Source organism: Pan paniscus, chromosome 1 (assembly GCF_029289425.2).
Source record: "Pan paniscus chromosome 1, NHGRI_mPanPan1-v2.0_pri, whole genome shotgun sequence".
Classification (NCBI taxonomy): Eukaryota; Metazoa; Chordata; class Mammalia; order Primates; family Hominidae; genus Pan; species Pan paniscus.
In genome coordinates this window covers 45,473,540-45,616,041 of record NC_073249.2, presented here as the reverse complement: position 1 = coordinate 45,616,041, position 142,502 = coordinate 45,473,540, and the positions used below count along the sequence as shown (strand labels likewise).

Here is a 142,502-nt window from a genome sequence, read left to right as displayed (position 1 = left end):
AATCAAGAAATAACTATAAAAATGGGCAACCAGTAGCCCTCAGGGCTGCTCCATAGATAGAGCAGCCATTCTTTATTCCTTTACTTTCACTTTACTCTATGGACTCACCCTGAATACTTTTTTTTTTTTTTTTTTTTCTCCTTGAAACAGAGTTTTGCTCTTGTTGCCCAGGCTGGAGTGCAGTGGTGCAATATTGGCTCACTGCAGCCTCCATCTCCCTGGTTCAAGTGATTCTCCTGCCTCAGCCTCCCGAGTAGCAGGAATTACAGGCACGCACCATTACACCCAGCTTTGTATTTTTGGTAGAGATGAGGTTTTACCATGTTGGCCAGGGTGGTCTGGAACTCCTGACCTCAAATGATCTGCCCACCTCGGCCTCCCAAAGGGCTGGGATTATAGGCGTGAGCCACCGCGCCAGGCCTGTCCTGAATACTTTCTTGTGCGAGATCCAAGAACCCTCTCTTGGGGTCTGGATCAGGGCTCCTTTCCAATAACAAAGTGGGTGGATTGCTTGAGCCCAGGAGTTCGAGACCAGCCTGGGCAACATGACGAAACCTTGTCTCTGCAAAAAAATACAAAAATTAGCCAGGCATGATGGTGCGCGCCTGTAGTCCTAAGTATTCAGGAGGCTCAGGTGACTGCTCCACTGCACTCCAGCCTGGGTGACACAGTGAGACTCTGGAAAAAAAAAAAGAGAGAGAGAGAGAAAGAAAGAAAGAAAAGAAAGAAAGAAAGAAGAAATAAAACAGAAGGAACTAGCATAAAGGCCCAGAATACAAAAGTGACAATGAACTGGGTCTGCTTGGAATGCAGTGTGCAGCTGCAAGACGGCAGCACGCCTGACTGGCCACTTTGCAGTAAGGACTGTCTGTTTTAGGTACAAATCCAATGCCTAGTGCAATGCCGTGGGAGATGTCCCATCAATATGTATTTAAAGCATAAAGTAATACCTGGGAGGCAGGCAAGTAAGCATCAAGAAAAGAGAAAGGCCAAAGGGGGCCATTAAGAATAAAGAAATGAGTTAGTGTCATAATAGCATAATAGCAGCCCCATTTAATGAGCTCTTAAATACGCCTAGTCCTAAACCAAGCATTTTTCATTGTTGGCCCAATTAATTCTCACAACATTACATAAGTAGTAGTATTATTGTCATTTTACAGCCAAGGAAACACCCAAAAAGATTAAATGAACTGCTAAGGCCAGCCAGGTAGTAATTTAGAACTTGAACTCAGGTTGATGCTTTGAACATGTGCTTTCTGCCTTCACAAAGAGAACTTCTGGAAAGTTTCTGGTGTTAGCAACATCATGAAAATAACACATAGTTCCCCCATCCCCACCAAGGGACTTTGTGGACTTAGATACATAAATTATTTCTATTTAAAACCAATCTTAAGCCAAGTGCTGTGGCTCATACCTGTAATCCCAGCACTTTGGGAAGCCTAGGCAGCTGGACCACTTGAGCTCAGGAGTTGAAGACTAGCCTGGCCAACAAGGCAAAACCCCGTCTCTACAAAAAATACAAAAATCAGCCAGGCATGGTGGCATGTGCCTGTAATCCCAGCTACTTAGGAGACTGAAGAAGGAGAATCACTTGAATCCAGAAAGTGGAGTTTGCAGTGAGCCTAGATCATGCCACTGCATTCCAGCCTGGGCGACACAATGAGACTCTGTCTCAAATAAATAAATAAATAAAACCAGTTTAGGGCCAGGGGCGGTGGCTCACACCTGTAATCCCAGCACTTTGGGAGGCTGAGGCAGGCGGATCACCTGAGGTTGGGAGTTTGAGACCAGCCTGGCAAACATGGTGAAACTCCATCTCTACTAAACATACAAAATTAGCGGGTGTGGTGGCGCATGACTGTAATCCCAGCTACTCGGGAGGCTGAGGCAGGAGAATCACTTGAATCTGGGAGGTGGAGGTTGCAGTGAGTCAAGATCGTGCCATTGCATTCCAGCCTGAGTGACAGAGCAAGACTCCGTCTCAAAAAAAAAAAAAAAAAAACACAAAAATAACAGTCTAGGCCAGGTGTGGTGGCTCATGCCTGTAATCCCAGCAAGTTGGGAGGCTGAGGCAGGCAGATCACAAGGTCAGGAGTTCGAGACCAGCCTGGCCAACATGGCAAAACCCCATCTCTACTAAAAACACATAAATTAGCTGGGCGTGGTGGCGAGCGCTTGTAATCCTAGCTACTCAGGAGGCTGAGGCAGGATAATCACTTGAACCCAGGAGGCAGAGGTTGCAGTGAGCCAAGATCATGCCATTGCACTCCAGCCTGAGCGACGAGCAAGACTCCATCTCAAAAAATAAATAAATAGGCTGGACCTGGTAGCTCACACCTGTAATCCCAACACTTTGGGAGGCCAAAGCAGGTGGATCACAAGGTCAGGAGTTGGAGACCAGCCTGGCCAATATGATAAAACCCCGTCTTTTCTAAAAAAAAAAACAAAAAACAAAAATTAGCAGAGCGTGGTGGTGCACACCTGTAGTCCCAGCTACTCGGGAGGCTGAGGCAGAAGAATCGCTTGAACCCAGGAGGCAGAGGTTACAGTGAGCTGAGATCATGCCACTGCATTCCAGCCTGGGCGAAAGAGCGAGACACCTTCTCAAAAATAAATAAATAAATAAATGTTTGTTTGTTTGTTTTTGAGGGGAGTTTTGCTCGTTGCTCAGGCTAGAGTGCAATGGTGCGACCTCGGCTCACTGCAACCTCTGCCTCCTGGGTTCAAGCAATTCTGCTTCAGCCTCCTGAATAGCTGGGATTACAGTCAGGCACAACCACGCCTGGCTAATTTTTTGTATTTTTAGTAGAGATGGAGTTTCTCCATGTTAGTCAGGCTGGTCTCAAACTTCTGACCTCAAGTGATTCAGCCGCCTCGGCCTCCCAGCTTGCTGGGATTACAGGCGTGAGCCACTGCACCTGGCCAAAAACCAGTCTTAATACTTTAGAATCCTGTCAGAGGCGTATGAACCAGAGCAACTCCATCTCGAATAGGGCCTGGGTAAAATGAGGCTGAGACCTATTGGGCTGCATTCCCAGACAGTTAAGGCATTCTAAGTCACAGAATGAGATAGGAGGTTGGCACAAGATATAGGACATAAAGACCTTGCTGATAAAACAGGCTGTAGTAAAGAAGCCGGCTAACACCCACCAAAACCAACATGGCCATGAGAATGTCCTCTGGTCATCCTCACTGCCACACTCCCATCAGCACCATGACCGTTTACAAATGCCATGGAACAACAGGAAGTTAGTCTATATGGTCTAAAAAGGGGAGGCATGAATAATCCAGCCCGTGTTTAGCATATCATCAAGAAATAACCATAAAAATGGGCAACCGGTAGCCCTTGAGGCTGCTCTGTCTGTGAAGCAGCCATTCTTTTATTCCTTTACTTTCCTAATAAAGTTGCTTTCACTTTACTCTATGGACTCGCCCTGAATACTTCCTTGGGCAAGATCCAAGAACCCTCTCTTGGGGTCTGCATCAGGACCCCTTCCCTGTAACACCTTTCTGGCAACCACTGAAGGGACTATAGTGCAGAAACCCCCAACCCAAAGGCTAACTCTGGGTAAGTGTTGGGGTCTGGTAACAATCATATGTAACATCCGACCCCAAAAAATCATGAAAAGTGGTTAAAACACTAGAGCAAGCTGGGTGCAGTGGCTCACACCTATAATCGCAGAATTTTGGGAGGCCAGGGTGGGCAGATCACTTGAGCCCAGGAGTTTGGACCAGCCTGGCTAACATGCTGAAACCTCATTTCTACTAAAAATACAAAAATTAGCCATGTGTGGTGGCGTGTACCTGTAGTCCCAGCTACTTGGGAGACTGAGGCAGGAGAATGGCTTGAGCCTGGGAGGCATAGGTTGTAGTGAGCAAGAGCATGCCACTGCACTTCAGCCTGGGCAACAGGAGTGAAACCCTGTCTCAGAAAAAAACAATATCAACAACACGAGAGCAATCGGATTTAAAACATACACTCCTTGGCCAGGTGCGGTGGCTCATGCTGTAATCCCAGCACTTTGGGAGGCCAAGGCGGGCGGATCACCTGAGGTCAGGAGTTGGAGACCAGCCTGACCAACATGGAGAAACCCCGTCTCTACTAAAAATACAAAATTAGCTGGGTGTGGCGGTGCATGCCTGTAATGCCAGCTACTCGGGAGGCTGAGACAGGAGAATTGCTTGAACCCGGGAGGCGGAGGTTTCGGTGAGCCAAGATCATGCCATTGCACTCCAGCCTGGGCAACAAGAGCGAAACTCTATCTCAAAACAACAACAACAACAACAAAATACACCCCATTTCCCAGGAACGAGTGTTTTTTGTTGTTGCTGTTGTTTTTTCCCTGCTATTATGATGAATCATTTCAGCTACCTACTTTTTGTTTTAGTTTGTCAGTTTGATTGGATTTTGCCCCATGGGGAAGGAAAGGAGAGCAGGATGAGGGGCACAGCCAAGGCCTGGAATCCTGGCACTCACCTGCAGTCTGAGGCAGGTAACTTGGGCAGCTGCCTCTGAGGTGGTGATTTCCCTGAGATGTGGGGGCAGGAGAGAATTGGACAACCAGAGGGAAGATTGGTCTAACTGCAGCAGATTGGGTAGATAAGATAAGTGAGGCCCTGAAATGATCACATGCAATGGAAAAGTTCTTTAAAAAAAAAAAAAAATTTTTTTTTTTTTTTTTTTAATTAGCAGTCATGGTTCTGAGGTTTGGTTCCATGTGCCCTTTCCTTGTACTGCCTTCCAAGGTCCTGATTCTCACACAGTCCCTTATTGGTTCCAATGGCCCAGGACCCCAGTCCTTGCCACCAGCATGATGGATCTTGTGAGTAGTCCTAGTTCCTACTCAGACCTGATCCAAAGGAGAAGTGGGCAGAGACCCAGGTTCCAGCTCCAGCACCAGCTGCCTCTGAGCCATTTCTGCTTCCTACCAGGTGAAGCTCCTGGGAGGGAAGGGGCCCAGGACCTGGAATGATAAAGCTCCCTGGAAAGCCAGCCATGGCCAGTCTGCAGCCCCTGGGGACTCTGTGAGAGTCTGGATGCAGACAGGCCAGGGGCTGCCACCTCAGGAAAGCTGAGGACCTAAATGTCCACTGGGAAGAGATGGGAGGGAGGCATGGTTCTAGGAGGGTACTGCTGGTCTGCCCTTCCATTCATCTGGGAATCCATTTCCTTGTGGAAAGTGCAATCAGAGAGGTTCTTCACATCCTTACAACAGTCTTAGTGGCCCCTTCTCTTTGGACTCTCCCAGGATGCAAAGAGTGTTTCTGGAGATTAGTAGGCTCAAGAAGGGAGGGGAGTTAGCAATAAATTTTGAACAATCTTCAAACAGTTTGGGTAGCTCTTAAGGATGAACTTGTTCAGCTTCTGAGACAGGTGTGTGACAAGTAAGACTGTGACTGATCTTCAGAAGAGCCCTGAGAACAGGAGATCACCAGCAGCCAGGAGCTGTGGAAGGTTGCCTTGGGGGAGCAGGGGTCCTGCTAACCCAGCATAACTTCTATTCTTAAGGTAGTGCCCAGAGCAGAGGTTCCCAAAACATGAAACACAGATGAGCTCCATCAAAATCACCTGAAAGCTCCATCAAATTCACCTGGAAAGCATCGATAGCCAAAGCCTGCCCCCTCTGCAGCCTCCACCCACTGAATCAGAAGAGGGTCCCGGAGATCTGCATTTCACTCTAAAAGGCAACCTCCAGTGCTCCTTAGACTTGCTTAGAAAACACTGTAAATCTGAAGACTTATAAAACTCTAAGTGTCTCAGAAACTCAGGGTGAAGAATCACAAGTTCTCTACTACCCTGCCCCATTTTTAATCACACTCATCACAGACCACAGAGCACCTGGCAAACCCAGGAACGGTGGGTTGAAGATATGTTTTCTTCTAGCAGATTAAGAGCTGAGCAGAGTTTCCTGTGCCCTGTGCTTCATTAGCACATTGGTGGTGTCGTTTCCGGTGACTGACTCTCTGTTTCCATTCTGGCAAAGTGGTTTGCTCTTTTCACTCTGCTTTGGGTGTTGAAGGAAGACGAGCTTCTCACGGAGCCTCTCTTGAGCCTCTTGGCAGTTTCCCCCTCTGTGCCCCTCACGTTTCCACCAGAAACGTGAAGGCAGAGGCCACAGATTCTCCCTGAGCCACCTCACTTGGAAGCACCATGTCCGGATGAGATCGCACTTCCTGCAGTGGGCATTAGCCACGTCCAGGTAGAACCAAACCTGTTGCTTTTGTATGTTGGGTCAACTTGGCCTGACGTTTCAGAGGTAGACACGAGATAGGGAGTTTGTTGCGGGGGTGGGGAGAAGTGGTAGACATGCTGGCTAACTGATTATGATTAAGAGAAACTTAGAAGCTGAAGCCAGAGAGCATCTCAAAGGTTCCTGATACAATGGACGGTGTCACTCCAACCCTTTCGACAATCAGAGGGAGGACCTTGGAGTCCAGCACTCTGCATGTGACTCCCCGCAGCCTGGACAGGTGAGTGACTCAGGGTGGTGAGCTCCACCCTGCCCTGATTTAGGCAGAAGGTCCTAGTCCACCCTTAGGAGCTTCTTACACAGCAGTGCTGCCACCTCTCAACACCCAGGCTCAGGTCTACTAAACCACCAAACTCTAGGCTTGGAGGCATTTGCTCAGGGGTGCTAGGGGGAAAGGAAGGTATTGAGGAAAGAAAGAAGATATTGTGGTAGAGGAAAAACTGTGATAACACTGGCCCTTAAAGCTGGTTGCTTAGACTGGTTGGATTTCTCACCTCTCAGAGGCCCTGAACCCTATCATCAGTCTTTCCTAGGTGTCACCATGACAGAAACAAAAGGCTGAGTTTTCCAAGGATGTGTTTTGAGATCCAAAAACTTGTCATGAATAAAAAATGTAGTGATAGATGTAATAAAGATACGTCCTTAGGACGTAAAATCTTACAGAACTAATCATGGGTATGAATTACTGCTACTACTTTCAATCTCATACAAACAAAATTAAAAATCCATCCACAGTTGAAACTTTAAAAACATTGGTAGCTGACTGGGCGCGGTGGCTCACGCCTGTAACCCCAGCACTTTGGGAGGCCGAGTGGGGCGGATCACCCCCACTCTTGAACCAGCCTGGCCAAGACCAGCCTGGCCAACATGGTGAAACCCCGTTTCTACTAAAAATACAAAAATTAGCCGAAAGTGGTAGCATGCTCCTGTAGTCCCAGCTACTCAGGAGGCTGAGGCAGGAGAATCACTTGAACCCAGGAAACAGAGGTTGCAGTGTCATGTCATTGTACTCCAGCCTGGGCAACAAAAGCGAAACTCTGTCTCAAAAAATAAAATAAAATTGCAGTCGTTTGGGGAAATAAATGTTATTATCATGGCAAACACATGTCACTTGCAGGTAGATATAAGCATCAATGAGCAATGAATCAGAAGCCTGAAGCATCTCTCCAAAACTATTTCTTCATTTATTTTTATTTATTTCTAACTGGCAAATCAAAATTATATATATTTATCATGATAGCCTGTTGTTTTGAAATATGTATACATTGTACAATAGCTACATTAAACTAATTAAGATACACATTACTTCACAATTTTCTTTTGTGGTGAGAATACTTAAAATTTCTCAGCAATTTTCAAGAATATGACACATTTTTATTAACTATAGTCATCAACACTTTTTTTGTTTTGTTTTGTTTGTTTTTTTTATTTTTATTTTTTTAGACAGAGTCTCGCTCTGTCGCCCAGGCTGGAGTGCAGTGGCGTGATCTCGGCTCACTGCAGCCTCCACCTCCCAGGTTCAAGCTATTCTCCTGCTTCAGCCTCCTGAGTAGCTGGGATTGCAGGCATGTGCCACCACCCGCGGCTAACTTTTTTGTATTTTTAGTAGAGATGGGGTTTCTTCATGTTGGTCGGGCTGGTCTCGAACTCCCTACCTTAGGTGATCCGCCCACCTCCGTCTCCCAAAGTGCTGGGATTACAGGCGTGAGCCACGGGGTCTGGACCATCAACACATTTTTATGAACTATAGGCATCATGTTATACAACAGATCCCTTGAATTTTTCTTTCTAACTGATATTTTGTATCCTTTGACCAACATCTCTGCAACCCCTCCCTGGTAACCACCATTCTACTCTCCACTTCTTTTTTTCTTTTTTTTTTTTTTTTTTTGAGACAAAGTTTCACTCTTGTTGCCCAGGCTGGAGTGCAAGGTTGCAATCTAGGGTCACTGCAACTTCCACCTTCCAGGTTCAAGCGATTCTCCTGCCTCAGCCTCCCCAGTAGATGGGATTACAGGCATGAGCCACCATGCCTGGCTAATTTTGTATTTTTAGTAGAGTTGGGGGTTTCTCCATGTTGGTCAGGCTGGTCTCAAACTCCCTACCTCAGGTGATCCGCCCACCTTGGCCTCCCAAAGTGCTGGGATTACAGACATGAGCCACCATGCCCCGCCTTGGTAGTTCTATTTTTAATTTTTGAAGAACCTCCATAGTGTTTTCCATAATGGCTGTACTACACTTAAAACTATTTCTATATTAATTCATTTGTTTATTAATTCATTCATTTAACAAATATTCATCAGGGCCCTACTAAGTACCAAGCACTGTTTAAGGCACTAGGTGAACAGGATAAACAAGTCCATAACCTCCTGAAGATTATAGTCAAGTGGGAGAGTCAAATAATGAACAGAGCTGAGCGTGGTGGCTCATGCCTATAATCCAAGCCTTTGGTAGACCAAGGCAGGAGGATCAATTGAGCCCAGGAGTTCAAAACCAGCCTGAGCAACACATGGAGACCCTGTCTCAAAATTGTTTTTTTTTTTTTAAATAAAAAATGATAAACAGATAAGCATATGAATGTATAATATCAATCAATCGGGCTGGGCGAGGTGGCTCACGCCTGTAATCCCAGCACTTTGGGAGGCCAAGGTGGGCGGATCACCCAAAGTCAGGAGTTCGAGACCAGCCTGACGAATATGATGAAACCCCATCTCTACTAAAAATACAAAAATTAGCCAGGCGTGGTGGTGCGTACCTGTAGTCCCAGCTACTCGGGAGGCTGGGGCAGAAGAATCACTTGGACCCAGGAGCGGGAGGTTGTGGTGAGCCAAGATCATGCCATTGCGCTCCAGCCTGGGAAACAAAAGCGAAACTCCGTCTCAAAAAAAAAGATATATCAATCAGTCATCAGTGCTATGAAGAAAAAGTGGAGCACAGCAAGGGGACTGCAAGTAATAGGGTGTGGCCATGGAAGACGTGTCTGAGGAGATGACATTTGACATTTCAGAAGAGACCTGAATGAGAGGGACTCAGCCATGCAGACAGCTGGGAGAGGAGGATTCCTGGGAGAGGGAGTGGCAGGTCTGACACAGAACTGTGCTCTGCATGGGCAAGGGATCCTGGCAGTCAAAGTCAGAGGGAAAGTGGTAGGAAATAAGGTCAGAGGTAAGCAGAGGCCAGATCATATCGTGCCGTCAAGTCCTCTCTGAGGAAGGACTATAGACTTTATTCTAAGTCACTCGAAGCCGGGGAGAGTGATGAGTAGAGGAGGGATGTGATCTGATTTACCATTTAGAATTATCACACTGGTTTTTGTGTGAAGACAACGAATGTTGAGGCCAAGAGTTAAAGCAAGGAGACCATCCAGGAAAGTTATTGCAAAGATTCCTGTGAAATGCACAGCGGCTTAGACCCGAGTGGTGGCAACAGAGGAGCAAGAGGTGGTTGGGTTTGGGATAAATGCCCAGGGTAATGCAGTCAGAATCTGCTGGTTGACTGGAAGTGGGGCATGAAAGAAAAAGAGCTCCAAGAATGGCTCCAAGATTTTTGACTAAGCCACTAGATTATGGGAAACACCTGGGAGTAGCAGGTTTATGTGGGGAGAACAGGAGCTCTGTTTTGGTTTGAGCTGTCTGTTAGGCAACTAGTTAGAAATGCTCACTACAAACTTGGATGGGCTGGGCGCTGTGACTCACACCTGTAATCCCAGCACTTTGGGAGGCTGAGGCAGGCGGATCATTTGATGCCAGGAGTTCAAGACCAGCCTGGCCAACATGGTGAAATCCCATCTCTAATAAAAATACAAAAAAAAATTAGCCGGGCGTGGTGGCGTGTGTCTATAGTTCCGGCTACTCAGGAGACTGAGGCAGGAGAATCGCTTGAACCTGGGAGGCAGAGGTTGCAGTGAGCCAAGATCATGCCACTGCACACCAGCCTGAGCAACACAGCGAGACTCTGTCTCAAAAAAAAAGAAAGAAAGAAAGAAAGAAAGAAAGAAAGAAAGAAAGAAAGAAAGAAAAGAAAAGAAAGAAAGTTGTATAAATAAGCCTAAAACTCAAGGGGACAAAAACCTTCCCTGTTAAATGCCCTGGTTTCTAATAATTGGGGGTAGCACGTCAGTTCCTGATTCCCACTGTAACTTCAGTTGGCAGCTTCCTGTTGCATTAGGCATAGCCATCTGGGGTTGTAATCATCTGGACGCATTTCAACACCCAAGCAAAACCGAGCAGTGACACCAGCCCTGCCAGGGAATTGCAAGGTAGCACAGAACATGAATTGGTTAAACTTCACACAACAGCAGTGTGTTGCTTGGAGACCAGCTCCACAAATTGGTGCGGGGGGGCGGCGGGGGGGGGGTGTTATTCAAGTTCATGCAAGCTGGACTCTGTCACAGAGCCACTCCTTAATTGTACGTTGGCTAATCCTCTCCTCCAACCAAGCCAGGAAGCCCACGAGTAGGGAACAAGAAGGGGCAAGGCCAAATGACTTTGACTTTGCAGGTTTGAAGGACAGTGTGGCAGAGTGGAAAGAGCATGGTCTTTGGACGCAAACAGACCTAGATTCATATTCCTTCTCTGCTCCTTCCTACCTAGGTGATCTCTGACATGTTACTTTACCTTTCTGAGTCTAAAGCTCAGGTTACTTGGCCACAAAGTGTGATAGGATTGTTAAAGATTAAATAAGTTTCACAGGCCGGGCGCCGTGGCTCACGCCTGTAATTCCAGCACTTTGGGAGGCCAAGGCGGGCAGATGACAAGGTCAAGAGATTGAGACCATCCTGGCCAATGTGGTGAAACCCCGCCTCTATTAAAAATACAAAAATTAGCTGGGCCTCATGGCACGCTCCTGTAATCCCAGGTACTCTGGAGGCTGAGGCAGGAGAATGGCTTGAACCCAGGAGGCGGAGGTTGCAGCGAGCTGAGATCGTGCCACTGCACTCCAGCCTGGGCGACAGAGAAAGACTCCATCAAAAAGAAAGAAAGAAAGAAAGAAAAAGAGAGAGAGAGAGAGAGAAAGGAAGGAAGGAAGGCAGGCAGAAAGAAAGAAAGAAAGAAAGAAAGAAAGAAAGAAAGAAAGAAAGAAAGAAAGAAAGAAAGAAAGAAAGAAAGAAAGAAAGAAATAAGTTTCACATGTGAATCCCTGGCAGCCGGTAGGCATTTGAAAGGAATAGTTCCCTTCTCCCCTGTCCAAGTCCCCTCTCTCCATAAAGTCAATATTCAGAGATAACCCTCTCTTCCACCACACCCCACCTGGGCTTTCCTTCACTCGGCTCCCATTCCAAATCTTCAGGCTCTAACTCCTAAAGGAAATGTCTCCTCCAGCCTCTCCACCCTCCTACAGCTAGCACATGTCATTTGATTGTTTTTCTAGAAATAAAGACCAGATCACCAACATCTTTTCTGGGTTTGCGGGACTCCTCGCCATCCTCCTGGTCGTTGCAGTTTTCTGCATCTTGTGGAATTGGAATAAACGGAAGAAGCGTGAGTCCCTTGTTTGTCCTGAGTTGAGACACAGTAGGATTATTAATCTAGCCTGGAATTTAAAGCCCAGCTTATTTACCAGGGATAAACTATTGGCCTGGGGAGTCCTCAGTTCTTACCCGATACATTGGCCATTGCCTCACTCAAGATCCTGAACTGTGGCTCCAAAAGCCCAGTGCTGATGGAGTTCCCCTGGGAAAGACATTGCCCTGGTGCCCCTGTGTCCAGTTTCCTCTTTACGTTCTGTCCATCAAGTCCCCTATTCCTCTCACTCAAATGAAAATTCCTGTAGCTTGAGTCTGAAAGGGTATTTTTGTGAGAACTGGCAAGGATGGGGAGCATTTTCAGGGGCCATCTCATTCCCATGAGTCTCTTCACTCTGTGCAGCTGACCCCTGCCATGACTCCCATCTCTCTCATTGCCTTGCAGGACAAGTTCCTTACCTCCGAGTTACCGTCATGCCCTTGCTGACTTTGCCACAAACCAGACAAAGAGCCAAAAATATTTATGACATCTTGCCTTGGCGACAGGAAGACCTGGGTAGGTTTTTCCTTCTAATCTATGGAGTCCAGATATTCGAACTTCTACTCCCAGAATGTGCCTCTCACCCTCCAGAAGCAATTTTCTTTAAGTTCTCAAACCTGTTTGCCCTTCAGAGAGTATCAGGAAAAATGGGATAGATAGACTGTCAGCTGCAACTCCAGGGGGGTCTGGAGGGCTCCAAAAAGGGAGCAGAGGGTCATCTGGGCTGGGAGTTTTGTTTTTTCTTAATGTTAAGGCAACAGAAGAAAGCCAAGTGTGTCCAGGCATGGGGAAGACACCAAGGAAGAGAACTCGGTGCCAGCATCACAGGCAGAGGATGGGGTGGGGAGGAGGTTCTCACACAGGAGCTTGTTTCTCAGCCTCCCAACCCCTGTGATAGCATCCTCCAGTGCCACAGAAGCTGAGGGGCTTCCGGTTCTCAGAGTGTCATCCCCATAACTCTGACCTCAGAACATGAGAGAACACCAGACCCAAGGCTGGAAATTCCAGACACCACGCAAACCCGCTTCATCCATGATGCAGGGATTATTTGGACTGAAGCACTCAGAGGACTGGCTATCTTCAGGATTTGTTCTCTGTCCTTTCAGGGAGACATGAGTCAAGGAGTATGCGCATTTTCAGTACTGAGAGCCTCCTCTCCAGAAATTCTGAGAGCCCAGAGCATGTGGTAAGAGTCAAGCTTCTTGGGAGAATGACATGTCTCTGGCAGAAGAACTGTGGGGAAAGAGTTATAGGGCTTAGATCTGGTTTCACTGCAAACAAACAGCATGCCCTTTGGCACTCGCCCTGCAGTCCTATTAATAAATTGGGAAGACTAGCCTCAGGATCTCCTATACCCAAAAAGAAAAATTAAGGACAGAGGCAAGTGCTTGGAGTTATAAAAAGGGCACCAGGGTACAGATATTCAAGTGCATAATGTCAGAACTAAAATTGATTGGTATATATATTTTTTTCTTTTTTCTTTTTTTTTTTTTGAGATGGAGTCTTGTTCTGTCACCCAGGCTGGAGTGCAGTGGTGCGATCTCGGCTCACTGCAACTTCTGCTTCCCAGGTTCAAGCAGTTCTCCTGCCTCAGCCTCCCAAGAAGCTGGGATTACAGGCATGCGCCACCATGCCCAGCTAATTTTTGTATTTTTAGTAGAGACGGGGTTTCACCATATTGGCCAGGATGGTCTCAATCTCTTGACCTTTTGATCCACCCGCCTTGGCCTCCCAAAGTGCTGAGATTACAGGCATGAGCCACCGTGCCCAGCATTTTTTTTTTTTTTTTTTTTTTTGCTCACTCCAACCTCTGCTTCCTGGGCTCAAGCAATCCTCCCACCTCATCCCCCCAAGTAGCTGGGACCACAGGCACACACCACCACGCCTGGCTAACTTTCATATTTTGTGTAGAGATGGGGTTTCACCATATTGCCCAGGCTGGTCTCAAACACCTGAGCTCAAGCAATCTGCCCGCCTTGGCCTCCCAAAGTGCTGAGATTACAGGTGTGAGCCACCATACCCTGCCAATTGATTGTTTTAACAAAGACATGACAACATGTTTATTCAAATGAATGTTGCTCCTTTCAAAGTGATCACCTCAGGAGGGTATGCAAATATTCCAACAATGCCACTGATGCTCAAAACACACTTAAAAACCTGCTTTGGATATTACTTCCAGGCCTTATGTCAATTATTTCAATTACCCTCAGGAGCAGAAATATCTGTTAAGTCATTCAGCACTGTAGCTGATATAGAAAGTGTTTGATCAAATGAGGTTGTTATAGGACCAACAGGTTTGTGTGTCTGCTGCCCGGTAACAGAACATACACTGTCACTACTAAAAATACAAAATATTAGCCGGGCAGTGGTAGGAGGCACCTGTAATCCCAGCTACTCAGGAGGTTGAGGCGGGAGAATCGATTGAACACGGGAGGCAGAGATTGCAGTGAGCTGAGATCGCTCTACTGCACTCCAGCTTGGGCGACGAGAGCGAAACTCCTTCTCAAAAACAAAAATAAAAACAAACTTATGATGTAAATATTATGATAATCTTCATTTTATAAATTAGGAAATGAAGACACCGAGAGATTAGGTCAGGTGCTCATACTCACTTGGCACAAAGTGGTGAGGCTAGGATTTGTACCTTTAGTCTAAGCCTCACCTTTAGCCACTATGTTGTACTGCCTCTCAGTGGGCTCTTCAGTTGATAATATTTTCGTCCCACCCGCACCCCCCCACCAATTGATTCCCATACTGTGGCCAAAAACTAGTTGTGATTTATCATCACATTTGCACTGTTGCTCTTCTTTTTTTTTTTTTTTTTTTTCAAAATATGCCAGTGGTATTTTCCAAGAAGAAAGGCTTTGTCCATATTTCTGCTTGCATCTGACCACTGGCTTCCTTTTCTTCTTCATAGCCCTCCCAAGCAGGCAGTGCCTTCCAGGAGCATACAGCCCACATCCATGCCACAGAGTACGCGGTGGGTATCTATGACAACGCCATGGTCCCCCAGATGTGTGGGAACCTCACTCCCTCGGCACACTGCATCAATGTCAGAGCTTCCAGAGACTGCGCAAGCATTTCTTCAGAGGATTCGCATGATTATGTCAATGTCCCCACAGCAGAAGAGATTGCTGAGACTCTAGCTTCTACCAAAAGCCCTTCCAGAAATCTCTTTGTTCTTCCCAGTACCCAGAAGCTGGAGTTTACTGAGGAAAGAGATGAGGGCTGTGGAGATGCTGGTGACTGCACCAGTTTGTATTCTCCAGGAGCTGAGGACAGTGATTCACTCAGCAATGGAGAAGGTTCTTCTCAGATCTCAAATGACTATGTCAACATGACAGGGTTGGATCTCAGTGCCATCCAGGAAAGGCAGCTCTGGGTGGCTTTTCAGTGCTGCAGAGACTATGAAAATGTTCCAGCAGCAGATCCCAGTGGAAGCCAGCAGCAGGCTGAGAAAGATGTGCCATCCTCAAACATAGGTCATGTCGAGGACAAGACAGATGATCCCGGGACCCATGTCCAATGTGTCAAAAGGACATTCCTTGCTTCAGGGGATTATGCAGACTTTCAGCCATTCACACAGAGTGAGGACAGTCAGATGAAACATAGAGAAGAGATGTCAAATGAGGACTCCAGTGACTATGAAAATGTGCTAACTGCCAAGTTAGGAGGCAGGGACTCTGAGCAGGGGCCTGGCACTCAGCTCCTTCCTGATGAATGAAGACCCAGGTACCCAGCCATAAAGCCACATTGAGTAGTCTATCCCATAGGAATGACTACTGCAGAGTCTAGTGCAGACCCGTGATCACCTTAGTGCTTCAGTGGATTCACTGGTTAGATTAAAAAGAGGCTGAGATGAGCAGGGAACTAAGAGGCCACACAAAAGCAGAGGTTTGGGAATTCCAGAAGGGAATTCTTCTCAAGCAGAGTGTGGTTATCTCCTGTACCAGCCTAAGAATGTTTGCTGAAACTGCTTCCTAGAACTGTGAAGAAAGCAGGAAAGTAGTGCACAGTAGTCTAAGATTATTACCTTCATTAATACCAACAGGCTGCAAAGCAAGAGTATAGATTATTGTATAATCCAGGCAGAGGTCAAAAGGAAGGAAGAAGTTGGAGTGGAGTGGGGTGGGCAATTTCCATTTTAAAGAGTGTAGGCAGGCCAGGTGCAGTGGCTCATGCCTGTAATCCCAGCATTTTGGTAGGCCGAGGAGGGCAGATCACTTGGTGCCGGGAGTTCTAGACCAGCCTGGCCAACATGACCCATCTTTACTAAAAATACAAAAATTAGCCAGGCATGGTGGTGTGCCCCTGTAATCCCAGCTACTCAGGAGGCTGAAGCAGGAGAATCGCTTGAACCCAGGAGGTGGAGGTTGCAGCAAGCCGAGATTGTGCCACTGTACTCCAGCCTGGTGACAGAGCGAGACTCCCTCTCAAAAAAACAAAACAAACAAAAAAGAAGTGTGGGCAACCAAATGTAGGTAAGGATGCAGAAGAATAGGAACTCTCACTGGTGGCTGATGGGATTGCAAAGCGTCAGGGCAGCTTTGAAAAACTTTTCAGCAGTTTCTTATAAGCATAACTTATCATATGGCCCAGCCATTTCACTACTAGAAATTGACCCAAGTGAACTGAAAACTTATGTTCACACAAAAACTAGCACATGACTGTTTATAGCAGCTTCATTCATAATTACCAAAAACTAGAAATAACCCAGATATCCTTCAACAGGTGATTGGATAAGCTGTTGATATCCATTCCTTGAGTTTATCCATACTCAACAGTAAAAAATGAACTCTTGGTTCACACAATAATATAGACATATCTTAAATCCATTTTGCTAAGTGAAAGAAGCTAGGCCTAAAAGTCTACATGTTGGGCGATTCTATTTATATGACATTCTGGAAAAGGCAAAACTATAGGGATGAAGAACAGATCAGTTGTTGCCAGGTTTGGGAAAAGGAGGGAAGTTTGCTACAAAGGGGCTGCAAAGGGAATAGGCTGATGGAGCTGTTCTGTATTGTACTGTGTGGTGGATACACGACAATATCCATCTGCAAACACAACAACTATACACATGGCCAGGCGTGGTGGCTCACGCCTGTAATCCCAGCACTTTGGGGGGCCGAGGCAGGGGAACACAAGGTCAGGAGATCAAGACTGTCCTGGACAACATGGTGAAACCCTGTCTCTACTCTCTCTAACATTTGTAAACCTGTCTCTAATTTGTAATTTGTAAACCCTGTCTCTCATATTTGTAAAAATACAAAAATTAGCTTGGCATGGTGGTGTGCGCCTGTAGTCCCAGCTACTAGGAGGCTGAGGCAGGAGAATCACTTGAACCAGGAAGGCGGACTGCATTCCAGCCTGGGCAACAGAGAAAGACTCTGTCTCAAAAAAAAAAAAAAAAAAAAAAAGAACTATACACTAGACAAAGGGGCTTTTATTGTATGCAAATTTTAAAAAAATGAACAGACTGTCAAGGGAACCCAGGATGGTATGCAAATTGTGGTAAATGAATCTAATTGTATTATAAATGTATGATATCAACTCACTGAAAGGGATGGGGAAAAAAGAACTGACAAAGTTGGAAAACAATGTTTTGACTTATAACTGTAGATAAGGACACAAAGAACTGTATACAAAAACTGCACTCTCATTGGTAAATTTGTATCTCACAGAGGCATGGCTTAGCAATTCTAAAACGACTTTATATGTATATTTGGGTTAAATAAGTCAATCTATTGTAGATAAGGAGAGACAGGTTAGTGTAAGAATTGAATTGCAGGGCACCCATCTGGTGTCCAGAAAGCTGGAAAATTGGTCAGCTGTTGGGGGGAGAAAACCCACACATCTGGTGTCAGAAGTGTCGTGAGTGAAAACAGACCATCACTCCACCAAGTGGCCAGCATTTAAATTCATGCCACACAGAGGGAACCATGACAGTCTGGTACTGATGACCAAGCAGGGTTAGCCAGGGCAGCAGCAAGCGCATCAAAAGGACAATCCCATAGTCACGTAAGGAGAAGTTTGTATCATATGTGAGAATGAAGCTTAAATGGACTGAACAAAATCTTAAACATTGGCATGACAGAATTCTCATAACTAAGAGGGGATGAAAAGTTATGGCATCTAAATTAGAAGTTATGAAGACATCTGTCACCCAGTAAGGGTGGGAGGGACAACGTATCAGTTGGGGGCAGGTCCTGGAATAAACTAAGCCAGCTCTTTTTTATTTTTTGAGACAGAGCTTTGGTCTTGTCACCCAGGCTGGAGTGCAATGGCATGATCTCGGCTCACTGCAACCTCCACCTCCCAACTTCAAGCAATTCTCCTGCCTTCGCCTCCCAAGTAGCTGAGATTACAGGCGCCTGCCACCATGGTTATTTTGTATTTTTAGTAGAGACAGGGTTTCACCATGTTGGTTAGGCTGGTCTCGAACTCCTGACCTCAGGTGATCCACCTGCTGTGGCCTCCCAAAGTGCTGGAATTACAGGCGTGAGCCACCACGCTGGGCCTTAAGGCAGCTTTTGCTTGTTTACACACCAACAAGCTGGATACCTCAATCAGCCAGTCACACTTACATACTCTCCCAAATCAAGAATGATTAATGCACTGTAGATTGTCTCATATTTAGATACGTAACTTTTCTGTTTATTTCTTGTTTTAAGAAATTTTTGCAAATGAATCAATGAAAAATTTTTTATTGAATGTTAATTTTTTTCTTTCCATTTATGGTTTTGTTTTCTCACATTAGTTGCCAGGAAATGTTGACTAATTGTCTTATCTCATACACTCGATGATGCTAAATATGAGGAAATTTTTTCAAGATTAGGATAGGATGAAAAAGTAGATATAAAGATAACCAAGTCCAGGCACAGTGGCTCACGCCTGTAATCCCAGCTCTGTGGGAGGCCACGGCAGGCAGATGACTTGAGCCCAGGGGTTCAAGACCAGCCTGGGCAACATGGTAAAACCCATCTCTACAAAAAATACAAAAATTAGCTAGACATGGTGGTGCCTGCCTGTAGTTCCAGCTACTCGGGAGGCTGAGGTGGGAGGATCACTTGAGCCCAAGAGGTTGAGGCTGCAGTGAGCCATATTCTTGCCTCTGCATTCCAGCCTGGGTGATAGCAAGACTCTGCCTCAAACAAAGATAACTAACCCATTTTGATTCCTTAATTAGTTAAATAAAATGAATTAATTACCCAAACCTACATTATATTGATTGTGTCTTCATTCAGGATACTGTTTAGTACAAAATACAGAGGTTTGCTAAGTTCCCTCCTTCCCTCTAGAAGCACCCACCCTCTAATGGTGAATGGAAGATGAGGTCTTGCTGTCCCTCTGGCATCTGTTCTCCTTCAGCACCCCCTTACTATGACAGGCTTTATCGTCAATTCTGGGTTTCCTGTGGGCTGAGGGCCTATACTGACTTGCAAATATTTCCAGAAACTCTCAGTCAATAAGCCGGTGTCCTGCTCCCCTGAAGTTAGAGAGAAATGGAAGTAAACAGGCCTCCCTTTCCTCTTACCAATCGTTTCCTTCAGCATTCCCAGCTCCAGACTGGGAAGGTAGATATCTGTTTCTACCCTGAAGAGTTAGGATCATTTCAGAAGAATATGACAACATAGCCAGAAAACTCTAACCTTTTCTTTTATCTCCGATGCTTCTTTGACTCTCCAGGGGAAATGAAAGGCACCTGAAGCCCTTCACAAGAGCGCAATTTCCCACGCAGGGCCAGCTTCCTGGGCATGCTGCCTAAGCAGTTGCATGGGGCCTGGCACTCAGAAGGGCCCTGCACTTGGTTTAATATTGTGATCTTCACATCTTGAAATTCTTACCTTTGAAAGAAATTCTTATCTTTGAACTTGTGTTTTGTAAATGAAGTCTGTTGGGACAATGGAGAATGCACATGGGAAGAGAAGATACTCATAATATGCATGTCCATCATCCGTTGCCTCCCATTTATATATAGTTTTTGCAGTGCCTTATGAGTAAAGAATTCTGGCAGACCCACATTTCATAGAAGTTCAGCATGATTCAGAGTGGGTAAGTCAGAGGCACTGGAACCAGAGCGACTCCATCTTAAATGGCAGCTGGGTAAAATGAGGCTGAGACCTGCTGGGCTGCATTCCCAGAAGGTTAGGCATTCTTAGTCACAGAATGAGATAGGAGATCGGCACAAGATACAGGTCACAAAGACCTTACTGATAAAACAGGCTGCGATAAAGAAGCCAGCCAAAACCCATCGAAACCAAGATGGCGACGAGAGTGACCCCTAGTCATCCTCACTGCTCATTATGTGCTCATTAGAATGCATTAGCATGCTAAAAGACACTCCTACCGGCACCATGACAGTTTACAAATACCATAGCAATGTCTAGAAGTTACCCTCTATGGTCTGAAAGGAAGATGAACCTTTAGTTTTGGGAAATCTCCACCCCTTTCCCAGTAAACTAATGAATAATCTGCCCCTTGTTTAGCATATGATCAACAGATAACCATGAAAGGCCAGGCGTGGTGTCTCATGCCTGTAATCCCAGCACTTTGGGAGGCCGAGGCAGGCAGATCACTTGAGGTCAGGAGTTTGAGACCAGCCTGGCCAGCATGGTGAAACCCCGTCTCTACCAAAAATAGAAAAATTAGCCAGGTGTGGTGGCACACACCTGTAATCCCAACTACTTGGGAGGCTGAGGCAGGAGAATCACTTAAACCTGGGAGGCAGAGGTTGCAGTGAGCCAAGATCACTGCACTCTAGCCTGGGTGACAGAGCAAGACTCTATCTCAAGAAAAAATAAATAAGTAAAAAATAAAGCTGGCATTAGGCTGGGCACTGTGGCTCATGCCTGTAATCCCAGCACTTTGAGAGGCAGAGGCAGGCGGATCACCTGAGGTCAGGAGTTCGAGACTAGCCTGGCCAACATGGTGAAACCCCATCTCTACTAAAAATACAAAAATTAGCCAGGCTTTGTCACGGGCACCTGTAATCCCAGCTACTTGGGAGGCTGAGGCAGGAGAATTGCTTGAACCCAGGAGGCGGAGGTTGTAGTGAGCCGAGATTGCTCCATTGCACTCTAGCCTAGGTAACAAGAGTGAAACTCTGTTTCAAAAAAATAAAAAATAAAAAAATAAAACCATAAAGCTGGCATTGCACAATATAAAGATGAAGTCATGCTAACTATGTTAAATGCTAATTTTCTTGGCTGGGCGTGGTGGCTCATGCCTGTAATCTCAGCACTTTGGGAGGCTGAGGTGGGTGGATCACCTGAGGTCAGAAGTTCGAGACTAGCCTGGCCAACATGGTGAAACCCCATCTCTACTAAAAATACAAAAATTAGCTGGGCATGGTGGCATGTGCCTGTAATCTCACCTACTGAGGAGGCTGAGGCAGGAGAATTGCTTGAACCCGGGAGGCAGAGGTTGCAGTGAGTCAAGATCCCGCCATTGCACTCCAGCCTGGGCAACAAGAGGGAAACTCCGCCTCAAAAAAAAAAAAAAAAAAGTTAATTTTCTTTACTTAGAATGGCATTAAATAGTAAATTTAAAACACCATGTCAAAAAAGACTAGATAGGCTGGGAGCGATGGCTCACGCCTGTAATCCCAGCACTTTGGGAGGCCAAGACGGGTGGATCACGAGGTCAGGAGATTGAGACCATCCCGGCTAACACGGTGAAACCCTGTCTCTACTAAAAATACAAAAAAAAAAAAAAAATTAGCCGGGCGTGGTGGCGGGCACCTGTAGTCCCAGCTACTCGGGAGGCTGAGGCAGGAGAATGGCATGAGCCCGGGAGGCGGAGCTTGCAGTGAGCCCGAGATCGCGCCACTGCACTCCAGCCTGGGCTACAGAGCGAGACTCCGTTTCAAAAAAAAAAAAAAAGAAAAAGAAAAGAAAAAAGAAAGACTACATATAGGGATGTCCAATCTTTTAGCTTCCCTGGGCCACATTGAAAGAAGAATTGACTGGGCGCAGTGGCTCACGCCTGTAATCCCAGCTCTTTGGGAGGCCGAGGCGAGAGGATTACCTGAGGTCAGGAGTTCGAGATCAGCCTGGGCAACACGGTGAAACTTCATCTGTACTACAAATACAGAATTAGCCGGGCATGGTGACACATGCCTGTAATCCCAGCTACTCGGGAGGCTGAGGTAGGAGAATCGCTTGAACCTGGGAGGCGAAGGATGCGGTGAGCCAAGATCACGCCCTTGCACTCCAGCCTGGGCAACAAGAGTAAATCTCCATCTCACCAAAAAAAAAAAGAAAGAAGAATTGTCTTGGACTACACATAAAATATGCTAACACCAATGATAGCTGATAAGCTAAAAAAACAAAAAACAAAAAACAAAATCTCCAAAAAATCTCGTTTTAAGAAAGTTTATGAATTTGAATATGTGTTGGGCTATTTTCAAGCCATCCTGGGCTGCATGGAGCCTGCAGGCTGTGGGTTGAACAAGCTTGGACTAGAAGAAAGGGGAAAGCTTTATATTTTAGCACCTTTAACAGTATGTTTTTTTTTTTTTTTTTTGAGACGGAGTCTCGCTCTGTTGCCCAGGCTGGAGTGCAGTGGCGTGATCTCAGCTCACTGCAAGCTCTGCCTCCCGGGTTCACGCCATTCTTCCGCCTCAGCCTCCCGAGTAGCTGGGACTACAGGTGCCCGCCACCATGCCCGGCTAATTTTTTTGTGTTTTTAGTAGAGATGGGGTTTCACCGTGTTACCTAGGATGGTCTCAATCTCCTGACCTCGTAATCTGCCCGTCTCTGCCTCCCAAAGTGCTGGGATTATAGACGTGAGCCACCACTCCCGGCCTGTTTTTTTGTTTTTGTTTTTGTTTTTTTTTGAGAGGAGTTTTGCTCTGTCACCGAGACTGGAGTACAATGGCACGATCTCGGCTCGCTGCAACCTCTGCCTCGCGGGTTCAAGCTATTCTCCTGCCTCAGCCTCTTGAGTAGCTGGGATTACAGGCATGTGCCACCATGCCCAGCTAATGTTTGTATTTTTAGTAGAGGAGGGGTTTCACCATGTTGGTCAGGCTGGTCTCAAACGCCTGACCTCAGGTGATCTGCCAGCCTTAGCCTCCCACAGTGCTGGGATTACAGGCGTGAGCCACCATGCCCAGCCAACAGTATTTTTTTTCTATTTTGTGAACAAGTGTTTCCACATTTTCATTTTGCACTGGGCCCTACACATTATGTAGCCAGCCCTGGGCCCACGGGCCTGCCCTCCCTGCCCTCATGCTTATGTGCTTATTTGAGTCTCTTCTCAGGAATGTGGACGTCCCACCTCTCTACTCCAACTGAGGAAAACACATCCTTTCTCACAAAAAGAGCTCCTGCTCTCTTTCCTTCACTCTCCCCAGCACGCTGTGCCCCAAGCCAAGATCACACCACTGCATTCCAGCCTGGGCGACAAGAGTGAGACTCCACCTCAAAAAAAAAAGAGGACTTTGCAGGTATGAGTAAAGGTCTTGAGATGAGGAGACTATCCTGGATATCAGAGTGGGCCCAATGTAATTAGAAGAGCCTCCCAGGTTCAAGCAATTCTCCCGCCTCAGCCTCCTAAGTAGCTGGGATTACAGATGCATGCCACCATGCCCGGCTAATTTTTGTATTTTTAGTGGAGACAGAGTTTTACCATGTTGGCCAAGCTGGTATCGAGCTCCTGACCTCAGGTGAGCCGCCCGCCTAGGCCTTCCAGAGTGCTGGGATTACAGGCGTGAGCCACTGCGCCTGGTCTTACAAAATCCTTTTTACCATGCAAGGTAACACAGTCACAGGTTTCAGGGATTAGGATGTGAACATCTTTGTTGGGGGGCATTATTTTATCTACTACAATGACATAATTTAATATGTCTGATGATAGAAGAACATGATAATATCTGAAGCCCTGTGGTCAGATTCAGAGAAGTAAAAAGATATGAGCATACGTAGGCATGCACACAAATCTAGGTTTCTAAAGGAGAAACGAGGGCCGGGGACAGTGGCTCACGCCTGTAATCCCAGAACTTTGGGAGGTCGAGGCGGATGGATCACGAGGTCAGGAGATCGAGACCATCCTGGCAAACACAGTGAAACCCCATCTCTACTAAAAATATAAAAAATTAGTTGGGCATGATGGCACGCACCTGTAGTCCCAGCTACTTGGGAGGCTGAGGCAGGAGAATCGCTTGAACCCGGGAGGCAGAGGTTGCAGTGAGCCTAGATTGCACCACTGCACTCCAGCCTGGGCGACAGAGCCAGACTCCGTCTCAAAAAAAAACATGAGCCTAGATTGCACCACTGCACTCCAGCCTGGGCGACAGAGCCAGACTCCGTCTCAAAAAAAAAACAAACAAGAAAAAGAAGAAACGAGGAAGTGGAAAAAAAGGCTGTTGGGCCTGAAACATTTGCTGGTTTCTTGATAAATTAATTTCTTTTTTTTTTTTTTTTTTTTTGAGACAAGGTCTCGCTCTTGTTGCCCAGTCTGGAGTGCAATGGCACAATCTCAGCTCACTGCAACCTCTGCCTGCCAGGTTCAAGCGATTCTCCCATCTCAGCCTCCCAGGTAGCTGGGATTACAGACGCCTGCCACCATACCCAGCTAATTTTGTATTTGTAGTAGAGATGGGGTTTCATCATGTTGGCCAGGCTGGTCTCAAACTCCTGGCCTCCAGTGATTTGCCCAAGTCAGCCTTCCAAAGTGCTGGGATGACAGGCATGAGCCACCGCAGATGAACTGATTTATATTATGTATCAGATATGGCATTCATTTAAGGAAGATGTTTCTTCCCTGGAGCTCATAGCAAACATCAGAGCAGAAGCCAGCCATGTAAAGCCATCATTGCTCAGAGAGACACCAGGAAGACACATCAGGGGAGGTCTCTACGTGGCTAAATAAATGCTAGGTCCATAAGTAAGCTGTACTCAGAAGCAGAGAATCTCTGACAAAGTTTGAGTTTGCCGCAGGTGTCCTGGAAAACTGACTCTGTAAGAGGGGGAAGCCCATTCTTGACAATCTCAGGTCAAGACATAATTCTCCAAGTTTCTTGTGGGATTTCACATGAAAAGAATGTGTATTCAACTGCTGTTGAGCAAAATGCTTTGAAAACATCAGTGAACTCAAGTTGGTTGACAGTGTTTGTTGTTCAGGTCATCTATATCTTTACTGATGTTCCATCTACTTGTTCTATCAATTGCTCAGAGAAGAGTGCTGATGGATTCAAATATAATTGTGGATTTCTCTGTTTTTCCTTTCAGTTCTACCTCCGTAAAGCCTTCATGGGTTTTGAAGCTCTATTGTTAGTTGCATGCATATTTAGGATTGCTAATGGCTTCTTGGTGAATTGACTCCTTTGTCATTATTTAATGCCCCTCTTTATTGCTGGTAATATTCCTTGTTCTGAAGTCTATTTATCTGATATTAATATAGCCTCTCCTGCTTGCTTGCTTGCTTGCTTGCTTTGACTTAGAAAATGTTTCAAAGGGCCAGGCATGGTAGCTCACCCCTGTAATCCCAGCACTTTGGGAGGCCAAAGCAGGTGGATCACTTGAGGCCAGGGGTTTGAGAAAAGCCTGAGCAACATGGTGTAACCCCATCTCTATGAAAAAATACAAAAATTAGCCAGACGTGGTGGTGTGCACCTGTATGTAGTCCCAGCTACTCAGGAGGCTGAGGTGGGAGGATCACTTGAGTGCAAAAGGTTGAGGCTGCAGTGAGCCGAGATCACACCACCGCACCCCACCCTAGGCAACAGAGCAAGATCCTGTCTCAACAACAACAACAACACACAGTTAAATGAGGGGAGAAAGAGGAAACTGCCAAGGAACTAGAGAATGAGCAGCCAGAGAGTTTGGGGAAAAAAAAAACAGGATAGAATTTTGTCTTGGCCAGGCACAATGGCTCACACCTGTAATCCCAGCACTTTGGGAAGCTGAGGCAGGCAGATTACTTGAGACCAGGAGTTTGAGACCAGCCTGGCCAACACAGCAAAACCCTATCTCTACAAAACATACAAAAATTAACCAGGTGTGATGGCGGGCGCCTGTGGTCCCAACTACTCAGGAGCTGAGGCATGAGACTCATTTGAATCTGGGAGATGGAGACTGAAGTGAGCTGAGATCATGCCACTGAACTCCAGCCTGGGTGACAGAGTGATACTCTGTCTCAAAAAAAAAAAAAAAAAAAAAAAAACCATGAAAGAATTTTGTCTTTTAAATGAAGGGAGGGGAGTTTAAAGAAAATGGTGGATGAGGTCAAATTTTTGCATATTGATTTGTAGTTGGACAGACCTGGTTTACAACTTTCCTTTGCCACTTCCCAGCAATGACACTTTTAACAAGTCACTAGTTTATAAACATTTGTAAGAAGAGGTTAATAATCATACTTATTTTATAAAGTTATTGTGTGGATTAAATTAGATAATGTAAATAAAGCTATTAACACAGTGCTGGCACATAATAAACTACCAATAAATGCTGGCTAATAACATGAAGAAAAATAAAAACTGAAAAGGATCTATTGAATTTAAAACTAATGACTTTACCACAGTAATTTCAGGGAATCCATGAGAACATACACCCAAATGAACAGATTAAAGAGTGTATGAGAGCCAACAAAGCAGTCAAGGAAATTGGAAGGAAGATAAGATGAGAAATTAGGAGTGCCAGAGGGAAAGGCAAGATTGAGCATAATAGAATAGGATGCATGTATGTTACTAGGCTTTGGGGAACAACTAGAGTGGGATAAATTAAGCTGTGAGAGAAAGAGGGGACAACAGATAGGACCAAGAGGGACCACTCACTGATGCTTTCACTGACTATTGCAGTCACTTCTGCCCAACATCACCACTAGTTCAGTCTTTCTGAAACACAACTTTGCTAATGTCACATCTTCTACCATTTTGTCTCCATTTCAAAGCCTTCCAGGAATTCTTGTCGCCAATGGAGTATGATCCCGATGCCTTCTCAACATTCAAAACCCTCTACAATCTAACTCAAACCTACCTTTACAATGTCCTCTCCTCCTGTAACCTGTGAGCTCTTCTCCATCATCCCTTCAGGGATCTCTGTAATATAATTTTTTTCTTCCTTGAAGTGGTTTGGCTATGTCCCACCCAAATCTCATCTTGTATTTCCACGTGTTGTGGGAGGGACCCATAATTGAATCATGGGGGCAGGTCTCTCCCATGATGTTCTCATGATAGCAAAGTTTTAAAGGGATCTGATAGTTTTAAGAAGGGGAGTTTCCCTGCACAAGCTCTCTTCTCTTGTCTCCCGCCATGTGAGATGTGCCTTTCACCTTCTACCATGATTGTGAGGCCTCCCAAGCCACAATTCCCTTATATTGGAGTAAGTCCAATAAACCTCTTTCTTTCTTTTAAAGTGCCCAGTCTCAGGTATGTCTTTATCAGCAGTGTGAAAACACTAATACACTCCTCTTCACTTACCTCTCACCTCTGCCCAGGTTAAGGTTAAGCTCAAGTCTCACCTGCTTCAGAAAGTACTTCCTGAAACACCATTTTCCAATGACCATCTCCTCCTTTCTAACTCCGCTAGAACTGAAGTAAAGGGTGCACATGCCCATAAAATGATTATTTTGTTGTTCTGTTTGAATTAAGTGCTAAATTTACAAATCAGAAACTTTCACTAAAAATCTGAATTCTTAGCTTTTCTTGAAAAATCAGAAGATGCAGCAACACAGGGACTGATTACCTCTCTTTTTTGTTTTTTTTTGAGACAGAGTTTCACTCTGTTGCCCAGGCTAGAGTGCAATGCTCCATCTCAGCTCACTGCAACCTCTGCCTTCTGGGTTCAAGCAATTCCCCTGTCTCAGCCTCCTGAGTAGCTGGGACTACAGGCGCACACCACTATGCCCAATTAGTTTTTCCTTTTTTTTTTTTTTTTTTTTTAGTACAGACGAGGTTTCACCGTGTTGGCCAGGCTGGTTTCAAATTCCTGACCTCAAATGGTCCAGCTGCCATAGCCTGGGATCACGCCAGCTGCCTCAGCGGTGGCTCACGTCTGTAATCCCAGCACTTTGGGAGGCCAAGGCAGGTGGATCACCTGAGGTCAGGTGTTCGAGACCAGCCCGACCAACATGGAGAACCCCCCCGTCTCTACCAAAAATACAAAATTAGCCGGGCACGGTGGCTCATGCCTCTAATCCCAGCTACTTGGGAGGCTGAGGCAGGAGAATCACTTGAACCTGGGAGGCGGAGGTTGTGGTGAGCTGAGATCCTGCCATTGCACTCCAGCACAGGCAACAAGAGTGAAACTCCATCTCAAAAAAAAAACTGTAATCCCAGCACTTTGGGAGACCGAGGCAGGCAGATCACTTGAGGTCAGGAGTTCAAAACCAGCCTGGCCGACACGGCGAAACCTCATCTCTACTAAATATACAAAAATTAGCCAGGCATGGTAGCAGGTGCCTGTAATCCCAGCTACTTGAGAGGGTGAGGCAGGAGAATCACTTGAACCTGGGAGGAGGAGGTTGCAGTAAGCCAAGATCACGCCACTGCATTCCAGCCTGGGTGACAGTAAGACTCCGTATCAAAAAAAAAACCTACATACAGTAAGGTTCTCATTTAATATTATCAATATGTTCTTGGAAACTTCAACTTTAAGTGAAACAGTGATAGCAAAACCAATTTTACTATAGGCTAACTGATATAAACAAAAGTTGAGTTCCTACAGCATATTTCTGGTCATATAAATATCCTCAAACATATTTCTTTTAATTTTAATTTTTTTAGAGATGGAGTCTCACTCTGTCACCAAGGCTGGAGTGTAGTATCATGATCATAGCTCATTGCACCCTCAAATTCCTGGGTTCAAGTGATCATCCTGCCTCACTCTCCCAAATAGCTGAGGCGACGGGTGTGCATCACCATGCCCCACTAAATTTTGTATTTTTTTTGTTTTTTTAAAGACAGGGTCTTGCTGTGTTGCCCAGGCTCAAACTTCTAAATAAAGACCAAAACATTGAACATTAAACATTCAATATTAAACACTGAAATAAATGCGAGTTATAGATACATTTAAGAAAGGTCAGTAGGCCGGGAGCAGTGGCTCATGCCTGTAATCCCAGCACTTTGGGAGGCTCAGGCCAGTGGATCACTTGAGGTCAGGAGTTCGAGACCAGCCTTGGCCAACATGGTGAAACGCCCTTGTATTAGTCAGGGTTCTCTAGAGGGACAGAACTAATGGAATAGACACACATATAAAGGGGAGTTTATTAAGTATTAACTCACACCATCACAAGGTCCCACAATAGGCTGTCTGCAGGCTGAGGAGCAAGAAGAACCAGTCTGAGTCCCAAAACCGAAGAACCTGGAGTCCGATGTTTAAGGGCAGAAAGCATCCAGCAAGGGAGAAAGGTGTAGGCTGGGAGGCTAGGTCAGTCTCTCTTTTCACATTTTTCTGCCTGCTTATATTGTAGCCATGCTGGCAGCTGATTAGATTGTGCCCACCCAGATTAAGGGTGGGTCTGCCCTTTCCCAGGCCAGCACACTGATTCAAATGGTTTTTTTTTTTTTTTTTTTTTGAGATGGAGTCTCACTTTGTTGCCCAGGCTGGAGTGCAGTGGCACAATCTCGGCTCACTGCAAGCTACGCCTCCCGGGTTCACGCCATTCTCCTGCCTCAGCCTCCCCAGCAGCTGGGACTACAGGCACACGCTGCCACGCCCGGCTAATCTTTGTATTTTTAGTAGAGACGGGGTTTCACTGTGTTAGCCAGGATGGTCTGGATCTCCTGACCTTGTGATCTACCAGCCTCGGCCTCCCAAAGTGCTGGGATTACAGGCATGAGTCACCGCACCCAGCCTCACTGATTCAAATGTTAATGTCCTTTGGCAACACCTTCACAGACATACCCAGGATCAATAGTTTGTATTGTTGAATCCAATCAAGTTGACACTCAGTATTAACCATCACACCCGTCTCTACTAAAAATATAAAAATTAGCTGGGCATGGTGGCAGGCACCTGTAATCCCAGCTACTCAGGAGGCTGAGGCAGGAGAAACACTTGAACCCAGGAGGTGGAGGTTGAGTGAGCTGAGATTGTGCCACCACACTCCAGCCTGGGTAACAGAGCAAGACTCTGTCTAAAAAAAAAAAAAAAAAAAAAAAAAAAAAAATTAGTAAGAACAAGCTAAGTATTTACCCAGTTATTCCATTTCAGGGCCTTGGTAGCTGGATCTTATCCCAGCAGCTCAGGGAGAAGAGCAGAAACCAAACCTGGACAGGCTGCTGCTATTCCATCACAGGGTACACTCACATCCAGGCTCACTAAGACTGGGATCATTTAGACATACCAGTTCACCTAATTTGCACATCTTTGGGATATGGGAGGAAACTGGAGTACCTGGAGAAAACTCACACAGACACGAGTGAAATGTGTAAACTCCACCCAGACAGTGTACTCGGCCTGGAATTGATTTATTTTTTCCTCATCATCATTTTAATGAAATGACATTGAATGAGACAATGTTATTTGAGGACCAAGTAAAAAATCCTTATGAGGAAATAAAACAGCAAAAGGATGCATTGGAAGCATTGGAAGGGGAAGGCAGGCCTAGAAGTGTTGATTTTTGATGATACCAGTTCAGATCCCACAGTCAGAGAAAGAAGTTTAAATTGTGTCATCTGCAGTTAGTAAGTTATTTGTGACTCCTGTCTAAGGCTTCTCGGTAGAATGCTCTGTTAGTCACTATCTTCTCACACATGTCAGACAGCTGAGACCCAAAGGCAGGGATAAAAAGAGGCAAGATGAGACTGGGCGTTGTGGCTCACACCTGTAATCCCAGCACTTTGGGAAGCCAAGGTGGGCGGATCACCTGAGGTCAGGAGTTCAAGACCAGCCTGGCCAACATGGTGAAACCCCGTCTCTACTGAAAATACAAAAAAAATTAGTTGGGCATGGTGGCAGGCGCCTATAATCTCAACTACTCGGGAGGCTGAGGCAGGAGAATCGCTTGTACCTGCGAGGCAAGATCGCAGTGAGCTGAGAGCGCGCCATTGCACTCCAGCCTGGGCAGAAGAGTGAAACTCTGTCTCAAAAACAACAACAATAACAACAACAAAAAGGCAAGATGATGGACGGTGGTGATGAACACTGTGGGGGAAGGGACTAGCTACTCACATGGTGGTTTCTCTCCCACTCCAATCTCTCATGTCGGGTAGTACAAACACAGGGTTACCCTCAGTTTGTAAAGCCCGCAGGGTGGACTAGAGCCTCAGGGTGAAGGCTGGGTCAGCATTTGAATCCAGATTATATGAGAGTCAACACAACCTACTACCGATCTGCTATGCAAATAATGAAGCTTAACCTTCAGGTACCCTTTCTTTCACAAGCTCCCTTCAAGGCTCTGGACAGGGCCTTAGCAATGCAGTCATTCTAAAACTTGCAAAAGTAAGATTTTAATGACAATGGTTAAAAGCCCTGTTTCTTTTCACTCTGCTGTCCTTTCTAGTACCTTCCCCTTATTGGGCATTTTGGGATCTGGCTAAAAGGGGGTTGGGATGCAATTATTTTGGGTTATGTGATTTACAGTCACTTTCATGGGGCTAGAAATAGTTTTCAAGAATACCCCTGTTGCCCACTGTAGTGACTCATCTAGCATTATGACCCAATGTTGTAGGGCCAGAGGTCACATTTTGTTTTAAACCTGCCCTACAGCATCTGGCACTGGAAGAATGTAAATCATTGAGGAGTGACAAGGTTTGAAACATATGGCATCAGAGGCTAGTCTGTGGAAAATTCTTCACACGTCTAAAATTTTTTTTTTTTTGAGATGGAGTCTCGCTCTGTCGCCCAGGCTGCAGTGCAGTGGCGCAACTTAGGCTTACCGCAACCTCTGCCTCCTGGGTTCAAGCAACCTCTGCCTCCTGGGTTCGAGTGATTCTCCTGCCTCAGCCTCCCAAGTAGCTGGGACTACAGATGCATGCCACCACACCTGGCTGATTTTTGTATTTTTAGTAGAGAGGGGGTTTCACCATGTTGGCCAGGCTGGTCTTGAACTCCTGACCTCAGGTGATCCACCTGCTTTGGCCTCCCAAAGTGCTGGGAATACAGGTGTGAGCCACTGCACCTGGCCACACATCTAAAATTTTATTTTATTTTTATTTATGTTTTTTTCAGATGGAGTCTTGGTCTGTTGCTCAGGCTGGAGTGCAGTGGCGTGATCTTGGCTCACTGCAACCTCTGCCTCCCGGGTTCCAGCGATTCTCCTGCCTCAGCCTCCTAGGTAGCTGGGATTACAGGCGCACGCCACCACGCCCGGCTAATTTTTGTATTTTTAGTAGAGACGGGGTTTCACCATGTTTGGCAGGCTGGCCTTGAACTCCTGATCAGGTGATCTGCCCGCCTCGGCCTCCCAAAGTGCTGGGATTACAGGCATGAGTCACTGTGACTGGCCACATCTAAAATTTTAAATGGACGAGTCAGTTATCACTAACAGCTGGCATGGTAGCAAGCCTCCAAGAAAGACCCCAATGATCCCTGGCTCCTGTTACCATGCCCTTGCTTAGTCCCCTCCCACATAATGCCAGTGTTAATCTGTGTGATCAATAGAATACAGAAGAAATGGTGGTATGTAATGCCCAAGGCTAGGTCATAAAAGGCATTGCAGCTTACGGTGTCTATCTTTACTATTTCTCTCATCATTCATTCTGGGAGAAGCTTGTTGCCTATATCCTGAGCAGCCCTACGGAGAGGCCCTCAGGGTGAGAAACTGAGGTCTCATCTCCTGTTAACAGCTATATGAGTTGACTTGGAAATGTATCTTCTAGCCCCAGTCAAGCCTTCAGATGACTGCAGTCCTGGCCAACTTGATTGCAAACTCATTAGAGACTCTGAGTCAGAACCATCCAGCCAAACTGCTTCTGAATTCCTGACCCACAGACACGTGAACTAACAAATGTTTGTTCCTTAAGCCACTACATTTTTGGGTGATTTTTTACATAGCAATAAATAATAGATTTAGTAAAAATGGTAGCTCTTGCCTGGCCAAGAGGGTATTAAATAATTCAATAAAGTCTTAGTGCTTATATATATCTAAGAAACTTGATAGAAGCTGTACCAAATTTGACAATAATCATATATATATATATTTTTTTTTCTTTCTTTTTTTTTTTTTTTTTTGACTGAGTCTCACTCTGTCGCCCAGGCTGGAGTGCAGTGGTACACAATCTCAGCTCACTGTAATCTCCACCTCCCAGGTTCAAGGGATTCTGCTGCCTCAGCCTCCCAAATAGCTGGGATTACAGGTGCACGCCACAACATCCAGCTAATTTTTGTATTTTTAGTAGACATGGGGTTTTACCATGTTGCCCAGGCTGGTCTTGAATTCCTGGGCTCAAGTGATCCACTGGCCTGGGCCTCCCATAGTGCTGGGATTACTGGCATGAGGCACTGTGCCCAGCCACAGAGGTTTTTTTTTTTTTAATGTGTAATTTGTTGTGATTTCCTTTTCTAGTCTAAATAAAGATTCTCTTGAACCTAATTTTGTCTCAATAATTTTGCATTTTTTTCCCAAACTTTTGCTCTCAAAGCAAAAACACACTGAACGTCCCAAAAGGTTTTGTCATTCACTGAAGAGGTCTAGAGATGTTTAAAATCCATTTAGAATTTGAAGGGCAGTATGAATAGGGGGAATCTGGCATTGTGTCCTTGGTTTAGATACTTCACCCCCACTTATAACATACAAAGGGCAAGCCCAGCCCCACCCCTGAGAATTCTGTGTGTATATATGGGGGGGGGTGGGGAAGGTTGGCATGTGCACTCTCCTGACTCTTAGAGGGTTTCCCAACTAGTTTTCTCTCTCTGCAACAGCCTTAGGCTTTTTCTTCTGCCTTTTTTTTTTTTTTTTTTTTTTTGTGAGACGGGGTCTCTCTCTGTTGCCCAGGTTGGAGTGCAGTGGTGCAATCTTGGCTCACTGCAAACTCTGCCTCCTGGGTTCAGGTGATTCCCTGCCTCAGACTCCTGAGTAGCTGGGATTACAGGCGGGTGCCACCACACCCGGCTAATTTTGTATTTTTAGTAGAGACAGGCTTTCGCCACGTTGGCCAGGCTGGTCTTCACCTCCTGACCTCTAGTGATCTGCTGGCCTGGGCCTCACAAAGTGCTGGGATTACAGGCGTGAGCCCCTGCCCAGCTTGCCCTCTTCAATGTCCTTATTACCCTATTATTTTTTCTTTCCCCCCCCTTGAGAGATACTAAAGGAAAATGAAACATGATTGTTTCCATCAATAAGGGACTGGTGAAATAAATTGTAAAAAGAGGCTTACAGAGAGCGGGATGGGAGCTATTAAAAAGAATGTAGGCCGACGTGGGCAGATTACCTGAGGTTAGGAGTTCCAGACCAGCCTGGCCAACATGGAGAAACCCCGTCTCTACTAAAAATACAAAATTAGCCTGGCGTGGTGGTGCATTCCTGTAATCCCAGCTACTCAGAAGGCTGAGGCAGAAGAATAGCTTGAACCCGGAAGGCGGAGGTTACATTGAGCCGAGATTGTGCCATTGCACTCCAGCTTGGGAAACAAGAGTGAAACTCCGTCTCAAAAAAAAAAAAAAAAAAAAGAATATGGTAGGCCTCTAAGTGCTGATGACCATTAAAAGATATTCAAGATATATTGTAAAGTGAAAAAAGCAAATTGCAAAACAGTATGTATAGTTTTAGCCTGTTCATATTTTCATTCATTCTAAGATGTACATCCTTTCCTAGCCTGTCACCTAGGCTGGAGTGCAATGGCGTGATCTCGGCTCACTGCAACCTCCACCTCCCAGGATCAAGCAATTCTCTTGCCTCAGCCTCCAAGTAGCTGGGATTACAGATGCGTGCCACTGTGCTGGGCTAATTTTTGTATTTTTAGTAGAGGCGGGATTTCACCATGTTGGCCAGGCTAGTCTCGAACTCCTGACCTTGTGGTTCGCCCGCCACAACCTCCCAAAGTGCTGGGATTAGAGGTGTGAGCCACCCTGCCCGGCCGGCCTGTCAGTTTAATTGGCAGTTGTTGGTTTTTTTCTTCCACTTAGAGGCTTGTAAAATAAAAGTGTATCTTACAATCAATGATACTTTAGGTTTACTGAAATATAACTATAAACTATATATAGCACACTAGTCAGGCCAGGACTGCATCTTGGAAAGTCCTAGGTTGGAAAACCCTTAAGCTATGTGGAGAGCCCTCTGGTAAATTTTTTTTTTTTTTTTTTTTTTTTGAGACGGAGTCTCGCTCTGTCGCCCAGGCTGGAGTGCAGTGGCGCGATCTCGGCTCACTGCAAGCTCCGCCTCCCGGGTTCAAGCGATTCTCCTGCCTCAGCCTCTCGAGTAGTTGGGACTACAGGCGAGTGCCACCACGCCTAGCTAATTTTTGTATTTTTGGTAAAGATGAGGTTTCACCATGTTGACCAGGATGGTCTCGATCTCTTGACCTTGTGATCCGCCTGCCGAGGCCTCCCAAAGTGCTGGAATTACAGTCGTGAGCCACTGCACCGGCCACGTGTATTACTTTTATAACCGGGGGAAAAAGTAAAAACATTCAAAAGGGAAAATAAGGGACAATGTTAATAATGAAGCAGGGATGAGACTGCTGATTGCGACCTCCAACTAACTCTCCTGAATTTTGTCACGAGCATGAATTACTTTTCCAATACACAAATTTGCTTTAAGAAATCAAAGAAACACCCCCAAAGCCCAATCTCACTTCTTCAAGTAAAAATAAACTAACAAATCATTCTACATTGCATGCTTAGGAAAAGTACAGTTTATTTCTAAATTAAATGTATACATGGTTTGGGAGATTTACTCATTAAGCAAACACTTTGGTAAGAATAAATTGAGCGCTTACTGAATGGCAGTCTCAGTTCCTGCGGCCCTCCCGCTTATTACCTCATTTGATTTAAAAACAAAAACAAAACGTTATGAAAGCCGGCTTCGAGGCATTCCTCTGAAGGGAAGGGACTCCCCGACCCAGCGCCTCCCCCGTCACGTGACCCTGTGACCCGGAGCAGCCATCTTAGGCATCGCCTCATAGAAGAACTACATCTTCCAGAATCCTCGCGCCCTGCGTCGTGCTGGCACTTTTACCGGCCGGGCCTTAGAGCGGAGCCTGTAGCCAGGCGCCATCTTTGACGCTGGCAGTCTTGGTTTTCTGCTAGTGCTGCTGCTGCTGGGAGGACGACGGACGGCAGCGGCCAAGCAAGAAGAAAGACGTGGCAGCAAGCGGGAGTCGGGGATAGTGTCATCGGTTCGGTAAAGTTTCTGTTCTCTGGTAACTAGACCCGTTTTTTTGATTCCCGGGTGGCTTGGGGCCGGGGAGGTGGGGGAGAGGGCGAGGGGAGTGGCAGCGGCCTCCCCTCGCCCCTGGGTCGCGGCCTATCCCGGGAAGTCAGAGCGGATCCTTCAGCTTCGCCGTAACGACCCCTCCCCCCCACCTCCCGGTCGCGGCCCTCGCCGGGGCTGGCTGGGAGCCCCAGGCTCCCGCTCACTTTTCCCATCCTCCCCACCCCCACCCCGTTCACCCCACCCCCACGGCGCCTGCTCCTTTCCCAGCCAACCTTCCTCCCCTCCCCCACATCCGGTGTTCGCTAATCTCGAGGAGCCCGGAGCAGCCCCCGAAAACCGACTGTTCCCCCGAATCCCGAAGAGAGAACTGACACTAGATTGCTTTCTTCGGGGCAACAGTTTCTCTAGTTGAGCGGACCCTCACTGCCTAAATCAATCAGACTGAGTGCCGGGCGCTGAATTTACCTACTCTCATTCCTCTCCAGGGTCCCAGTACTTTGGAGCTTGTCTCAAACTCCACATACAGAAAGCCACCGACCTTATTCCGGTATCCTACACCCATTCCCCACTCTCATTACACTCCCACCCCTGGCCCTCAGCGTCGGAGTCAAGAGCAACAGGGACACTCCGTTCTCCTTGTAGGATTGGTGAAACCGTAATGAAGAACACCCCTAAACTCCCATAATCGGTGCGGATTCCTATGGGGAAGGCCTATATTGTTGACATCTTCCAGGCCTTGGTTCTGGACCTTGAGAAGGAGGCTGTGGAACTAGAGATAGCGATGCTTTTTAGGGTAAATGTATGTAGGTATTGGGGGAAGGGGAGGGATCAATCGAAAAGAAATGGAAGTGGTTTAAAGTTCATATTTCACTTTTTGCTATCTCTATAGCGTACAACTTGTGAGTTACTTACAGGCTGTAAAAGCTTCTCCAGTCTAAAAATATCTGAAAACTAAACTTGAATTAACTCTTAATACAAACAGTACTTTGAAAATGCAGCATTTAACCTTGTTTTAAAATTTTTTTCTCAAAGCATTTTTTTCCAGCCACTCACATTTTAAAAGGTTGTATTACTTTTAGTTAGAACTGAAAGGGCTCAACTAGCATTTGCTGTGACCAGTATGCGGAGTCTGTGTTGGCTTTCCAGAATTGACTTTTTGGGTTGTATTGGCAAATCACAGTCCTAAATGATGAATGTTGAATGATGCACTATGTTTTTGTTTAAATGAGATTTCCTGAAAATAGTTAATTTCAGAATTAAGGGAAATTGATGTCGCTATCATGAGGCATCATAAAAATATGTATTTTACAAGGTGAAGGCATTTCAAGTAGATATAGTTCTTGATGAAGCAGGAAGAACATGGATCTGGGATTTGGAAGACCTGGCTTCTAGCTGCTACTAACCAACTCTGTGACTCTGGGAAAGGGGGACTCAGTTCTTACTTCTGTAACATGAGGACACTGGACTATTTGAATTCAGAACTTAGAAAATTGGAAGGGACCTTAAAGCCCTCTAAGAAAGAGTTCGGGAATGTTCTCCATTGCTGTCAGTTTTCCTCCAAAAATAACCTGGCTTGGAAGTTATTGGTCCAGTGGGAATTTGATTCCCCATAGAAACTGGAGAAAAGGTAATGCAAGTAGAGAGGAACAGCTGTATTTCTGCTTGAGTAATAAACCCACTAACAGATTCTGGTACGAATTGTGGAGACATAAAGAGAATGAGTGTATGTACTCTAAGTGTACCAGTTTCTTCACTCTCTCCTGGCAGAAGATGCAGCACTTTTAGTGATTCTGGGATTCTGGGATGTGTTCCTATTAATTCTAATACAGATGAAGAAGATGTGGTAGAGGAAAAGATGGTAGCAGAAGGAGTGAATAAAGAGGCAAAACAGCCTGCTAAAAAGAAAAGAAAGAAGGGTTTGCGAATTAAGGGGAAAAGGCGTCGAAAAAAATTGATTCTTGCCAAAAAGTTTAGTAAGGATTTGGGATCTGGGAGGCCTGTTGCAGATGCCCCTGCTTTGTTAGCTTCCAATGACCCTGAGCAGGATGAAGAAAGTCTTTTTGAGAGCAATATAGAAAAACAGATCTATCTACCTAGTACTAGAGCCAAGACCTCCATTGTGTGGCACTTCTTTCATGTTGACCCCCAGTACACCTGGCGGGCCATTTGTAACCTCTGTGAGAAAAGCGTCAGCAGGGGTAAACCAGGTAGCCATCTTGGTACATCTACTCTTCAACGACATCTGCAAGCAAGGCATTCACCTCATTGGACCAGGGCCAACAAGTTTGGAGTTGCTAGTGGAGAGGAGGACTTTACCTTGGATGTGTCTTTATCTCCCTCTTCTGGAAGCAATGGAAGCTTTGAATATATTCCTACTGATCCATTAGATGATAATAGAATGGGTAAGAAGCATGATAAATCAGCATCTGATGCCCTAAGGGCAGAAAGAGGGAGATTTCTCATCAAAAGTAACATTGTCAAGCATGCTTTAATTCCTGGAACTAGAGCCAAGACATCTGCCGTTTGGAATTTTTTTTACACTGATCCTCAGCACATCTCAAGAGCTGTGTGTAATATATGTAAAAGAAGTGTGAGCCGGGGTAGGCCAGGGTCCCACTTAGGGACTTCAACACTTCAACGACACCTGCAAGCCACACATCCTATCCATTGGGCTGTTGCCAACAAAGACAGTGGTGCTGTTGCAAATGGATTAGATGAAGCTGAGACTGAGAGAAGTGATCTCTTGAGTGATACCTTGCATGGAGAAAAGTCCACAGGCAGCCAAGATTTAACAGCTGAGGACCTTAGTGACTCTGATTCAGATGAACCTATGTTAGAGGTTGAAAACAGATCTGAAAGTCCTATTCCCGTTGCAGAGCAAGGCACTCTGATGCGTGCGCAGGAGAGAGAAACAACATGTTGTGGAAATCCAGTCTCAAGTCACATAAGTCAGGCAATTATCCAAATGATTGTGGAGGATATGCATCCTTACAACTATTTCTCAACCCCAGCCTTTCAGAGGTTCATGCAGATTGTGGCCCCTGATTATAGGTTGCCATCAGAGACTTACTTTTTCACTAAGGCTGTACCTCAGTTATATGATTGTGTCAGAGAAAAAATTTTCTTAACTTTAGAGAATGTTCAAAGCCAAAAGATACACCTGACTGTTGACATATGGACCCATGACCCATCCACTGACTATTTTATTGTGACTGTACACTGGGTTTCTTTGGAAACTGCGTCTTTTCTCAATAATGGCAGGATCCCCGATTTTAGAAAGTGGGCAGTGCTTTGTGTTACAGGTTTGGCTAAAGACTGTTTGATAACCAATATTTTACAAGAATTAAATGACCAGATTGGTCTGTGGCTTTCTCCAAATTTCCTTATCCCTAGCTTCATTGTTTCTGACAATTCCTCTAATGTGGTACATGCAATCAAAGATGGTGGTTTTACCCATGTGCCATGCTTCCTGCATTGTTTAAATATGGTCATTCAGGACTTTTTCTGCGAGCACAAAAGCATTGAGAATATGTTAGTGGCTGCCAGGAAAACTTGTCATCATTTTAGTCATTCGGTCAAGGCCCGTCAGATACTGCAAGAGTTCCAAAATGATCACCAACTTCCATGGAAGAATTTGAAGCAGGACGAAACTGGCCATTGGATTTCTACTTTTTATATGTTAAAATGGCTCTTGGAGCATTGCTACTCAGTTCACCATAGTCTTGGTAGAGCCAGTGGAGTTGTGCTCACCTCCCTTCAGTGGACTCTAATGACTTATGTTTGTGATATTCTTAAGCCATTTGAGGAGGCTACCCAGAAAGTGAGCGTGAAGACCGCAGGATTGAATCAGGTGCTACCCCTAATCCATCATCTACTCCTTTCCCTGCAGAAACTCAGAAAAGATTTTCAAGTCAGAGGTATTACTCAGGCCCTCAATCTGGTGGATAGTTTATCTCTGAAACTTGAAACAGATACCCTACTAAGTGCCATGCTTAAATCCAAGCCCTGTATCTTGGCTACTTTGTTAGATCCTTGCTTTAAAAACAGTTTGGAAGACTTTTTTCCTCAAGGTGCTGATTTAGAAACTTATAAGCAGTTCCTTGCAGAAGAGGTCTGTAATTATATGGAATCTTCACCAGAGATCTGCCAAATTCCAACTTCAGAAGCTTCTTGTCCCTCAGTTACAGTGGGAGCTGATTCATTTACCTCATCTCTAAAAGAAGGCACCTCCAGTTCAGGTTCTGTTGATAGCTCAGCTGTAGACAATGTTGCCCTTGGAAGCAAAAGCTTCATGTTCCCTTCTGCTGTAGCAGTTGTGGATGAGTACTTCAAAGAGAAGTATTCAGAGTTCTCAGGAGGTGATGACCCTTTAATTTACTGGCAGAGGAAGATAAGCATATGGCCGGCTTTGACCCAGGTTGCCATCCAGTATCTAAGTTGCCCCATGTGTAGTTGGCAATCTGAATGTATCTTTACTAAAAATAGCCACTTTCATCCAAAACAGATCATGAGCCTGGACTTTGACAATATAGAACAACTGATGTTTCTGAAAATGAACTTGAAAAATGTTAACTACGATTATTCTACGTTGGTTCTGAGCTGGGATCCTGAGCAGAATGAAGTTGTTCAAAGCAGTGAAAAAGAAATACTGCCTTAATTTCTTTTTCTCCATTTAAAATGGGCAACTTTTTGCTGTGTTACTGTATCTTAATAGCTGTAGTTGTTAAATATAATCATTATCTTTATAAACACATCTGGGGAAACCTGAAATCACACAAGGGCTGAAAATTCCTCAGAGGCAATATAATTTTGATAAAATGAAGATTAAAGATTTCATAGCTATAACTGTGGCGCTAGCACTTGAAAATTTTGCTTATACCAATGAGAGAGAAGATATTTTTAATTAAAAAAAATATAGTGCAGCATTGAAAGGCCTTAGGCTTTCTTCCTGGTAGATTGAACTAGTAATTGGTTTTAAGTAAGATTTCCCCCACCATGGGAAATTTTATTGCTCTGAAATCAACGAAATGAGAAAAAAGTACACTGGCTGGCATTCCTCCTGCCCCTGTTTTTCTGTTTCCTTAAAAACCCTGATGCTTAATTACAACTTGGCAGAAAGAAAACCCGTGAAATTGTTTTATATTTGGAAATTTCTAATTGCCTCCTCATACTGGTCAGCTTTATAATTTCAAATTGTTGAGTGTGATAGTGTTACCCTTTAGAATTGGATCTTATATAAAAGGGAAATGTTAGAAAACAATTAGGAAAATATACTTTTAGTCTTTGAAATGCCTGTTTTAACCTTTATAAAATATTATAAAAATAACAAAGATTGTGTAGGTACTTTCAAATAATTTATGGGTAAAAACAGACTAAAACGTTTGCAAGAATTGGAAAAGGTTGAATGGGAATTGTAATGAGAGCCCTTTGAACATGCTTGGAAAAACCCAGTAGACATTTCCCAAAGGTTGTTTCTGTAATTTTAGGTAATCTTTTTAAAAACATACTTAATGACCCATAATACTGTATTAACTGTGCGGTTGTTTTGGCCACTGAATTCTTAATGAAAACTAAGCAGTCGGTATTTTTATGTGTTAGGAATCATTGGTGAAATGAGTGAATTGATCTCATTTTAAGATCCCTTTCTACTCTGAAAGTATGTTTCTGAGATTGAGTAGGAGGCCAGAAAATGATGACTTTTAGTAAAAGTCTATTAAAAGTTTCAGACTGAATAACTAATGTGAGATCCCAATTTTTCCTTTTTTTCATTTTAGATTTGGGGATATTCCCTGCCCAAAAAATTCCTGGAAAATTGACTAGTATTAAGTGTGAGTAAAAGGTGTCCACTTTTTTTTAAGTTTTGATTTTAGTTTTGTCTTGGATAGTATTTGGCAAGATTTAGCCTAGAAATTATGTAGTATTTATTACATAAGAATCAAAATTGCTTTGTTACTGGGCTGGTTTCAAAGTTTAGAACTCATTTCTATGTATCAAAATCGGGTTTTTTTTTTGTTTTTGATTTTTTTTTTTTAATTCTTAAATGGTAAATATGCCATTGTGAAATGAAATCTCAACTCCAAAAGTTTACCCTTTTACTAACTGGAGTAAATGTATACTTACAAAGTCTTTAGCTGTAGCCATTAGTAGTAAAGAATTTGGACCTAGGCTGCGTAAGCAAGCCTTTCCAGGGCCACTATTTAATGGCAAACCAGTGATACTGGTGTTGATACAAAATAAGAAATAAATTTTCCCTTAGATAAAGGTTTCTGTGTTTTGACAGTGCCAGTTTAGAATGGCTATAATGCTGCTCTGCCTTCTACAGCTTGCTGCACCACTCTGTAGTTACTCTATTACCATACGTTTCTATCTTTTTTGGTTAAACACTCCCTGATGACGATGATGGATATATATACATACATCCATATTATACATAATGATATATGTGTAAGGATTTACCTTCGTCTTTATTTTGTGGGCTGGGCAAAATTTAGTGTAACAATAACTTCATGATACTTTGGTATAAGAGTAAGTTCTTTATTTTTATAATGAACCCAAATCTAAAGTCTTTTATAGTGCATTTTAAAAGGGGAAACTTATCCAAATGTTATATTTCTATACATTTTTGTGTATATGTGTGTGTGTGTATAAGCCAGTTAGTATATATCTGTATGTATATTATATACATAAAACACTATATTTTTACATACAAGTATGCTTTTATTATACAGATAATAAAGATGGGGGAAGGTTTCTGTTTTTTTCTTAATAGGTGAAGAAATCTTGAAGACCAGAAATTGGATCTTACTGAAAAACTGATGTTTTTTTGTTTTTTTTTTAAATTATATTGTTCAGCTATGGAAGATGGATTTTTTTTTTCATGATCCTTTAACTCTCAAGTTCATCTTTAAATGAACTCTTTTTTTTGTTTTGTTTTGTTTTGTTTTGTTTTGTTTTGTTTTTGAGGAGATAACTAACCCTAGCTGTCTCCAGTCTGACAAAGGTTATTTGAATGGACTTAATCTCCCAGTAGTTGGGAGATGTTTTAAAAACACATGCTGTGTTTGAATTGTGGCTGAGAGGTTTTCTTGGCAATGTGAGGAGGAAATTTTTTTCTGCCTCATTATTATTAATTCATGGATTGAGTGTTGGTTCGACCTACAGGCGTAATAGATTGGAACTCAGTGAAGACACAGACGTTCCTGTTCAGAGCAACCAGCTAATGTAAGTGGGGAAGCAGGCATTTTTCGCATGAAAGGAGTGAACATTCTTGTCATTTAAGGCATACTTTTCATGGATCAGTAAGAAATTAAAAGGCCATTGTTCAGACATTTTTGCTTGTACATAATTGTTTACAAATTTTTAGTTTTGGGATGGAAACATATTTTTTTCTTTCTTTCTTTTCTTTTTTTCTTTTCTGGAGACGGAGTTTTACTCTTGTCCCCTAGGCTGGAGTGCAATGGTGCGATCTTGGCTCACTGCAACCTCCTCCTCCCAGGTTCAAGCAGTTCTCCTGCCTCAGCCTCCTGGGTAGCTGGGATTACAGATGTGCACCACTACACCGGATGATTTTTGTATTATTAGTGGAGATGAAGTTTCACCATCTTGGCCAGGCTGGTCTGGAATTCCTGACCTCAGGTGATCCACCAGCCTCAGCCTCCCAAAGTGCTGGGATTACAGGCATGAGCCACCGCCCCTGGCCCATAGTTTTTCTTTCTTTGTTTTGATAATATATGTACATTGTAAAAAAGGTAAAAACAGCATAGCCAAAGTGAAATCTTCCTGTAATTCCATCTCCTTGGAGAAAAGCACTGGGTTATTTTGTTTCGTTTTGAAACAGGGTCTTGTGCTCTGTCACTGAGGCTGGAGTGCAGTGGCATGATCATAGCTCACTGCAACGTCAAACCCCTGGGCTTAAGAGATCCTATTGCCGAAGCCTCCTGAGTAGCTGGAACTACAGGTGTGCCCCACTGTACCTGGCTACTTTTTTAAACCTTTTGTAGAGATGGAGTTGCTCTGTGTTGCCCAGGCTGTTCTCAAACTCCTGGGTTCAAGCAGTCTTCCTGCCTTGGCCAACCAGTGTTGGGATTACAGGTGTGAGCCACCATGCCTGGCCTCCCATTCCTTTTTAAATAACAATTCTAGATGATTTTATAATCAAGTTCCAGTAATAAACTCTCATTGGGATTTTGACTTGAATTACATTCGATGTGTGCATTATTTTGGGGAGAAGTAATTTCTTTAATCCTCTATTTATTCATTATCCAGGTCTTCTGTGCCTTAGTAGTTTCATAGTTTTTTGGTTTTGTTTTTAATTTAATGTGGGTCTTGCATACTTCTTCATTTTCTTCCTGTATATGGTTTTTTTTTTTTTTTTTTTTTTTTTTTTGAGACAGAGTCTCGCTCTGTCGCCCAGGCTGGAGTGCAGTGGCGTGATCTCGATTCACTGCAAACTCCGCCTCCCGGGTTCACGCCATTCTCCTGCCTCAGCCTTCCGAGTAGCTGGGACTACAGGCACCCGCCACCTCGCCCGGCTAATTTTTTTGTATTTTTAGTAGAGACGGGGTTTCACCGTGTTAGACAGGATGGTCTCCATCTCCTGACCTCGTGATCCGCCCGCCTCGGCCTCCCAAAGTGCTGGGATTACAAGCATGAGCCACCACGCCCGGCCCTTCCTGTATATCTTTTTATTGTGAATGGTCTCTTCCTGTATATCTTTTTACTGTGAGTGGTACTCTGCCATCATCTGAATGATTATTGCTGGTATGAAGGAAATTTACTGCTTCTTGTAGATCTTAACATTTTTATTATTTTCAATTTGTTTTAGTTGATAGATTTTCTAGTTTGCAAGCATGTAATCTGCAGGTTCTGGATTTTTTCTTTTTTGCCTCATCTTTTTTTTTTTTTTTTTGATATGGAGTATTGCTCTCGTTGCCTAGGCTGGAGTGCAATGGTGCTGTCTTGGCTCATTGCAACCTCTGCCTCCCGGGTTCAAGTGATTCTTCTGTCTCAGCCTCCCAAGTAGCTGAGATTACAGGCGCATGCCACCATGCCCGGCTAATTTTTGTATTTTTAGTAGAGATGGGGTTTCATCATATTGGCCAGGCTGGTCTCAAACTCCTGACCTCAGGTGATCTGCCCAACTCGGCCTCCTAAAGTGCTGGGATTACAGGCATGAGCTATTGTGCCCGGCCTGTCTCATCTTTTTAATATATGTTTGTAATTTATGCCTTTTTTTCCTTTTGAAAAAATTGAGTAAATAAATGTCCTATTCATCAAATATCAAGAAATATTCATTATTGATTTCAAGATGTAGTATTAAGGAAACCACAGAATCGAAATACCCACTTCTGATACAGTAGTGATTTTTTTTTTTTTTTTTTGAGACGGAGTCTCGCTCTGTTGCCCAGGCTGTGGGGCGATCTTGGCTCACTGGACCTCCGCCTCCTGGGTTCAAGCAATTCTCCTGCTTCAGCCTCCCGAGAGTAGGACTACAGGCGCCCGCCACCACACCCGGCTAATTTTTTGTATTTTTAGTAGAGATGGGGTTTCACCATGTTGGCCAGGCTGGTCTCGAACTTCTGACCTTGTGATCTGCCTGCCTCAGCCTTTCAAAGTGCTGGGATTACAGGTGTGAGCCACCGCGCCCTGCCAGAATCAAGTTTTAGTACAAAGAAAGCATTTCCCAAGCAATGAGTCTCAAAGGAAAAAAATAGAAGAGCAATGTAATTAAACTTTCCTTCAAAGAAAGGACAGAAACGTATCTGTTACGGTAAATTTGGAAAGATCAGTATTTCATAGTCCCATAATATGTTTTACATGATGTACTTAAATGCAAATGTATGAAAGCAGGGATCTGTGGCAATCCAAATTCATCCACCAGAACTCCATCCTTGTTTTTTGTGACAGTGGGAAGACCTTCTGGAATTGCAGGTGCAGATGCTGCCTCATCTAAATAGAACTCTTGGTCAGCCACAAGCTCGTCACCCAGTGTATCCAACTCTGCTTCTAGGTCGTCTTCATCTAATTCAGGGCCGCCATAACTGCGACTCAGTGCTTCTTGGATTTCATTTGCATCTTCCATCATGTCCACTAGCTGGTCTTGTAAATTCTCAATCTGGTCAGTTTTCACTTGCTTGTCTACCTTCATTTCCTTTGCTCCCAGTTTCGTAGCATCAACCGTGGTCTTGGTATCCTTCAATGACTGGATGGTGTAATTAACTTGTTTCATGTTGAATGACTCTTGGGTGCGATTGTCCTGCTGCTGCTCATACATCCGCTTTTGTTTTAAAACTCACAAGGCTTTCTGCGTAATCATCTCCTTTGTAGGACCCCCTCTCATCTTGATCTGGTCCTTATACTTCACTAGCTCAGCATCCAATCTAGAAATCTTGTCAGTGGATTCTGCCCTGCTGTCCACCATGCCAATGCAGTCATTCAGGCTGGGCAGCGGAGCCTTAATTTCACTTTCCTGAAGAATCAGTTTATCTTGAGTGGCTGTAAAGGAACCCATACACCTTTTTTTCTTTTTCCTTTTTTTTTTTTTTTGAGACGGAGTCTCGCTCTGTCACTAGGCTGGAGTGCAGTGGCATAATCTTGGCTCACTGCAGCCTCCGCCTTCCGGGTTCAAGCGATTCTCCTGCCTCAGCCTGCTGAGTAGCTGGGATTATAGGCATCTGCCATCATGCCCGGCTAATTTTTGTATTTTTTAATAGAGATTAGGTTTCACCATGTTGGCCAGGCTGGTCTCGAACTCCTGGACTCAAGTGATCAGCCCACCTAGGCCTCCCAAAGTGCTGGGATTATAGGCATGAGCCACCGTGCCCGGCCTAACACCTTTTTTTCTTAATGCATGTACTAGAACATCTGGAACAGTGTTGAAAGATGGTGAAGACTGTTGAATGGGTGTCCTTTTTTCGTTTATCTTGAGTTAGTTTACCTCTAGTGTTTTACCATATTGCATATGCTGATGATTTCTGGTGATTATGTGCATTTATGCTAGGAAGTACCTTACAGTTTACCAAGTTTTTGTTGAGTGGATATTGCTCCTCAGGTTCCTTTTTTTTTTTTTTTTTTTTTGCTATTTTACTTGATAAAGACTACTTCAAGTACTTTTCTTCACTTTTTAACCATTTTTTCTTTTTTGAAGTCTTTCAAAAATTACTACAGGATTTTGTTTTTTGTTTTTTACCCCTTTTACTCTAGTAAATATAATGAGTTTCCTAATGTTAACCCATTCCTAGTCCCAGAATAAACCTTTTTGATTATGTAGTGTTATTTTATTTATTTTATTTCAATTTTTATTTAGAGATGGGGTCTCATTGTGTTGCCCAGGCTGGTCTCAAACTCCTAGCCTCAAGTCAGTAATCCTCCCAAAGCTCCGGGATTACAGGCATGAGCTACCATTCCTGACCATGTTACTATTTTAATATACAGCTGGTTCAATTTGCTAATGCTTTATTTAGGATTTTTTATCTGTGTCATAAATCAGATGTCCAAAGCAGCTGTTTTAAACATTTTTAAAATTTGTATTTATTTATTTAGAGACAGTGTCTTGCTCTTTTGCCCAGGTTGGAATACAGTGATGTGATCATAGCTCAGTGCAACCTCAAACTCCTGGGCTCAAGGCTTCCTCCAGCGTCAGCCCCCTGAGTAGCTGGGATTACAAATGTGACTCACTATGCCTGGCTATTGGTAAAAATATTATGACTGTTTTCTGGGTTTGTAATATATGTGGCACAAAGTTTTGTTTTGTCTTACTGGTTTTTTTTTTGTTGGTTTTTTAGAGATAGAGTCTCGCTCTGCCTCCCAGGCTGGAGTGCAGTGATGTGATCATAGCTCACTGCAGTCTCAAACTCCTGGGCTCAAGTGATCCTTCCAGCTCAGCCTCCCAAGTAGCTAGGACCACAGATGTATGGACCATGCCCAGCTAAATTTTTTTTTCTTTTGGGAGAGAGACATGGTCTCACTATGTTGCCCAGGCTTATTTATTTATTTTTTGAGAGAGGGTCTTGCTCTGTTGCGCAGACCAGAGTGCAGTGGGGCAGTCACGGCTCACTGCAGCCTCGACCTCTTGGGCTCAAGCAATCCTTCTGCCTCAGCGTCCCAAGTAGCTGGGAGTAAAGACATGTGCCACCATACCTGGCTAATTTTGTAATTTATTGTAGAAACTAGGTCTCATTATGTTGCCCAGGCTGGTCTTGAACTCCTGGGTTCAAGCAGTCCTCCTGTCTCGGCCTCTCAAAGTGCTGGCATTACAGATGTGAGCCACCATGCCTGGCCTGTTTTGTTTTTTTTCTACTTTTATTGAGTACTTTTTTGTAAATTCTTTTTCTTAAGTTAGAATACTTGAGTATTTTTCAAAAGTATAAGTACATAGGTGATATACTTTTTGAGAATTTTTGTATCTAAAAACTTCTAAGTTCTGAGCTATCTGTGAAATGTAGTTTGAAATTCTAAACTTGAAGGTCATAATCTCCTTTACATTCTGGATGAATAGCATTTTGTCTTTTGGCATTTAGAGAGTCAGATGAGAAGTCTAATAATGTCAAGTCTGATTTTCTTTCCTTTGTTGTCAATCTGATTTTTCCTGAAAGTTTGTATGATTTTGTCTTTACCATTGGAATTCAAAAATTTTACCATGTCTGTGTATAGCAGAGATGTCTTTAAAGAAAAGTTCTGCCTGGCATTTGATGATACCCTTTAATGTAAAGACTCAAGTCCATCAAATTTAAGGAAATGTTCTTATATTGTTTCTTTCATAATCTCTACAAATTCCATTCCTTTTTAGGATTTCTATTTATAGAAATTGAGTTTTCTGGAATTATTTTCATTTCATATACAATTTCCCTCTTAGTGACATATGTTGGCATTTTTGCTTTGGATTCGTGGAGATGTCGTGTCAGTAATCTCTTGTAATTCAGTTATTATGTTTTTCATCAGTGTTTATTCTGTTCTTTCCTCTACTGAAATCTATTTTTGAAGGTAGGGGCTGGAAATTTGAGTCTTCATCTTCGTCGTCGTCATCGCCATCTTCTTCTTTTTTTTCTTCATTATTATCATTATTTTATTTATTTATTTTTTTGAGAAGGCGTTTTTCCGTTGTTGCCCAGGATGGAGTGCAGTGGCACAATCTTGGCTCACTGCAACCTCCACCTCCCGGGTTCAGGTGATTCTCCTGCCTCAGCCTCCCAAGTAGCTGGGATTACAGGCATTCGCCACCACGCCCAGCTAATTTTGTATTTTTAGTAGAGATGGGATTTCACCATGTTGGTCAAGCTGGTCTCGAACTCCTGACCTCAGGTGATCAACCTGCCTCGGCCTCCCAAAGTGCTAGGATTACAGGCATGAGCCACCACACCCAGCCTGAGTTTTCTTATTTTTGAAGCTTTGTTTTCTTCTCACTGTTTTTTTTGTTTTGTTTTGTTTTGTTTTTGAGATGGAGTCTTGCTTTGTCTCCCACGCTGGAGTGCAATGGCATGATCTCGGCTCACTGCAACCTCCGCCTCCAGGGTTCAAGCGATTCTTCTGCCTCAGCCTCCCGAGTAACTGGGACAACAGGCGCACACTACCGTGCCCGGCTAATTTTTTATATTTTTAGTAGAGGCGGTGTTTCACCATATTGGCCAGGCTGGTCTCGAACTCCTGACCTCGTGATCCGCCCATCTCCGAAATCCCAGGTTGCTAGGATTACAGGCCTGAGCCACCGCACCCAGCCCCACTCTTTTTTCATAGTGGTATGTTCATTTGTAGCAATGCTATATCCTTTAAAACTTGCTGAGAGCATGAAGATTTTAAAATAATATGTCCTTTTTCCTACATTAACTTCTAGAGAGTGGGTTGAGAAAGGTCCCATTATTTTTCTTGGCTTCATATTTTCAAACGGTTATTTTCTGTTGAAAAGTAACCAGGTTAACCGGGTGCGGTGGCTCACGGCTGTAATCCTAGCACTTTGTGAGGCTGAGATGGGCAGATCACTTGAGGTCAGGAGTTCGAGACCAATCTGGCCAACATGGTGAAACCCCGTCTCTACTAAAAATACAAAAATTAGCCAGGCATGGTGGCAGGCGCCTGTAATTCCAGCTACTCGGGAGGGTGAGGCAGGAGAATTGCTTGAACCCAGGAGGTGGAGGTTGCAGTAAGTCAAGATCACGCAACTGCACTCCAGGTTGGGCAACAGAGCGAGACTCTCTCAAAAATAACAAAACTAAACAAAAGTAACTGGGTTTTTCTTGGCAACCTAGATACTTTTTTTTTCCTTTTAAACTTAAGAAATTTATGGATGTGCATCTTTGTTTTGTGTTTTTGCATGGGATAGTATTGATTATAAAGTCATTGGAGCATCATTTAAAAGCTGGAGTGGTGTTTTTTTTGTTTTTGTTTTTTGTTTTTTTTTTAAGAGATGAGGTCTGTCTGTTGCCCAGGCTGTTCTTGAACTCCTGGTCTCAAGTGATCCTCTTGCCTTGGTCTCTCAAAGTGTTAGGATTATAGGCATGAGCCACTGCACCTGGCCTTGCCGTTTTCTTGAATGGCAATTATATTTGTTTTTATCCTAGTGAAAGTTACAGAAGCTTAGTGTATAAAGATGATATATAAAGAAAGTTTTCTTTTTTTCTTTATCTCTTATTTCCTTTTTCTTGTTTTACATTGTAGCTGTTAGGTTTTTTTTTTTTTGAGACAGAGTCTCACTCTGTCGCCCAGGCTAGAGTGCAGTGGCGCGATCTCAGCTCACTGCAACCTGCACCTCTGGGGTTCACGCCATTCTCCTGCCTCAGCCTCCAGAGTAGCTGGGACCACAGGCACCCGCCACCACGCCCAGCTAATTTTTTGTATTTTTAGTAGAGATGGGGTTTCACAGTGTCAGCCAGGATGGTCTCAATCTCCTGACCTCGTGATCCACCTGCCTTGGACTCCCAAAATGCTGGGAATACAGGCGTGAGCCACCGTGCCCGGCCAGCTCTTAGATCTGACGAAGGAGTTTTTTCTGTTGAAACATTAGTAAGGGAGTGTTATCTACTCAGGATTCCATTTCTCCACACTCTGCCCAACTTTGAGGGCTCTTTGCAGAAGATGATTTGAAAATTAGTTGTGGGCCAGACGCTCACGCCTGTAATCCCAGCACTTTGAGAGGTTGAGGCGGGCAGATGACCTGAGGTCAGGAGTTTCACACCAGCCTGGCCACTATGGTGAAACTCCATCTCTACTAAAAATACAAAAAAAAAAAAAATTAGGGTGTGGTGGTAGGCGCCTGTAATCCTAGTTACTTGGGAGGCTGAGGCAAGAGAATTGCTTGAAACCAGAAGGTGGAGGTTGCAATGAGCCGAGATTGCGCCACTGCACTCCAGCAGCCTGGGTAGAAGAGTGAAACTCTGTCACAAAAAAAAAAAAAAAAAAAAAAGCCAAGTGTGGTGGTGGGCACCTGTAATTCCAGCTACTTGGGAGGCTGAGGCAGGCGACTCGCTTGAACCCAGGAGGTGGAGGTTGCAGTCAGCTGAGGTCGTGCCATTGCACTTCAGCCTGGGCAACAAGAGCAAAACTCGAAACTCCGTCTCCAGATAAATAAATAAATAAAATTAGTTGCCAAAAAATTGTAAATTCTGCTGTGTCTTTGCATTTCATAGCTACCATTTCATTGTTTCAATTACTTTGTTGCTGGTCTTTCTAAAACCGGTAACAGTTTCAAATATGTTCTTTGGAATGTTGATTTCGTGAGTGAAATTGACCTCTAAGCCTTTTATTCCCCTTAAAAACTTTTTTTTTTTGGAGGCAGAATCTTGCTCTGTTGCCTAGTCTGGAGTGCAGTGGCAAGATCGTGGCTCACTGCAACCTCTGCCCCCTGGATTCAAGCGATTCTTGTACATTAGCCTCCCGAGTAGCTGAGATTACAGTTGCGGGCTACCACGCCTGGCTAATTTTTTGTATTTTCAGTAGAGATGGGGTTTCGCCATGTTGGCCAGGCTGGTCTTGAACTCCTGACCTCAAATGACTTTTTTTATTATTAAACTTTTTCCTTTGTTGCATATATGTCTGAAAAATATTCAGATAGCTTTGTCTTTTTCTTTTTTTTTTTTTTAGACAGGTCTCACTTTCACCCAGGCTGGAGTGCAGTAGTGTGATCTTGGTTCACTGCAACCTCCACCTCCTGTGTTCAAGTGATTCTCACACCTCAGCCTCCTGAGTAGCTGGGACTATAGATGTGTGCCACCATGCTTGGCTAATTTTTATATTTTTTGATAGAGACGAGGTTTCACCATGTTGGCCAGGCTGGTCTTGAACTACTGACCTCAAGTGATCCACCCACCTCGGCCTCCCAAAGTGCTGGGATTACACGTATGAGTCACCACACTGGGCCTTAACTTTCATTTTAAATTCAGGGGTACATGTGCAGGATGTGCAGGTTTGTTTCACAGGTAAATGTGTGTCGTGGGGGTTTGTTGTACAGATTATTTCATCACCCAGGTATTAAGCCTAGTATCTATTAGTTGTTTTTCCTGATCCTGTCCCTCCTTCCACCTTCTACCTTCTGATAGGCTCCAGTGTTTGTTGTTCCCCTCTATGTGTCCAAGTGTTCTCAGCATTTAGCTCCCACTTATAAGTGAGAACATGCTGTATTTGGTTTCCTGTTTCTGCATTAGTTTGCTAAGGATAATAGCCTCTGGCTCCATTCATGTCCCTGCAAAGGACATGATTTTGTTCCTTTTTATTGGATGCATACTATTCCATGTTTTGTATTTTTTTCAGACTTCTGTCTTGTTGCTTCCCGTCCTCACCAGCATTTAGTGCTTTCAGTATTTTGGATTTTAGCCATTCTAAATTTTTTGTTTTTGTTTTTTTTTTTTTTTGAGACGGAGTCTCACTCTGTTGCCCAGGCTGGAGTATAGTGGCATGATCTCGGCTCACTGCAGCCTCTGCCTCCTAGGTTCAAACGATTCTCCTGTTTTTGCCTCCTGAGTAGCTGGGATTACAGGTGTGTGCTACCACGGCCAGCTAATTTTTGTATTTTTAGTAGAGATGGGGTCTCACCATGTTTGCCAAGCTCGTCTTGAACTCCTGACCTCAGATGACCCACCTGCCTCGGCCTCCCAAAGTGCTGGGATTACAAGTGTGAGCCACTGTGCCCGAATGGATTTTAGCCATTAGAAAAGGAATTTGCAATCCCTAATGATGCATGATGTTGGGCAAGATTTCAAATGCTTATTTTCCATCTGTATACCTTCTTTGGTGAGGTACCTGTTCAGATCTTTTGCCTTTTTGAATTGGGGAGTTGTTTTCTTATTTTTGAGTTTCAAGAGTTATATATTTTGTATATCAGACCTTATCAGTTATGTTTTGCAAATATTTTCTCCCAGCCTGTGGCTTTTTCATTCTTTCTTAAGCTTCTTTTTTTTTTTTTTTTTTTTTCTTTCTTAAGCTTCTTAACAGAGCTTTCACAGAGCAGACCTTTTTAATTTTAATGAACTCCAATTTAATGTTTTTTTGTTTTTTGTTTTTTGTTTTTTTTCGGATGGAGTTTTGCTCTTGTTGCCTAGGCTGGAGTGTAGTGGCGTGATCTCAGCTCACTGCAACCTCCGCCTCCCGGGTTCAAGCAATTCTCTTGCCTCAGCCTCCTCAGTAGCTGGGATCACAGGCATTCACCACCATGCCTGGCTAAATTTTAATGGTTTTTATTGAAAACCAATTTATTGGTTTTCTTTTGTATTTAAGTTGTTATCCATGTTATTTTTTGTGAAAAGTATAAAGTCTGTGTCTAAAATTATTTTTTTATATGTGGATATCCATTTGTTCCAGTAACATATGTTGAAAAGACTATCCTTTTCCCCTTTGTCAAAGGTCATTTGACTATGCTTGTTATCTGTATTAGTTCCTAGGACTTCCATAACAAAGTATCACAAACTGGGTAGCTACAGAAGTTTGTTGTCTCACAATTCTGAAGGTGAGATGTCTAAAATGTTTTCAGCAGGGCCATTCTCCCTCTGAAGCCTGTAGAGGAATGATCCTTACCCATTCTGGCTTCTGGTGTTTGTTGGCAATCCTTGGCATTCCTTGGTTTGTAGATGCATCACTCCAGCCACATGGTCATCTTCTCCTTGTGTGTCTTCTCATCACGTTCCCTCTGTACATGTCTGTCTCTTTCATTTTAAGCTGGCAACGTTTTTTGCTAAGATGGTTGCCTGAATCTAGTCACACACCTAATCTCCAACAAACTGTTGCCCACCCATAGCCTTTTCTCTACAGAGCATACATTCTTGTTTTTTTTTTGCAATATGGATAGAGTGAGAATTTTCTAAATTTTCAAGTTCAGATTCTTTATTCCTTTTTGCTTCATAGTTCTTGCCCCAATATATCTCTCTCCTTGCATTTCACTGTAAGCAGCAGGAAAAGCCCAGGCTGTTCCTTCCACACTTTGCTTAGAAATCTCCTCAGCTAAAACCCAAGTTCATTGCTTCCAGGTTCTGCCTTCTGCCCAACACAACCCAATTCTAAGTTCTCTGCCACTTTTTAACAGGAATAACCTTTCCGGCCAGGCGCTGGCTCACACCTGTAATCCCAGCACTTTGGGAGGCCGAGGTGGGAGGATCACCTGAGGTCAGAAGTTCAAGACCAGCCTGGCCAACATGGCGAAACCCTGTCTCTACTAAAAATACAAAAATTAGCCATAGGTGGTGGTGCAAGCCTGTAATTCCAGCTACTTGGGAGACTGAGGCGGGAGAATTGCTTGAACCTGGGAGGCAGAGGTTGCAGTGAGCCAAGATGGCACCATTGCATTCCAGCCTGGGTGACAGAGCAAGACTCCATCTCAAAGAAAAAAAAAAGAATAACCTTTCCTCCAGTTTCCAATAACACGATCCTCATTTCTGACTGAAACCTCACCATAAGTACCTTAAGTACCTTTAACGTTCATATGCTTTAGCAGCAGTTTCTTCTAGGCCTTTTCTATCAAGTACCTCAAAAGTCTTCCAGCCTCCACCTATGACCCAATAACAAAGCTGCTTACATATTTTTAGATTTTTCTGTTTTTGGTTTTTTACAGCAGCATTCACTTTCTGGTATGAAACTCTAATGGCTGTATATTGTCACATTACATGAATATACCGTAATTTTTTAAAATCATTTGTTTATTTTTGAGATAGAGTCTCACTCTTTTGTCCAGGATGGAGTGCAGTGCGTGATCTCGGCTCACTGCAACCTCCACCTCCCAGGTTCAAGAAGTTTCCCTACCTTAGGCTCCTGAGTAGCTGGGACTACAGGTGTGTGCCACCACACCTGGGTAATTTTTGTATTTTTAGTAGAGATGGGGTTTCGCCATGTTGTCCAGGCTGTTCTCAAACTCCTGACCTCAAGTGATCCACCAGCTTCCACCTCCCAAAGTGCTGGGATTACAGGCATGAGCCACCGTGCCTGGCCATATATCATAATTTTTAAAAATAGTCTCCAATTTTTGAACAGTTAGGTTTCTAGATGTTATTTCATTATTTTCTTCCTTTTCTTTTTTTTTTTTTGAGACAGTGTCTCGCTCTGTTGCCCAAGCTGGAGTGCAGTGGCGCAATGTCAGCTCACTGCAACCTCTGCCTCCTGGGTTCAAGTGATTCTTGTGCCTCAGCTCCCCCGTGTAGCTGGGATCACAGGTGTGTGCCACCACACCCAGCTTTTTTTTTTTTTTTTTTTAAGAGATGGGGTTTTGCCATGTTGTCCAGGCTGGTCTCGAACTCCTGGACTCAAGTGATCTGCCCACCTTGGCCTCCCAGAGTGCTGGGATTATAGGTATGAGCCACTGCACCCGGCCTATTTCATTATTAAAACAAGATTGTGATAACATTTATTGTGCATTGTTACCTTTAATACTTTTACATATTATAATACATTCTAGAAATGGAATTGTTTGTCGAAGGGTATGTAAACTTTAAACATTTGGGTACATGTTTAGTACCCATGTTCAGTGTCAGACTCTTAATCCAGGTTGTTAACATCAAGGTGACTTTTCATCATGGCATACCATTCTTGCATTAGGAATTATTAGTGGGAGATATGACTGAATTTGATTTAATTGATTTCAAGTTGTAGATCACTATTTCTGAAACCTGATCTTCTGGTATGTACGTTTGTGGAAACCCTTTCCATATTCTCGTATGTGCTCTTGTTATATGCTTTTGTAGAAGCTTGCTTGGACGTTTTAGTGTGGAGATCAGGGTATGCCATGGACTAGGGGAGAAAATATTTGTTGTTTTGTGGAATCACTATTATGGAAAGCCCCAAAGACTACTTTTGCGTCTTGTTTATAATTGGTGTACAGCTCTAGTTGTCTTCATTAACGTAAGCTAGATCGATAGACCTTTTCAGAAGTAATTGTTTTCATCAGTTATTCTAGCTAAACAGGGTTTTCTCACCTAGTTATGATTATATACTTTTGGAATAAAAATGCTTGTGAAAATATTTGAACTTTTTCATTTAGATGAAACATTCTACTTTATCATATTTTGTTAGCAAGTATTTTGTGTTAGTAACCCAAGTCCCATTAATAATCTAAAATGTATGTAGTCTTTTGAGACTTTCAAATTAGTAGGCAAAAATACATATATACATACATATATACATATATGTATAATGTAAATCAGGCTGGGCGGGATGGCTCACACCTATAATCCCAGCATTTTGGGAGGCCAAGGGAGGAGGATTGCTTGAGGCAGGAGTTCAAGACCAGACTGAACAACATAGCAAGGTCCTGTCTTTACAAAAAATTTTTTTAAAAAATTAGCTGGGCATAGTGGTATGTGCCTGTAGTCCTGGATACTTGGGGGAGGCTGAGGTGGGAGAATCCCTTGAGCCCAGGAGTTCAGTGTTGCTGTGAGCTGTGATCACATCATTGCACTCCAGCCTGGGCAACAGAGTGAGACACTGTCTCTAAAAAGAGTTAAAAATAAAATGTAGATCTTTAGTTAACAATGCTTATTTACAATGCTGTAACTGTGTAACAAGCATCACAGAGAATATAAAAGAAGGGCATGGCCTTTCTAGTCAAAATTTTACATTGTAGATGGGAATGTACAGTATTCGCAATCAGTGTGTTTACAAGGCTCTGTATAAGCAAGGTTGTATTAATAAAATTTGATTCTAACAATACGATCTCATTAGCCATGGTGGTTTGAAGGAGGAAGAATTTACCTGAAATATTTTAATTCATTGTCTCCTCATTTTAGGATTACAGTTTAAAGACAATTTCTGTGATCAAGTTGTCATTTGGAAGATTAAACCCATTTCACGAGGACTTGGAGCCTGGTCCTTGCTTTGAGGAAGCAGTGGCTTGTTTCAAGAAGCCACTTCTGATCTAAGAATCTACCCAGCATGCCTAATCAAGGAGAAGACTGCTATTTTTTTTTCTATTCCACATGTACCAAAGTAAGAATTGACATCTTTAAATCAGTTCTTTCTACAATTTGCTTAATTGAATTGGATAAGATTTTCCCAACATTTTAAGTTGTTTTTATTATATATATATTTTTTGCCCAACTTTATTATTGGCTGTCAGTTTTTTAAAGGATAATGTATTTAGAGTAATTCAGTGTTTTTTTCTTTTCATTTTATATATAACTAATTTTCCCATCTTGTACAAAAGTGAAAAGGCACGTGGTATGTAGTCATCATTCAGTGTTCAAAATTAATCTGTTCAGGGTGCCTTTGGAAATGGGGCCACTTTGACCTATGCCTTACTCACTTTGATTTTATATACTTTATATTAAATGAGTGAGTGAATAGTTAGTGAATTGTGTTGTACTTCCAGAAACTGTCATGGGTTGAATTTGACTTCTTTCTTCTCCCAGATTTCCTGCTGAGTACTAAGAATATAGAGTCATCATACTAAATATGCTTTTGCAGTTTTTTGGCTTAATCTTTGTCAAAACTTCTGTTTTTCTCCTTGATTCTTTTGCAGCTCTATTTATGTATACCTACTGCTTTCTGTGATTTTATGACTAATTCTATAAACGTATATGTTAAAAAAATTTGTTCTTCAGTTATCTTGATTTTTTTTTTTATTTTTTAGTTTTTGAGACGGAGTCTAGTTCTGTCACCCAGGCTGGAGTGCAGTGGTATGGTCTCGGCTCACTGCAACCTCTGCCTCCCAGGTTCAAGCCATTCTCCTGCCTCAGCCTCCCAAGTAGCTGGGATTTCTGGCGCCTGCCACCACACCCAGCTAACTGTATTTTTAGTAGAGACGGGGTTTCACTGTGTTGGCCAGGCTTGTCTTGAACTCCTGACCTTGTGATCTGCCCTCCTCGGCCTCCCAAAGTGCTGGGATTACAGGCGTGAGCCCCCACGCCCGGTGATATTATGTTTTAAATGATGAGTTTTGAGCAAAGCTGTGATAATTTTATCTTACCTATAGCAGTTTGCACAACAGTAGCGTTTTATTTCAGATATTACCGTTGCATAAAGTATGCAGTGGAGCACAGTTATATTGTATATATGTTAATTATATTTAAATTCTATTTACTTTCTGATTTTCCATCAAAAGCTAGAGTTACACAAGGCGAGATGTCAGTTTTGAAGATGAACTGTAAAATACATTTTTAAAGAGGACCTAACACTCCTACTTGTCTTTTTCAACTCTTTTTTTCAGCTTGTGTCACTCATGCCAGATCAAATGAAGGGTACTGTCAAGAAATAGGTTATAGGAAATAATTTGTTGCTCTCGGTTTGTTGCTGTCATTCCATGTCCATTGTTTTTTACCTTACCAGTCCTTTCTTACTCATTTGTGCTTGTCTAAATTCCAGGAGCTCTTGTTATGGATATTTTACCTAGGATGTATTTCAATGCTACAAATAGAGTGTTCTCTATTTGTTTACAGGGCGACAGCTGCGCATTCCGTCACTGTGAAGCTGCACTAGGAAATGAAACTGTTTGCACATTATGGCAAGAAGGGCGCTGTTTTCGACAGGTGTGCAGGTTTCGGCACATGGAGATTGATGTAAGTTTTTTATTTCCGTTATCATAATAAGTAGTCTGGAGACCTGGTGGGCCAATAAAAAATATAGGGACAAAAGTGACTTTTAAAAAATATATTAAGGCTGAGTGCAGTGGCTCATGCCTGTAGTTCCAGCACTTTGGGAGGCTGAGGCGGGTAGATCATGAGGTCAGGAGATTGAGACCATCCTAGCCAACGTGGTGAAACCCCATCTCTACTAAAAATACAAAAAATTAGCTCAGTGTGGTGGCATGTGCCTGTAATTCCAGCTACTCGGGAGGCTGAGGCAGGAAAATCGCTCGAACCAGGGAGTTGGAGGTTGCAGTGAGCTGAGATCGTACCACTGCACTCCAGCCTGGTGACAGAGCAACACTCCGTCTCAAAAATATATATATACACACACACACACACACACACACACGTGTATATATACATATGTATATGTGTGTATATACACACACGTGTATATATGTATGTGTATATATATACACAACTTTCCTCTATGCAATTTTTTTTTCATTCTTTTTTTTTTGAAACGGAGTCTCACTCTGTCGCCCACGCAGTGGCGCAATCTCTACTTACTGCAACCTCCACCTCCCAGGTTCAAGCGATTCTCCTGCCTCAGCCTCCTGAGTAGCTGGGATTACAGGTGCCTGCCACCATGGCCGGCTAATTTTTGTATTTTTAGTAGAGACGGGGTTTTACCACGTAGGCCAGGCTGGGCTCGAACTCCTGACTTCAGGTGATTTACCCACTTTGGCCTCCGAAAGTGCTGGGATTACATGCGTGAGCCACCGTGCCCAGCTGACTCCAATTTTTTTTTTTTTTGAGACAGAGTTTTGCTCTTGTTGCCCAGGCTGGAGTGCAACCTCCACCTCCCTAGTTCAAGCGGTTCTCCTGCCTCAGCCTCCCGAGTAGCTAGAATTACAGGCATGCACTACCATGCCTGGCTAATTCTGTATTTTTAGTAGAGATGGGGTTTTGCCATGCTGGTCAGGCTGGTCTCGAACTCCTGATCTCTGGTGATCCACTTGCCTCGGCCTCCCAAAGTGCTGGGATTACAGGCATGAGCCACTGCGCCCAGCCGACTCCAGCAATTTTTTAAAAAAGATTAACATTGATATATTACCGTCATTTGATCCTTTGATCTCACTCAAATTTTGCCAGTTTTATTTTAATATCTTTTATTTTAGAAAGAGCAAGTCCAGGCTGGGCGCAGTGGCTCACGCCTGTAATCCCAGCACTTTACTAGGCCGAGGCGGGTGAATCATGAGATCAGGAGTTCGAGACCAGCCTGACCAACATGGTGAAAGCCCATCTCTACTAAAAATATAAAAATTGGTTGGGTGTGGTGGCACGCGTCTGTAATCCCAGCTATTCAGGAGGCTGAAGCAGGAGAATCGCTTGAACCTGGGAGGCGGAGGTTGCACTGAGCTGAGGTTGCGCCACTCCATTCTGGCCTGGGTGACAGGGCGAGACTCCATCTCAAGAAAAAAAAAAAAAACAAGTCCAAATTCAAGTGTTGCACATAGTTGTCGCAACTCGTTTTGTCTCCTTCTGTTGAGAGCAGTTGCTCAGTCCTGCCTTGCGTTTCATTGCCCTTAACACTTATGGTAGCTATAGGGAAATTGTTTTTAAGAATGTTCTTCAATTTGGGTTTGTTTGTATTCCCCCTCATTACTAAATTAAGATTATATAGCTTTAGCAGGAATATCACAAATTATATGTGTGTGTGTGTGTGTGTGTGTGTGTGTGTGTGCGCGCGCGTATATATATATATATTTTTTTTTTTGAGTTGAGACAGAGTCTCGCGCTGTTACCCAGGCTGGAGTGCAGTGGTGGGATCTCAGCTCACTGCGACCTCTGCCTCCTGAGTTCATGTGATTCTTGTGCTTCAACCTCTCGAGTAGCTGGGACAACGGGCATGCCTCACCACACCCGTCTAATTTTTTGTGTTTTTTAGTAGACACGAGGTTTCGCGATGTTGGCCAGGCTGGTCTCGAATTGTTGGCCTCAAGTTATTCACCTGCCTCAGCCTCCCAGAGTGCTGAGATTACAGGTGTGAGCCATGCCCAGCGAATGGTATTTTTGTTGCATATCATCCCGTGGCACACAGTTTTAATTTTCTCATTACTGGTGATGTTAACTTTGATCACTCAATTAAGATGGTATCTGCCAGATTGCTTCATTATAAAGGCTTTCTTTTTGTAATTAATAAATATTTTGTGGAGAGGTACTTTTAGACCCTTTACCCCATTTCTCATCAGACTTCAACTTTTTCCCCGTTATTGATGTGAATTAATGCAAACTTGTGGTGATACGTTTGGCTCTGTATCCTCACCTGAATCTCACCTCTATTGTAATCCCCATGTGTTAAGGGAGGGACCTGATGGGAGGTGATTGGATCATGGGGGCGGTTTCCCCCACGCTATTCTCATGATAGTGAGTGCGTTCTCGTGAGATCTGATGGTTTAAAAGTGTGGGACTCCCTTTGCTCGCGCTCTCTTGCTGCCATGTAAGACTTGTTTGTGTCTTGTGTCCTGTTCACCTCCTGCCATAATTATAAGTTTCCTGAAGCCTCCCCAGCCATGCAGAACTGTGAGTTAGTTAAACCTTTTTTTTAAATAAATTTCCCAGTCTCAGATAGTTCTTTATAGCAATGTGAAAATGGACTAATACATGTGGTTTTCTATTTTAATCAGTGTGTCGTACTCTGTTACTATCATTACTTTTATGCTCAGATTGATCCAGATTTGGCCAGTAGGAGCCTTTCAAACTGATTTTTGTGTTCTTTTGATGTTTCCGTCATTCTTTGAGCATCTCTGCTTTTTGGCCTGACAAGATTTTCCAGGCTCATCCTGTACTTTTCCTACTTCAGCCCTGTATTCGGCCATTTATCCAAGGTGCCCTGGTTTCTTTTAGTGAAGAATGGTATATAGAAGTTAAGATTTGGGCTGCTCCTAGAGTGTCATCACTTTCAGGTCCTCTCAGTGGACAGAGCTGAGGAATATATAAATGTATACACTTAACAGACATTTACATCATTATGGTTTTTGGTTTTTTTTTTTTTTTTTGAGACGGAGTCTTGCTCTGTCACCCAGGCTGGAGTGCAGTGGCGCGATCTCCGCTCACTGCAAGCTCCGCCTCATGGGTTCACACCATTCTCCTGTTTCAGTCTCCCGAGTAGCTGGGATTACAGGTGCCCGCCACCACGCCCGGCTAATTTTTTGTACTTTTAGTAGAGATGGGGTTTCACCGTGTTAGCCAGGATGGTCTCGATCTGCTGACCTCGTGATCTGCCCGCCTTGGCCTCCCAAAGTCCTGGGATTACAGGTGTGAGCCACCGTGCCTGGCCCTATGTATTTAATAATAGATACATAGTATTACAAATTGTGAGTTCATATAGATGCTTCCAGTTCATCAGTGCCACAGGACTTAGTCTAGGCTTCTCCTTTTCCATACCTGTAACTCTTCTCCAGAAGTGAGAAACTTGGTTTTCATTGTTCATAATACTTTTATTTATTTGATCAGTCTCCTAGTATAAAAACCAATATTGTGTCACAGCTTTTTCCTTCCTCTCAGGCTCTGACATGACACACACAGCTTCTCCACAAGGACACCTTTCTCACCATGTTTCAACTCTAGTACTCTGTGCTAAGCCTCCCTGCTTGCTTTACCATAGGGACCTCTTTCTCACCCTGCTTGGACCCCAACATCCTACTTTTGACCCCCAACGCGATCCCTATAATGGATACTGTTTTCACACCCTTGGGCTGTGATACTTTGTGCTGAGCGGCCCTCACATGTGAGATGCTGTCCTGACCCTGCGCACATACTCCAACTCTGTACCAGGTTCCCTTGGGAATACCCTGCCTTCCTCACCCCACTTGGTCTTTGATGCCATTCTAGACTGACCCTACATGAGTATATATTCTTCATCCTACATTGTGATCTCTTCTGCACAGAGACATTGCTAACCCTGCTCAGGCTCAACACTTGTCAGGGTACCCTTTCATGCACATGTCCTCTTAACCCTCCAACCCTCCGTGGGTTCCAACACCCTATGCCAGTTCCACATGGTCATGTGGATACCTTCCTATTCTCAGTCAGACTCCAATACCCTGCTCTGGGCCACCATGTCCTTCCCTTCTCCCATCTGAATGCCTGTCTCCCTCAACCCCATCTAATGACTTTGGACTGAATTGTTAGAGTGAGACTAAATATGCAGTTCATGTGCCTGGGGTCAGCTACTCCAGTCTGGTTTCGTATTTCTTGTCTCTTAACTACATTCTAAGCTACCTATCTTGCAAATAGCAGCAGATATCAAATAAATTGATAAAGGAGTACTCTGCAACTTTTATATTTTATGTTATAACATGAAAAGTCATGTTGTAACATTTTTAGTGGAGTGTATATTGGCACAGCTCCTATGGAGGGTATGGCAGTGTCTCCAGGAGCATCTCTTCATTTAGAGATTCTCTAGGATGTATTCAGAGTTGAGATTTATTGCAGCAATAGAGTAAAGACACTGTCAGATCATAAGAGAAAAAGACACTGGAGGAATCTGGAAGAATCCGTGTGCCTGTTTTTTTATGCCCACTCCCTTTAGGGGTGACACAGAGCACACTCTTTTCCTAGTCATGAAAATGCAGCAATGCATGTGTGGTGTTCCTGCCCAGGGAAATCCATTAGAGACTCAGCATCCAGGATTTTCATTGGTGCTAGCCATATAGGCACTCTTTACCAAACATGTACCCAAATTCCAGACTCCCAGAAGGAAGGCAGATGTTCAGCATTAACCATATTGTTTGTACAAACAGTCTAGGCATACTCAGCCTTCTCCCTTCCCCACTTACCAATTAACTTGGAGCGTCTAAAAGCCAAGGTCCCAGATGCTAGCCAAGAGCAAGCCTTGCAAGCAGGCATTTCTAAGGACAGTAGTCTAAGAGCTGCTATGTTAACTCTTTTCTGCACTGAGGCTTATTGGCTGTATTGCTTGAAAGAACTAAATGCTTATACTTTTTACACATAGGTATTTACCTGCAAAATAAGATGTGTGCAGAATTGCTTATTGTAGCAATTTGTAATAGTAAAATACTGGAAATAACCTAACTATCCTTCATTTAAAATAAGGTTTTACTACATTCATACTGTAGAGTGCCAGGTAGCTGTTAACAAAAAATTTTAAAGGGGAAACTAATTTATTGATACGGAAATAATCAGGATATATTGTCAAGTGAAAAACCTAAGGTGAAGAGCAAGGTGGGTTAAAAAAGGAGAGGGAAGCCGGGCGCCGTGGCTCATGCCTGTAATCTCAGCACTTTGGGAGGCTGAGGCGGCTGGATCACCTGAGGTCAGGAGTTTGAGACCAGCTGGCCAACACAGTGAAACCCCATCTCTACTCAAATTACAAAAATTAGCCGGGCGTGGTGACGCAGCCATGTAGTCCCAGCTACTCAGGAGGTTGAGGCAGGAGAATCGCTTGAACCTGGGAGGTGGAGATTGCAGTGAGCCGAGATTACACCACTGTACTCCAGCCTGGGCTACACAGTAAGACTCCCATCTCAAAATTAAAAAAAAAAAAAAAGAGGGAAAATAATTTATATTTGTTTTTCACTTGCATATGAATTTTAAAAATCTCTGGAAGTATAAAGGTGAAACTTAACAACAGTGGCTATGGGAAGGTGTCAGGGATGAGAAAGAGTCTTTTTATCATGTACCCCTTCTGTGTGCAATTCATTTTCATTATTCATTGGTTCCATATTTGCGAATTTGCCTACTTGCTAAAATTTATAACCCCCAAATCAGTACTTGGCCATTCGTAGGCATGTTCAGAGCAGCAAAAAATTTGAGTCATCTGATATGTGTCACATTGGTTCACAAATTGAGTCACATTTCCAGGTGAGGTGGAACAGAGCTCTGCCTCCTTCTGATACTGTAAACAAGTGTCCTTTTCATGATCTATTTGGTTGCACGGCTTTTGGTTGGTGGTGGTGCTGCTTAAAATGGCTCCTAGGCCTATTGCTGAAGTGCTTTATAGTGTTGCTGAGTAGAAGAAAGCTGTGATGTGTCTTATAGAGAAAATAGATGGTTAGGCCGGACACGGTGGTTCACGCCTGTAATCCCAGCACTTTGGGAGGCCGAGGCAGGCAGATCATCTCAGGAGTTTGAGACCAGCCTGGACAACATGGTGAAACCCTGTCTCTACTAAAAATACAAAAAAATTAGCCGGGCATGGTGGCACGTGCATATAATCCCAGCTACTCGGGAGGCTGAGGCAGGAGAATTGCTTGAACCCGGGAGGTGGAGGTTTCAGTGAGCCAAGATTGTGCCACTGCACTCCAACCTGGGCAACAGAGCGAGACTCCGTCTCAAAAAAAAAAAAAGAAAAGAAAATAGATGTTAGATAAGCTTTGTTCAAGTGTGAGTTACAGTGCTATTTGTCTTGCGTTTCATATTAATGAATGAAGAATATTAAATGCACCCAAAACAAAGTTATGTATTGATTAGTTGATGAAAATGTGACCAGAGGCTCACAGGAACCCAACTCTATTTCCCTTAGGAATAATGGTTTAGTATTTACCAGTGTTCAAAGTGACTTTATAGAACATAACTACTGCAAATAATGAGAATCAACTGTTTTATCTTTGGATCATGTGCTGTATTACTGTTAAAAATGTGAAGGAGAAATATTACTGTGGAGGATTTTTTTTTTTTTTTTTTGAGGTGGAGTCTCACTCTGTCACCCAGGCTGGAGTGCAGTGGCTCCATCTTGGCTCACTGAAACCTCCACCTCCCGGGTTCAAGTGATTCTCCTGTCTCAGCCTCCTGCATAGCTGGGACTACAGGCACCCTCCACCATGCCCAGCTAATTTTTGTATTTTTTAGTAGAGACGGGGTTTCACCATATTGGTCAGGCTCCTGACCTCAGGTGATCAACCCACCTTGGCCTCCCAAAGTGTTGAGATTACAGGCGTGAGCCACCACGCCTGGCATGTGGAGGATATTACTAAGGAAAAATGTACAGAATTACATGGAATACCTTTCTTTTTAGTATGCATATAGTCACTTGTGATTTTTTTTTTTTACAAGTAAAAACTCATACCAAAATAAGTGATTCTCTGGGTAATAGCATAATTGGCATTTATTTCCATTTTCCAAGTTGTCTTCGTTGCACATATATTACTTTTCAATTAGAAACAAAATCTAGCAAATGTATTAAACAGATCAAATAAATGTCATGTGACTTCTGTGTATAGAAGATACTGTTACAGAAGTCATTCAGTAATTTGAAAATTGCTTCCAGGAAAGATGTAAAATTTAAGCAAAGGTAGGCTTAGGAACAAGGAAGATTGGCATTAGGTTCTGCCTTGAGAAAGGAAGAATTGAGTAATTGTTATTCCTGTCTAAAAAACAGTGGTAGCTATTACATCTACCTTTCGGGTGTGACAGAGGACTAGTAAATTCTTCCTAGTTCTTTGAAAGTAACGGTATTTGCTGTACTTTTATTTTTACTTTATTTTTACTGCTCCTTGTGGAGCAGGGCTACTCTATAGGTAGTGTGCCCACAGTAGCCTATACTTTTAAAAAATATTATACTTTTAGAAAATATCAATAATATTAAAATTAATAAATATTGATTAATAATAATTATTTTTAAAAATTATACTTTAAAAATATTAATAGGTAATTATGCATATGACATAAACTTAGAACATAGTTTTAAAAAACTGATTTTGCCAAATCACCTTTCAGAGATGTGGAGCAAATTTACATTTCCATTATGTGTTTGAGACTGCCTGATTCTTCCACGTCCCTGAAAACAGTGTATAATTGAATTTTATCACTCTATCAATATAGTAGATTTTGACCTTTGCCCTTTTTGATACATTTAAGCATCTTTTTGTAATGGTTATTGTTTCTCTGTCTCTCTTCTCCATATTCTTAAATTTCAATGCTGGTGTTTTTTCCTGGAATTTTAAACTGTAGGCTGTTTATGATGATTAGAGATTCGACATAATGCAGTTCATCGGAGGTTAGTTTTTGGGAGTACTTCTCATATCTTTTTTCCCCCTTTTTTGAACTATTAAAATGTATCTAGAAAAGTGCAAAATCGTAATCTTACAACTTGAAGAATTTTCATAGAGTGATTATACTTATTTGATCAGCACCTAGTTCAAGAAATAGAGTATTAGCAGTAATCTATCTTCCCATTCATCCCCTTGTTACTAACCACATCCCCAAAGCTGATCAGCATCCCAACTACTCTACCATGGAGAAGCTTTGACTGTTTTCATCTTTTCATAAACAGAATCGTATAGTATGCACTCTTGTGTCTGGCTTCTTTCATTTCACATCTGTGGCATTGAGTATAGCAATGGTTTATTCCTTCTCATTACTAGATGATATTCTGTTGTACGAATACTTTACAGTTTCTTTATCCATTCTAGTATTGATGTACACATGGGTTTGCAAAATTATAGAGCTATTGAAAATAATATTGCTGTGAACATTGCTTATACACAGCTGTTGGAGAACTAATGTATATATTTTTCTAGGACATACATCCTATGATTCAGCAGTTTATTCTATTCTAGATGCACAGGTATTCTTTTTTTTTTTTTTCCTCCCAATTTTCCTTTATAAAAGTAAGGTGACTGGCCGGGTGCGGTGGCTCACACCTGTAATCCCAGCACTTTGGGAGGCTGAGGCGGGCGGATCACGACGTCAGGAGATCGAGACCATCCTGGCTAACATGGTAAAACCCCTTATCTACTAAAAATACAAAAAAAATTAGCCGGGTGTGGTGGCAGGCACCTGTAGTCCCAGCTACTCTGGAGGCTGAGGCAGGAGAATGGCGTGAACCCGGGAGGCGGAGCTTGCAGTGAGCGGAGATCGTGCCACTGCACTCCAGCCTGGGTGACAGAGCAAGACTCTGTCTCAAAAAAAAAAAAAAAAGTAAGGTGACTTGGGAAGGATACCTAACATCCTTAGTGTGTTGTTATAGGTGCCTTACTTTGAGAATTCATGAATGGGAAGAATTTTCTCAAACCCTTGAACTCTCAGCTTCAAGTAATAACTGCAGTTTATTGAGTTTGACCTATGTGCTTAGTGCTTTATATACATTATTTTATGTACTCTTCATAAGGAACCATTTATTCCCGTTTTATAGCTAAGGAAAGTGAGGCTTAGAGGCATGAATTATCCAAGGCCACCTGGCCAATAAGTAACATAATAGAGATTCAGACCGTTATCTTTGATTTCATAAACTTAAACTACTGTATCATCCTGCTTCTCTAAATTAAGTGTAGACATTTTAGGGGTTCCAGGATGAGGGTAAAAAGGGAAAGAATAACATAAACTACTCTCCTGCTCCATTCAGCTCTCCATCATGCCTAAGTTATGTTATTTTCAGCAATCTCTCTTCCTTCTAAAAATCATCTCATCTCACATGCCTCGGATTTTTGAACCCTGTATGAACTGTCTAGAAAACAAACTACCACATGAATATACGTATCACTGTTTTATTTGAAAGCAATGTGTTTTTCCCTCTTACAGAAAAAACGCAGTGAAATTCCTTGTTATTGGGAAAATCAGCCAACAGGATGTCAAAAATTAAACTGCGCTTTCCATCACAATAGAGGACGATATGTTGATGGCCTTTTCCTACCTCCGAGCAAAAGTGAGATCAGTTTTTAATTTTAAAAGAATATCAAATGAACACCTATTATGCACACTGTACAACAGTACTTTTCAGACATTGACTCCTTTCCGTCTTGTGAAACAGCAGAATTATTTCCACTTTACAGATAAGTGAACTGAATCTTATTAAGGTTAAATGATTTATCCTTGGCCTTAGAACCATTATATATCTTGGCATGCCATTTAAGTTATTATACTTACTTCATTTCTCATATTCTTATCAGACCCATAAACGTTTTCAAAATAAATTTGATTTTCTAGGTCAAAGGTTGGCAAAACTGGTCCTCTGCCTGTTTTGTAAAATAAGTTTTATTGGAATATAGCCTTGCCCATTCATTTACATATTTTCTATTACCAGTTTTGTGCTAGTGCTATAGAATTGAGTAGTTGAGACAGAAACCATATGGCCCACAAAGCCTAAATTATTAACTGGCTCTTTACAGAAAATATTTGCCAACCCTACTCTAGACTATAATCTAAAATAAAACTAAAAAGCTAGTAGTTATTCCCAAAGTTCATTTTAAAGTAATTTAAAAGTGGAATTGGCCATTTAAAAGCCACAGTTGCTACGTGATTAAAATTTGATGGCTACATCTTTTTACCTCAATTTAAGGGAAAAAAGTAGACTTATTCCTTTCTGGTTTGGTTCAAGTAAGTGTCATATGCTTGGTCTTAGAAGCTACTTCTTTGCTGAGCAAAAAGCCTAGAATTGCACTATTAAAATTAAAAGTCTAGAATGTGTGAACAGGTACTATGCTGCTTCTAGTCTTCTGTTTATTCTGTTTTGAGTGCCCACTTTGTGTTTATGTACAGTGGAGAGTTAGTGGAGAGTTAATTAGGTAAAAGCACATCTTTTCCCTCCCTGGGACTTTAGAACTTAAATGAGGAAATTTAGTATAAATGCTCATAAGACAAATACACTATAGTTTTCATAGGTGGTCAGGAATTTTTGGTAAGTTGGGGTTGTATCTTCTGTTTTTAATTTATGACTGATTTTGTGCGTTTAGCTGTGTTGCCCACTGTGCCTGAGTCACCAGAAGAGGAAGTGAAGGCTAGCCAACTTTCAGTTCAGCAGAACAAATTGTCTGTCCAGTCCAATCCTTCCCCTCAGCTGCGGAGCGTTATGAAAGTAGAAAGTTCCGAAAATGTTCCTAGCCCCACGCATCCACCAGTTGTAATTAATGCTGCAGATGATGATGAAGATGATGATGGTAAGTTCTGTCTGGCTCCTTCTTTAAGGCAAATAAATAGGGTCTCATAGTGAATTGGGCAGAATCAGGATTAAAGCTATAGGCGTATTTTTAATTGTGAATTTGCCTTAAATGTTGATATATAGATCAGTTTTCTGAGGAAGGTGATGAAACCAAAACACCTACCCTGCAACCAACTCCTGAAGTTCACAATGGATTACGAGTGACTTCTGTCCGGAAACCTGCAGTCAATATAAAGCAAGGTAAGAAGAGGCTAGATTGGTGCCTCTTTATAGCACTGTTGAAACTACCTTTGAAATTTAGTTCACAATCATTGACCTCCCTCTTCTTTTTCCCATGCTACACGCATACTTACCTATACTTAGTTTCTGTTGATCATTTATTCAAAAATAAATGCCTGCTATGTACAGATAAAATACAAAGATGAAAAGGCTCCCGTTCCTCATAAAATTTCTATTTGAATTTTCAGGTGAATGTTTGAATTTTGGAATAAAAACTCTTGAGGAAATTAAGTCAAAGAAAATGAAGGAAAAATCTAAGAAGCAAGGTGGTAAGTCATCACGTTTTGGCTTGGATAGTTGTATGTTGCTAGGGAAGAATACTAAGGACGCTTCTAGAAGCAACAGCCAAAATGAGCAAATAGATTTTCGTTTCCATGGCCTGTTTGAAGTAAAACACAGACTTATTTAAATTGTGGTTGCTTTTAATTCACTGCAGCTGTGTTTCAGTCCCTAACTTTTCAGAGCTGGGTACAATAAAGAATCTGAAAGAACCTGTATATCTTGAAAAATATAGCTCTGAAGAACATCATATAAGAACTATATTAATTCTGTAAGTTCTTATAGTGGTTAAAAAGAAATTATATTAAGAGAGGAAAGGCTGGGCATGGTGGCTCACGCCTGTAATCCCAGCACTTTGGGAGGCCGAGGAGGGCGAATCATGAGGTTGGGAGATCCAGACCATCCTGGCCAACATGGTGAAACCCCGTCTCTACTAAAACAAAAAATTAGCCAGGTGTGGTGGCATGCACCTGTAGTCCCAGCTACTCGGGAGGCTGAGGCATGAGAATCGCTTGAACCCAGGAGGCGGAGGTTGCAGGAGCTGAGATCGCACCATTGTATTCCAGCCTGGCGACAGATCAAGACTCTGTCTCAAAAAAGAAAAAAAAGGAAGAACGTCATTTTCTAGTAGAAGAGTTCTTCCTCAAGAGCTGCTAGGATTTTCTTCTGGAGCTTAAGTCAGCCTGATTGCTCTGTATTTCCAACCCCCAATTTTTTTTTTTTTTTTTTTTTTTTGAGACAGAGTTTTGCTTTTGTTGCCCAGGCTGGAGTGCAATGGCGCAATCTTTGCTCACCACAACCTCCACCTCCCAGTTCAAGCTATTCTGCTGCCTCAGCCTCCTGAGTAGCTGGGATTACAGGCACGCGCCACCACGCCTGGGTAATTTTGTATTTTTAGTAAAGGCAGGGTTTCTCCATGTTGGTTGGGCTGGTCTCGAACTCCCAACCTCAGGTAATCCACTGCGCCCAACCCCCAGCCTTAAAATTTATAGTGTGAAGTGTAGTATATATAGAGAGAAATGGTTCTAAAAACCTTCTTTTAAGGCTTGCTTTATAGCAACCTTGGAGTTGTGTTTTCAGATGATTAAATAGAATAGGTTGGATTGATACACCTGATGGCTAGTGTACCTCTGAGGTTAATTTTAGAATAATATTAGCCTTATTGGTAAATATTAGCCTTATTGGTAAATAAAAGTAGTTTGGGTGCCTAAGTCACTCAAAATAATTTTATATTTTGTTTTCACATCATGCCCAAGGCTCCCCTCACCACTACTCCATTTGACTGTAGGCAAACAGATACAGAACGGCTGATTGGCTTATAGTCATAATATCAGTCTGTATTGGACTTAACTGGTTACAAAAACAAATTTTTTGACTTGCGATAGCATTATTTTCCATAAATTATTTGCTGTTCTTTGACTTGCCTTATTCAGAGGGTTCTTCAGGAGTTTCCAGTCTTTTACTCCACCCTGAGCCCGTTCCAGGTCCTGAAAAAGAAAATGTCAGGACTGTGGTGAGGACAGTAACTCTCTCCACCAAACAAGGTAAGGTATAGATAGGTCTTAGAGTTGTCAAGCCTCTACTTTTATATAATTGGGAATGCAAAATCCTTGGGTATCTTTTACCTTTGATGAATTTTCAGGAATTTGTTAGTATGCTGATGAGATAATCTAAAGATGAAAAGTTGGTACATTCAACTCTAATATTTAAAAGGTTGAAATTCTTTGTCAAGCAGCCCTCACATATATTTTTCCATTTACTGTTTATATCCACTCAATACATTTATTGGCTTCCCATGTGACTAAAGAATAATAGGTATATATAATAAAGTTTTTTATTTATTTCTTTGAGACAGAGTTGCACTCCTGTTGCCTAGGCTGGAGTGCAATGGCACGATCTCAGCTCACCGCAGCCTCCGTCTTCTGGGTTCAAGCAATTTTCGTGTCTCGGCCTCCCAAGTAGTTGGGATTATAGGCATGTGCCACCAAGCCCGGCTGATTTTTTTGTATTTTTAGTAGAGACAGGGTTTCTCCATGTTGGTCTGGCTGGTCTCAAACTCCCGACCTCAGGTGATCCGCCCGCCTTGGCCTCCCGAAGTGCTGGGATTACAGGTGTGAGCCACCGTTCTTGGCCATTAATTTTTTTTTTTTTTTAGATGGAGTCTTGCTGTGTCGCCCAGGCTAAAGTGCAATGGTGCGATCTCCACTCACTGCAACCTCCGCCTCCCAGGTTCAAGTGATTCTCCTGCTTCAGCCTCCCCAGTAGCTGGGATTATAGGCACCCGCCACCACGCCTGGCTAATTTTTGTATTTTTGGTAGAAACGGGGTTTCACCATGTTGGCCACACTGGTCTTGAACTGCTGACCTCAAATCATCTGCCCGCCTCAGCCTCCCAAATTGCTGGGATTATAGGTGTTAGCCACCACACCCGGCCTGTAACGAAGTATTTTCACTTAATAATTTTAAGCCTAATAAGGAATTATAGATATAGATATATTTAAATGTTTGTGCAATTCAAACAACAAAGAATTAGAAGAAAGAGAGCTCACTTCTTCCTGAGGTGATCAGAGATAGTTATATTGGAGAGTTAACATTGGAGTAGAGTACAGTTTCATTCAACATATCAAAGTGCATAAGCAAAAGGATAGTTTCAGCTTTATAATCAATTGGTTAAGAATACAATCTGTCTTATACTCGACTGCTATTAATAATTAGTACTATTCTAGGCTGTGCGCAGTGGCTTACATGTATAATCCCAGCACTTTGGGAGGCCGAGGCGGGCGGATCGCTTGAGGCCAGGAGTTCAAGACCAGCCTGGCCAACATGGTGAAACCCTGTCTCTACTAAAAATACAAAAATTAGGCTGGGTGTGGTGGCTCACGCCTGTAATCCCGGCATTTTGGGAGGCCGAGGCGGGCAGATCACAAGGTCAGAAATTCGAGACCAGCCCGACCAACGCGGTGAAACCTTGTCTCTACTAAAAATACAAAATTTAGCTGGGCATGGTGGTGCATGCCTGTAATCCCAGCTACTCAGGCTGAGGCAGGAGAATCGCTTGAACCCGGGAGGTGGAGGTTGCAGTGAGCCGAGATCGGGCCACTGCACTCTAGCCTGGGCGACAGAGTGAGACTCTGTCTCAAAAAAAAAAAAAAAAAAAAAAAAAAAAACCAGGTGTGGTAGTGTGCGCAGTAGTCCCAGCTACTCAGGAGGCTGAGACAGGAGAATTGCTTGAACCCAGGAGGTGGAGGTTGCAATGAGCCAAGATGGCACCACTGCACTCCAGCCTGAGTGACAGAGCAAGAGTCTATTATTATTATCAAAATAATAATAATAATTAGTACTATGCTATTGCTTCTGTTTAGGCTGTATGTTTGGCTGTTTATTATTAATAGGTTTTGGGTTTTTTTTTTTTTTTTTTTTTTTTGATATAATGGCCTTCCTTAAGACTGAGACCTGATTTTCAAGAGACTTTCTGGGTGGGTTCACACTAATATCAGAACATACTTTGTACCCATTAGTAGTTACTGAATACAGAAAAATTGACTAAGGATAGAGAAATTCTGCTTTTGCCATTTCAGGAGAAGAACCCTTGGTTAGATTGAGTCTTACTGAGAGACTGGGGAAACGAAAATTTTCAGCAGGTAAGATAAGTTTTGTGTATATCTTTTCTTTTCTGCTTGTTTGTGCATTAACATGATAGCTTCTCCAAACTCTTTTTATACAGATCTTTGTTATTGGTGCCCCTGTATTGGCTGAAAGCACTTATAAATTCCTCATGTTTTCATGAGTGCATTATACCTTTTATTGAAGATACAGAGATTTAAAGTGTTATAATTGAACTAGATTATGACCATGACCAGCGTTTTAGAAGGAACTAGATTTTAAAAATGGTAAAGAACACCTCTATTTCTCTGAACAAATTTAAATGTGAGTTTTTAGAGGCGAGAAAATGATTGGTTAATATAATGTGTGTCTCTTAGAATACAGGAATCCCTAAGAAGAAAGAAGAAAGTATGTATATATAAAATTTGAGTCCTTGAGTCTATTGGTGCTTGCTTATTTATTTATTTATTTAGAGACAAGAGTCTTGTTTTGTTACCCAGGCTGGAGTGCAGTGGTGCAATCTCAGCTCACTGCAACCTCCACCTCCTGGACTCAAGTGATCCTCCTGCCCCAGCCTCTCAAGTAACTGGGACCATAGGCCTACACCACCATACCTGGCTAATTTTTGTATTTTTTATAATGATAGGGTTTCACCATGTTGCCCAGGCTGGTCTCCAACTCCTGGGCTCAAGTGATCTGTCGGCCTTGGCCTCCCAAAGTACTGCAATTACAGGCATGAGATACCATGCTTGGCTGCTATTTTATTTTTGGGGGAGTACTTTACCATATTAGTAAATTGTTGTATAACTACCCTAACGTGTCTGACTCCAAAAAATTATTATTATCATTTGAAACGAGAGTCTTGCTCTGTCGCCCACGCTGGCGTGCACTGGCACAATCTCAGCTCACTGCAACCTCCACCTCCTGGGTTCAAGTGATTCTCCTGCCTCAGCCTCTCAAGTAGCTGGGATTACAGGCACTACCCTTGGCTAATTTTTGTATTTTTAGTAGAGATGGGGTTTCCACCATGTTGGCCAGGCTGGTCTCGAATTCCTGCCCTCAGGTGATCCACCCGCCTCTGCCTCCCAAAGTGCTGGGATTATAGGCGTGAGCCACTGCTCTGGCCTTCAAAAAATTATTTTGAAAATTTTTTCTGACTTCAGAGTTTTCTTCATACTGTTTTAAATGTCCTAAAAAGGAAACCTTATCTATCTCTATTTTGTGTTGTCTTTGATGTAGTTCTCACTACCCTATCTTCAGAACCGTTCTGAACTTAGTCACATTTCAAAGTTTCAGACAGTGAGAGATGGGAATGTATTGTTGAATCAGTTATGCACTTTACGCTCTAAGTAATAAAAAACTTTCAGCGATGAGATAATGCCCATGAATGAAATTAATATTTGCTGTGGCTTTGCTGTATATCAAAGAACATTATGTAAATTCTCATCGAATCCTTGGCAACCATGAGTAAACCATGCACAATGCTTGGCACTTGATATCAGTAAATATTTTCTGCACTGAGCTCAAACTCAGGAAGGGTTAAATAACTTGCCTAAGGTTATAGTCAGATGAATACATTACACGTTATACAGTCATTTACGAAAAAAGCTTAGAAGAGACAGAAATGAGGCAGTCTTTAGAAATCTCTTCTAGCTGTAAATCAAGAAACAATAACAGTTCTAGATTTTAAGAGCAGTATTTTATTTTTGTTTATTTATTTATTTACAATAGCGCAAATCCACTTTTACTGACTTTTCATTAGTTTAAACCCTTGTGGTGTACAGCGTCACTCAGATTCTGTGTCCAATAGCATTAGCAGGAAGATTGCTTTGGAATTTGTCATGAACCACACCACTGTTTCCATGGGCTTGAGTTACCTTTCCCCAGATGACTCTGGTTTTGTTTGGTTTGCCACCAGGAGTCACTATGTTGTTCTTTGCTTTGTATACATAAGCACATCTCTTGCCCAAATAGAATTTTGTTTCATCTGGGGCATAAACACCTTCAATTTTAAGAAAAGCTATGTGCTCCCTTTTTTTCCGGAGACCCCACTTATAGCCAGCAAAAATGCCCTTGGACCACAGCCTTCCAGACATACTTCCTTTAAGAAGTACTGTTCCCAGGAGGCCTCCACAGGATCCAAGATGGTGGGGAGAGCTAAGAGCAGTATTTTAATATCTCAGCATGTATTTAGAGTACAAACCAAACCAGGGTTCCAAATTAATAGGACTTTCAGCTTGGATAAAGCTGATCTAGAAATTTTAGGTAGAAAAAAATAATACTAAGCCAGGTATGGTGGTGCATGCCTGTCATCCCAGCTGCGTGGGCAGCTGAGGTTAGAGGATCCCTTGAGTCCAGGAGTTTGAGTCCAGTCTGGGCAACATAGCAAGACCCTGTCTCTAAAAATAATAATTAAAAGTTCTTAAAATATAGAAATGAGCTGTTTTAACATCAGCATACCTGTAAACTTTGTGATGGTTTTATATTTAAATTATAAATGAGGGGAGAGAAACAATCATACTCTGTGTAGGGTCTTTTGAAGCTTTGATACCTTGCAAACAATGTAACTTCAGTCAAGCAATCTAAAAAACCGTTTTTAAAAACTGGTGACTTTTAAACAACTTGTATTGAACAGTGTAATAAAACTAGAAGGCTGGGCGCGGTAGCTTATGCCTGTAATCCCAGCACTTTGAGAGGCCGAGGCAGGTGGATCACGAGGTCAGGAGTTCGAGACCGGCCTGATCAACATGGTGAAACTACTAAAAATACAAACATCTCTACTACAAAAAAGTCTACTAAAAATACAAAAATCAGCCAGGCATGGTGGCATGCGCCTGTAATTCCAGCTACTCGGGAGGCTGAGGTAGGAGAATCGCTTGAACCCGGGAGGCGGAGGTGGCAGTGAGCTGAGATCGTGCCACTGCACTCCAGCCTGGGCGAAAGAATGAGACTCCGTCTCAGAAAGCAGCTAGAATTAGGAAACTTGATTTAGGTCTTGGCTGTATCACTAACTAGTTGATGACTTGGGTAAGATACAGAATATTTCAGAACCTTAGATTTCTTTTCTAGAATTGGAGAGACAGGGGTTATGTGGCTCTTAAAGTCTTCATACTAAAAAACTTAAAATTTAATAATTCTTAACCTGTCTTCCTCATCCTGTATGCATTTACTTAATTCAGCAGCTGACCAGTTAAGATTTTTGTGGGGGCCTGGCATAGTGCTGTAATCCTAGCATTTGGAGGCTGAAGTGGGCAGATCACCTGAGCTCAGGAGTTCAAGACCAGCCTGGGCAACATGGCAAACCCTTGTCTCTACTAAAAATACAAAAATTAACCAGGCATGGCATGTGCCTATAGTCCAGCTACTTGGGAGGCTGAGGTGGGAGGATCGCTTGAGCCTAGGAGGTGGAGGTTGCAGTGAGCTGAGATTGCACCACTGCACTCCAGCCTGGGTGACAGAGTGAGATCCTGTCTCAAAAAAAAAAAAAAAAAAGGGTTCTTTTGTACATGAAGATTTTTCACATTTCTAATTCTGAACTTTAATCTCAACCAGGGTTTATGACCTTTCATTTGTAGGTTTAGTCAGTTAATTTTTTGTTCTTTCCCTTGTCTCTCTTTTTTTTTTTTCTTGAGAATGGGGCCTTGCTGTATCGCCCAGGCAGGAGTGTAGTATTATGATCATAGCTCACTGTAGCCTTTCTACCTCCTGGGCTCAAGTGATCCTCCTGCTTCAGCCTCCTAAGTAGCTGTGACCACAGGTGTGTGCCACCATGCCTGACTATTTTTTATTTTAATTGTTTTAGAGACAAGGTCTTGCTGTGTTGCCCAGGCTGGTCTCGAACTCCTGGCCTTAAGTGATCCTCCTGCCTTGACCTCCCAAAGTGCTGAGATTACAGGCCTGAGCCACTGCACCTTGCCTTCCTTACCTCTTTTCTCCGACATTTTTATGTTTCTAACATTGAACTCTAAGGAGGCTGGTGAACAAACACGCCATATGTATGCAGAACACTTAACAGAATTATGCTATGTTGTCTGTTTTTGTTTGTATTTCTTGTCCTTGCTGAAGATTGACTTGAAATCTTAAACTAAGTTCTCCCTCTTTATAGGCGGTGACAGTGATCCTCCATTAAAGCGTAGCCTGGCACAGAGGCTAGGGAAGAAAGTTGAAGCTCCAGAAACTAACATTGACAAAACACCAAAGAAAGGTACCTGTGTTCTTACATACTTTGTGTGTGTATGTAATTATGACACTTGTGTCTTGTAATGCTAACAGCTATGGTTTTTCATTCTTTTGTTCAGGTAAATAGGTTATCTTGTATTTGTTATATTATTCACTCAACAAACATTTAATCCTTAGTCTGCTAGATTCTGGGTAGACACCATTGAAAACACCGTCACACTCCTCAGGAGCTTATAGTATAAATGGCAGGTAGGAATACTTATAAATGCGATAAATTTTGTAACAGAGAAAAGTACACAGTGTTATGGTAACACATAGGAGAGGCATCTGTTATTACCATCTGTTAGGGGAAGGTTCACAGAAGAAGTTATGTTAAAGTTTAGACCTAAGACATGAGTTAGAAATTAGCCAGGTGAAGTTCGAGAGCCAGAGACTGTGTCTCAGGCAGAGAAAATAACTCCTGTAGAGGCAGAGCTAAGAGTGGTATGCTCAAGGAACTGCATATGGCTGAAACATAGAAATGGGCTGAAGAGTATGGTGACTAGATCATAATATAGTCTTTAAGCCATGTTAGAAAGTTTGGACTTATTCTAAGATAGTAACAACCCATTGAAAGGTTATAAACAGGCCGGGCACGGTAGGTCATGCCTGTAATCCCAGTACTTTGGGAGGCCGAGGTGGGTGGATCACCTGAGGTCAGATGTTTGAGACCAGTCTGGCCAACATGGCAAAACCCCATCTTTACTAAAAATACAAAAAAATTAACTGGGCGGGGTGGCACGCACCTATAATCCCAGCTACTTGGGAGGCTGAGGCAGGAGAATTGTGTGAACCTGGAAGGCGGAGGTTACAGTGAGCCGAGATCAATCACCACTGCACTCCAGCCTGGGTGACCGAGTGAGACTCCATCTCAAAAAAAAAAAAAAGAAAGAAAGAAAGGTTATAAACAAGGATCACAGGCTCAAATGTGCATTTTAAAACCATTACCTTGCCTGCAATATGGAGACAGATTAGAAGGGGGCAAGCATGCTGGCGTGGAGATGAGTTGGCAGGCTGTTAAAATAATCTAGATAAGACGAGGTAGTGGCATAGATTTGGTATTTTGGAAGTTGATTTGGAGACGTGGACTAAATCAAGAGATAGCTGGGAGTTAGATTTTTGTTTTGTTTTGTTTGTTTAAAGACAAGGTTTCACAGTGTTGCCTAGGCTGGATTCAAATTTCTGGCCTCAAGCCATCCTTCTTCAGCCTCCCAAGTAGCTGGAAATACAGGAATGCACTATTGCGCCCCTCAGTGAATTAGAATTCTTTATAGTTGAAGGAGAGCAAAAAGCCAAGGTTAGATTTATGTTTTTTCTGCTTGTATGACTTGCAGTGAAACACTGGCGTTAAATTATTAAAGAATAGGTGTTTTTTTCCTTCTCATTGTGTTTGGTTTTAACTTTCTTTGAAATAAGAAACTTCTTTTAATTTTTCCCCTTGCCCAAGGGACTTTGATGAGTAGACGTTCCTGTTTGGAGGTTTTCTTGCATTCTCAGAGCAAGCAAAAGTTACTTTCTTTGCCACATTGTTTTCCTCCTTGTGTATTGACCATGTTGAAGATTTTCATAACTAAGGAGCATATTTTAAATTTACTTGGAGGAAAAATTATTTCAATGACAATAAGGTTTTAGAAGGCTCTACAATAACAAAATTATTTCCTTTAGTTCAGTAGTTTTTGCTTTTCAGATATAAAGTACGTTTTTCTTTGTTTCTTTTGGTATTTTTGTTTTTTGAGACAGAGTCTCACTCTGTCACCCAGACTGGAGTGCAGTAGCGCTATCTCAGCTCACCCCAACCTCCACCTCCCGGGTTCAAACGATTCTCCTGTCTCAGCCTCCAGAGTAGCTGAGATTACAGGCATGTGCCACCACACCCGGCTAATTTTTGTGTTTTTAGTAGAGATGGGGTTTCACCATGTTGGCCAGGCTGGTCTCGAACTCCTCACCTCAGGTGATCTGCCCGCCTCCGGCCTCCCAAAGTGTTGGGATTATAGGCGTGAGCCACCACCCCTGGCATGTTTTAAGCTTTCCAGAGTACTCTAGGGAATCTATGATTGACATAAATCTGTTCCGTGGAGAAGAAAATTTTAACTTTTTTTTTTTTTAAATACAGAGTCTCTCTCTGTGGCCCAGGCTGGAGTACAGTGGTGCGATCTTGGCTCACTGAAACCTCTGCCTCCCGGGTTCAAGTAATTCTCCTGCCTCAGCCTCCCTAGTAGCTAGAATTACAAGCACATGCCACCATGCCCGGCTAATTTTTGTATTTTTAGTAGAAACGAGGTTTTACCATGTTGGCCAGGCTGGTCTCAAACTCCTGACCTCAGGTTATCCACCTGCCTCGGCCTCCCAAAGTGCTGGGATTACAGATGTATGCCAACATGCGCAACAAACGTGTATTTAACTTGTAAAAAGTTTCTGTTCAACTTTTGATTTTTTAAAATCTTTCTTTTTATTTTTTTGAGATAGAGTCTCACTCTTGTCACCCAGGTTGGAGTCCAGTGGCACGATCTCAGCTCATTGCAACCTCTACCTCCCAGGTTCAAGTGATTCTCCTGCCTCAGCCTCCTGAGTAGCTGGGATTACAGGCACCTGCCACCATGCCTGGCTAATTTTTTTTTTTTTTTTTTTTGTATTTTTTATTAGTAGAGATGGGGTTTCACCATGTTGGCCAGGCTGGTCTTGAACTCCTGACCTCAAGTGATCCACCCACCTCAGCCTCCCAAAGTGCTGGGATTACAAGCGGAGCCACTGCACCCAGCTAATTTTTGCAATTTTAGTAGAGATGGGGTTTCACCATGTTGGCCAGGCTGGCCTTGAACTCCTGACCTCAAGTGATCAGCCTGCCTTGGCCTCCCAAAGTTCTGGGATTACAGGTGTATGCCACCATGCCCAGCAAACCTGTATTTAAGCTGTAAAAAGTTTCTGTTCAACTTTTGATTTTTGAAAATCTTTCTTTTCACAGCTCAAGTTTCCAAGTCTCTTAAGGAGCGATTAGGCATGTCAGCTGATCCAGATAATGAGGATGCAACAGGTAAGTAAATCCTAAGACCAGATTCTGATTATTTTTTTCTTTGCTGTAACAGCCTTTGCTTTTTCTTAGATTTACCTGTTGCTTGCTAGGGCTTTTGATTTTTGTTCTTTTGTAGTTCTGTTTGTTTTTTAAGTAATTGATCAAGTCAGCTCAGACTCAACTGGGATCAATTCCTTTTTTGTGCTTAGAGATGGTAAAATGATTGTTCATCATAGCATTAATAGTAGGAAATTATTTATTTATTTATTTATTTTATTTATTTTTGAGACAGAGTTTTGCTCTTGTTGCCCAGGCTGGAGTTAAATGGCAAGGTCTCAGCTCACTGCAACCTCCACCTCCTGGGTTCAAGCAGTTCCCCTGCCTCAGCCTCCCGAGTAGCTAGGATTACAGGTGTACGCCACCATGCCTTGCTAATATTTGTATTTTTAGTAGAGACGGGGTTTCACCATGTTGGTCAGGCTGGTCTCAAACTCCTGACCTTAGGTGATCCACCTGCCTCAGCCTCCCAAAATCCTGGGATTACAGGCACGAGCCACCACACCTGGCTAAATAGTAGGAAATTAGAAACAACTTAAATATACAACAAAAAGGGTTTAGATAAAATTATGATAGTTATGTGCTAAAATAATTGCTGTCATGAAAAGTCAAATGCTGAACAACAATGATATGGAAAAATCAACTTGCATTGTATCAAGTGAAGAAAACAGAGAGCACATACCGCTTTTGACCTCCTGATTTAGGGCAACATAAGAATCTTTTTTTTTTTTTTTTTTTTTTTTTAGTATTTATTGATCATTCTTGGGTGTTTCTCGGAGAGGGGGATTGGCAGGGTCATAGGACAACAGTGGAGGGAAGGTCAGCAGATAAACATGTGAACAAGGGGTCTGTGGTTTTCCTAGACAGGACCCTGCGGCCTTCCGCAGTGTTTGTGTCCCTGGGTACTTGAGATTAGGGAGTGGTGATGACTCTTAACGAGCATGCTGCCTTCAAGCATCTGTTTAACAAAGCACATCTTGCACCGCCCTTAATCAATTTAACCCTGTGTGGACACAGCACATGTTTCAGAGAGCACGGGGTTGGGAGTAAAGTTATAGATTAACAGCATCCCAAGGCAGAAGAATTTTTCTTAGTACAGAACAAAATGGAGTCTCCCATGTCTACTTCTTTCTACACAGACACAGTAACAATCTGATCTCTCTTTCTTTTCCCCACATTTCCCCGTTTTCTATTCGACAAAACTGCCTTCGTCATCATGGCCCGTTCTCAATGAGCTGTTGGGTACACCTCCCAGACGGGGTGGCGGCTGGGCAGAGGGGCTCCTCACTTCCCAGATGGGGCGGCCGGGCAGAGGCGCCCCCCCACCTCCCAGACGGGGCAGTGGCCGGGTGGAGGCGCCCCCCACCTCCCTCCCGGACGGGGCGGCTGGCCGGGTGGGGGCTGCCCCCCCGCCACCTCCCCGGGGTGGCTGGCGGGGCGGGGGCTGCCTGCCACCTCCCGGACGGGGCGGCTGCCGGGCGGAGGGGCTCCTCACTTCGCAGACGGGGCGGCTGCCGGGCGGAGGGGCTCCTCACTTCTCAGACGGGGCGGCCGGGCAGAGACGCTCCTCACCTCCCAGATGGGGTGGCGGTCGGGCAGAGACACTCCTCAGTTCCCAGATGGGGCCGCGGCCGGGCAGAGGGGCTCCTCACATCCCAGACGGGGCGGCGGGGCAGAGGCGCTCCCCACATCTCAGATGATGGGCGGCCGGGCAGAGACACTCCTCACTTCCTAGACGGGATGGCGGCTGGGAAGAGGCGCTCCTCACTTCCCAGACTGGGCGGCCGGGCAGAGGGGCTCCTCACATCCTAGACGATGAGCGGCCAGGCAGAGACGCTCCTCACTTCCCAGACGGGGTGGCGGCCGGGCAGAGGCTGCAATCTCGGCACTTTGGGAGGCAAGGCAGGCGGCTGGGAGGTGGAGGTTGTAGCGAGCTGAGATCACGCCACTGCACTCCAGCCTGGGCAACATTGAGCACTGAGTGAGCGAGACTCCGTCTGCAATCCCGGCACCTCGGGAGGCCGAGGCAGGCAGATCACTCGCGGTCGGGAGCTGGAGACCAGCCCGGCCAACACGGCGAAACCCCGTCTCCACCAAAACATGCAAACACCAGTCAGGTGTGGCAGCGCGCCGGCAATCCCAGGCACTCTGCAGGCTGAGGCAGGAGAATCAGGCAGGGAGGTTGCAGTGAGCCGAGATGGCAGCAGTACAGTCCAGCCTTGGCTTTCACAACTTTGGTGGCATCAGAGGGAGACCGGGGAGAGGGGGAGGGGGAGGGGGAATCTTTTTTTTTTTTTAAGTTTATTTTCTTATTATAGAAACTTATTCTCAGGAGAAACATGCATATGTATGAGATTATTCTAATTTTGTAAAGATATAAACATATACCTTTAAAACATCTTCAAAAATACACGAGAATATAAATAAAATTGGTGTCATCTGGGTATTGAGGTTTTCTTTATATTCTTTCTGTGTTATAATTTTTAAATTTTTTAAATTATGAAATATAGCTACATAAGTATATATATGTACAGTTTAAGGAATAATAAAATGAACATCCATGTATTCAGCCTTCCATCTTTTTTTTTTTAATACCTTGCTGAATTCAGTTTGAGGCTTTTAAAAATTTTATATTTTTACATCTCTATTTATGAATGCTGTTAGCCACCTTAGGTTACTTTTTATCCCCCATCCTTATCTGATTTGGATGTTAAAGTTATATTAGCATCATAAAAAGGGAGTCCGATGTTGGACATTCTTATTCTGTTGTATGCAACCTGAATTATTCAGAGATTTCTAGGGTTTTATCTCTCCCTAGTATGCTGCAGGTTCACTGTTGTGGATCAAACATGGATCATTTTTGTTCATTCTGCTAAATCAGTATTTATGATAATCAGTATTTATGATAAATATTGATTCAGTAAATACATAAATACTGATTCAGTGGGCCCTTGAATCTAAAGATTTGTCTTTAGCTCTAGAAAACATTAATTTCTTTTGAGTATGACTGCCCCACATTTCTTTTTGTTTTCTCCTTGTGAAATTTGTATTAGATAGATGTTGGAACTTTGGGACATATGCCTGCATGTCTCTGTATACTTTTTGTTTCTTTGTTTTTGGCTAACCTTCTGTGAGCTTTGTTCAACTTTATTTTTTAGACAAGGAATTGACAATTTTTTTCCTGTAAAGGGTCGGATATAAATAACTTTGCAGTCCACAGTATTGCAGCTACCCCACTCTGCCATTGTAGAATGAAAGCAGCCATATGCATATGTATGCAATATGTAAATGAATGACTGCTGGTGTGTTCCAGCAAAACTTCATTTACAAAATTAGGTGGTGGCCATATGGGCTATATATAGTTTGCCTATGCCTTTTTAAATGGCTGATTTGGGGCCAGCCTTATCTTTATTATCCAGTCCTTCACATGAATTTATTTTGGCACTTGGTGTTTTTATTTTTCAAGAACTTTCTTTGTTCTCTTTTTTTTTCTTTATTCTCGGCCTGGGATTTCTTTTTTTTTTTGAGATGGAGTTTCGCTCTTGTTGCCCAGTCTGGAGTGCAATGGTGCGATCTCGGCTCACTGCAACCTCTGCCTCCCAGGTTCAAGTGATTCTCCTGCCTCACCCTTCCGAGTAGCTGGGATTACAGGCATGCGCTACCACACCCGGCTAATTTTGTATTTTTAGTAGAAACGGGGCTTCTCCATGTTGGTCAGGCTGGTCTCGAACTCCCGACCTCAGATGATCTGCCCACTTTGGCCTCCCAAAGTGCTGGGATTACAGGCGTGAGCCACTGTGCCCGCCTTTATTTTTTATTTTTATTTTTGTTTGAGACAGAGTCTCACTCTCATCCAGGCTGGAGTGCAGTGGCGTGATCTCAGCTCACTGCAACCTCTGCCTCCCAGGTTAAAGCGATTCTCCTGTCTCAGCCTCCCGAGTAAATGGGATTACAGGCATGTGCAATCACGCCTGGCTAACTTGTATTTTTAGTAGAGACGGGGTTTCACCATGTTGGCCAGGCTAGTCTCCAACTCCTGATCTGCCTCACCTCAAGTGATCTGCCTGCCTTGGCCTCCCAAAGTGCTGGGATTACAGGTGTGAGTCACTGCGCCTGGCCTGCTCTGGGATTTCTAATTCAAATCTTTATTTTTATTTTTAAAAGTTTGTGTATTATTTTGGCTTCTTAACCACTTCTTTTTATTTATTTTGGTTTATCTTAAATATTGTTGTTTTTCCATAGTTGTAAGTACCTGGCTTGGGTTTCCTTTCATTTTAAAGACCCTTTCCCCAAGTTGTCCTCTCTCCTGACTGGGAGACTCCATTTATGTCTGGCTAAGTGGAGAGGGTGTACTAACAGGCAGCTTGTATGGACTGAAGATGGGAGGTCTGGGGGCTCATACAATTGCCACAGTAAGACTTTATTTTCTGAGTGGAAACAACTTCTTTCCTTTTTCAGATTTGCTGTTTACTTTTATCCCTCCTCCCTCCCCTTTTTCTGCTTGGTATTGTGAAAGCTTGGGATTTTCATGCTCTACTTCTCTCCAGCCCCAACATCTTCATAATGTGCTCTTCGTGGGCAAATTTGCCTCTTTTTAGGGAGCAGTTCTCAGGAGGAGGTCATGACTGGCCCAACTGTTCTATAGGCAGTCCTTAAATTTCTACCCTAATGGTTATGTCAAATCCCACCGTTGCTTTTAATATTAGTTAACCCAAGTTTGACAGTTTCCTTTGACTGTATTGGGAGGAACAGAACTCACGCCTATGGTTTTAACTATTATTTTTCCATTTTTCTGTAAATTCAGACATCTGCTTTCTGTTTTAGAAATTCTTCAAGATGTATGCTCTGCCAGTGACATCCTTATTTCTCATTGCTGGTGTGGATTTATTTTATTTTTAATGTTTTATCATTTCAATGAAATTTTGGTAGGGGAGGGAAACAGGGCCTCTATGTCACCATTCATGTTGTACTTTCTTGGAGTGGTAATTTTGAAATGTTTGCCACCTTGGATTGAAAGAATTTGTGATTTTTTATTAAAGAACTTGAAGAAATAATTCAGTAAGTGAGTGCTTCCTTTGCAATATTACAGGTACCTAAATACAGTCGTTGTTCTCATGAAGTCTTTAGTGTGGTTGAAGATGCAATTACAGTGTACTGAGTGTTCAGTGCTTTGATCAGAAAAACTAAATTGGAGGGTATCAGGTTTTAAGCTGAATTCAGTTGAAACTAACCAGGCCTGGCGTGGTGGCTCACGCCTGTAATCCCAGCACTTTGGGAGGCCAGGCAGGCAAATCTCTTGAGACCAGGAGTTTTGAGACCAGCCTGGCCAACATGGCAAAACCCTGTCTCTACAAAAAATACAAAAATTAGCCAGGCGTGGTCGTGGGCACCTGTAGGCCCAGCTACTCGGGAGGCTGAGGCAGAGAATCACTTGAACCCAGGAGATGTAGGTTGCGGTGAGTCAAGATGACACCACTGCACACTCCAGCCTGGGCAACAGAGCAAAACTCTGTCTCAAAAAACAAACAAACAAAAAACACAGGTAGCAAGAGAAATGAGAACAGCACGGAATACTCCAAGTAGAGGGAATAGTATACTCAGGAGTTTGGAAAGTGAGACAGAACACAGTATATTTAAGATTTCAGACTGGGTATGGTGGCTCACACCTGTAATCCCAGCACTTTGATTGGCTGAGGCAGAAGGATCACTTGAAGCCAGGAGTTTGGAGACCAGCCTGGGCCACAGAACAAGACCTCGTCTCTACCAAAAAAAAAAAAAAAAGATATTGAAAAGATATAATTTTTGGGGGGGGGGGTTCATTAAAAGCTGTTATTCAGTGATTACATATATATGTGTATGATCTCCAAATTATCATTTATTTCATAGCACTATCTCTTTTCATTATTTATTTTCTTAGCCCTTCAGTAATGAGAATGGTTCTATCTGTGAAGTGTGACATTTGGTCTTCAGTTTAGACAGATATAGAACGATTAATGTATCATTGAAAATAGCTCTTCAGTGGCATGCCAATTTCTGGGCCTTCTGCATTTTTCTTCTATCTTGTCACCTGTTTTACCTTCTTTTTATCCTTTAAATTTAATATTTCCTTGTAGACAAGTGTAGGTGTTCCTGCTGTGTCCTTTTATAGCATTATACCTCCCTTATCAAAGCAGTTATCATTACCATACTCTGCTATAGCTTGTTTAATTATTGATCTGTTAGACTGTAAATTACATGTGGACAGAGATTTTATTTTGCTTACCATTGTATTTCTAGCCCAGTGTTCATTACATGTTTATAGCCATAAGTTAATGAAGAATTTATTGCTATTTTTGTTAAGATTTATAATGACAAATTTATCCAACTAGTAAATGGCTTTCAGTTTCTGAAGAATAAGCTTCTGAATAGAAATACAAATCAATTTTTGCCTCCAAAGAGTTTTCCTTGAGGACCACTGCCTGGAACTTGCAGTAATCTAAAATTGAAATAGAAACAATTAGCCGGGCTTGGTGGTGGGTACCTGTAGTCCCAGCTACTTGGGAGGCTGAGGCATGAGAATCACTTGAACCCTGGGAGGCAGAGGTTGCAGTGAGCTGAGATTATACCACTGCACTCCAGCCTGGGTAACAGAGTGAGACTCTGTCTTAAAAAAAAAAAAAAAAGAAAAAGAAAAAAAGGAAAAGAAATAAATGTTACCCTTTTGATCCTTTTAATTGCCTGCTTAAATGATAGCTCTCTGTTGGACTGTCTTGATCCAAGAATAGAGAGATCATAAGTCAGTAAGAGATGAACTTCAAGTATAATGACATGTTTTTCTCCTGTGAAAACAGATAAAGTTAATAAAGTTGGTGAGATCCATGTGAAGACATTAGAAGAAATTCTTCTTGAAAGAGCCAGTCAGAAACGTGGAGAATTGCAAACTAAACTCAAGACAGAAGGACCTTCAAAAACTGATGATTCTACTTCAGGAGCAAGAAGCTCCTCCACTATCCGTATCAAAACCTTCTCTGAGGTCCTGGCTGAAAAAAAACATCGGCAGCAGGAAGCAGAGAGACAAAAAAGCAAAAAGGATACAACTTGCATCAAGCTAAAGATTGATAGTGAAATTAAAAAAACAGTCGTTTTGCCACCCATTGTTGCCAGCAGAGGACAATCAGAGGAGCCTGCAGGTAAAACAAAGTCTATGCAGGAGGTGCACATCAAGACGCTGGAAGAAATTAAACTGGAGAAGGCACTGAGGGTGCAGCAGAGCTCTGAGAGCAGCACCAGCTCCCCGTCTCAACACGAGGCCACTCCAGGGGCAAGGCGGCTGCTGCGAATCACCAAAAGAACAGGTAACAAGAGAACTTGGTCTCTAGTACCACGTCCCCACATAATATTCCAGAGGAGTGTTCCATGGGATCTTCCTAGGAGTTGTTTGACAACCTTTCTTTACTCAGATAACGTTGAAAACACTGAATTAAATGAAGTTTTTCAGTAGTGCTATGTAGACCTATGCTATTTTGTTTTATTTTTGAGACAGAGTCTCACTCTGTCACTCAGGCTGCAGTGCAGTGGCATGACTTTGGCTCACTGTAGCCTCCACCTCCTAGGTTCAAGTGATTCTCCTGCCTCAGCCTCCCAAGTAGCTGGGGCTACAGACATGTGCCACCACACCCCGCTAATTTTTGTATTTTTAATAGAGATGGGGTTTCAGCATGTTGGCCAGGCTGGTCTCAAACTCCTCACCTCAAGTGTGATCTGCTTGCTTCAGTCTCCCAAAGTGCTGGGGTTACAGGTGTGAGCCACCATGCCCGGCCAACCTTTGCTATTTTAATGTGTATTTTGAGACTTTAGGAGCACAGATGGGCTTTATCTGTAATTTTATTTGTCCTGTCTTACTACTTTCATTAAATAAAGTTTTGTTTAACATATCTATCATGAAGTTGCAGCTTAAATAAAATAACTAATGATGTCTTTAATGTGAATACAGGGATGAAAGAAGAGAAGAACCTTCAGGAAGGAAATGAAGTTGATTCTCAGAGCAGTATTAGAACAGAAGCTAAAGAGGTAAATTTAAGATCATTGTATGGTTTTGTTCATGGCAAACAAAGGCTAGATAATTGGTAGTTTTACCTTACAGTAAATTTCTAAGTACTTCATTCATATATTAGGTAAACAGTCTTTCTTTTTACTTACAATTTCTTATGAGAATTTCCTATAGTTTTATGTATATCAGTATTCGCTGCCCTTTTAAAGTTTTTTGTTTGCCAGGCGCGGTGGCTCACGCCTATAATCCTAGCACTTTGGGAGGCTGAGGCGGGCGGATCACGAGGTCAGGAGATCGAGACCATCCTGGCTAACACGGTGAAACCCCGTCTCTATTAAAAATACAAAAAATAAAGTTTTTTGTTTAATTGGCCATTACTTTTTTTTAACTGAGTTTTTTCTAATGCTATGCATCATACAAAAGTTGGAAATTTTATTTTTTTTAAAATTGAACAAACCCTAAAAATATACAACTCAGATGTAACCATCATTATCTTTTCCATGGATTTCTTCGAGCTTTGTCAGTCTTGCTCTGTTGCCCAGGCTGGAGTGCAGTGGCATGATCTCGGTTCACTGCAACCTTTGCCTCCTGGGTTCAAGCGATTCTTGTGCCTCAGCCTCCCATGTAGCTGGGATCAAAGGCATGCCACCACCAAGCCTGACTAATTTTTGTATTTTTAGTAGAGACAGGGTTTCTCCATGTTGTCCAGAGTGGTCTCGAATTTCTGGCTTCAAGTGATCTGCCTGCCTTGGCCTCCCAACGTGTTGGGATTACATGTGTGAGCCACCACACTTGGCCTTCTTCGACCTTTTTGTTTATATATGCATGCATGTGAATTTGTTTAATGTTAAACCCATGTTTAGAACATAATGGAGAACTCTACAGTGTATCATTTTACAGCCTGCTTTAACTTTACCATGTTAATAATTCTTCAAGAAGTTTGTTTTTACTGACCACATGATTCTCCATTATACAAATACAGTCTTTTTCTGGACATTCAGATTTTGTTTTACACAATTTAAAATAATATATTTGTACATAAATCTTTGTGCAAGTATTTGATTATTTAGGAATCATTATTTGACTTAGAGTCATGGTTGTCTAGCCTGTGGAATCTGGGTTTTTTATTATTCCAAACATCTGTAATTCTAATCTTTCATCTTTAACAGGGTATTGTCTATTTAACATGAAATAAAGAGCTTTCTCTCAGATTCTGGATCATGTGAGATTCTGCTTAACTTAGATGTTAGCCTGGTACTTACATCATACAGGTTATTAGAGGTACCAGATTTTAATTCTGTCATTCAAATTTATCCACAGGCTTCAGGTGAGACCACAGGAGTTGACATCACTAAAATTCAAGTCAAGAGATGTGAGACCATGAGAGAGAAGCACATGCAGAAACAGCAGGAGAGGGAAAAATCAGTCTTGACACCTCTTCGGGGAGATGTAGCCTCTTGCAATACCCAAGTGGCAGAGAAACCAGTGCTCACTGCTGTGCCAGGAATCACACGGCACCTGACCAAGCGGCTTCCCACAAAGTCATCCCAGAAGGTGGAGGTAGAAACCTCAGGGATTGGAGACTCATTATTGAATGTGAAATGTGCAGCACAGACCTTGGAAAAAAGGGGTAAAGGCAAGTATTTCTATACTGTGTATTGCTTTAGGTTATCAAAATTACCAAATTCAACCCAATTGTTGCCAGTAACTTCCTGGCAACAATTGGGTTGAATTTCATTTGCCTTCTATCCACAGGTAGATAGTAATATTTCTGATATTTTTATACAGAGGCAAAACGAGATGAATTCTTTTCTCAGAATTTAAAATTGCTATTTAAAAAGCTTTGTGTAAAACTTTCTATGGTGCATCTTTCCTCTGGTATTGAATAAAAACAAGGAATAGAGGAATGGTAACAAATTTAAGTGGTATTGTATCTACATGGTGACCACCTGTAGTGACTACCATGTGACCACAAATTGCCTTTGAATCATTTTCAGTCTCTTTTTAAATAAATTATTTGTGGTATTTCTAGTACTGAAGGAGTTTTGATATTTTATTCTGAATTATTCTCCATTTAAAAGAGTTTATTCTCACTGCTTATCAGATATTTTCTGCCCTTTGTAGCTAAACCCAAAGTGAACGTGAAGCCATCTGTGGTTAAAGTTGTGTCATCCCCCAAATTGGCCCCAAAACGTAAGGCAGTGGAGATGCACGCTGCTGTCATTGCCGCTGTAAAGCCACTCAGCTCCAGCAGTGTCCTACAGGAACCCCCAGCCAAAAAGGCAGCTGTGGTAAGAAGTATATTCACTTTGTGGTGCTTTATTCTGTGTGGTAGGAAAGCAGGAAAGACTAACTCTCCACTAGCATTCTATCTTGAGTATATCACTTCCTGGCATTTCCTAGCATTTTAGTAATTTGGGTTACTACTGTATTTTATACTTACAGTTTGATATTTGTGAAGTAGCAGGACAGGATTTTTTAAAAGCTAATTTTTAGGTGGCAAGATATTTTGCTTATTTATATACTCAACCTTTAGATTATCGATTCTTAGATTCACAGGCTTAAAGAATCATAGCCACAATTCTAAGAAGGCAGCAAAAGAAAATGAATATGCTGAAATTAAAAAGCCTGACTCTCACTGAATTACCTGACTCTTCCTTTTGTAGGCTGTTGTCCCGCTTGTCTCTGAGGACAAATCAGTCACTGTGCCTGAAGCAGAAAATCCTAGAGACAGGTAATACTTTGTAATTCTTTCTAAACAAACTCCAGGCCCCTGTTACTGTTTAGGCTCTCTAGAGAATAACACTGATAGATAACTTTAGCAACATTCAAATAAATCTGTTGCACTTCAAATTAATTGCAAGAAAGTATGAAAATCTAGGGTTGCTGTTCTTCTTTGGTGCCATTGTTTACATTTTGCTATATTACCTAAAAGATGTTTTTTTGTTTTTTTGTTTGAGGCAGCGTCTCACTGTGTCACCCAGACTGGAGTGCAGTGGCACAATCTCTGCTCACTGCAACCTCCACTTCCCGGGTTCAAGCAATTCTCCTGCCTCAGCTTCCCAAGTAGCTGGGATTACAGGTGCCTGCCACAAGGCCTAGCTAATTTTTGTATTTTTAGTAGTGACAGGGTTTTGCCACGTTGTCCAGGGTGGTCTCAAACTCCTGACCTCAAGTGATCCACCTTCCTCGTCTTCCCAAAGTGCTGGGATTACAGGCATGAGCTACCATGCCCGGCCCCTGAAAGATGTCTTTAACACCTACTTTGAGTTATAAAAATGCTTGGTGCTGGCCAGGCAAGGCGGCTTATGCCTGTAATCCCTACACTTTGGGAGACTGGGGCTGGAGAATCACTTGAGCTCAGGAGTTCAAGACCAGCCTGGACAACATAGTGAGGTCTTGTCTCTAATAAAAATCAAAGAAATAAAAAAAAATCACATGGTGACACACACCTGTAGACCCAGCCACTTGGGAGGCGGAGGCAAAATGATCACTTGAGCCCAGGAGGTCGAGGCTGCAGTGAGCCATGATTGTACCACTACACTCCAGCCTGGGTGACAAAGGGAGACTCTGCCTCAAAAAAAAAAAAAAAAAAAAAAAAAAAAAAAAAGCTTGATCCCAAATCAGTAAAAGAATTATTTCTTTATGTATGTTCTTAAAAACAAATTTTTGCTCACTTTGTGTCCATGAGACTAGGTGATTCAGCCAACTATTTTTAAAAGGGCAGTTTTCTAATAATCTTTTTTTTCTTACAGTCTTGTGCTGCCTCCAACCCAGTCCTCTTCAGATTCCTCACCCCCGGAGGTGTCTGGCCCTTCCTCATCCCAAATGAGCATGAAAACTCGCCGACTCAGCTCTGCCTCAACAGGAAAGCCCCCACTCTCTGTGGAGGATGATTTTGAGAAACTAATATGGGAGATTTCAGGAGGCAAATTGGAAGCTGAGATTGACCTGGATCCTGGGAAAGATGAAGATGACCTTCTGCTTGAGCTATCAGAAATGATTGATAGCTGAAGGTGGTAGTGATGACACTTTAAAAAAAAAATCGCCAAAAAACTGGACTTAGTTTCATCTATTGTAACATTTACCTGAGATGATCATTTCTTTAGTCTAGAATTTGCCCCAAATCAGAAGTATACCTCTGAATTATCTGTATGTGTCCTGGATTCCTTGGGGTCAGATTTTTAAAGTTACTTTATAACCATTTTGTCCATTTGATGCCATTGTTTATCATTTTTTGAGAAAAAAGTTCTGTCATACCCTTCTCTCCACAAAAAAGAGACTGAGAGGGAGATCAAGTGAAAGGGTGCAAGCGAACTTAGTGACTCCTTGAGGTGTTTGTCAGTTTTGGCTTTTTTCTTCTTTGTTGTATTCTTTATGTATTGTCTTGATGTACTTAATATTACCTGAGTTTGAAATGGATGAAGACAGCTGCTACCATTAAGGACCAAATTTTATGCTACCACTAAACAAAAATACCCACTCAGTCTGTGTTAAATTGTATGTCTTTTTAAAGGTATTTAAAGATTCAACTAAGCTTTAAAGAGGGCTGAGCAGCTCAGGAAGCCTGTAATGTGGGCATAACTCTTTGGACCTGATCTTGATGCTTCTGCTGCTCTGTTAGCCTCTGAAGAGCAATATCTAATTTATTATTACTGTAATTTTTAAAAAGGCTTTAAAGTGCCTCAGGGGTCCCCTGAAACTAATTTTCTATTTCTGGGATTCCCTGGATTCATTATATGAGATGGTGACATGATTAGAGGAATTCTTTTTTAGTATGAAAATTGTCCCTTTTCTTCTTCAGTACTTGCCTCCTTGCTGGCATTGAATTAACACAGGGACAAAATTTGGTTAATTTTTTATTTCTAACTCTCCCAACAAACCCCTGTTGCCCAGTATTTGTTTGGTGGCCTTTAACCACCTGAGGGAAAAAATGAGCTTATTCAAGCTGCCAGTATTTATCTATGGGCTGTAGCAGTACACTGAATTGTACTGTGCCAGGGATATTGAGATGCTCTGGGGGTGTATTGTATACCTGCCAGTTTTCTTCATTTCTGAATTGAGTTTTCTTTTCTTGATGTTGGTTTCCTTCATATCACCTCAAGGTTTAGATTTGTGAAGGAATAAGCATGATGGAAATAATAGTCTTGAAAGGAGATATGTTGTATATAATCAGGAGGAGGAGGAAGGAAGGACTTACCCATTTTGATATTTTGCTGTAGGTGGCCAGTTTTGTTTCTCATAGGGAAATCTGACCCACCTGTCATGTTGGCTCCTAAGGAACTGCTGTTGTAAGCGGCTCATCAAGAGTTGAACTTCACGTAGCCTTGTTGGGAATATGGAAAAGGAAGAAAGCCACAGGACTGCCCATTCAGTCTTGGGAAGATTGGGATGATTCTGCACAAGCAAAAATGACTGAAATTTATGTATAGACACACCTCTACCAATCCATCTTCAGCTGACTGAATGTTGTATGATAGCCCTTCTCCAAAGCAGGGGTAGAATGTTCAGGTTTCACCATGGATTTTCTACTTATTTCGTTTTTGGAATCAGCTTACAGATTCCAGGTCCCTTTTGTATATATTCTTTATTCTTTTGCTTTTTTAAAAAATAATTTTGTTTCATATTTAAAGCACTTGTATTAGTCAATGTTTCGTGTTCCGCATTATTTGAACCATTTGCCCTTACAGAAAGAGAAATACTTGTTTGTGTTTTAAATAAAACTGATGTAGGAAAGTCTTGATGTTGTGAGCTAAGTAATCTTATATCATCATATCAGCCTGGGATCCATCTTGACAAGAGACCCCAAACAATGCTATTGGCCTTTCGTGTAAGTGCCCGAATTTCAGTTATTATTTGGCTTAGAAACCTTTCATCTGGATATATTGCCAAATTTACAAGTGTGCTCAATTTTAGCTGCATATGCTTTAGGTAAGAATTTATATTATTATAATGTGAGGATTTTTTTTCTGACACAGATACTCCTTAGTGTTGTAACTCAAGCAATGCCATTAAGTTTTTAAAAGGAGGGAGGGTTTAAAAGTGATCTTAGGGAGTCTCTCTGGGCCTACTCTGGCTCAAGAGGCTGATAAAAAATAAATAAATGAATAAACTTGATCTTTAGAGTCAACGATTTAGAATTTTCAAGCATGAAGGTGCAGCAGATAAGAAATTTAATTTATGGAAGTCCGGGTTTCTTAATATGTGTGCCAATTTTTAAAATTGTAGGAAAGTATATGTTTGTTAGCTACCAAAGAACATAGATTTTTCCTATTAGTCTAAAAGTCGTCCCAACAAGTTGAATCAACTTTTCACAAAAAGCAAAAGACTATAGTTTTGAATGATAGTTTTTCATTTTAACAGTAAGAAAAGGGCCCAAATATTCCAGTTTGGTTATAGCCAGAAATAAGATAGTTTTATGTTTCATATATTTTATCTCAAGATAATAATTCCTAAAGTTCTAGCCTTAACCCTAAATCTCAGTGGTTCTTCTTTAAAGCTAGAACATAGTGTGTTTTCATCTTGATCAGTATTTGAAAGATGAGACTGATGTTTACTAATTACAATTGCAGTAACAAAGCTTGATCTATTAATATATTGATCAGAGTTCCATGATCCTTTTCTAAAATGGTGGCTTTATTTTGCCAGAATAATTCTGCAGGGTGTTTTTTTTAAGACAGAGTCTCACTCTGTTGCCCAGGATAGAATGCAGAGTGGCACAATCTTGGCTCACTGCAACTCTTGCCTCCCAGTTTCAAGCGATTCTCCTGCCTCAGCCTCCTCAGTAGTTGGGATTACAGGGGTGCACCACCACACCTGGCTAATTTTTATATTTTTAGTAGAGACAGGATTTCACCATGTTGGCCAGGCTGGTCTGGAACCCCTGACCTCAAGTGATATGCCTTCCTCGGCCTTCCAAAGTGCTGGGATTACAGGTGTGAGCCACCACGCCCAGCCAACAGTTCTGCAGTTCTGTAAAGTATTTGATTGCTTTGAATTTGGCTGTAGCACAGGAAATACATGGTCTCCAGTTGTAACTGCTTAATAGGTAAAACTTAAATTAGCTAACATTTATTGAGTACTTATTGTGTATCTTTAATTCACGTCCTCATTTTGACACTAAATTATACAGTACATTAAAGATGACTATTCCCGCACTGAAGTTTCAGGGTCAGTATGTTTATATATTATGTGCCATTGGGTTTGATTAGTAGATCTTTTCAAGAGTGTTTTTTAAAATCTTGACTTTATGAAGCTGCTCAGTAACTCTTTGAAAGTTCCTACAACCCAGACATTTAACTGCATTAATAATTAAGACTCCAAACCACAATTTATTTTGAATTTGCAAAAAGATATTAGTTAAGGGGCATGAACACAATTAAAATCCTTGACCATTCTCTTAAGTTTGTTCAATAAAGTGGGCAAAAAATAAGTAATGACCGTAAATAAGAACAGCAATCAAGAATTTAGTTTTACATTTAAAAAAAGTAATTTTGGCTGGGCACGGGGGCTCACGCCTGTAATCCCAGCACTTTGGGAGGCCGAGGTGGGTGGATCATCTGAGGTCAGAAGTTTGAGACCAGCCTGGCCAACATGGCAAAACCCCATCTTTACTGAAAGTACAAAAAAATTAGCCGGGCGGGGTGGCATGCACCTATAATCCCAGCTACTTGGGAGGCTGAGGCAGGAGAATTGTGTGAACCTGGAAGGCGGAGGTTACAGTGAGCCGAGATCAATCACCACTGCACTCCAGCCTGAGCAACAGGGCAAGACTCCATCTCAAAAAAAATTTTTTTGGATTTATATTTACTGAGAGGGTCTGTTACTAAGGTATTTAGATTTGGTTGGATTTAACTGCTAAAATGTTGTAGAGTCTGAATCTATGGCATGGTAAAGAATAATCACAGCCATTCAGCAAGTTGTGAAGCTTCTGGTTGGGATGAAAGAAACTTCAAGCTGAGAGGAAGAATGTTCTGAAATATTTGGGAGGTTTGGCAGACTCCTTTCTCAGGGGTATGTTCATTTGGGCCAGTGATTCTGAAGCCCACTTTGCAGATATCTTAGGTGTGTCATGAAGTTTTACAAGAACATTGTGAGTAGTTGCAATAACAAAAGGAAACAAATGTTTCATATTACTTTCCATTATCTGTGTCTCAGGTATTCTTCCAGAGATACTTTAGCCATGTGTAAGTGAATACACTTCCATACAATATCATGCGTAAAACACATGACATTCTGAACCCTGCCATTTTTATTAAAGAAAATTTCAAATGTATTTAGAATTAAAGTATAATAAACTCCACATAGTCACCCAGTTTCAACAATTGCAGATTCATGGCCAATCCTCTCTTCTTTACCTTACCAACTATCCATCACCCCCTATTCTGACCTACTTGACTGGGCTGAGGGTGAGGCAAGCAAGGTATTGGGCACAATTTAAGGAGGCACTCACTTTTCAAGGCTTGTATTTGCACATGTGATTGTGATTCCTACAATTATGCTCAATCCTTAGCCTTGCCTTATCTGAGATCTGGCCCTGCTGGCTCCACTGAGTTATTTTGAAGTAAATCTCAAGCATAGTATACCTTGCTTTTTTTTCATCATGTATATTGAATATCGTTTCATATCGGGACACAAAGACCTTTAATCTTAGTAACAGTTGCATAGAATTGCACCCTATGAAGATGCAGTAATTTATAATAGTCCCTATTGATAGACATTTAGGTTGCTTCCCATCTTGGTATTTTAAACAATGTTGTGATGATTACATTATACCACACATGTAAGTTTGTATGGAGGATAAGTACCTAGAAATAGAGCTTAATAATTTACAGTACCACTATTTTTTCATTTCCAATCTAATAAGAGAAATAGTACTTCAGTGTAGTTTGGTGTGCCTTTCTTTTTTTTCTTTTGTGACAGACATTCTGAATGTAGCCTTTCTGTTATGAGTGAAGCTGGGCATCTTTTCATGTTTAAAGACCACTCCTATATCCTTTGCTACAAACTGATGCTCACATCCATTGCCAATTTTAATTTTGAGTCTTTTTTTGTTTTGAGACGGAGTCTTGCTCTGTCACCCAGGCTGGAGCGCAATGGCGTGATCTCCACTCACTGCCACCTCCGCCTCCTGGGTTCAAGCAATTCTGCCTCAGCCTCCCGAGTAGCTGGGATCACAGGCGCCCGCCACCACACCCAGTTAATTTTTGTATTTTTAGTAGAGATGGGGTTTCGCCATGTTGGCCAGGCTGGTCTTGAACTCCTGACCTCAGGTAATCCGCTGGCCTCAGCCTCCCAAAGTGCTGGGATTACAAGAGTGAGCCACCGTGCCCGGCCCAGGCTTGGCTTTTAAAAGTGCTGGTAGAGCAGCTGGGCGCAGTGGTTCACACCTGTAATCCCAGCACTTTGGGAGGCCAAGGCAGGTGGATCAAGAGGTCAGGAGATCAAGACCATCCTGGCCAACATGGTGAAACCCTGTCTCTACTAAAAATACAAAAATTAGCCGGGCGTGGTGGCACATGCCTGTAATCCCTGCTACTCGGGAGCCTGAGGCAGGAGAATCGCTTGAAGCCAGGAATCGGAGGTTGCAGTGAGCCAAGATTGTGCCACTGTACTCCAGCCTGGAGACAGAATGAGACTCCGTCTCAAAAAAAAAAAAAAAAAAAAAAGTGCTGGTAGCTTCAACCTTGGTTTCCTAGACCCCTAATCCCCCATATAAGAAAGCATACCACCCTTCTAGAGAAACCGTGTGGTGAGGGCTGAGACTACATAGAGATAGGGACCCAGCTGAGGCCAGTCTTCCAAAGATACACACCAAAGCCGTAGATATGTCTTGTGGAGCAGAAGAATCACCCAGCTGAGAACCTGCCCAAATTCCTGACCCATGAAGTCATGAATTATAACAAAATGGTTGTTGTTTTAAGCTACTAAGTTTTGGAATATTTCTTACACATCAGTAAAGACCAGAATAGCATTCTTTTTCAGGAACTCTACATATTAGTAAAATTAATCATTTTTCAGATGTAATGCAAACATATTTGTCCTAGATGTTTTGACTTTGTTTATTGTTTCCCTTTTTAGTCATGCATAATTTTATTTTTATGTAGTTGCATTTATCATTCTTTTTTTCCCCTAAAAACCAGCTAGAGCATACAATTGAGGAAAAGATAGAATTTTTAAGAAGAAGAGAGATGAAATAGCTAAGGTTGAACTTAAGAAATCACAAGGTCTATATGAAGACAACCAAAAACTTTTGAAAGATTCAAAGGAAAGTTTGAACAAATAAAAAGACATCATGTACTTGGATTTAAAAAAGTAATCCTGGCCAGGTTCAGCTAACACGTGTAATCCTAGCACTTTGGGAGGCCAAGGCAGGAGAATCACTTGAGGCCGGGAGTTCAAGACCAGCCTGGTCAATATAGCAAAACCCTGTCTCTACTAAAAATACAAAAAGTTAGCCAGGTGTGGTGGTGCACACCTGTGGTCCTAGCTATTCCAGAGGCTGAGGTGGGAGGATCGCATGAGCCCTGGTGGGGAGGTTGCAGTGAGCCGAGATTGTACCACTGCATGTCAGCCTGTGCCATATCAGGAGATCCTGTCTAAAAAGAAGGTGAGGGAGGGCAGTGGGGAAAAATAAATAAACACGCTGTCTTAAAGTCAGACAACATGACACTCTATTGGGTTTGGGTGGGGGGATGATTTTTTTAAAGACTGGGTCTCACTGTGTTGCCCAGGCTGGAGTGTAGTGGCTATTTATAGGTGCCATTACAGCTCACTGCACTCTTGAACTCCTAGGCTCAAGCAGTCCTACTACGTCAGCCTCCCCTAGTTCTTGGGAATACAGGCCATGCCACAAAACCCAGCTAGGGAATCTTTTTTTTTTTTTTTTTTTTTTGACAGGGCCTGGCTCTGTTGCTCAGGCTGGAGTGCAGTGGCATGATCTCTGCTCACTGCAACCTCTGCCTCCTGGGTTCAAGAGATTCTCCTGCTTCAGCTTCCAGAGTAGCTGGGACTACAGGCACGCACCATCAGGCTCGGCTAATTTTTAAATTTTTTTGTAGAGCCAAGGTCTCATTATGTTGCTCAGGCTGGTCTTGAACTCCTGGGCTTGAGCAAGCCTCCTGCTTCTGCTTCTCAAAATGCTGGGATTACAGGCATGAGCTAGCGCACCTGGCTGAAATTTTTTTTTTTTTTTTTTTTTTTTTTTGAGACAGAGTCTTGCTCTGTCACCCAGGCTGGAGTGCAGTGGCGCGATCTCGGCTCACTGCAACCTCTGCCTCCCAGATTCAAGCAATTCTCCTGCCTCAGCCTCCTGAGTAGATGGGACTACAGGCGCCTACCACTACGCCCAGCTAATTTTTGTATTTTTAATAGAGACGGGGTTTCACCATATTGGCCAGGCTGGTCTCAAACTCCTGACCTTGTGATCTGCCCGCCTCAGCCTCCCAAAGTGCTGGGATTTACAGGCATGAGCCACTGTGCCCAGCCCTGGCTGAAATTTTTTAAAGGAAATAGTTATCCCATGCATTTGCCAGCTTTGTGTAGTTTATTTATTTATTTATTCTTATTTATTTTTTTGAGACGGAGTCTCACTCTGTCACCAAGGCTGGAGTGCAGTGGCATGATCTCGGCTCACTGCAACCTCTGCCTCCTGGGTTCAAGTGATTCTCCTGTCTCAGTCTCCCAAGTAGCTGGGATTACAGGCATGTGCTACCATGCATGGCTAATTTTTGTATTTTTAGTAGAGACAAGGTTTCACCATGTTGCCCAGGCTGGTCTCGAACTCCTGACCTCAGTTGATCCACCTGCCTCGGCCTCCCAAAATGCTGGGATTACAGGCGTGAGCCTGGCCGCTTTGTGTAGTTTAAAAATCACTTTCAACTCAACCCCTTTCTGAAGTCGTTATTACTATTATCCCCATTAAACAGAAGCCCTCAGAAAAGCTAATTTTGATTCTGCCATTTGCCCTAATCCGTGTTCCCTTAGGCAAGTCCTTTCAAAAGTCTAAACTTCAGTTTCCTCCTCTATAACATGTGTATGCCAATTAAATGAAATCTCTGCCAGGCCACAAGCCATGACACAATGGAAAGGTAGGTGGACTTTGGGGTCAGGCACACCTAACAAATTCCAGCTGCTCCACTTAGTAGCTGTGTTATCCAGGGAAGGACATGTTCTGACACTGGCTGACGCCTAACTGTGTGCACACATAGACAATTATTTCATTGAATCTTCAAGCCCCTGAGTAAAGTTAATCTTTACTATAATCTCCGTTTTGGAAACTAAGCCAAGACATGGCGAGGCTGAGTAATTTATCCTTGGTCACCCAACTCTAAAAGAGCTGGATTTGCGCCCAGCATGTGGATTTCAGCGTCTTCCTGGTAAATCGCCACCCTCAGTTGCCACCTGAACAGTAACTCTCCACGAAATGGATGAGAGTTGAATCCGTAACTGGAGGGAACCAGGCATCTGGCTTTGGAATGCAGACCGCCCCTGGCCGACTGCCAGAGGTGGGAGGCCTGAAGTTTGGGCTCCTTGCCGCCCTACCCTTTCCACCACAACGCTGCTATCAAGCCTAAACTCCAGCAAAATAGGCTTTAGGAAAGGCACGAAATTAACTCATTTTACACATAGAGATACACACTGGGACGATTTTGGCTTTTCAAGCTAACTCAGAAAATGGAGATACAGGCCGGGCGCGGTGGCTCACGCCTGTAATCTCAGCACTTTGGGAGGCCGAGGCGGGCGGATCATGAGGTCAGGAGATCGAGACCATCCTGGCCAACATGGTGAAACCCCGTCTTTACTAAAAACACAAAAAATTAGTCGGACGTGGTGGCAGGCGCCTGTAGTCCCAGCTACTCGGGAGGCTGAGGCAGGAGAATCGCTTGAACCCTGGAGGCTGAGGTTGCAGTGAGCTGAAATCGCGCCACTGCACTCCAGCCTGGGCGACAGAGCGAGACTTCGCCTCAAAAAAAAAAAAAGAAAAGAAATTGGAGACAGGACGGCACTCCCCATACCACGGCCACTATACAACCGAAGGCACCTCCTCCCGCCTCCCTCCAAGTGGCGCTGTAGGACCGGCCCACCTTCCACAGCGCAGCCGCCTCAGTTTGGCCTCCCTCGGAGGCCATGCAGCGGAGAAACGTGACTTCATGGCTAGAGGGGCATTTCCCAGGAGCCGCCCATGCCGCCGCGTGACCTTCACACTTCCGCTTCCGGTTCTTTATTCCGGAAGTTGCTCTCAGAGGCAGCGTGCGGTTGTTCGCTTTGTGAAATTCCACCATGGCGTACCGTGGCCAGGGCCAGAAAGTGCAGAAGGTTATGGTGCAGCCCATCGTATCCTACGCAGGATGTCAGGACTAGGAGGTTCGGGTCAGAATACGGGGTGCGAAGGCGCAGGCTGAGAGCAGGCCTGGGATAGCGGAGTACGGATCCACATCCCATGAGCCCCCGGGGCTACCAAGACTGGAAGAAAGCGCGGGTAGTTGAACCGTGATGGTGGGAAGGTGGTCTTGGGTGGACCCCTGCCGTGGGGAATGCAGGAATGGACGCGGCAAAAGGAGGGAAGAGAACTTTAGGTGCGGAGTGAAAACGGGAGTTAACGGTTTTGGGAAACTCCAGGGGAATGAAAGTGGAATGGATGTTCTTTAGTCTTTAGAAGACCCCTAATGAATGCCCAGCTGGGCACTTGTTGTTTGCGTAAGCACCAGACCTCGCGTTTAGTAAACAAAGGTGAGACGGGAATAGGGTCGTCCAGTTGTTTCAGGAAGCAGAGTCTATGCTGCTTTTGTATTTTTTCCTTAGCCACTGTGGTGCAGAACCTCATCTTCAGATACTTACAAAATGTACGTAAGTTGCTTGTTTCGTAACTACTTTTTAAATAAGAGGTGAACTGATTTAGTTTTTTGTGTTAACCTGAGCGATTGCTGTGTTCTAGAATTTAAAAATAGATGTAACTGGAGATTGGAGGGTAATTGAGGGGAAGGAGTACTTAGCACTAATGTGATGAAGTGGTGTGTATCCATGCCACTTCCCAACATGCAAAGAATTGTATCCATTACTTTGCAAGATCAAAAATAGTTTTTAATTCCAAAAAGTATTATTAGCAGACTTGACCATGGTATTTGGGCATCAGTAGTTTTGTTAGTAGTGATTATGGCTAGAACATTGGAACCTCTCCCCTTTAGGATGAAACATTGGAAGAAAAACCCAGCCAACTTAAACCATGTCAAGAGGTGGTGTGTTTAATACCTGTGGGAAAACTTAAAGACGAAAAAAGGAAGAGAGAAGGGGTAGCTTCAGAGGAGTTTAGTGGCAGCTGCTTTCCTTTGAGGGAAGTTTTAGCAACTTAAATTTTATAGTGTGATAACACAACTGAAAAACATTAATTTCAGGTGATAATAATTTTTAACCACCTGAATTGAGGGCTCCTGTCCTAGTTGTTAGGTGTGTGACATGAGAAAGCTTTGTTTTGGAACTGGATTTTGCTGCAGGAGATAAGCCCTTGGTCATTAGAAATTACTGCTTTGTGCTATGCTGTCAAAAACTTTCACTCTTAATGGATTGAGACCAGAAGCAGTAAGAAATATTGAGTCCCAAAATCACAGGAAAATTATTAGCTTATACAGTTCCAATATAGAACTTATTAAATGAAAATTCTCTTTGAGGTTATTATTATTGGTGAATAATTCTTAGATATGGGCTAAATAGTTAAAACTTTTGACTTACATTCATTACAATTTTTTTAGGAGCCATATTTCTCTTGTCGTTTGACCAAAATGGTTAGGTTTTGTATACTTCAATTTTTGGGGGGGCGGGGGGCGGGGAGATCTTGCTTAATGTTGCGCAGGCTTATATTGAACACCTGGCCACAAAGCGAATTATTCCGCTTTGGCATCCCAAAGTGTGGGAACGGTGTGAATCGAGGCACCTGGCCTGTTTTTCTTTTGTTTTTTTTTTGAGACGGAGTCTCACTGTGCCCAGGCTGGAGTGCAGTGGCGCGATCTCAGCTCACTGCAACCTCTGCCTCCTGGGTTCAAGCGATTCTCCTGCTTCAGCGTCCCGAGTAGCTGGGACTACAGGCGTGCGCCACCACGCCCAGCTAATTTTTTTTGTATTTTTAGTAGAGATGGGGTTTCACCATGTTAACGAGGATGGTCTCTGTCTCTTGACCTGGTGATCCACCTCCCTCGGCCTCCGAAAGTGCTGGGATTACAGGCGTGAGCCACCGCGCCCGGCCCTATTTTTCTTTTTTTAACGTTTCCACTTTTATGATTATTTCAGAGATCGCGGATTCAGGTGTGGCTCTATGAGCAAGTGAATATGCGGATAGAAGGCTGTATCATTGTGAGTATCCAGGCGATTTCATCTCATAGCAGTTCGGTCGTAGAAAAAGACTTAACAGAAAGTGTCTAGCCAGAACAGTGTATAAAAAGTCAAAGATCCAACCTAAGGAAAGTTTTTCAGGTGCTGCTGTTTAGCCTTTTTTCATTGTTGATCGATAAGGATTGGGTAGTTTTTAATAGGGAAAATAATTTTAATTCATTTTCTTTCCTCTGTCTATGTTGAGAAGAAAATTTGTATTTGATTTTTGAGAAAGGGCCATGTTCTATTGCTTAGGCTGGAGTGCAGTGGCACAATCATGGTTCGTTGCAGCCTCAACCTCCCGGACTCAAGTAGTCCTCCTGCCTCAGCCTCCCAGGTAGCTAGGATCAGAAGCGTGCACCATCACAGCCTGCTAAATTTTTATTTTTTATAGAGATGAGGTCTCACTGTGTTGCCCAGGCTGGTCTCAAACTCCTAGGCTCAAGTGATTCTCCCACCTCAGCCTCTCAAAGTCTTGGGATTACAGGCATGAGCCACAATGCCTGGCTGAAAATTAACTTTTAAAAATTATTCGAAAAAAAAATATTGAGCGACAATGTTAGTATGGAGAGGGGGGACAAAATAAATGAAATTAGGGAGGGTGGGGTTATTTGTTGTGGGTTAGGTGATACCTGAATAGAGAGCTCAGTGGGGTTAGTTAAATAAGGCTTCTGGGATAGCAGGCTACCCTAAATTTTTTTTTTAAGTTGGGGGCCGGCTCTGTCACCCAGGTGCTCTCAGCTCACTGCAATCTTGAACTCCTTGGCTCAAGTGATTTTTCCACCTCAGCCTCTAGTAGCTGGGAACTATAGGCATACACCACCATGTCCAGCTAATTTTTAAATATTTTGCTGGGCAAGGTGGCTCACGCCTGTAATCCTAGCACTTAGGGAGGCCGAGCATGATGAATCACTTTAGCTCCAGAGTTCGAGACCAGCCTGGGCAACATGATGAAACCCTGTTTCTACCAAAAATACAAAAAGTAGCCAGGCATGGTGGTGCGCCCTGTAGTTCCAGCTACTTGGGGGGAGCTGAGGCAGAAGAATTGCTTGAACCCAGGAGGTCCAACTGCAGTAAGCCGAGGTCGCACCACTGCACTCTAGCCTGGAAGACAAAGTGAGATCCTTTCTCAAAAAAACACAACTTTGGGTGGAAGGTGGGGTGGGGCTTGAGATGAGTGAATCTTTGAAGTTAGTTGGAGTTTTTATCTGCATAGGTATACTCATTTAAAATGGTTTGAATGTGATTTTCTTTGAAGATAACAGTTTGTTTATTTTTCTAGGGTTTTGATGAGTATATGAACCTTGTATTAGATGATGCAGAAGAGATTCATTCTAAAACAAAGTCAAGAAAACAACTGGGTAAGGATAGAAGTGGTCTTACAGAATTCTAGAAATATTTTATTCACTTGCAGAATTCAGTGACCTGCAACTCAGTTCATGTTTGAATTTATTTTGCATTTGAGAAGTTATTATTCAGAGTAGTAGTACACTTTTGAAATCATCCTCTACTACTCACTCCTCACCACACTCCATTTTGGCTTCTCCACCCAGAGAGCTCTCACCAAGGGAACCAAAGACTAGTGGTATTAAATCTAATGATCAGTACTAATCCTCATTTTATTAAACTCTTCAACAGCATTTGGCACTGTTGGCTGCTCCCTCCTTAAAGTGCTTTGTTCCCTTGTCTGAGTGGCAGGAAAAACCCAAGGAGATTTTTCTGTTTCCTCAGTTGACAATAATTAACACAGAAGACTTCTGTGACCAGATGTATGGGCATATTTCCCCACACACCAAGCAAGCAATCAATTCGGCAGTGGACATCAGCTCGGAGTCATCAAGTTCAGTTCAGTTCTAACACTATCTACCTGAGATAGCGTCAGTTCCCAGAGGTTGAGGGCTCAATCCCCAAGATTGCCTTCCATGCCCCTCAGTCCTCCACCAGATGCTAATTGTCAGCTCCAGATTGTTTTACCTGTGCTTCTTACTGACTGGCTATAAACTGGGTCCCATGACCCCTCCGTTGGTTTGATTAATTTGCTAGAGCAGCTCACAGAACTCGGGGAAACACTTATATTTACTGGTCTATTGTAAAGGATATTACAAAAAGGACAGATGAAGAGATGCGTCGGGCAAGGCATATAGGAAGGGATGCGAAGCTTTTGTGCCCTCTGCAAGCTTACCACTCTGGGAACCTCCACATGTTGAGCTATCAGAACCCCATTGTTTTCAGTTTTTATGTAAGCTTCATTATGTAGGCATGACTGATTAAATTGGCCGTTGGTGATCAGCTTAACCTTCAGCTCCTTTCCTCCTCCCCGGGTGGGAGGGTGGGGCTGAAAGTCCGACATCACTAATGCCTTGGTCCTTTCAGTGAGCAGCTCCCATGCTGAAACGTTGTAGGGGCTGCTGGCCATCAGTCAATCATTAGCATACAAAAAGGCAACATCTTAGAGATTCTAAGGATTTTAGGAGTTGTATGGGATTGAAGACCAAATAAATATTTTGCAGTATCACACCTTGGCTCTACGATATTATACTTGGGTTTTTATTTTTCACTTCTGGCTATTTTTCAGACTTATATATTCATTCTTGGGACCCAGTCACTAAATGAGTTGCTCCAGGCTTGGTTCTAGGCCCTCCTGTCATTCAGTATTGTCTGCCTAGGCACTGGAGTACAGCTTCAGTTACCATCTATATATACTGACTCCTAAATTTGTTTGTCTGGGCCTATTCACCATTTCTACTTGAATGTTTCAAAGGCTTCTTAAAGTCAGCATATCAGAAAGCAAACTCAATTCCAACTCACACTGTTTAGAGCTATTGTATTATTATTTCCTGCTTTATTGAATGGCACCAGTTTCCAGTTCAGCTTACTAATTGATTTCTCTGCAGCTACCTCCAGTTTGCTTTCCAGGCCTCACTCATCTTTTAAAAACACCAGTCTGAACATGTGTCATCCCTTTGCTTGAAATACTGCAATGACTTCCTGTTGCTGTTAGGATAAAAAAAAATCTAATGATTCTGCAAATCTAATGATCTTCATGATCTAGTCTTATCTCCCTCTGCTCATCTCGTATCACTGCCTCACTTTCTGAGCTTTAGCAACACTTGTCTTATTTCAGTTCTTTGAATCTGCAGATTTGCCCAACCATTAATCTTTGTATATGATATTCCTTGTGTCTGTAGAGCTCAGATCAAATATCACTTCTTTTAAGACAGCGGTCCCCTAGGCCAGGTGCAGTGGCTCACACCTGTAATCCCAGCACTTTGGGAGGCCGAGGCGGGTGGATTACGAGGTCAGGAATTCAAGACCATCCTGGCTAACACGGTGAAACCCTGTCTTTCCTGAAAAAAACAAAAAAACAAAAAAATTAGCTGGGCATGGTGGCGGGTGCCTGTAGTTCCAGCTACTCGGGAGGCTGAGGCAGGAGAATGGCGCGAACCTGGGAGGCAGAGCTTGCAGTGAGCTGAGATCACGCCACTGCGCTCCAGCCTGGGCGACACAGCGAGACTCTGTCTCAAAAAAAAAAAACAAAAACCAGTGGTCCCCAACCATTTTGGCACCAGGGACCGGTTTTGTGGAAGACAGTTTTTCTGTGGACTGGGGTGTGGGGGATGGTTTTCGGATGATTCAAGCACATTACATTTATAGTGCACTTTATTATTATTACATTGTAATATATAATGAAATAATTATACAACTCACCATCATGTAGAATCAGTGGGAGCCCTGAGCCTGTTTTCCCACAACTAGACAGTCCCATCTGGGGGTGATGGGAGACAGTGACAGATCATCAGGCATTAGGTTCTCATAAGGAGTGCGCAACCTAGATCCCTCTTTGCCCGGTTCACAATAGGTTTCGCGCTCCTATGAGAATCTAAGGCCTCCACTGATATGACAGGAGACAGAGCCCAGGCGGGAATACTAGTGATGGGGAGTGGCTGTAAATACAGATGAAGCTCCGCCACCTCGCCCACTGCTCACCTCTTGCTGTGTGACCCAGTTTCTAACAGGGACCAGGACTGGTACTGGTCTGTGGCCCAGGGGTTAGGAAGCCCTGCTCTGAAAAGTTCAGAGTTTAATTTGGTTTTGCTGGGGATGGGGGAAGGCGGGATTATGTGCTCCCTGAGTTTGTAGTAAAACCTTTATTATTGAAATTATTTTACTAGTGTCTCTCCTGTTATCAGATGCTTCACCGTAAGTGTATGAGTCATGCCTTTTTTGATCCCAGTGTGCTCAGTACCTAACTCAATGCCTGGCACATAATAGAAACTAAAAAATATTTGAACAATGAATGGTATTTCTTTTGTTTTTGGAGACAGAGTCTCACTCTGTCGCTCAGGCTGGAGTGTAATGACGTGATTTTGGCTCACTGCAACCTCTGCCTCCCAGGTTCAAGCAATTCTCCTGCCTCAGACTCCCAAGTAGCTGGGACTACAGGCGTGTACCACCACGCCTGGCTGATTTTTTGTGTTTTAGTAGAGACGGGGTTTCACTGTGTTGCCCAGGCTGGTCTCTAACTTCTGAGCTCAGGCAATCCACCTGCCTCGGCCTCCCAAATGCTGGGATTACATGTGTGAGCCACTAAGCCTGGCAATGAATGGTATTTCTTAACCCAGTTAATGAATGGTCTTAGGATTCACGGTTTCATCAAGACACACTGAATCATTTCTGTTAACATCTCATTCACTTGAGGTTTATTTAGGCATTTTGTCTTTATTTGTTAAATGCTCACTAATACTTTTATCAGTGGTGGGTTTCAGGTGTCTCTCTTTCAGACCCTCAGGATTCTCTTCAACCTGAACTAGATATGTGGAAAGTAGATTTTGAGAAGCAGTATGGTGTTTCGCTGGCTGCTTCCTGCTTAGACTATTTTTATGAAAGCCTGGGTTTTTTAGATTTATTGTTATTTATTTATTTATTTTTTTGGAGACGGAGTCTCACTCTGTCTCCCAGGCTTGAGTGCCATGGCACAATCTCAGCTCACTGCAACCTCCACCTCCTGGGTTCAAGCGATTCTCCTGCCTCAGCCTCCCAAGTAACTGGGATTACAGGTGCATGCCACCACACCTGGCTAATTTTTTGTATTTTAGTAGAAGACGGGGTGTCACCGTGTTGTCCAGGCTGGTCTCGAATCCTAAGCTCAGGCATTCCACCCACCTTGGCCTCCCAAAGTGCTGGGATTATAGGTGTGAGCCACCATACCCAGCCGGGTTTTTTAGATTTAAAGATGTCTTGCCAGGACGGGCAAGCTTAGCCTTACTGAGGTCATATTATTCATAAATTATTTACCAACTGTTGAATTCCCATGGTAGTATTTATCCTGTAGAATAAAATGTTATTAATACCTGCAGAAGCCTGGGAAAGTAGAACAGTTTAATTACTGTTGGAGTACATCAACGTGTCTCAAACCGTTCTACCAGTGAACACCAGTGTTCCTGAAGATGTTTATAAATTTCTCAGAAAAGTATTGTCTTAAATAACCTTAGGAAATTTTGGGTAAAACAGGTTTGTTTATTGTAGGATGGAGTCTTTTTTTTTTTTTTTTTTTTGGAGATGAATTTTGCTCTTGTTGCCCAGGCTGGAGTGCAATGGTGCCATCTTGGCTCACTGCAACCTCCGCCTCCCAGATTCAAGCAATTCTCCTGCCTCAGCCTCCCAAGTAGCTGGGATTACAGGCACGCGCCACCAGGCTCTGCTAATTTTGTATTTTTAGTAAAGATAGGGTGGAGTCTTTAATATACTAACAGCTTTAAGAATGGAGTTATAATATGCTGTATTTCCCAAACTTGACATACGACTCATTTCCAAACTTTTATTACAAATTCAGCATTGGGAAATGTTGTATGAGGCCTATTGAGTTGACTTAGTCCATAGAAATGATATTTGTCATGAAATGTCATCTACCTATGTTAGTCTCTTGAAAAGATAAATGTATTCTAATGGAGCCAGAAAGCCTTTCACTATATGGACACTTGAAAATGTTCACATATTTTTATAAGAAAGCATTTTCAAAATATTGTTCAAAAACTGGATACAAAATTCTGAGAGTAAAACATCTGAGTGTGTGGCTATTAATAGCTTTTTGTTGTTTTTGTGTTGCAGGTCGGATCATGCTAAAAGGAGATAATATTACTCTGCTACAAAGTGTCTCCAACTAGAAATGATCAGTGAAGTGAGAAATTGTTGAGAAGGATACAGTTTGTTTTTAGATGTCCTTTGTCCAATGTGAACATTTATTCATATTGTTTTGATTACCCTTGTGTTACTACAAGATGGCAATAAATACTATGGGATTGTTTGTATTAAAAAATTTACATTGCTTCTTACTATTCAGCAGTAGAAACTTTTTACACAGTAACACCATTCGTTGTTGGTATTTAGTTTTCTGAAGGGTCGCAGTTGCCTTGAGCACTTGGTATTCGCAGAGCTTGGACCTGTAGATTTTGAGGCAGATTAGGAATTCTGCCTGATGGGTAAGCTTCCAGTATTGGGAGGTGGAGAAGGGGAGGGTTCAGAAAAATAAATAAGAGTTATTGCACTAATAAATGTCTTCATCACTTGTAGTTCTGGATGCTGGAATACCAGAGTTTCTATCCTAAATACGTTGGGTACATTATTTAATGGGGTCAGTATTGCTCAACACTCTCATTGAGTCACTGTGAGGTCTTTGTGAATTTTATCGCCAAGATCAGAATGTGAGAAGTATTTGGATATAGGGAAAGAATGAAGTGCCTTTCAAGTACATTAAAAATCAGTTAAGAGTTTACAGGAAAGAGACTGAGATTGGTAATCTGAAAAGGATCACAAGCATAGCTGGTAGGCAAATTGTTAGGCAGAATAATGGTATGTTGGAGAAATACACCTGTCTCTTATTCTTATCTCTTAAGAATTTTGGTTCTTCCCCCAGTGATTGCTGGTTGAATTCTTATGTGGACAGGTTTCCCTTCCCCCAGTATCGCACATGGTTCTAGTTAGAATCCTGTTAGATAGTGAGCATCTGCTGTTAGCTAGACACTGTTGAATCAATACAGTGAAACAGACTGGTAAGCAGGTGGTTTTAATGCCTCATTCTAAGTGCTATTTAAATTGGATCTTGAAAGATGAATAAGGCCTGCCTTAAGTTCTGCTAAAGGCAATGTTGTTATTAAGGACGGGTGAGGAAGGACCAAGAAGTCTGGCTCCTGCTTTTCTACATGCCTGTGAAGGAGACTTTTCATTGAAACTGAATAAAAGAAATCCTTTCTGAGATAGAGGAGATTTGTAGGTGAATGCAGAAGTGTATCCAGCTTTGAACTGTGCATTCCATCTATATTCCTCCTGTCTGAACTCATGCTCTTTTGATTATGTTTTGAAATAAAGGGCTGCATTAGTTCTTTTAACATTTGAGTTTGAAATTAATTAAACTGATCACAACATGCAAAGAAAACATTGGGCAGCAGAGGGAGTTACAGCCCTGAGACTGCTTCAGCCCTGCTGGTGAGAAGATTGAATTGAAGCTTTTTCAGAGCAGAGCAAAGACCTCCCTGCAGCTTTCTTGGCACCAGAATAGCTGGGAAGAAGGATAAAAGCCCAGAGGAGTATAATCTCTAAGAAAACCTGCTGGCTGCCTTTTCCATTTCCCTGTGTGGCCTTTCTGACCTGGCTGCCCTGTGGAAGCAGAGCTGTGCCTGCTGTGGCTTATTCTGAATGGATCAAGACATGGAAGGTTCTATTTTTGACAGAGCAAATGATAATAGTGAGAATTAAGGTACAGTGAACTCTTACAATTGAGCTCTGTATTTAGAAATCTCTGCTTGCTTTCCTGCTCTACTGGAGCCTGTGGTGTTTGCTTTTTAAGTTGTACTTTTCCACCATCTCTAGATTGTTTCTTCCAACCAGAATTTACGAGAGGCGTTGCTCTCTGCCTCATTAAGGTTACTAAAACATCCTGCTGGGAAGCTGCTCTTGTTGGCAGCCCTGGGTTATGTCAGCTTTTCTGGAATGGCTGTTGGTTGCTGAGGGGGTCTTGATAGACACCCCTAACCCTCATAGCATTCTTGAAGTAGGGGGTGGGAGGAATAGAGAATCAGGCTCTGAAAGAAAAGTGCTGATGTGGGCCTGCTGTTCAATTAGTAGCAGGTAGGCAGAAGGAAAAGTTTGAAAATCATAGGATATTGTGCTTTGGGCTGCCAACTCTTGCCATATCACACTTGTCAACAGTTTCAGGATTAGAGAGTGTACCTCTAATTTGGATTAAGGCATTATGGGCTGGGAAGTGTCATGGTGGGGTAAGCCTAATAGCATCTCAGGTTAACTGGATAACACAGGCATTTTCCTTAACTATCTACTCATTCATGCTTTTGTGAGGAATTGCTTGTTAGAACTTTATTGTTGAGACAGAGTCTTGCTCTGTTGCCCAGGCTGGAGTGCAATGGCACAATCACAGTTCACTGTGACCTTGACCTCCTGGGCTTAAGTGATTCTCCCACTTAAGCACCCTGAGTAGCTGGGACCACAGGCACACACCACCAAGCCTGGCAGTTTTTTTTTTTTTTTTAAATGGCAGAGGTAGTTGAGGCTTTATTTTGGAAAAAACAAAAAACAAATTGTTTTATAGCTGGAGTCATGGGCCAGGGGGGTACCCCAGGCAATAAACTCCCTCCATGAGTGGGCTGAGAGCTAGGACTGAGCCTCACTTAGGTGAGGCTATGTTCACTTCTGTTCCCTATGCTCCCCTGCACAGTGGCCTCTTCCACAGGCTCTGGGGCATCCGCAGGAAGGGATGGGCTGGGAGGGGCTGCCGTGGCCATTTACTTGGGCAGGACATCAGAGGACTTGGACACCAGCTTCCCATCTTGCGTCTCTATTTTCTTTACAACCACGGCACCTGGAGGAACCCTGGAGAAGCTGGTGCGGCTGAAGGAGCTAGAGCCCCTGCCAGAGCCAAAGCTGGAGCCTAGCCATAGATGAGGCCAGGGCTTGTGAGGCCCCATAGGCCAAGCTCAGTGCACCTGAGCAGCCATTGGTGGTCTTTATATATATACTTATGTTCTGCATCCCAGACTCCAGCCTGCTCTTGTTGCCCTCCAGCAGCTTCATGTAGGTGGCAACCTCTGTGTCCAGGGCCAGCTTGACATTCCTCAGCTCCTAGTATGCCTGCTTGGGGGTGGTGTCTTTTAAAAAAAAAAATTATTTTTAAATTTTTATTTATTTTTTTGAGACTGGGTTATAAGACTAGCTAATTTTTGTATTTTTGTTAGAGGACTTTGCTATGTTGCCCAGGCTGGTCTCGAACTCCTGGCCTCAAACAATCCATCTGCCTCGGCCTCCCAAGGTACTGGGATTAACAGAGGTGAGCCACTGCAGCCAGCCGCATTGCTGTCCTTAATGGCGGCTCCCACGCTGCTTGGCATTCGTGATGGCAGCCTCCAGGGAAGTCTTCTGGCCTTTGAGGCTCTCAGTCTCAGCCTGGAGCCAGCTGATGTTCTGGTTCATTTCAGAGATTTTCGTCTTTGTGCGACACATCATCCTCATGCTTCCCAGCCAGTGTCTGCAGTTCCTCGTACTTGATCTGGTATGTGTTCTCAGCCTGGCCCAGCTGTGGTTGGCAATCTCGTACTGGTCCTTGACCTCAGTGGTGATGCTGTCTGTGTCCGTGGAGTGGCTGTTGTCCATGGACAGGACCACAGATGTGTCCAAGATCTGGGACTGCAGCTCCTGGATCTCCTCTTCATACAGCTGCCTGATGAAATTGATCTCGTCAATCAGCCCTTCCATGCAAGACTCCAGCTCTACATTCTTCATGTAAGCTTTGTCCGTAAACTTCTTGATGAAGACAAATGCATTGTCCATCTCTGTACACTTATTGATCTCATCCTCACGCTTATTCTTGAAGTCCTCCAGCAGCCCCTCCATGTTGCCAAGCTCTGCCTCCAGCTTCAGCTGCTCCTGGCCCAGAATGTACAGCTGCTGCTGAAGGTTGTTGATGTAGCTCTCGAGCATGTTGTCCATGTTGCTCTGTGCCGTCTTCTGCTGCTACTGGAGGCTACACTTGCTCTGCAGCATCTTGTTCTGCTGCTCCAGGAGCTGTATCGTGTCAGTGATGGAGGCAAACTTACTGTTAAGAGTCTTGATCTGCTCTTTCTCCTGGGTACACATGGCCTGGATGTTCGGTTACACCTCCAGCTTAAGGGGGCTCAGCAGGCTCTGGTTCATCATGATGGCTGTGATGCTCCCCATTACCACTGGCCCTGCTATAGCCTCCACTCAGACCCAGGCCACCCCAGAAGCACTGCTGCTACCCACTTGGGAGAGCCTTGAGGAGCTAATGCAGCATTGGGCCTATTCATTTAGAAGCAGCTGCTGAAGACCCAGGGACCAGAGGTGGATACCTTGTAGGACTTCTGGGTCACCCTGATGAACATGGTAGAGGCAAGAGTGGAGGCAGATGGTCCAAACCAGGCAGAGATTTGAGAGGGAGTAGAGAAGCTACATCTAGGTATAATTTTTAATTTTTTTTTTTGTAAAGATGGGATCGCACCTTGTTGCCGAGGCTAGTCTCAAACTCCTGAGGTCAAGCAATCCTCCTGCTTTGGCCTCCCAAAGTGCTGGGATTACAGGTGTGAGCCACTGCGCTCAGCAAAACTTTATTTTTAAGGTAGCTTGAGAACTTTATTAGTACCTGGAGATGAACTTAAAAGTTATATCCAATGGAATTATTAAAAATTTAAAAGTATTAGCTTAGTACATTTTTATGATCAAAATCCAAACAGTATATAGAAATAGAAAAAAAATTGCTCCTTTTCCTACTAGTATTCTCCTTAGATGACCACTGTTAAGAGTTAGATACTTATCCTTCTAAACTTCATACTAATAGGTATAGGTTGTTTTGTTTATCATTTTGGTATTTTATTCCTTTTTTAAAAAATCAGTTTTACGTTGAGTGCAGTGGCTTACACCTGTAATTCCAGCACTTTGGGAGGCTGAGGCAGGAGGATCACATGAGTTTAGGAGTTCGAGACCAGCCTAGGCAACATGGTGAGACCCCATTTCTTTTTTTCTTTTTTTTTTATTTTTGAGATGGAGTTTCGCTCTCTTTGCCCAGGCTGGAGTGCAATGGCACGATCTCGGCTCACCACAACCTCCACCTCCAGGGTTCAAGCAATTCTCCTGCCTCAGCCTCCCAAGTAGCTGGGATTACAGGCATGCACCACCATGCCTGGCTAAATTTTTTTGTAATTTTAGTAGAGATGGGGTTTCTCCATGTTGGTCAGGCTGGTCTCGAACTCCCAACCTCAGGTGGTCCACTGCCTTGGCCTCCTAAAAAGTGCTGGGATTACAGGTGTGAGCCACTGCGCCTGGCCTGTGAAACCTCATTTCTATAAAAAATAAATTTTAAAAAAGCCAGTTAGGGCTGTGGTCCCAGCTATTTCAGAGGTTGAGGCAGGAGGATTACTTGTGCCTAGGAGGTTGATAGAGGCTACAGTGAGCTACGTTTATGCCACTGCATTCCAGCCTGGGTGACAGTGAGACCCTGACTCAAAAGAATAAAAAATTGTTTTGAATTGTGGTAAAGTACACATATATTTACCATCTTAACCGTTTTTAAGTGTACAGTTCAGTAGTGTTAAGTATATTCACATTGTGCAACCAATCGCCAGAACTTTTCATCTTGCAGGACTGAAATTCTGTACCTATTAACTCTACATTTTCCCTAATCCCCTGGCAATCACCATTCTTCCTTTCTCTCTCTGATTTTTTCTGTTCTAAGTACTTAATATAATAGGATCATGCAGTATTTGTCTCTTTGTGACTGGCTTATTTTATTTAGCATAATGTCCTCAAGCTTCATTCATGTTATAGAAAACGTCAGAATTTTTTTTTTCCGTTTTTTTGGGGGGCCATGGGATGAAGACAGAGTCTCGCTCCGTCACCCAGGCTGGAGCGCAGTGATGCGATCTCGGTTCACTGCAACTTCCACCTCCCAGGTTCAAGTGATTCTCATGCCTCAGCCTCCTGTGTAGCTTGGACTACAGGTGTGTGCCACCATGCCTGGCTAATTTTTTCATACATTTAGTAGAGGCAAGGTTTCACTGTGTTAGCCAGGCTGGTCTTGGAACTCCTGGCCTCAAGTGATCCACCCGCCTCAACCTTCCAAGTGCTGGGATTACAGGCGTGAGCCACCATGCCCAGCCTCTTTCTTTCTTTTTAAGGCTGAATAATATTCCATTGTATCCACATTTCACATTTTGTTTATTCGTCCATTGATGCACCATCTGGGTTGCTTCCATCTTTGCCTATAGTGAATAATATTGCTATGACCGTGGGTATACAAACATCTCTTTGAGAACATGCTTTCAGTTCTTTTGGATATATACCTAGAAGTAGAATTGCTAGATCATATGCTAATTTTGTTTTTAAATTTTTGAGGAACTGCCCTATTATTTTTCATAGCAGTTTCACCATTTCACATTTTCACTAGCAGTGGATAAGGGTTCCAGTTTCACCATATTTTTGCTGACACTTTCCTGGTTGTTTTGATAGCCACCATTCTAATGGGTATGAAATGGTATCATTGTGGTTTTGATTTGTATTTCCCTAACAATTAATTGATGTTAAGTATCTTTTCATGTTTATTGGCTATTCAGATGGAGAAGTGTCTATTCAAATCCTTTGCCCATTTTAAAACAGGTTATTTCGCTTTTTGTTGTTGAGTTGTAGGAGTTCTTTGTATATTTGGGATATTAACCTCTTATCAGATATGTGATGTTTTCTCCCATTCCATAGATTGCCTTTTTTCCCTCCATTGATTGGGTCCTTTGATGCAAAGAAGTTTTTTAATTTTGATGTTCATTTTATCTATTTTTACCTCTATTGCCTTTTTGGTGTCTTAGGTATTTTTACTTTGGAGAGGGTTTTTCTTTTTTTCTTGTTTTTACAGTTGAGTATCCCAAATCCAAAATCTGACATGCTCCAAAATCTGAAGTTTTTTTGAGAGCCGACATGACACTCAAAGGAAATGCTCATTGGAGAATTTTGGATTTTGGATTTTCAGATTTGGGATGATTAATGGGTAAGTATAATGCAAATATTTCAAAATCTGAAAAAACCTGAAGTCTGAAACACTTCTGGTCCGAAACATTTTGGGTAAAGGATACTCAAACTGTAGTTTTTGTTATAAGTAGACAGTTTATAATAGTACTTTTTTTTTTTTTTTTTTTTGAGACAGAGTCTCGCTCTTGCCCAGACTGGAGCGCAGTGGCATGATCTCTGCTCACTGCAACCGCCACCCCTTGGGTTCAAGCAATTCTCATGTCTCAGCCTCCCTAGTAGCTGGGATTACAGGCGCCCACCACCACGCCCAACTAATTTTCATATTTTTATTAGAGATGGGGTTTTGCCACGTTGGCCAGGCTGGTTTCAAACTCCTAACCTCAAGTGATCTGCCCGCCTCAGCCTCCAAAAGTGCTGGGATTACAGGCATGAGCCGCCGCATCCGGCCTTAAAATAGTACTTATTTATGGAGCACAAAGTGATGTTACATTTATGACTACAATGTAAAATAATTAAATCAAGCTAATTAACATATTCATCACTTCAAACACCTTTTTTTATGGTGAGAACATTCGAAAGTTAGCAATTTTGAAATGTTCGATACACTGTTATGAACTACATTTGTAATGATGTATGATAGGTATCAGAGACTTACTTCTTATTTCTCTGTCTCATATCTTTTGTTTGTTTGTTTGAGACAGAGTCTCACTCTGTCACCCAGGCTGGAGTGCAATGGTGCAATCTCAGCTCACTGCAACCTCCGCCTCCCGTGTTCAAGTGATTGTCCTGCCTCAGCCTCCCGAGTAGCTGGGATTACAGGTGTGCACCACCACATCCAGCTAATTTTTGCAATTTTAATAGAGACAGGGTTTTGCCGTGTTGGCCAGACTGGTCTCAAAGCCCTGACCTCAAGTAATCACCCCGCCTCGGCCTTCCAAAGTGCTGGGATTATAGGCCTGAACCACTGCACACAGCCGTCTGACATCTTTTTAAAGAGACCAGTTCTCACTATATTGCCCACTGTGCCTGGCTTAACTGAGATTTTGTACCCATTTACTGTTACCACACCATTCTGCTCACTCTCCAGCCTTTGAAACCACTGTTCTCAGCCTCTATGAGTTCAATGGTTTTAAATTTCACTTGTGAGAATTTGTCTTCCTGTGCCTGGCTTATTTTTTCTTGCATAATGTTCTCCAATTCCTTCACATTGTTTCAAATGGCAGAATTTCCTTTTTTAAGGCTGAGTATTATTTCATCATCTATATATAACACATTTTCTTTATCCATTCATCTGTTGTTTGTTTGCTTGTTTGAGACAGGGTCTTACTCTGTTGCCAAGGCTGTAGTGCAGTGGCATGACTACAGCTAACTGCAGCCTCAAACTCCTGGGCTCAGATGTTCCTTCCACCTCAGCCTTCTGAGTAGCTGGGACTACAGGTGTGTACACCACACCTGGCTAATTTTCTTTTTGTATTTTTTATAGAGACAGGGTTTTGCCATGTTGCCCAGACTGGTCCTGCAAACTCCTGGGATCAAGCCATCCTCCTGCCTTGGCCTCCCAAAATGTTGGGATTACAGGTGTGAGCCACTGCACCAGCCATTGATTCCTCTGTTGATGAGCACTTAGGTTGATCCCATCACTTGGCTATTGTGAATAGTGTTGCGATAAACATGGGAGTGTTGATATGTCTTTGACAAACTGATTTCAGATCTCCATACAGTTTTTCATAATGGCTATTCTAATTTACATTACCACCAATTATACATACGTTTTCTGTTTTCTCCACATCTTCTGCAACACTTAACCTTTTTTTGATAATAGCCATTCTGGCAAGTGTGAGATGATATCTCATTGTGGTTTAAATTTATGTTTCCCTAATGATTAGCAATATTATACATTTTTTCTTTTCTTTTTTTTTTTTTGATACAGGGTCTCACTTTGTCACTCAGGCTGAAGTGCAGTGGCACCACCTTGGCTCACTGCAGCCTCGACCTCCTGGGGTCAAGTGATTCTCCTGCCTCAGCCCTGAACAGGCAGTCTAGCTGTGTCATTATCCTCACTGTTCCTTTTGAGGTAGGACTAGGTTGGACTTCCTGAGAAGCACTTCAGAATGCTAGGGAAGCGGTGTGACTGCCTTCAGCCCTCTTTTCTCCTGTAGAAACCATGGGCCCAAGGAAATTCTCTCCCCCTGGTGATGTGCTAGCTTGGGGAAGGGGTGGCATGGTCGAAGTGAGACTGTATCTCCCTACCCCTCTAATTCAATTTTCAATCAGTCCTTTGGACCACACATGTGTTTTAGGCTTGTTTCCAAATATTGGGGTTTTCAAAAATATTCTAGTCTGTGGATAGTTGCTAGTTGAACTTTCTGGAGGTGTCAGGGACTGGAGTCTGAGACTTCCTATTCTGCCATCTTGCTGGATGTCACTCCCCACATTTTTACTCTTTATATGCACATACTCTCTGCAGCTTGACTCTTGCCAGTAAAACTTGGACATAATTCTATGTTAAATAGCTGTGACATTCTCCATTGTACGCTCTCCCAATTTAAGTAATCAGCCCCTTATTTATGGATATTCTAGGGTCTTTCCAATTTCTTGCTGTTACAAAGAGTTTTTGTAATGTACATCTTTATATCTGTTTGTGTCTATTTACATGTTTCTGTGAGATGAATTGTTGCAAGTGGAATTGCTAAATCAAAGGATATGTACATTTAAAAAAATTCTGTCGGTACTTCTAAATTGCCTTCTAAAGAACATATGAGAAAATTGTTTTCCTTATACCAGCCAACCATCAGGCAGCAGTTTTAATAAAAATGAAAGTCTCAATCAGGGGCCATGGCTCACGCCTGTAATCCTAGCACTTTGGGAGGCTGAGGTGGGTGGATCATCTGAGATCAGGAGTTCGAGACCAGCCTAACATGGTGAAACTCCATCTCTACTAAAACTATAAAAAATTAGCCGGGCATGGTGGTGCACGCCTGTAGTCTCAGTTACTCGGGAGGCTGAGGCAGGAGAATCGCTTGAACCCAGGAGGCAGAGGTTGCAGTGAGCTAACATTGCTCTACTGTACTCCAGCCTGGGTGACAGAGTGAGACTCCATCTCAAAAAAAAAAAAAAAAGAAAAAAGAAAAACCTGAAAGGCTCATTGTGATGCTAGTATGAAAGAATTGCCAACATCCTAAGGATGCTGGAGTAGAAAAAAAAAAAAACAACCCTATTCTTTAGTGACTATTAAACCACTGAATTAATCAATACCGGAACTGCCTTAACAACAAACTTATTATGCAAGATAATAAATTTTCCTGTTGTTTAAACCAGCTTGGGTTGAATTGTGTTACTTACAGACTAATGCATTATAACTATTACAGCTTCAGACCAGGAGTCCCTCTCTTCAGTACCTTTTAATCTTAGAAGGGGATCATGTGTCCAATGAAGAATTGTTAAATGCTAAATCCTTGAAAAAGTTGGCAGTTGAAGTGATAATCTTGGACTGTATGGGGGAATACAAATGAAGAAGTGACGCAACTGATTTTACTCAGTAAACCAGTAAATATTACTCCCTCCTCTAATTAAGAAAATAATTCGGCCAGACACAATGGCTCACGCCTATAATCCCAGCACTTTGGGAGGCTGGGGCAAGCGGATCACGAGGTCAGGAGTTCCAGACCAGCCTGACCAACATGGTGAAACCCCGTCTCTACTAAAAATACAAAAATTAGCTGGGCATGGTGGTGGGCACCTGTAATCCCAGCTACTCAGGAGGCTGAGGCAGGAGAATCGCTTGAACCCAGGAGGCAGAGGTTGCCGTGAGCCGAGATCACGCCACCATTGCACTCCAGCCTGGGTGACAGAGCAAGACTCTGTCTCAAAAAAAAAAAGAATTCCTGGGAAAGATGATCTGGATTTTCATTTCATGTCCATAGAAACTGCTATCTCTGGAGTGCTAAGAGATTAGCTGTGTCCCCAGGGCCATCCTGAGATAAAGGTGTTTTGCTGGGCAGGGAAATTGCAGAGGGGAACTGGGAAGAAAGAACAAATGAATACTTCTTCCTGATGAACTGATTGCTAAATCAGAGATATGGTAGACAGTAGGAATGGAATGGGTGATGGAGTATTTTCTTTAGAAAAGCCAACTTCTTTAGATTCTGAACTTGATAGGGGACTCAGTTTTTGTGGATATATTTTAGTTCTCACCATTGTTGGCTTTTATTGGATATTATTATATGCTAGGCACAATGAAGAACATAAAATTCAGTCTGTCTTTGGAGATTTGGTGGTACAGTACAGTACAGAGGGAAAGATGACATTGAGACATTTAAACCCAGTCCAACATACCTGGGTTTAAGTCCCAACTTTATAATTACCTATACCTCTCAACCTCAGTTTCATAGAGCTGTTGGAATAACGTAATGAGATAGTACATATAAAGTACCTTATCAGGCCCCAAAAATGAAAATGATTTATAGTTTAAATGATTTATCTAGGAATATGTGTGGGGAAAAGGTAAACTCAAACTTCTGTTCCACATAGAGCAAGATAAGAAATTACAATTTTGAGGATCAGTTTTGTTTATTTAGGCAAGCTTATTAAGGTATAATTTATAGGTACCAAAACTCATGCTTTTTACCTGTATACTTTGATGATTTCTGACAAGTGTATACAGTCATGTAACCGTTACCACAGTCAAAATATACAATATTTCTATGATCTCAGATGTTGCCCTAGGCCCCTTTACAGTCAACCTGTCTCACTCACCCACAGCTCCTAGTAACCACTGACCTGATTTCCGACTCTATAGTATTATATTTTTCCAAATTTATATAAATGAAATCTTACAATATGTAACCTTTTGTATCTAGCTTCCTTCATTCAATTTTTTTTTTTTTTTTTTTTTTTGACAGAGTCTCACTCTGTTTCCCAGGCTGGAGTGCAGTGATGCAGTCTCGGCTCACTGAAACCTCCGCCTCCCAGGTTCAAGCAATTCTCCTGCCTCAGCCTCCTGAGGAGCTAGGATCACAGGCACATGCCACCACATCAGGCTGATTTTTGTATTTTTAGTAAAGATGGGGGTTTCACCATGTTGGCCAGGCTGGTCTTGAAATCTTGACCTCTAGTGATCCACCTGCCTCAGCCTCAGCCTTCCAAAGTGCTGGGATTATAGGCATGAGCCACCACGCTCGGCCCATACAATGCTTTTGAGATTTATTAATTTCTTGCATGTATCAATAGTTTGTTCCATTTAGTTACTGATTAATATTTCTTTGTATGGATGTACTTTTGTTGATTAATAGTTGACATTAGGCTGGGCACTGTGGCTCATACCTGTAAATCCTAGCACATTCTAGGAGGCCAAGGCAGGTGGATCACTTGAGGTCAGGAGTTCAAAACCAGCCTGGCCAACATGGTGAAACCCTGTCTCAACTAAAAAAAAAAAAAAAAATAGCTGGACGTGGTGGTGGGTGGCTGTAATCCCAGCTACTTGGGAGGCTGAGGCAGGAGAATCGCTTGAACTGGGGAGGCGGTGGTTGCAGTGAGCTAAGATCATGCCACTGCACTCCAGCCTGGGGGCAACAGAGCAAGACTCCATCTCAAAAAAAAAAAAAAAGAAGTTGACATTAAGGATGTTTACAGCTTAGGGCAATTTTGCATAAAGTGAAATTTATGTGTAGGCCTTTTGTAAACATTTGAACTTTTTTGGATGAATATCTAGGAATGTGATGGTTAGGTCAAATGATTAGTTGTGTTTAACTTTGTGAGAGGTTCTCAGACTGTTTTTGAAAGTGGTGGCACCATTTTGCATGCCCACTAGCAATGTTTAAGAGTTCTGGTTGCAGCTAGGCACCATGGCTCACACCGGTAATCCCAGCACTTTGTGAGGCCAAGATGGGCGGATCATGAGGTCAGGAGATCGAGACCACCTGGCTAACACATTGAAACCCCGTCTCTACTAAAAATTAGCTGGGTGTGGTGGCATGTACCTGTAGTCCCAGCTACTTGGCTTGGGAGGCTGAGGCAGGAGAATCACTTGAACCTGGGAGGCAGAGGTTTCAGTGAGCCAAGATCATGCCACTGCACTTAACCTGGCAACAAAGTGAGACTCCGTCTCCAAAAAAAAAAAAAAAAGTTCTAGTTGCTCTGTATCCTCACCAACACTTGGTATTGTCAGATTTATTTTTTGTTTTTGTTTTTTTCTCCATGCTAATAGATGAATAGCAGTATCTCATTGTTTTAATTGTCATTTTCCTGTGACAAATGATTTTGTGTGTCTTTTCATGTGCTTATTTGATATCACATATTTCTTTGGTGAAGTATCTCTTAAGACTTTGCTGATTTTTAAAAATTGGGTTGTTTGATTTCCTTTTTTATGTGTGTGTTGGGAGGGTTCTTCTGGATGAAAAGTTCCTTATCAAGTGTTTTGCAAATATTTTCTGCTGGTCTGTGGCTTGTCTTCATTTCTCTATAATATCTTTAAAGAACACAAGTTTTAGCCTGGACAACATGGTGAAACCCCATCTCTACAAAATTTAGCTGGCTGGGCATGGTGGTGCACACCTGTAGTCCCAGCTACCTGGGGGACTGAAGTCTGGGGGGCTGAGGTGGGAGATCATTTGAACCTGGAAAGTCGAGGCTACAGTGAGCTGAGATCATGCCACTGCACTCCAGCCTTAGAAACAGAGTGAGAACCTGTCTCAAAAAAAAAAGAACACAAGTTTTATGTTTTTATTTATTTATTTATTTATTTATTTATTTATTTTGGAGACAGAGTCTTGGTCTGTCGCCCAGGCTGGAGTGCAGTGGCGCAATTTCAGCTCACTGCAACTTCCACCTCCCTGGTTCAAGCAATTCTCCTGCCTCAGCCTCCCGAGTAGCTGGGACTACAGGTACACGCTGCCACACCTGGCTAATTTTTTATATTTTAGTAGAGACGGAGTTTTACCGTGTTGCCCAGGCTGCTCTCAAACTCCTAAGCTCAGGCAATCCGCCTGCATCGGCCTCCCAAAATGCTAAGATTACAGGCGTGAGCCACCACACCTGGCCTCTTTTAAAATTCTTATATTTTTACATTTATGATATATTTTGGGTTAATTTTTAAAATAATGGTGTGAGTTATGGATTATGGTTCATTTTTTTTCATATGGATGATCAGTTATTCAAGAACCATTTGTTTAAGGCTATTGGTTTTCAATGAATTGCCTTAGTATCTTTTTTCAAAACCAATTGACCATATATGTGGGTATTTTTCTGAATTCTCTTATTGTTTCGTTGACCTATAGGTCTGTTGTTTTAATGATACCACATTGTCTTGATTACTTTAGCTTTATAGTAAACTTTGGCCTCGGGTAATTTGAATCCTCCAATTGTGTTCTTCCTTTTCAAAGTATTTTGGCTATTCTAGGGTCTTTACCTTTCCATTTAGATTTTAGAATCAGTTTATTGATTTCTTTAAAAAAAACAACAACCTGGGATTTTGGTTGAGATTGATTAACTCTATTAAGCATTTTGGGGTAAATTGTCATCCTAACAATATTGTTGGCCGGGCGCAGTGGCTCATGCCTGTAATCCCAGCACTTTGGGAGGCCGAGGCGGGTGGATCACCTGAGGTCAGGAGTTCAAGACCAGCCTGGCCAACATGGTGAAACCCCATCTCTACTAAAAATACAAAAAAATTAGTCAGGCGTGGTGGTGGTGGTGTGTGCCTGTAATCCCAGCTACTCGGGAGGCTGAGACAGGAGAATTGCTTGAACCTGGGAAGTGGAAGTTGCAGTGAGCCGAAATCGAGCTACTGCACTCCAGCCTGGGCAACAAGAGCGAAAATCTGTCTCAAAGCAAACAAATGAAAAACAATATTGTCTTCCAGTGGTGAATATGGTATATCTCCCCATTTATTTGGATTTTTCTTCTGTTTCTCTCATCAGTATTTTGTAGTTTTCAGCTTTACCACATTTTGTTAGGTTTATCCCTTCATGAGTATTTCCCTTTTTTTCTTTTTTTGAGACAGTGTCACTCTTGTTGACCAGGCTGGAGTGCAGAGGTGGGGTCATGGCGCACTGCAGCCTTAATTTCTCAGGCTCAGGTGATTCTCCCACCTCAGCCTCCCAAGTAGCTGGGACTACAGCTGCATGCCACCATGCCCAGCTAATTTTTTGTATTTTTAGTAGAGGAAGGATTTCACCATGTTGCCCAGGCTGGTCTCAAACTTCTGGGCTCAAGTGATTGCCCTGCCTTGGCCTCCCAAACTGTTGGGATTGCAGGCATGAGCCACTGTACCTGGCTGTTTTATATTTTTGATGCCACTGTAAATGGTACTGTTTTTATAATATTGACTTCCAATTGTTTTTATTGACCTTGTATCCTATGACCTTACTAAACTCAGTTCTTTGTTGTAGTAGGTGTTTTTTTGTAGATTGCTTGGGATTTTCTTTTTTAAGTTGTCTATAAGGTATACAACACTGAAATAATTACTACAGTCAGGCAAATTAACCTGTCACCTTCCATAGTTACCTGTTTTTTTGTCTGGTAAGAGTACTTAAAATCTACGGTCTTAGCAAATTTTTCATATGTAATACAGTATTATTAACCGTTTTCCTCATGCTGCCCATTAGGTCTCTAGACCTGCTCATCGTACACAACTGCCAGTTTTTGCCCTTTAATCTACCATTCCCCATTTCTCCCCCTCCCTGCCCCTGGTAACTGCTGTTCTCCTCTGTTTCTATGTACAGAGATGATCTCTAACTTACAATTTTTCAACTTTCAGATGGTGAGAAAATAATATACATTTAGTACACTCCTTGACTTACTATGGGGCTATAGCCAGATAAACCCATTGTAAGTTTAATATATAATAAGTAAAAAACAAAAGTTTCTTTTTTTTTTTTCCAGATGGAGTCTCACTCTGTCACCCAGGCTGGAGTGCAGTGGTGCCATTGTGGCTCACTGCAACCTCTGCCTACCAGGTTCAAGCGATTCTCATGCCTCATCCTCTTGAGTAGTTGGGATTATAGGTACCTGCCACCATGCCCAGTTAATTTTTGTATTTTTTGTTTTAGTAGAGACAGGGTTTCACCATGTTGGCCACGCTGGTCTCAAACTCCTGACCTCAAGTGATCCACCTGTCTCGCCTCCCAAAGTGCTGGGATTACACGCATGAGCCACTACACCTGGCCTTATTTTCTTTTTTCTTTTTGAGATGGAGTCTTGCTCTTTCATGTAGGCTGGAGTGCAGTGGTGCGATCTTGGCTCACTGCAACCTCCACCTCCAGGGCTCAAGCGATTCTCCTGCCTCAACCTCCCAAGTAGCTGGGATTACAGCAGTGAGCCACTGTGCCCAGCCCTTATTTTCAATTTGTGGTATTTTCAATTTAGAATGGCTTTATTAGGACATGACCCCTTCATAAGTCAAGGAGCATCTGTATTTGACTTTTTTAGAGAGTCTACATATAAATGAGATTATGCAGTACATTTCTCCTTTTTTTTTTCCTGAGACAAGAGTTTTGCTCTTGTTGCCCAGGCTGGAGTACAATGGTGAGATCTTGGCTTACTGCAACCTCTGCCTCCCGGGTTCAAGCGATTCTTCTGCCTCAGTCGCCCAAGTAGCTGGGATTACAGGCGCCTGCCACCAAGCCCAGCTAATTTTTTGTATTTTTAGTACAGACAGGGTTTTGCCATGTTGGCCAGGTTGATCTCGAACTCCTGACCTCAGGTGATCCGCCCACCTCGGCCTCCTAAAGTGCTGGGAGCACACAGTGAAAATGACATTTGCCTGTGCAATAGAAATTAAAATCCTTAGCATGACTTTCAATGTTTTCTATAATCTGCCTTCAACCTGCCCTTCACCCTTATCTCGCAGGACTACCCTATAAGAATACTCTGTATTCCAAACAGATACTCCAACTCCCTCCCCCTAAGTTTACCAATCTCCATGGTTTGTTTTTATGGCTTTAAATATGAATTCAATTACTTTAATAGATCTAGAACTATCCAGGTTATCTACTTCCATTTGAGTGAACTTTGAGAGTTGTGTTTTTATTCTATTGCTCCTTGCAGAGCAGAGGTATCCCATAGGCAGTGTGCCCAGAATAGCCCAGGGGAGCTGGAGTTGTGTTTTTTAAGGGATTTGTCCATTTCATCTAAGCTATTAAATTTATTGGCACAAAGTAGTTCACAATATTCCCTTATCCTTTTAATGCCTGTAGGATCTGTAGAGGTATCTTTACTTTCATTCTTCATCTATTCTGTTCTTTATTATTTCTATGTATCTCTTTATTTGGGTTTAATTTGATCTTTTTCTAGTTTCTTAAGGCAGAAGCTTTGGTTACTGACTGAAAACATGCCTTCTTTTTTAAAAAAATTTTTTATTATTTTTTTGAGATGGAATTTCGCTGTGTTGCCTAGGCTGAAGGGCAGTGGAGTGATCTCAGCTCACTGCAACCTCCCCTTCCCAGGTTCAAGTGATTCTCCTGCCTCAGCCTCCCAAGTAGGTGGGATTACAGGCGTGTACCACCAGAGCATGGAGCAGACATCGCATAAAAAATTTGGTTCCTCAAATTCAAGGTTTTTCTGCTCATAACACAACCCATTGCACGTGAGTATCATTTGGCCATCCTTGCATTGCCTTTGAGAATTAGGATTTGGGGAACTTGTAAGAAAATGCTGATATATTGGATATTGTCCTGGATAAGAGTAGTAAACTGTCCTCTGACTCACATTTCACGTGTTTTCTACTAGCACCCATGAAACCATGCGGGGAGGGGGGCTTGCTTAGCCTGCAAGTAGGGTAAAACTAAGGATACTTAATGGTTCTTTACATCACCTTACTTGTTTTTTGTTTGTCCCATCCCCATCTCTTTTTTTCCTCAAAATTTTTGTTTTCCTTTGGATGATTTTTATGATTTCATTTTATATCTACTGTTAAACTTATTAGCTATACTCCATTTTTTAAAAGACTTTTACTTGATTACCTAGGGATTACAGCATACATCTTTCTTACTACAGTTTACTTTCAGTAGCTTTTTTTGTTTTGTTTTGTTTTTGTTTTTGTTTTTGAGATGGAGTTTTGCTTTTGTCGCCCAGGCTGGAATGCAGTGGCACGATCCAACTCACTGCAACTTCTGCCTCCTGGGTTCAAACGATTCTCCTGCCTCAGCCTCCGGAGTAGCTGGGATTACAGGTGTCCACCACCACGCCCAGCTAATTTTTGTATTTTTGGTAGAGATGGGGTTTCACCATGTTGGCTAGGCTGGTCTTGAACTGCTGACCCCAGATGATACACCCACCTTGGCCTCCGAAAGTGTTGGGATTACAGGCATGAGCCACCGTGCCCAGTCTGCTTTCAGTAGTATTTTAACACTCCATGTATGCTATGAGAATCTTATACCTCCAATTCCTCCCTTCATTGTGCGTTTTTGTTGTTGTTGTTGTTTGTTTAAGAGACAGGATCTTGCTCTGTCTCCTAGGCTGGAGTGCAATGGCACAATCATAGCTCAGTGCAGCCTTGAACTCCTGACTCAAGTGATCCTCCTGCCTTGGCCTCCCCTATAGCTAGGACTACAGGGATGCACCACCATGCCTAGCTAATTGTTTTGTTTTTTGGGTTTTTTTTTTTTTTTTTGCGTGTGTAGAGATGGGGTCTCTCTGTGTTTTCCAGGTTGGTCTCAATCTCCTGGGCTCAAGTGATCCTCCTGCCTCAGCCTCCCAAAGTATTGAGATTACAGGCATGAGCCACTGTGCCCAGCCCTCTTTGTACTCTTTTCGTCATACTTTTCGTTCTCAGTCCCATAATACATTGTTACTATCTTTGCTTTAGGCAGTTATTGAGATTCACATCATGTGCCTGAATATTGGGTTGGGAAGTCCCATATTTTCTCTTATGAATTTTAAAAATTTTATCAAAATTTTGGACTAGAAATAATTTTTTGGGTCATTCTTTTTGAAAAGGTGTATGGTTTTTTGCTAAGTGGATCTTTTCTTGGCTTCTAGTTGAGACCTTTCCACACATAACTTTCCCACCCCCTCTTGAGGAAACCTGAAGCCTGATTCCATTTATGTATAGGATCCTTCTAAAGTCTTGGCTGGAGTTCAGTTTCAGGGAATTAGCAGCAGGAAAGGCTGGAGGGAAGGTCAGTGAGGGCATTTCATTTTCTTCTCTTATTGTTAATTTCCTTGAGACACCTAAAGAAAAGAAAAAGTACTTTCTACTCCAATCTTTCTACCTTGTTTTAACTCTAGGGTGTTTCTTTTTTTCCGCATTCCATTGTTAAGACAGGACATCAGGGTTTTTTACAATGTATCACCCATAATCATGCTTTCTACAATAGTCATTTCCTGTTGCCCTCTAAGCTTTGTTCATGGTATTCCATTGAGTTGACAAATCATAATTTATAATACATTTCCTTGTGAAGCTCAGCTTTTTCATTATTACAAATTATGCCACAGTAAACATCTTTGTGCATCTTTTATACCTCATGAAGTGTATTTCTATGAGCAGGTATCTATATTTTATAACAGCATTTTTATAGTTATTACGTATTATAAATAAGATTTAGAAAAAGAAGGACATTGGGAATGTATACACCCTGGGGGAAAAGGTCTTATGACTTTGCCTAGAGAAAAATAAATAGATTGAATTGATTATAGACTTGTTGGAGACAGGTTATTGAGAGGGAAATGTCAAAAATTTGGCTATGAATTTCAACTATGCTTTTTTCAGGGATCAGTATTTGAGGTTTAAATACCTCTTAACTGTTTTTTAAAATCAGTATGTTGAGTCCATTCCTGAGTTGAAATTTTGACATACTTCTTCTTGTTGTGAAATCTGCTTACAAAGATTTAGGCAATGTTTTAATATATATGTATGTGTGTGTGCTAGTGTGTTGTGTAGGAATAAAGCAAAATCACCATGGAAATGAGGTATTCTGTAACTCTTCATAAAGGACCTATGCCTATGCTGTTTAATATAGTTGTCACTAACCATAAGTGTTTATTGAGCACTTAAAATGTGGCTACTAAGGCTAAGGAACGTACTTTTTGGTTTAGAAAACCTTTAAGTATGTTTGGAACAACTTGTGTACGACAGTCTACTTTTTAAACTAGACATTTGGCCAGGCACGGTGACTCACGGCTGTAACCCAGCACTTTGGGAGGCCGAGGCGGGTGGATCACCTGAAGTCAGGAGTTCCACATCAGCCTGGCCAACGTGGTAAAACCCCGTCTCTACTAAAAATACGAAATTAGCCAGGCGTTGTGGTTTATGCCTGTAATCCCAGCTACTCGGGAGGCTGAGGCAGCAGAATTGCTGCTCACAATGAGCTGAGATCACACCATTGCACTCCAGCCTGGGCAACAAGAACAAAACTCCATGTCAACAAATATATCTATTTATATATGTTATATTATATTATATTATATTAGTATTATATTACATAATATATATTTATATATGTATTTCTATTATATATTTATATGTTATATTTTATATCTATCTATCTATCTATCTATCTATATATATATTTTTTTTTTCCTGAGATGGAGTCTGGCTCTATCACCCAGGCTGGAGTGCAGTGGCATGATCTCGGCTTACTGCAACCTCCGCCTCTCGGGTTCAAGCGATTGTCCTGCCTCAGCCTCCCCAGTAGCTGGGATTACAGGCATGCGCCACCACACCCAGCTAATTTTGTATTTTTAGTAGAGACGGGGTTTCTCCACATTGGTCAGGCTGGTCTCGAACTCCCGACCTCAAGTGATCTACCTGCCTCAGCCTCCCAAAGTGCTGGGATTACAGGCATGAGCCACCGCACCCAGCCAATAATAATTTTTTATGTTTGTAACATTGAAATAGTTATATTTTAGATATAATGGATTACATAAAACAAAATTAATTCCACCAATTACTTTTTTTTGATATTGCTTCTTTTTTGAGACAGGGTCTGGCTCTGTCAACCAGGCTGGAGTGCAGTGGCTTGATTTCAGCTCACTGGAACTTCTGCCTCCCAGGCTCAAGCCATCCTCCCACCTCAGCCTCCTGAGTAGCTGGGACTACAGGTGCATGCCACCACGCCTGGCTAATTTTTGTATTTTTTTGTAGAAGTGGAGTCTCACTTTGTTGTCTAGTCTTGTCTCAAACTGCTGATTTCAAGTGATCTGCTGCTCACCTCGGCCTTCCAAAGTGCTGGGATTATAGGAGTAAGCCACTGAGCCTGGCCAATGTGGATATTAGGGAATTTAGAATTACATATGTGGCTTGTATTTCTGTTGGACAACACTGGCCTACATTGTAGGTGACATGAGTGAAGAAAACCACAGTTTTCACAGCTTCAAAATGTTGTGACTGGGCACAGTAGCTCTCGTGCCTGTAATCCTGGCACTTTGGGAAGCCAAAGTGGGAAGATCACTAAAGCTCAGGAGTTTGAGACCAGCCTGGGCAACATGGCAAAACTTTGTCTCTACAAAAAATACAAAAATTAGCCAGGCATGGTGGCACCGCCTGTAGTCCCAGCTACTAGGGAGACTGAGGCAGGAGGACTGCTTGAACCTGGGAGGTTGAGGACGCAGTGAGTTGTGATTGCATCACTGCACTTCACCCTGGGTGACAAAGTGAAACCCTGTCTCAAAAAAACAATAAATAAATAAAACATTGCAAACACAGACAACTCACTGTCTAAAGGAAGATCTGAGTTACTGAGACTAGAGTTTTCAATGTTTAGGTTGTAGAAAGGAGAACAAGGAATGCCAATGCAGGTCGACTGGTTATAGGTAAAGGGTGGGCATTGTCAGGGTTTACTGCTTAAAAGCAACTAGTGTCCCATTTAAAGTATGGGCTGACTACACAGTTATTACTGCATGACCCTGCTTTCTGTCTTCAGTGTGTAATACAAGAAGTAGTGAAACCCCATCTCTACTAAAAATACAAAATTAGCCCAGCTTGGTGGCACGTGCCTGTAATCCCAGCTACTTGGGAGGCTGAGGCAGGAGAGTCGCTTGAACCCAGGAGGTGGAGGTTGTGGTGAGCCGACATCACGCCATTGCACTCCAGCCTGGGCAACAAGAGCGAAACTCCGTCTGGAAAAAAAGAAAAAAAAAGTAAACATGAGGCTAGACATGGTGCCACATGCCTATAATCCCAGCACTTTGGAAGGCTGAGGTGGGTGGATGGAGCCCAGGAGTTCAAGACCAGCCTGGGCAATATGGCAAAAGCCTGGCTATACAAAAAATACAAAAATTAGCCAGATGTGGTGGTGCATGCCTGTATTCCCAGCTACTCAGGAAGCTGAGGTGGGAGGATCACTTCAGCCTGGAAGGTCAAGGCTGCTGTGAGCCAAGATCGTACCACTGCACTCCAGCGTGGGGCACAGAGTGAGATCCTGTCTCAAAAAAAAAAAAAAAAAAACTTAAAAAGACAAAAAGGTAAACATGATGGTTGAGGAACAAGAAAAGGACAAAATTGATGAGCAAAGTGATTAAATACTAAAATGAAAGGAACAGAAGGGTAGAATTAACAGAAAGCCAACTCAAGAAAATTCAAAAGAAAAAGAAAAAACAAGAATTCTAAGTGTCGGATCCATGAGCCCTTCATACCAGATACAGGAGCCAATGAACCTACCTGAAATTACATTTAAAATAACAAGGAATGTTCATTTATGAGGGGAATGTGGTCAGTAGCTTTCATTAAATTCATAGAGGAGTTCATGTCTTTCCTCCACAACAGGCTTGTAATCATAGCTGCAACAAATAAAACAGTAGGCTTCTAGTCAAAATGGAGTAAGAGGGATCAGATTTAACAGAAACAAGTAAAAATCTGGGGCTGGGTGCAGTGGCTCGTGCCTGTAATCCCAGCACTTTGGGAGGCTAAGGCGGGTGGATCACCTGAAGTCAGGAGTTCAAGACCGGCCTGACCAACATGGAGAAACCCCGTCTCTACTAAAAATACAAAATTAGCTGGGCAAGGTGGCGCATGCCTGTAATCCCAGCTACTCAGGAGGCTGAGGCAAGAGAATCACTTGAACCCGGGAGGCGGAGGTTGTGGTGAGCCGAGATCGCACCATTGCACTCCAGTCTAGGTGACAAGAGTGAAGCTCCGTCTCAAAAAAAAAAAAAAAAAATTGAATAAGAAATATGAAACAATTAAATTTCAGACAGTAGGACACCAGGCATTCCAGGACGGTGGTTGTTCTCTCAGGTAACCATATGAAGTGAGCCTTACAATTCATCAAACTTAACATCTAAGGAGATTTTCTCAAGCCTCAGTACAGTGGGTAGGAACCTGGGTGGAACACAGGGGAGTCTCCCTGAGTTGAGATGGGATTGGGAATCTATAGCAACCCAAGGAAATAAAGTTTTCAGGGAAGAGTTCTGGAGAGGAGAGAACTGGAGATGTGCAGAGTTTCCGCCTCAAGTCTTCAGAGGGTTGACCAGCACATACATGTGAGGTAACAACCCAGGCAAGGAAAGTAAACATCAAAAAGAAGCAGAATAAACACTTCTTTTCATGCATTTTGCAAAGGACTGGGAAAAGATTTTATTCCTGCCAGCTACAGAGGAAAGACCTCATACCTCAAAAGGGGTCAGATAGAGTATTTAAAAGGGCATTGCAGGCCGGGTACGGTGGTTCACACCTGTAATCCTAGCACTTTGGGAGGCCAAGGCATGCAGATCACTTGAGCCTGGGAGTTGGAGACCAGCCTGGGCAACATGGTGAAATCCTTTCTCTACAAAAAAATACAAAAATTAGCCAGGTGTGGTGGCATGCACCTGTAGTCACAGCTACTCAGGAGGCTGAGGTGGAAGGATCACCTGAACTCAGGGAAGTCAAGGCTGCAATGATCTGTGGTTGTGCCACTGTACTCCAGCCTGGGCAACAGAGTGAGACCCTGTCTGAAAAATAAATAGAAGAACATTGCATTAATAGTGGAAGAAAATTAGTCCTAGACTAAGCTTGCTTTGATGTTACCTAACAAAGCTTAAATGTGAGTTTTGAGAGAAACTGGGATGAAGCTTAAGAATATTATTATATTATGCAAAAATATCTGGCACCCAACAAGGTGAAATTCAATGTCTGGTATCCAGTTGAAAATTATCAATCATGCAATAAAGCAGAAAAATGCAACCACAACGAGAAAAATACAAACACCTGGAAATGACACAAATGATAGAATTAATTGACAGATATTGAAACTAGTTAAAAGTATATTCTGTATGTTCAAGAAAGTAGAGGAATGCTTGAAACATTGAAAGATTGAAAAGACTGGCATCAGGCTGGGTGCGGTGGCTCATGCCTGTAATCCCAGCACTTTGGGAGGCTGAGGCAGGTGGATCACTTGAGGTCAGGAGTTTGAGACCAGCCTTGCCAACATGGTGAAACCCCATCTCTACTAAAAATACAAAAGTTAAGTATGGTGTAGGGGTCGGGGCAGGGGGGCACCTGTAATCCCAGCTACTCGGGAGGCTGAGGCATGAGAATTGCTTGAACCCAGGAGACAGAGGTTGCAGTGAGCCAAGATTGTGCCACTGCACTCCAGCCTGGGTAACACAGTGAGACTTCATCTCAAAAAAAAAAAAGACCAGTATCAAATTTCTGAAAATGCAAACTTTAGTGTGTGATATGAAAAACACACTTGTTAGAATCAACAGCACATTAGAGAGTGTGGAATAAAAGATTAGTAAACTTGAACACATAGTACAGAAGTTATTCAAAATTAAAGAAAAAAGGCTGAAGAAAATGAATAGCATATCAGTAAACTGTGGGAGAACCTCTAGCAGTCTAATTTGTGTGTAATTGGAGTCTCCAAAGGAGAGGGGAGGAGAGAAAAAGGATTTGAAAAAATAATGGCTGAAAAATGTTCAAATTTGATGAAAACTATAAGCCCTTCACAGGTCTAATGGACCTCAAGCACAAGGAAGACAAGGAAAACAATATCATGACACATAACACTTGAAAAATTGTTCAAACCAGAAATTGAGAGGAAATATTAAAGGCAGTAGGAACTAGACATGTTACAGATAGAGAAACCAAAGGATGACAGCATATTTCTCATCAGATACAATGCAGGTGTGAAAACAATGGAGTTACATCTTTAAAGTACTGAAACAAACAAAAAATCAACCTTGAATTCTATACCCAGCCAAAATATCTCTTGAAAACAAAGGTGAGCCGGGTATGGTGGCTCATGCCTGTAATCCCAGCACTTTGGGAGGCTGAGGTGGGCAGATCACAAGGTCAGGAGTTTGAGACCAGCCTGATCAACATGGTGAAACCCTGTCTCTACTAAAAATATAAAAAATTAGCTGGGCATGGTGGCGCATGCCTGTAATCCCAGCTACTCAGGAGGCTGAGGCAGGGGAATTGCTTGAACCTGGAGGCAGAGGTTGCAGTGAGCCGAGATCACACCACTGCACTCTAGCCTGGGTGACAGAGTGAGACTCCATCTCAAAAAAAAAAAGAAAAGAAAGGTGAAATAAAGACTATTTCAGAAATACAAAAGCTGAAAGAATTCATCACCAGCAGACTTATACTATAAGAAGTATTAAGTCCTTCAGGGACAAGGAAAAAGGTACCAGATAGAAGTCTGGATCTACAAAAAAAAATGAACAAAAAGCTTTTTTTTTTTTTTTTTTTGTTAAACAGTTACTGCTTAAAGGAAAAAGTACTACAATTAATCATGGGATTTATTTTACATATATATATATATATATAGAAGTAAAATACATGACCACAATAGAATAAGGCCAAGATGGGGGAAGTGAAATCTTACTGCTGTAAGATTTTTTTTTTTTTTTGGAGAGATGGGGTCTTACCATGTTGCCCAGGCTACTCTCAAGCTCTTGGCCTCAAGAAAGCCTCCCACATCAGCCTCTCAAAGTGCTGGAATTTCAGACATGAGTTACTGCACCTGGCATGCTGTAAGATTTTCACCTTGTACATGATAAATCCTGAAGTAATCACAAGAAAAATAGAAAAGCTAATAAGTCAACCAAGGAGATTTAATGGAGTCATTAAAAATTCTTAGTCTAAGCCAGGTGCAGTGGCTCATGCCTATAATTCCAGCACTTTTGGAAGCCGAGGTGGGTGGATCATCTGAGGTCAGGAGTTTGAGACCAGCCTGGCCAACATGATGAAACCCCATCTCTACTAAAAATACAAAAAATAGCCGGGTATGGTGGCACACGCCTGTAATCCCAGCTACTCGGGAGGCTGAGGCAGGAGAATTGCTTGAACCCAGGAGACAGAGGTTGCAGTGAGCCAAGATTGTGCCACTGCACTCCAGCCTGGGTGACAGAGTGAGACTCTCCAAAACACACACACACACACACACACACACAGTCTCTTCAATCTAAAAGACTGAAAAGAAGGCAAGGAAAAAGGAAAAAAAGCTGGGACAAACAAGACAAACAGCAAGATGGTACATTTAAAACCGACCTTTTCAATAGTTATACTCAGAATTGTCCCAACACCCCAATTAGCATCACAGACCCTACCACATGCTGCTTGCAAGACAACCACTCTAAATATAAAGACAATCGGTTAAATTCAAATGGATATTAAATGATATGCCTGTAATAAAAAGATATCTGATGAAACTATATTAGTATCAGACAAAGTAGATCTCAGAACATAGCATATTGCCAAGGAAAAGGGGATATTTTAGGAGATCGTAGGGTCAATTCAATAAGAAGTCATAACAATTCTACATGTTCATTTGCCTAAATGACAGCTTCAAAATACATAAAGAAAAACCTGATGGAACTGTGAGGAAAAACAATTTTCACAATTACAGTCAGATTTTAGCACCTCTCAATAATTGCTAAGTAGAAAATTAATAAGAATGTAAAAGACTTGAATCACATTATCAACCAACTTGATGTAACAGATGTTTACAGAGTACCTAGCAGCAAAAATAAATTATATTAAAAATGCGGGTGCAGCACACCAGCATGGCACATGTATACATATGTAACTAACCGGCACATTGTGCACATGTACCCTAAAACTTAAAGTATAATAATAATAAAAAAAATTATATTAAAAATGCTTCTTAAAATAGGGGATTTGATAAACATTTTTAAAAATAAAAACTATACAGTACTCAGCATCAACAGAAAACTTTTTTTCAAGTGCACAAGGGACTTTATCAAGATAGGCTAAGTTCTGGGCAGCAAGTATCAATGCATTTAAAAGGATTAAAATCATTCAAAGTGTGACCTCATAGCCAGGTGCAGTGGCGCACACCTGTAATCCCAGCACTTTGGGAGGTCAAGGCGGGTGGATCACCTGAGGTCAGGAGTTCACGACCAGCCTGACTAACATGGTGAAACTAAATACAAAAAAATTAGCGGGGCGTGGTGGCACATGCCTGTAATCCGAGCTACTTGGGAGGCTGAGACAGGAGAATCACTCGAACCCGGGAGGTGGAGGTTGCGGTGAGCCAAGATTGCGCCATTGCACTCCAGCCTGGGCAACAAGAACGAAACTCCATCTCAAAAAAAAAAAAAAAAAAAAAAAATCATTCAACGTGTGACCTCAATAAAGTTAGAAATAACCAATCTCTGGGAAATTAACAAATATTTAGAAACTAAATAATATCCTTCTATGCAGTCCATGTACCAACAAAGAAACCAAAAGGGAAGTTGGGACTCATTTTGAACTGAATGAAAAATGAAAGCACACGTATCAAAATTTGTAGGATATAGTTAAAGCATGATTCAGAGCGAAATTTGTAGCATAAATACATACATTTGAAAAGAAGGAAGATCTTAAATCAATGACCACAGCTTCTACCTTAAGAAACTAGAAAATAAAGAGCAAATAAATCACGCCTGTAATCCCAGCACTTTGGGAGGCAGAGGAGGGCGGATCACGAGGTCAGGAGATCGAGACCACGGTGAAACCCCGTCTCTACTAAAAATACAAAAAATCAGCTAGGTGTGGTGGCAGGCGCCTGTAGTCCCAGCTACTAGGGAGGCTGAGGCAGGAGAGTGGCGTGAACCCGGGAGGCGGAGCTTGCAGTGAGCCGAGATTGCGCCTCTGCACTCCAGCCTGGGCAACAGCGCGACTCTGTCTCAAAAAAAAAAAAAAAAAAAAAAAAAGCAAATAAAGTAAGCAGAAAAAAGGAAATAATAAAAGATGAGGGTGGAAATCAATGAGGTATAAAACAAAAGTAATAAAGAAACTCAGTAGAAACGAAAGGGCTTTTTTAAATTAGAAGATCAATGACATTGATAAACCTCTGGCAGGATTGATCAGGAAAAAATAGAGGTGACACAAATTACATGAGAGAAGTGACATAACTACAGATATTACGTATATTAAGAGGCAATAAGGCAATATTATGAGCAATTTTATGCCAATAAATCAGACAATTTAGAAGAAATACCTTGAAAGACAAACTTACCAAAATTTACTCAAGAGGAAGTAGTTAACTTCAATAGCTATATAACTTATAAATAATGTGGATTTGTAGCTAGAAACCCCACAAAGACAACACCAGGCCCAGATACCTTTATTGTTATATTCTACCATACATTTAAGGAAGAAAAGCAAATACAAATTCCCCACAAAGTCTTGCTGAAAGTTAAAGAGAACAGAACATTCCCCAACTCACTCTAGGCCAATCAATGCAATTTCCCACATTAACAGCATATAAAAGAAAAAAACAACAACTATGATCTCAACACTTAGAAAACATAAGTAAACTCTCAGCAAATTAAGGTTAGTTATTTATGAAAAACCTGCACCGATATCGTGTTAAATGTTGAAAGATTTAATGCTTTCCCTGTACAATCAGGAAGAAGGCAATGATGTCTGCTCTCACCTATTCAGTGTTATACTGAGTGATTTAACTGCTGCAATGATGAAACAAGAAAAAGAAGCCAAGATAAAGTAAGTAATAGGAAATGGATTTACCCTTTTGACTGAAACAACTGGAAAACTAGACTAAGTATATGAAACAATGGTTTTTAAGATATTGGACATTAGGCTACTGAGTACAGTGAACCCTGATGAATGGGAAAGAAACAGCTCTACAATTGGCCCAGCTTACTGCCTGAAAATACTTGCTAGAATGAAGGGAGTGGGAACCTAGGTGTAACCTAAACATCTCCCTGCATTGAAGGGATGGAACTGGATTACTGGGAGGCCATGGCAACTAGAGTTCTCAGGGTAGAGTGTCAAATAGGAGAGATGCAAACAAAGGCAGGACTCAAGACCAGTTGAGCACATTCTTCTAAAGAAAAAAAAATTAAGGCTAGGTGCAGTGGCTTACGCCTGTAATCCCAGCACTTTGGGAGGCCGATGTGGGTGGATCACCTGAGGTCAGGAGTTAAAGACCAGCCTAGCCAACATGGTGAAACATCTCTACTAAAACAAAAATTACCCGGGCGTGGTGGCACGCGCCAGTAGTCCCAGCTACTTGGGAGGCTGAGGCAGAAGAATTGCTTGAACCCAGGAGGCGGAGTTTGCAGTAAGCCGAGATTGCTCCATTGCACTTCAGCCTGGGTGATAGAGTGAGATTCTATCTCAAAAAAAAGAAAGAAAGAAAAAAAAGTTTAAAATTTAGAAATAAGCAAAAGAAAGCATAGCCTGTCTTTTCAATGTCTTACTAGAGCACTGTTTAACAGGCCCATCCGAAGATTGTTGACTTCTTTAGACTGTGTGTTTGACTTTACTATTTACCATCTGTTACAGCCCAAATCTGTGAAGTTAAATGTTAACTTTTAGATTTCTGTCCAGTGGAAAAGATAACCCCAAAGGTTATAGTTTTATTGCCCTGGAACTCATTTACCAGTTTTGTATCTAACCTAGCAATCTTAATCCAGCATTCTTTTTAAAAATAACACGTCTATAAATACAAACTTCCTCCAATACTCTTGGAACTACTTTCATTAGTTTTGTGGTCCTATCATTAATAAGTTAATGTATTTTTGACATGGGTTCCTTCTATTATTTCTGTAAAAGACATATTTTAAACCTTTTAAATATTATACTTTGATTGTTATGGAAGTTCCAAATGGACACTTACCTGAAACAATTAAGGAGTTTTGCCCTTGAAGTGCGCCTTATGGAATATTTAAGCACAGGCATACCATTTTATTGGTCCCTGGAATGAATCCCAGGTGGAAATATAACTTTAGTCTCCATCTCTTTCTTTATTCCTACCCTGTGTTGTTATTTTTGTTTTTGGTTCTTGGCTAAACTTGGTTCTATTTCTGATTTGCAGACAGTTTACAAGCTGTTCTCAATTGATCATAGTGAGAGGTGACAGCGTGCTGGCAAGCCCTCGCAGCCCTCGCTCGCTCTCGGTGCCTTCTAGGCCTCAGCGCCCATTCTGGCCGCGCTTGAGGAGCCCTTCAGCCCGCCGCTGCACCGTGGGAGCCCTTCTCTGGGCTGGCCGAGGCCGGAGCCGGAGCCGGTTCCCTCGGCTTGTGGGGAGGTGTGGAGGGTGAGGCACGGGCGGGAACTGGGGCTGCGTGCAGCGCTTGCAGGCCAGCTAGAGTTCCGGGTGGGCGTGGGCTTGGCGGGCCCTGCACTCGGAGTGGCCGGCCGGCCCCGAGCACTGAGGGGCTTAACACCCGGGCCAGCAGCTGCGAAGGGTGAGCTGGGTCCCCCAGCAGTGCTGGCCACCGGCGCTGTGCTCGATTTCTCGCCGGGCCTTAGCTGCCTCCCCAGCAAGGCTTGGACCTGCAGCCCGCCATGCCTGAACTTCCCCACCCTCCTCCACCTGCCGTGGGCTCCTGCATGCTGTGGGCTCCTGAGCCTCCCGGAGGAGTGCCGCCCCCTGCTCCATGGCGCCTGATCCCATCGACCACCCAAGGGCTGAGGAGTGCGGGCCCATGGGACAGGAAGGGCAGGCAGCTCCACCTGTGGCCCCAGTGGGGTATCCACTTGGTGAAGCCAGCTGGGCTCCTGAGTCTATTGGGGACTTGGAGAACATTTATGTCTACCTAAAGGATTGTAAATACACCAATCAGCACTCTCTCTAGCTCAAGGTTTGTAAACACACCAATCAGCACCCTGTGTCTGGCTCACGGTTTGGGGAATGCACCAATTGGCATTCTGTATCTAGCTAATCTGGTGAGGACTTGGAGAATCTTTATGTCTAGCTCAGGGATTGTAAACGCACCAATCAGCACCCTGTCAAAACGGACCAATCAGCTCTCTGTAAAACAGACCAATTGGCCTTCTGTAAAATGGACCAATCAGCAGGATGTGGGTGGGGCCAGATAAGAATAAATGGGGGCTGCCTAGCTAGCAGTGGCAAGCCACTGGGGTCTTCCTTCATGTTGTGGTGGTTTTGTTGTTTTGCTCTTTGCAATAAATCTTGCTGCTGCTCACTGTTTGGGTCCACGCTGCCTTTATGAGCTATAACACTGACTGCAAAGGTCTGCGGCTTCACTCCTGAGCCAGCGAGACCACGAATCCACTAGAAGGAAAAAATTCTGAACACATCGGAACACCAGAAAGAACAAACTCTGGACACGTAGCCTTTAAGAACTGTAACACTCACTGCGAGGGTCCGTGGCCTCATTCTTGAGGTCACTGAGACCAAGAACCCACCAATTCCGGACACAATAGCAACAACTGGGTGTCTGATATTATGGTCTTCCCATTTGGTTACAGATGTCAACGTGATGGGAGTTTAAATACTCTGTCAGCTAAAAGATGATAGAATATGTTTTGTGACTCTTTTTTTCTTTTTGTGAAACTTCGCCTATTTGTTAGTTCAAGTCAAAATGTTTTGTGGCCGGATGCCAGTGGC

At 42.7% G+C, this 142,502-nt stretch overlaps 6 protein-coding genes and 1 pseudogene across 27 annotated transcripts; 5 read left to right on the top strand and 2 right to left on the bottom strand.

Moving 5' to 3' along the window:
- The first annotated feature begins 5,975 nt into the window (after positions 1-5,975).
- On the top strand, positions 5,976-18,876 carry LAX1 (lymphocyte transmembrane adaptor 1). 2 transcript variants are annotated; one of them, XM_063597796.1, is made up of 5 exons: positions 5,976-6,200; positions 11,622-11,731; positions 12,161-12,271; positions 12,862-12,941; positions 14,673-18,876. In XM_063597796.1, the coding sequence occupies exons 1-5, from the start codon at positions 6,160-6,162 to the stop codon at positions 15,477-15,479; spliced, it is 1,149 nt and encodes a 382-aa protein (XP_063453866.1). In that variant the 5' UTR covers positions 5,976-6,159; the 3' UTR covers positions 15,480-18,876. The 2 variants fall into 2 exon arrangements, with proteins under 2 accessions (XP_063453866.1, XP_003823030.3); XM_003822982.7 differs by lacking the exon at positions 5,976-6,200 and adding an exon at positions 6,383-6,471.
- Positions 18,877-35,827: 16,951 nt separating this feature from the next.
- ZC3H11A (zinc finger CCCH-type containing 11A) lies at positions 35,828-95,097 on the top strand. 17 transcript variants are annotated; one of them, XM_063597807.1, is made up of 20 exons: positions 35,828-35,999; positions 36,656-36,806; positions 41,788-41,841; positions 43,175-43,234; positions 57,205-57,403; positions 58,852-58,971; positions 68,527-68,650; positions 69,678-69,881; positions 70,007-70,123; positions 70,351-70,431; positions 71,875-71,985; positions 74,020-74,082; positions 78,150-78,248; positions 81,225-81,293; positions 88,160-88,663; positions 89,302-89,378; positions 90,679-90,994; positions 91,483-91,649; positions 92,025-92,092; positions 93,114-95,097. In XM_063597807.1, the coding sequence occupies exons 5-20, from the start codon at positions 57,350-57,352 to the stop codon at positions 93,370-93,372; spliced, it is 2,433 nt and encodes an 810-aa protein (XP_063453877.1). In that variant the 5' UTR covers positions 35,828-35,999; positions 36,656-36,806; positions 41,788-41,841; positions 43,175-43,234; positions 57,205-57,349; the 3' UTR covers positions 93,373-95,097. The 17 variants fall into 17 exon arrangements, with proteins under 17 accessions (XP_063453877.1, XP_063453893.1, XP_063453899.1 ...); XM_063597809.1 differs by having other exon boundaries at positions 35,911-35,999; positions 36,656-36,701; XM_063597811.1 differs by lacking the exon at positions 36,656-36,806 and having other exon boundaries at positions 35,846-35,980.
- ZBED6 (zinc finger BED-type containing 6) lies at positions 36,806-40,902 on the top strand. Its single transcript, XM_055109437.3, has one exon. The coding sequence runs from the start codon at positions 37,731-37,733 to the stop codon at positions 40,668-40,670; it is 2,940 nt and encodes a 979-aa protein (XP_054965412.1). The 5' UTR covers positions 36,806-37,730; the 3' UTR covers positions 40,671-40,902.
- LOC129397362 (uncharacterized) lies at positions 42,306-42,404 on the top strand. The gene has a single exon (XM_055109451.1). It carries the CDS (start codon positions 42,306-42,308, stop codon positions 42,402-42,404), a length of 99 nt encoding a protein of 32 aa, XP_054965426.1.
- Positions 43,759-47,575, bottom strand: LOC103786855 (charged multivesicular body protein 5-like; annotated as a pseudogene).
- Positions 75,716-76,140, bottom strand: LOC117976897 (large ribosomal subunit protein eL33-like). Its single transcript, XM_063597843.1, has one exon. The coding sequence runs from the start codon at positions 76,138-76,140 to the stop codon at positions 75,835-75,837; it is 306 nt and encodes a 101-aa protein (XP_063453913.1). The 3' UTR covers positions 75,716-75,834.
- Positions 95,098-102,061: 6,964 nt separating the features above from the next.
- On the top strand, positions 102,062-111,053 carry SNRPE (small nuclear ribonucleoprotein polypeptide E). Of its 5 annotated transcripts, none has more exons than XM_063597790.1 (5): positions 102,062-102,693; positions 103,162-103,202; positions 104,641-104,703; positions 106,004-106,082; positions 110,830-111,053. In XM_063597790.1, exons 1-5 carry the CDS (start codon positions 102,510-102,512, stop codon positions 110,883-110,885), a joined length of 423 nt encoding a protein of 140 aa, XP_063453860.1. In that variant the 5' UTR covers positions 102,062-102,509; the 3' UTR covers positions 110,886-111,053. The 5 variants fall into 5 exon arrangements, with proteins under 5 accessions (XP_063453860.1, XP_008974839.2, XP_054965400.1 ...); XM_008976591.5 differs by having other exon boundaries at positions 102,099-102,723; XM_003822981.6 differs by having other exon boundaries at positions 102,541-102,693; positions 103,176-103,202.
- Positions 111,054-142,502: the final 31,449 nt, after the last annotated feature.

Excerpts from the sequence above, each read along its gene's own strand:
- LAX1 (XM_003822982.7), top strand. The coding sequence starts at position 6,383 with ATGGACGGTGTCACTCCAACCCTTTCGACAATCAGAGGGAGGACCTTG. Across the intron at positions 6,472-11,621 it reads ACTCCCCGCAGCCTGGACAG|AAATAAAGACCAGATCACCA; the intron begins GTGAGTGACTCA and ends TTGTTTTTCTAG. Across the intron at positions 11,732-12,160 it reads TTGGAATAAACGGAAGAAGC|GACAAGTTCCTTACCTCCGA; the intron begins GTGAGTCCCTTG and ends ATTGCCTTGCAG.
- ZBED6 (XM_055109437.3), top strand. The coding sequence starts at position 37,731 with ATGAGTGTATGTACTCTAAGTGTACCAGTTTCTTCACTCTCTCCTGGC.
- LOC129397362 (XM_055109451.1), top strand. The coding sequence starts at position 42,306 with ATGGCTATAATGCTGCTCTGCCTTCTACAGCTTGCTGCACCACTCTGT.
- ZC3H11A (XM_063597823.1), top strand. The coding sequence starts at position 57,350 with ATGCCTAATCAAGGAGAAGACTGCTATTTTTTTTTCTATTCCACATGT. Across the intron at positions 70,432-71,874 it reads AAAATCTAAGAAGCAAGGTG|AGGGTTCTTCAGGAGTTTCC; the intron begins GTAAGTCATCAC and ends TGCCTTATTCAG. Across the intron at positions 92,093-93,113 it reads GCAGAAAATCCTAGAGACAG|TCTTGTGCTGCCTCCAACCC; the intron begins GTAATACTTTGT and ends TTTTTCTTACAG.
- LOC117976897 (XM_063597843.1), bottom strand. The coding sequence starts at position 76,140 with ATGTCTGGAAGGCTGTGGTCCAAGGGCATTTTTGCTGGCTATAAGTGG.
- SNRPE (XM_008976591.5), top strand. The coding sequence starts at position 102,510 with ATGGCTAGAGGGGCATTTCCCAGGAGCCGCCCATGCCGCCGCGTGACC. Across the intron at positions 102,724-103,161 it reads CAGGATGTCAGGACTAGGAG|CCACTGTGGTGCAGAACCTC; the intron begins GTTCGGGTCAGA and ends TTTTTTCCTTAG. Across the intron at positions 103,203-104,640 it reads TCTTCAGATACTTACAAAAT|AGATCGCGGATTCAGGTGTG; the intron begins GTACGTAAGTTG and ends TGATTATTTCAG.